The 144,179-nt window shown below is 37.2% G+C and overlaps 9 protein-coding genes across 9 annotated transcripts; 3 read left to right on the top strand and 6 right to left on the bottom strand.

The window, feature by feature from the left end:
* Positions 1-2,432: 2,432 nt before the first annotated feature.
* Positions 2,433-9,591, top strand: rec114 (REC114 meiotic recombination protein; the record flags this gene model as incomplete). Its single annotated transcript, XM_079258880.1, has 6 exons — positions 2,433-2,516; positions 3,382-3,471; positions 7,413-7,490; positions 7,827-8,000; positions 9,101-9,181; positions 9,427-9,591. 6 exons carry the CDS (start codon positions 2,433-2,435, stop codon positions 9,589-9,591), a joined length of 672 nt encoding a protein of 223 aa, XP_079115006.1.
* A 1,476-nt stretch (positions 9,592-11,067) lies between these two features.
* Positions 11,068-51,454, bottom strand: nptnb (neuroplastin b). The gene is made up of 9 exons (XM_079239886.1): positions 51,011-51,454; positions 34,410-34,757; positions 23,887-24,061; positions 21,706-21,800; positions 16,701-16,834; positions 16,207-16,480; positions 11,653-11,674; positions 11,459-11,532; positions 11,068-11,365 (listed from the first exon to the last, which is right to left on the bottom strand). The coding sequence occupies exons 1-8, from the start codon at positions 51,084-51,086 to the stop codon at positions 11,472-11,474; spliced, it is 1,185 nt and encodes a 394-aa protein (XP_079096012.1). The 5' UTR covers positions 51,087-51,454; the 3' UTR covers positions 11,068-11,365; positions 11,459-11,471.
* Positions 51,455-57,359: 5,905 nt separating this feature from the next.
* On the bottom strand, positions 57,360-58,914 carry LOC306756149 (UDP-glucuronosyltransferase 2A1-like; the record flags this gene model as incomplete). Its single annotated transcript, XM_079240820.1, is given in 2 exon segments — positions 57,360-58,311; positions 58,313-58,914. Coding segments are annotated over 2 exon segments (1,467 nt in total). The 5' UTR covers positions 58,828-58,914.
* Positions 58,847-73,101, bottom strand: LOC306770174 (UDP-glucuronosyltransferase 2A1-like; the record flags this gene model as incomplete). The annotated part of the gene is made up of 3 exons (XM_079259000.1): positions 58,847-58,945; positions 60,114-60,175; positions 72,024-73,101. The coding sequence occupies 3 exons, from the start codon at positions 73,099-73,101 to the stop codon at positions 58,847-58,849; spliced, it is 1,239 nt and encodes a 412-aa protein (XP_079115126.1).
* LOC306757921 (UDP-glucuronosyltransferase 2C1-like) lies at positions 65,300-66,883 on the bottom strand (the record flags this gene model as incomplete). Its single annotated transcript, XM_079243111.1, has 1 exon — positions 65,300-66,883. One exon carries the CDS (start codon positions 66,881-66,883, stop codon positions 65,300-65,302), a length of 1,584 nt encoding a protein of 527 aa, XP_079099237.1.
* A 3,611-nt stretch (positions 73,102-76,712) lies between the features above and the next one.
* Positions 76,713-84,403, top strand: chrna5 (cholinergic receptor, nicotinic, alpha 5; the record flags this gene model as incomplete). Its single annotated transcript, XM_079244162.1, has 7 exons — positions 76,713-76,800; positions 79,797-79,948; positions 80,103-80,147; positions 82,124-82,233; positions 83,017-83,194; positions 83,418-84,104; positions 84,245-84,403. 7 exons carry the CDS (start codon positions 76,713-76,715, stop codon positions 84,401-84,403), a joined length of 1,419 nt encoding a protein of 472 aa, XP_079100288.1.
* A 3,430-nt stretch (positions 84,404-87,833) lies between these two features.
* LOC306770269 (UDP-glucuronosyltransferase 2C1-like) lies at positions 87,834-89,450 on the top strand (the record flags this gene model as incomplete). The annotated part of the gene is made up of 1 exon (XM_079259116.1): positions 87,834-89,450. The coding sequence occupies one exon, from the start codon at positions 87,834-87,836 to the stop codon at positions 89,448-89,450; it is 1,617 nt and encodes a 538-aa protein (XP_079115242.1).
* Positions 89,451-96,994: 7,544 nt separating this feature from the next.
* On the bottom strand, positions 96,995-104,799 carry chrna3 (cholinergic receptor, nicotinic, alpha 3; the record flags this gene model as incomplete). Its single annotated transcript, XM_079259230.1, has 7 exons — positions 96,995-97,123; positions 97,240-97,650; positions 97,717-98,440; positions 98,711-98,820; positions 100,300-100,344; positions 102,450-102,589; positions 104,778-104,799. 7 exons carry the CDS (start codon positions 104,797-104,799, stop codon positions 96,995-96,997), a joined length of 1,581 nt encoding a protein of 526 aa, XP_079115356.1.
* A 632-nt stretch (positions 104,800-105,431) lies between these two features.
* On the bottom strand, positions 105,432-112,619 carry chrnb4 (cholinergic receptor, nicotinic, beta 4 (neuronal); the record flags this gene model as incomplete). The annotated part of the gene is made up of 6 exons (XM_079259330.1): positions 105,432-105,596; positions 106,899-107,952; positions 108,356-108,465; positions 108,705-108,749; positions 109,843-109,984; positions 112,567-112,619. 6 exons carry the CDS (start codon positions 112,617-112,619, stop codon positions 105,432-105,434), a joined length of 1,569 nt encoding a protein of 522 aa, XP_079115456.1.
* Between the last annotated feature and the right edge of the window lie 31,560 nt (positions 112,620-144,179).

Below are 144,179 nucleotides of genomic sequence, written 5' to 3' on the forward strand. Positions count from 1 at the left end.
AATATGCTTTAAAAATGCTTTAACTATTAAAAACTGAACAGTCTAAAACTGTTGCCACAGAAACAACTGGGCAAACGGATATCTTTTATTTGCAGCCTTTGTTGCTGGATAACTATTAGAAGAAAAAAAACACTTTACAGAGTTACTGGGTTGTTAAGTAACAACTGTGGCAAAGAACCCTGTGAGCCAGTTTGCTCAGGTAGCTTAAAATGACATCTCTATGTTGATAAAAGTGTGATTCTATTTAAGTTCACCAGAGGACAAAGAGTGCTCTTAAGTGGTTTGGTTAATTGATCAAGAAATCGTTCAGAAGTTAAGTATTCTTTTGAGAGTAATAAAGAGCAACATGAATGGAAAAAAATGAATGCAAATATTCATTCAAAAATATTTAGAATAAATTTAAACTGAGTTACAGCAACAAATCAAACTGACCGCTTTATGTTACATTTGAAAGTGAAAGCATATATATTAATTATAGAATTATGCTACTTTAAGTTGTTTTTCTGTTCAGTAAAGTTGGTCAAATTTCTGGAAAATTCAGTAACTAATGTGTCAGCTAATACAGCACAATCCACACAGACCTGTCTCAATAGGCAGGCATCATTTATAAAAGAAAAAGAAACACACACATTCTGATTTTGTGCATGTTTTTGACAATTTCCTTAGTGAAATCTTCACATTACCCTTTGCCAATCAAATCAGTGATTCTTGCAACCTGAGTCTGCATGCCTGCAATAATCCAATCACACCAAGATATTTTGTCATCACTTTGAACAAAATTCAATGCTTTAAATTCTTCACATTTGCTTGTACCAACAGTGAAAATCCTTTCTTCAATACATTTTTTAACGAATAGCTGTATCCAAACTTTTGACTGACACTTTCCTTAGAAATACTCCGTGTTGAATTAGAGAAAACATCAACAGTCTGGAAGACTTTTACGTAAATAGTCCAGTAGGCAAAATATTCTTCAGAGAATCAAAAAGGAATTATTTTGATTTCTCCAGTGTTAGTTGATCCAGACTGTATCATTTTATAACTTTAGTCAGAGAAACAAATCTGCCTCACAAAACAATGTAAGAAAAATAATCAAAAGGAAAAAGTAATGAACCAAACCAGCTGCATGTTCGTCACATCTCATAAATTTCAGATGCACAATAGTTTTCCTGCAGATGACTCCTGAGATAATGGAGGTTTAAAAAAAGAAACATCTTTGCAAATCCTCTCATGTAGAAGTCCTAAAAAGCTTTGACTGTCGTTTAGGTTTGGAGTTAAACTTCACATTCCTATTCAGTTTCTGAGCTTTACAGATTTTTTTTGTCATGACCTTGCAATAAATACAGAAGACTGTTGAATATTTTTATTAAAATCTTTAGAGCCTGACTTGGTCATGCACATGCCTATTTAAATGCTGCTCTATGCTAACAGAATCTGAGGTCTTCTGACCAAGGTTTGTTTTTCTTAACTTCAGGCTAAACACACAAAAAAAGAAAAAAAAAAAAAACAAGACTATGCTTTTAAGGTCATAGCTTTGGAACATTCTCCAATTTCACTTTAGACATATGGACCCCATGGACATTTAAAAAAGCAACCCATGACCCATTTCTTAGGATTCACTTATGCTTAATTTGCTTTTTCAGCCTTCTGTTCGTCTGACCTATGTTTTTGTCTGTTGTCCAGTTTTAATATTTGAGGTTTTTTCTTTAAATTACATTTTCGCTTTTATTAAGAACTGTGACTCCTGCGGATTAAGAGTAAATGATGCATTTATTTTATATTAAAAAAAAAATAAATAAAAAAAAAAAGCCACTAAAGACAGAAAATGGCATGAATTGCTGCCAAAATTATTATTATTAACCCAAATGTGACAAAAATGGAAAATGTTAGAAATAAAAATACAAAACCAATTAAAACAACCAATATAAACGACACATAGTTCTTGAGGACCACTTTGTTTAACATTCTTCATGATCTATTTAATAATATATAAGGGACTTGGTAAGAATATTTAAAAGTGTATTTGACCTCCAATGACATATGAGTATATTTTATTAAGGGACAGAAGATAGTTGATAAGTTGTAGCCATACTTAAAATATGTTTACCACAAACAGAGATAACAGTAGAATGCTAGAAATAATTAATGAAATATATTGAATTGTAGCTGGAATAATGTTGTTATTTGTGATATGACTGCAGAAATTCATATTAAAAATGGGCTATAAATAGATGACTAGGTAAATAATAAGGTCCTACCACTCTACCTAGACATAGTTTGCTGATTATTAATTGCTGGGTGAAGGGCTCAGGCTGCTCGCCTTCATGAAGAGATGAGGACGTGTCCACGCGCGCCAACAGGGAAACGAGTTATTCGGGGACTTGACAAGTCTGCTGCTTGCACAAAACAATCCACCAACTATCTTTCAATCCGAAATGGCTACTTGTAAAACTTGGAAGTTAATACGTTATGGACGTTTCGTTGCTCGTTCCGGACAGACAGGAGGAAAGCCTTGGAAGGTCACTTTTTTTTTTTTTTTTTTTAACTTAGCTAGAAAAGCAGCATGCTAATGCTAACTAGCTAAACTTCGTTTTAATTATTTTATTAATTTCGTTTTAAAGCGCCGTTTAGCAGCTGGCTAAGACGGCCAGACAAAAGCAAAGAAGGCACTTGTTTATATGTGTGCGGGCAGGAGCAGTCATCTGTGGTCCTGTGGTTTTACATCTTTCCACTATCAAACCTGATTCTAGCTAAATGGACACTAGGGTTTATTAAGTTATCTTTAGTCACTCATTAATTTGAATCAGTTGAGTCAAAACAATAAAACAGCTAAAACCTGCAGCTCTTGCAGATCTAGTTGCCTACAAAGGTGCAGCCTTCAGCTTTACCATGCTGCCATGTATACACAACGAAAAGCAGCATACAGCTACACTTAAATATAACTTTTATATAAGCATTACCACTTTGATTTTATTTTTATCATTGACAAGCCATTCATGTAAAACAAGTTGATGTCTTATCACATCCTACCTGTAAAAAAATAACATTTCACCTTATATTAATGAATTGGTGACAGTTTGTATCTATCTAGCTATCTAGCTAGCTATACAGACAGACAGACAGACAGATAGATACTCATGATTGGTTCTGGTAAATACACTTTATAAAGGACATTTCAATTCAAATCTGAAAATTATAACAAATTTACAATGATTAATTATTTGTCTAGGTTTCAAACTGCTCATAGCTCACAGAATGATAAACCTTATAATTCTACACCAGAAAGAGCATTACTAATGTTGTATTTGAATTTTAATGTGGAGAATTTAATTCCAAATCAGAATATTCTGCACCAAAATGTATATTAATTTATTTTCTCACCAGATTTTTGAGTCAAAGGGCAGTAAACCTGACATTGTCCTTACAATACTGGAGTCTGGATACTTACTGGTATGTCAAGGGGAGGACAGCCTGGTAAGTGTGTGTCCGAGGGATTTTCTCATCTGTTGTTCTGTTATTGATGATATTATCATTGTATACTGGTTGCGTGAATACTACAAGTTTAATTCTGTCATACCTGCTCTCCAGGAGGTATTCGTGTGACATTTCAATTTAATACTGAAACAGTTACAAGTGCATTAAAAAACTATTGCAACCTTCCTTTAAAAAATAAAATATATAAATAACAACAAAAGTTCTGGTGCACAAATAATAGAATGAAGTTAGAGGGAAAAAATGTTGGATGCCTGCTGCTGTGAATGTCACCCTCTGACACTGGTAATTTACATTACATCAAAGTTGTTGTTTTTGGACTGGTTTACAGAGGGAACACTTAACCTAAGTTTGTTTGATTGACACCGTAGTTTCAAATATATATCCCTAGATAGGCAACATACATCAACATTATAAACTTGGGTCTTTTATGATTTCATAGATGCAATATGATGTGAATATAAAGCTGTTAACTTAAATCTTAATGCAATATTTTGATGATTTCTTTTCTTTTTGAATTTGTCTTTCACATAGAGTATCAAGAAATGTGCATAATTATCTGCATTATTATCTGCATATTTGGTATTGTATGAAAACAAAAATCTGTGCTTATGATCAAAGGCTCAGAACAGGATTTGTCATTCCAGTCTTATGACAGCTGCAACCCAGCAGGTTTTCTATGTATCCATGCTCCAACACACCTGACTCAAACAAATGACTCATTGTGCAGAACTTGATAGGCTGTTATATTCATTTAAATTTATTCAACCGTGCTGAAGTAAGAAGAATACGCTGAACATCATCTGGAATGCGGCCCCTGTACGACTGGAACTGAGTAACACTGGCTAACACGAGGTTGTATGAAATATTCTGCTGAAGAACTTGACATTTCTGTTCCAATCCGATGGGATTCGACTGCTTTGTTTTGAATGGGTCAAGCTAAATATTCCTCAGATCTGCTTGAATTCAAGAATGTTACAAAGAGATTCCTTTGGCTCGGACAAAATAAATCACCCTTCCGACCATTTTCTATACCGCTTAGTCCGATTCAGGGTAGCGGGAAAGCTGGAGCCTGTCTCAGCAAATACCCCGAGAGAGGTCACCAGTTCATAGTAGCAAAATAAATCAAACAAAACAAATGTAGATTTTATTTGACATTCAGCTGATGTTTAAATGTTCAGCTTTACCTCATAGTACCTTACATGACTTGATAATATCTCTAATCGATATTTCTAATGATAACTGATTTCCTATTCATGGCATGGCTGAATTGACAGCTGTGTAATGTTAAAATGACTTGTGCTCTCTAGCTCCATGAGACCAATAGCATTGACAGGATAAGAAGTAACTGAAGTTCTCCTAAAAGATTGTAATGATGTTTTTTGAAAGGTAGCTGTTCTTCGTCGTCGACGACAGCAGCATCTCACAGATTTATAGGACTTATTGTGACAATTTCTGCGGACAGCAGAAATTTGAGTGACCACTCTATGTTGGATTAATAGTGTTCTGGCAGGAGACACAGCTATCGTGCTGTGCCAGGCTGACAAGTCAGACATATATTCAGGTCAAACTGAAGACAGCTTTCACTGAAGATGAAGGACTGGTTTATTATAGTCTGGTTCAGTGAATGCTCAGTAATTTGCTTTGATAGCAACTTTGATGACGTCCAAAACAAACTTTACAGACTGTTCAACAATAGCATGTGCAATAAACTAAAAACATGAAAAAGGTTTGTGAGAAACAATGACATTCTTATCAGAATGTTGATATGTCTTACTAATAGGGATAATCAGACCACACACAAAAGAGATACAGTTTGAACGAACAAACAGCATTATTATGTTGTTGTTTTTTTAAGATTCACCACTACTGATCTAACCAGACCACACAATCCTTTGTACAAAGTTGTTAAGCTTTCATAACACTGTTGGGCAAATCCCAAAAATTTTTTTGTCCAGGAGAAATCTCTTTGTTGGCCTATAAAGAAAGCACATCCTTTTCTTTTAAATTCCTGAAGTTTCATATTTTAAGTTCTATCACAGTAATAAAAAAACATGTGGTTCTTATTTTGTCCTAAATTAAGCAAAGGGTCATAGTTTAAGTTAGTTAATTGAATGAGGATCAGGTACAGCAGCATTGAACACAGAGGAAAATATGCTTTTTACCAGACTCTGAGCTCGTTTCATTTGCAGGTCCTAAAATGTACAGAAATATATTACACGTATATACAAAGCACTAACAGGTAATTGTTTAAAATGAGTATATTGCATTGTGAAATACAGTAAAATAAAAGTAAAAACACAATTTAAAAAACATTAAAATTAGTAATAGTTACAAAAGAAAGCATGAGTTAATCCTTAACTTTTTGGACGCCACCATACATCCCTCAATATCCAATAAAGTAAATACAAAAAAATATTTCAGGCAAGAACATTTAGGGTGCGTTTACATCAGGATAGGTCGCTAAACTCGGTCTCATTGGGGACTTGGCTCAGTTCTAGGAGGGTGTATCAGTGCAGACTGAGATCATGTTCACATTGCACTTTTGGGTTTTTTATTTTGTTTTATACCAGTATTGCGCAGAAATACACCGCAACAATGGCGCAAAATAAACAATAGACAAAGCAGAGGACCCTTAACACGATCTCTTTGTATTTACCCACAATGCAATACTACTCCAAATGCATGAAATGACAGTTTTTCGCTTTCTGCATTTGGTTCGCTTGAAACGGACCGAGACCTGCAATTGAAGTAGGATTCAAAAATGCACAAAGCACGTCACTTATTACCTCACTGCTACTTCCTGCTATAGAAACACTGTTTAAATTATTATAGTTATGATATAGTTTTTCTACATTCTTTAGACATTTTGGCATAGCTTTTGTTAAATGAAACAGTTTATACAATACAACAATTGGTTGTATTTACCTTTTTTTTATACTTAATAAGTAAGAGCCAAATGAACTTTTCTAATCTTCTTTTTTTTCTTCATATCATCATCATCATCATCATCATCATCATCATCATCATCATTATTATTATTAATATTTTTTTCATTATTGTTATCTGATATGCAAAACTTTAGAATTAAGTTGTGCTCTCTTTGACAAGACTGTTTATCTGCATCTGGGTTGGAAGCAAACAGGAACAGTCAGATAAAACGGTTCACAATTTTTTCATGCTCAATAAGCTACTTATTTGCATCCTGTTGGGACCTGCATTTATTAAATTCATTTCATGCAAATTTTGTTATCTTCATACAGTATAAAAAAACGATTGAATTGGTCACATAATTTTAGGCTTTAATTGTATATTATATATATTATATTATATATTATTATATCCAATAATGTATTCAGGATGTGTCTGTAATAGAGAATTTATATTTCTCATGGAAAATAGCATTGTTAGAAAAAAATAGTATTTAAATAATGTGGCTGTGCCCAAATTGCTTCAGTCTGTTTTGAAAATGTGTATTTTAAACAATTGGTGTGTAAAGTTGTTGCTACAATATAGTAGATAAATGTTTTGGTGAAAATGACACCTCATTTGAAAAGCCTAAATAAGTATTCTATTAAAGGCAAATTGTGTTTATCTGCTTTTGTAGAAAAACATGTCACAATATTCTTAAATTAAAGTTACTCAGTAAATGGAGACCCCTGCAGACAGTTTTGGGTAACTTCCTCCCCCTTAGAGTTTCATACAAACATAATGTTCTCTGTTATTTCCTTATTTTTTTAATTTCACAAATGAATGAGTGCTTATCAAGTCGTTTTGATTGAGCATATTCTAAAAGAGGAGCATCAACATGAACATTCTGGCTATCTGCCTACAGTATCTCATACAGTATTAACACTGTATTCGCACATCCCATCTTCAAAATCCTGGTTTGCTAAAGGTGTCTAACACTTTTCTTTTTTCAGGAGACAATCACTTTGCTCTCACATTCTCTTAAAGTGCAACAGAAATCTGATAACCTGATGCTCCGATTTACTATGAAGGTGAGTCATGAAATGCACTTTAATCCTTTAATGGCTTGTTTCTATTTCAATGATCATCCAAATATTTTAAATTACTTGCAAGATCAAGAGTCCTTTTTTTTTTTTTACTATATAACAAATAACGTAAAAATCAACCTGCCTTTGCAGTGCTTGAAATATTACATTCCAGTGATTGCATACAAACCCTTTTTTTGATTATGTTTTTTATTTCTTTTTATTTAGTTTGTTGTTTTGCAAACATCTTGATTGCACAAAGTAATCATGCAAACCAGCAATTGTGTTTTCATCAGTACAGTTGTTTGGACGGTACAGAATGTTTTTAATGGATTTCTGCAGGGAGAGAACCGCATGATAAGGATGCAGTTTGATGGAAGGAGCAGGGCAGAAGCTATAAATGAGTGTTTGAGTGCTGTGGAGAAACTAAAGGAGTTCATTCCTGTCACTACTCTGGATGATGCTTCACTACATGTGAATCAGCCCCCCACTGAGGTTCCTGCACCAGCGACACAGGTTGCGCAGCTTACATCACAGTAAATACATCTGTGCCAGAAAAGGCACTGACAAATCTGTCAGTTTTCTGTTTGTTTAGTATGTAACCCTGAAAAATCCCCAAAATAATCGAATGACGAAGGTTACAACTCAAAGATGAGAACAGATTATTACTCGTGTAAAGTAAATATTATGCACAATACACAGTTTGTTTTCCTTCCTGCAGTCCTAATTTGTTAATATGTGATCAGGACAATCTTTGTAGCTTTGTTTGGAGTTGTATTTTTTTTTTTTTTTTTGTAATTTTATCATCGTTATGTGATCTGCTAAAACAAAAGATGGTTTAAAAATCTTTAATCTTAATTCTCATATTCTCCATACCGTCATCAGCCTTATCAGCTGTGGCTGCGTTTCCTCACTAGATGGTGCTATTTACCACATTATCATATTCTTAGAGGTGACATTACAGCTTCTGTAGCAAGACTGAGATAGACTATAATGGATATGAATCATTAGCCAATCCCACCAGAAGACATGCCCGATTTTAAAACATTCATTTGTGGGAACATAAAACAATTACAAAATAAATGTATGAAAACATAGTAATTAAACTGACACAGCCCTAATGCATGTCTTATAACATTAATATTTTATCAAACTGTTAAAATAATTTAGCAGAAAAAAATCATGTCCAATCATTTTAAACCAAGCTAAATTTACCACAACAACATTACAGCTGTTGAAATTTATCCTCTATTATTAATAAATTTAACTCTACGAATAGGATTGTTCTGCATCATGACAGTACTTACCTTTTCAAAGAATAAATACTCAGACCTAATGATTAATTATAAATTGGAATCTGAGCTAAATGTACTCCCAGCTGTTGTGGCAAAAAACATGTAGGGCTGAGAATGGAATGGACTTCACCATAGGGCTAAATTTGACCTTTAGGGGGACATACACACTGAAGAAGTTCACAGTGAAGATAAAAGGACTTTGAGGGGTGGAAAATTTTCAATTAGTAATGAAGCCATTGATTGGTCTCTCAACACTATGGTTTCATGCTATGTCTGTCAAATCTTTTTTTTTTTTTTCTTATTTTCTGTGTCATCCTGTAGCAGCAGGCTTGTCAGGAAAAGACTATGGGGAATGAGCCTGAGGCTGTCCAAGGATCCGTGTCCATCCAGCATCTTACCCAAGTATAGTTTTTAAAATGAGATTCATTGATCATCAAGCCATCTAAAGCCGACTTGTAGAACAGCTATAAACCCTCTACAACAAACATCTGTGTCAAGCTTATCAAGGAAGCACTGTTTCATTTTATTTCTATAGCTTTCGTTTAAATTTACTGAATCTATGAGTGTCAGTATAGGTCACTTCAATAGTTTTTTTCTTTTTTTTTTTTATAGAAACATTTCTCAAACATGCTCTAATGTCTCTACAGCACTTCTTGGGGGAGACTGCTGTGACTCTTCCTCAAATATATCATGACAGTTCCTTGGCACAAGGTGACTTAGAGCCCATCCTGCGTGCTTGTCTGCTGGATCCCAGCTTCCATGCATTTGTGGAAAGGGTAGAGGTGGGGCTAAGAAAACTGCTAAAAGAATGAATTTTAACACTTAAAGGCAGCAGAGTCAGATCAAACAATGTTTTGTTGTTTGTTGGTTTTTTTTGTTTGTTTTTCTGCTGTACTGTTTGTGTAGGCATGGCCTGTTGGTGGTGGAGTGTTTATGACTGTGCTTGCAGTGTTCCTGGTAATGCTATCTCTTAGAAAGATCTCTGGTATATTGCTAAAATTGAAAGATTTGCATCTTGTATAAATAAATAAATATACACGTTGAAATCTGGGATTTTCACGTTTTTTTTATTCAGAAAAAAAATATTGGTCTCACTCATATGTTTGATCGTGGCTATATAATCTGCTCCCTCTGTTCCTAAACCAAAATCAGGTCCATTTCCATCGCAACACACATGGATACATTTTATTGAAAGAGGAGTCATGCAGCTACAGCAGTGAATTTTGCTATGCCAGCTTCCAAGTGATCCCACAATATTAAAGCTTCACTGAGTAAAACAAACTGCCCTCCATATATCTATTTAAGAATACATATTGCATAGGATTATAGCCATGCTATACAGTTAAAGAGAGAAAAATAGAAAATAAAAATCAATTAAAGAAATAGGGAGATATAAAAAAAATATTTTTTTTTTTTTTACAGATTTCCTATCATTTAAACACTCATACTTCAACAGATACAAGACACCTAAGTTACTCTGGAAAGAAAATATAAATAATACACATATCCTTTTTCACATAGTTAAACACACAGTAATCATTTTCTGTAAGCACTCTCAATTAAATTTAAATACTGCCAGTCATTGAAGCCCTTGCTTCACATTAAAATATCTCTTAAAAGTAGACTTCTTGTCACAAATCAAATAGTTAAATGACAATGATATGCTGTACAAATTTTCAACAATAAAAACTATATATATATATATATATATATATATATATATATATATATATATATATATATATATATATACACATATATATATACATACACATATATATATATATATATATATATATATACATATATATACATACATATATATATATACATATATATACATACATATATATATATATATATACATATATATACATATATATATACATATATATATATATATATATATATATACATATATATATATATACATATATATATATATATATATATATATATATACATATATATATATATATATACATATATATATATATATATATATATATATATATATACATATATATATATATATATACATATATATATATATATATATATACATATATATATATATATATATATATATATATATATATATATATATATATATATATATATATATATATATATATATATATATATATACGGATGACTCCATAAAAAACAGATCATTTTGGATGCAAAAAAAGCCACACGAGGGATAACAACAGAAAATGTCTATTCTGAGTATCCTATTGCGTAAATATCTTGCATGCATTGTACATGATATGTAATACAAAAGGGATCACCTCATTTGAGGACATGATAAAATTATTAAAGGAGACATCAACAGCACATTGAAAATGTGTACACTCTCGATTCGTGGTGGTTAAGTCATTATTTGTCATCCTGAAATCTCCACGTAAGACTGAATAAGGCATGCTTAAGACAGCCATTATGTTCTTTTTGTTGCCAGTGTTATGCTGTTATTGTTTCTCATAAAATGAGACAAGATATGCTTTTTTTTCCCTCTCAAAACTGCCTGGAGCTCTATCAACCTCTGATACTTTCATGTAGTCAAAAAATGCAGTTTAGCCATTTCATCTGTGGAGAGAAAATCAAGAGAAGGTGTGACTATGGATTATCCTCACAGTGAGTTCTATATTTAGTCCCCCATCCCCTACAACAGTGTCTTACTTGAGTAAATTGCTTATTTTGTATTCCTCTGGCGAATGTTTTTGTCCTTGTGGTTGTTTGTTGAATTCGTCTTCCTAAGGAAAAGAGAAAAACAGTTGTAATAGTAACTACAAGGTAATATGAAATTTAAATCACAGCACCCTCTGTTTTCATACGAGTTTTATATGCAGCAGTACAAATATAAAGTTACTTACATGGGTCCAACTGGTTCATCATCTTTGACATGGGGAGAAACAAGACAAAAACAATCCACAGGTCAATTATCAGAATAAAAATATCAGAAAATTGTATTGCATATTTCAGCACATCTGCTGCAAATAACTTTTATGTGGCTTTTCTCATAACTGTTTTGTCATTTTCTGGCTTAAATGATTTGTCTAGGTTGTGTTATTCTTCTTTCAGAACCCTGAGGACATCAGCAGTGCTGAAACATGACAACAATTGTCCCTTAAAAAGCAGATTTAAAGCAAACCTCATTAAAGTGCCTTGATATGCTCTCTGAATCTCATGGGGTTCCTACTTATTTCAAATAAGCAAACATGTAGGAGGATTACAGATGGCTCACTTAAAGCCATCTTTTAATTACAATCTGCAATTTCATAGTTTTTCCTGAAAGGGGCTGTTACATGAATGTGATGAAGTGGCTGACTTGGCATTAAAATATGCTTCTCCTCAACGCTTTCTCAGCGTAATGGCTTTTTACAGTAGTACATACATAATTATCCCAGTGGGACAAACGTATAAAGTTGTCACAACAGAGCAGTGCAATAAACACCATAGAAGTATTGCAATAATTCTAATATAGGGTACCTAACTCGTGGGTCTTGCATTAGTTAAAACTGTTAATCCTCAAAGCCTTGGAGTCAATAAGGTGATTAGTGTTTTGCAAACAGATGAAATGTTGTCAACAAGTAAGTAACCATTCACAGTGAGATATTTTCCATGCAATTATTAGTGTGGGAAAAGCAGCATCATCAGCATTCCATGGCATTAAAATGGAGCAACTCATGGCAGTTATAATGTTAGACAGAAAGATATGAAGGAGAGGTACATCCGACTGCATATACAACTCTTTCCTAAACCGCACATGTGTACACCACAAGTTTACAATTACAACTGAAGCAGAACAACATGAAGCAGATTTTTACTGTGCAAGATTAATTGGTTAATATGATAACCATAGCGCTGTATGTAGTATCAGCTAATGAAAATTTTAAGCTGTGACAAAAAAAAAAAAAAAAAAAAAGTATATTTTGGTCAAATTACATAACATTTAGCCGTCATTTAACTAGTTATCACACAGCAAAGTCTGTCATTTAAGTTTTGAGACACAGGATAGAAATGTCAGGCTCTGCATTAGAGCCGTTGGCTGTGGAGTTAAAAAGTGTTGTGACACAGCTAAGCCATCAGGAGACCAGAATTTATAACACACAGAGATGGGGGCCAAAACCTCTGGGAACAGAAGGATTCTGAAAGGAGATTTCAGAAAGGCTGTGCATCATGAGCTGGGAGTCCTCAATCCTGATTTGAATGGCATAAACATGGCAAATATAATCTACTGTAATCGCTTTATTTTTTGGTAGATGAAACCAAACTTGAGGCCATGCACAAAGCTTATCTCAAGCTGCTCTGCATGCATGTGTGTTTAAATGTATGCATTTTAAGGAAACCTAAGCAATTACACTAACTTCTTTTTATTAATGTTATTGTTGTGGATTGTACATGAAAAAAATTAAGGTGCCTTATGTATTTTACAGAATAAGTACCATAATAATTCTGAAAAAAATTTACGGTCCAATTCTTTTGAGGTAGTTAATATGAAATAAATTTATTGCATAATGTAAAACATTAGTTAACACTAAGTAAGGTATTGATCATATTGACTGTGAAGCATCTTTAACGATGAGTACGGACCCCGTGTCCTGCCACACGAGCCAATGCTGAGTGATTTTGTAAGCTATGCCCATGCTCAGGAACAAAAAGGACTATTTCAACTCAATAATAGTTTAGTCTTTTGCAGGCTTCTTTAGCATTATATATATATATATATATATATATATATATATATATATATATATATATATATATATATATATATATATATATATATATATATATATATATATATATATATATATATATATATTTATATATATATATATATATATACATACATATATATATATGAGTAGTATTATGCAGGAGAAGAAAAATCATTCTTTTGCTTGGACTAAATAGATAAGAGGAGGAGGCTGTACTTTTGTAGCCTGCGTTAGAGTTCCTTACAGCAGTGTCCAGCCGCAGTGATTCACATTAGAGGAGAGTGTAGTTGCTTTGTATGAAAGTTATTTGCAGAAATAAAAAAGATGAAGAATCCACAAGCGTGGAGCTCAAACAGAGTCTTTTGAAACTGGAAATGCTTTCAGTCCTTTCAGAGATTGCCTGTTGTCACATATAAAGCAGGTTATTCACTCTGCTTCCTGAAATGGTACTTCACCAGTCAAACTCAATGTAAATGTGAGAAAGTAGAGTCGGATGATAACAAATTAACATTTGTATCTTAGTATTTTTAGATCAAATGGTAATACATTGTATGTATTCATGGTCTACTATATTTTAATGTTGTATTAAGGCTTTTCGATACAAAGTTTTATTTCACTGTCAGCCAGTATCAGTTTTTTATATCCATCTGAATATGCTGCTGCCACTAACTGAGCAAGGGAGAGGTGTTGCTAAAAATGAAGTCGTCATGCTGCTAAAGCTGTTTCAGGGACTTTCTCCAGCAGGAATCAACTTGAGTTTGCCTTAAAAAGAAAGGACTAAGTGTGTCAGATCAGAGGTAAAATTTCAGGTCAAGCTCAACAGAGGAAGCGGGTTTTTTCCATGACATGCCAATTAAAAGTAAAAATCTCATTGTTTTGATCATTTAAAATATTTTCATTCAGTTATGATAAACTACACAGTCATGATTAATGACCTTAATATTGCAGAGCTCGGTGAGTTTATTTGCCGTCCCATGAGCACTGATGCAAAAACATCAAATGGATACAAAGTTACTTTGGTACTTGCATTTCTTGAGGTAGTTATGAAATGATGAATAAGTACACCAACAGGTATTTAGCATCATGTTTCTAGTTCATAAAAGTATTTAAGTCACAGTAGGTCATACCATAACTTAACTTTATATAATGAATGTTGGTTCGGGTTTGAATAAGTAGCAAATAAGAAACAAATATCCCAAAGAAGGGAGTTTGAACTTATAACTGCTTTGTTTACATTTTCTGAGGCAGCATTTAAACAATTTGGAAACTGTACTGTCCTACATCTTTTATTTTGATCATTTAGGTACACACGGTACACACAACACTGTTTTTTCTTTCTTTAATTTCAGATACAACTCTAACTTAGTTATGTATCTAGTACAGTTGCACCGATTTAAGTTCAGGCTGGCCTTTCAACATAGGGGAAAAGCACATCAGATTTTACAGTTTAACCTTTTAGAAACTGAAACAATTATCCAGGTGTCCATTGTTGACTAAACTAATATCAAAGTAATATCTCATTAAAGTTCATAGTGGTTTGGATGGGCTATAGGTTTGTAAAAACATAGAAAATGACAGAAAGAAATCTCCATAACCATGCAGGATCTCGCACTTACCACCCATTTAGATTATGTTTCCATTTGGAAAGAGGGGGAGGGAAAAGAATGGTAACCAATTAAGTTACATATTGGGACTGAAAATGTTTTGAAAGCTTCTTTAGAGGCTGAAAACCCTACTTGTTTAGAAACAGTCTCATTCTTACAAGCAAATGTCCTGTTATCGCTTGCCAGTTCAGTACACAAATAGCCAACTCTTTGAAGGGTGAGCTCTGGCCCTCTATTCCCTAATGTGCATCGGTAAAGGTCATATTTGCATGCATCTAATATGTGGCTTATAGGTGGCCATGTCCCTCTTTTATCCTTTTGTTAAACCCGTCAATAGCAGGAGGCAAATCCTCCACTCCACATCTTCTCTGATGGCTGATGGAGCCTTGTGGTTTTTAAGTTTCTAAAGTCTCTAAATCTCTGGAGTGATGCATTCACAGGTAATCTTTTCAGATTCGAACTTTGTTTTTATCTGACAGATAAAAGCTAACCTCTACTGATCTTTTAGAATATTTTAACTATATTATTGGCAAGATATCCGTATAGACCGATATCAGTTACAATTAAATTTCAGCCGTCGGCCTTTCCACCTGTATAATTAACCAATAAAATAAAAGGTGCAGGGTGAACACAATGCAAGTCTCTTTTAAATAGCATAGGATGCACATATCATACTTCTTTTGTTTTTAAATTATTGTCACAATTCAGTTTGCCATCTTTTACATAATGCAAGTTGAAATATTTTTCTTATTTTGCACAAGGAATGAATATTACATCATTCAAGCTTTTTCTTTTGCATTTGCTAATACAACAACAAAACAAATAGTATGCAGAATGATACAACAACAGAAGAGACGAGATAATCTCTGGAATTTGTTCTGGGTGGGAATTATCTGTTAGCTTTTGGCTAAATGAGTTCTAATATATCGGCATATCGGATATTGTCCAAAAATCCAACGCTGATCCTCCCTAATTTCAAACATATGACTGTCTCAAGGTTTTCAGTGATCACGTTGTATTGTGAATAAAAACAATGGAATATCTGCTTCCAGACTGATTGTTTGCAAGTCCCTACACTTTCAACAGAAACAAGTTTGCTTACCATCAATGATGTCATCTGGCCTCCTTCGTTTCTCATACACAACAATGATGACTACGAGGATAATAATTTCTGCCAGTACTCCGAGGAAAGGCCAAAGTGGTGCAAGATGGCTGCGCACTCGTAGTATAGTGGTCTCAGTAATGTTTCCAATGACATTTGTGGCATTGCATTCGTATATTCCAGGATCCGTGTTTATATCCAGATCTAGAATATTGAGCTCTGTGTAGTTGTCTCTGTTTGTGATGAAGAAACGTCCAGTGGAGTTATCAATATCCTGAAACACAATGAACACATTAAATGACACCAAAAGCAGCAGAAGATCCTTATATTCATTGTGTCTATATCAACATATGTTTATCTGTTTCTCATTTTATCTTGTTAGTTCTGTTTCTATCTACAGTGCCAATCATATGCTTGGACACACTTTCCCATTAAATTCTATTGCAAAAGTTTGTCCAAGTATACTGTATGTTCAGGACATTGTGCAAATATACCTTGTAAGATGTTCCATCCACTTTTCGCCATGTCCAAGTGGGATGTGGGTATCCAACAGACTTGCAGTAAAGCGTTGCATTTTCCCCCTCGTTTTTATTTTCACTTCGTTTGTGGCCAGTGATATCAGGTTTTGCTGCAAGGATAAGGGAAAAAAAAAAAAAAGGTTCAATAAAATTGTCATTAGCTCAGCTGGCAGAGGTGGGACAATCAAAGTGACATTTTAAACTTCTGCCAGATGGAACTGATGAGGAAATGAATGCTTACTTATTTGACTATGGTAATAAGTTAGGTCACATAAACATTTATTAACAGGATGTCTAAAGGTTAAGAATGTCATCAGGAGGGTCTATATGAGATCAGTTTCCTTAGGTGACCCAGTTTATTGTCCTTTTATTGTCAGAGCTGCTTCAAGTAGGAATCACAGTAGGCTCTGCACACATTTTTATGTTATTACAATATTAACCCCACATAGATACAACTACGAATACAATTTCCAGAAAAGTTGGGAAGTTTTCTGAATTGAAATAAGAACTTAAATCTGTAATTGTTTATTTATTTGAAATTTGACTAAAGAGACACAAGAACAGAGGAAAGCCTTTCCTGTGCCTGGATTTACTGATTGTGTTTAGAAAGTAAAATACATATTATATGATGCCTGCAAAACATTAATAGAAGTTAGGAGAGAGGTCAAAACAGTTTCTAGATTAGATTTTTTATTTATATTAATTTTATTTATTTATTCATTTATTTATTTATTTATGGGGGAGGGTATTGATGCATGTTAAAGGTTAGAAAGACCATTGAAGCGAAAGAAAAAATGGTACAAATTAAACAGAGAAAGCAAACGCATAAATGGTGTGGTAGTAATTGTATATATAAAGAACCATATGACAAAGGTTCTATGCATGAAGGAATATTGAAGCAATGTTTTGTTCCATCACATGGATCTCTTTTCTTAAAAAGCCTGTACCTGCTTCATCTGGATATTATAAAACCTACAGTACTTCTGCAGGACTGGCTTGCCTGCAGTCATGATCTGTTTCCTATTGAACATTTACAGCATTACATGTAAGTCTTTAGCTAATCCTCATGCCATTGTTCTTAACTTCCATGGAGCCATTCTCATAATTTTTTTAAGTGAACTCAAGCAATAACTCCTTTCTAAATATCTGTTCTTCTTTGGGCATTGGCTGCTTTCTGTTTGCTGCAAAATAAGTACCTAACTCAAAAAAAGTAAACCAGTTTTCTAAACATAGCAGACAAGTATTTTGTAGATGGTGTCTTTAGGTACGTTGGTCTTAGCAGTGTTGTGCATGAACAAGCGCATTTTATGATCATGTTTGTTTTTCTATTGAAGTGAATATTGAAGTGAATGAGAAGTATTTGACAAATAAAGATCTTAAATGTGAATTTCTTCAGATTACATAAAATAACAAAAGATAAGATAAGAAAAACTGCCTAGATTTTCCCAACATTACAGCTACATCATACTACCACAATGCATTGCACATTTATGTGTAACAAACGCTCTGCAGCAAACCAGTGGAGAAAAGCTGCAAAGACACTGCAGATATCTGACATCAGATGTCTCATTTGCTCATGACTATTTACAGGAATGTAACATACTGTATCTGTCCAGAGAAAGAAGATATATATTTCAAATATTTCTAAACTTTGTTGCTTTTTTTTCTTGCTTTAATATTTAGGGAGGTAAGCTGAACATAGCTTATAGTGACAACAAATAACCTTCTATAGGACTGACAAAGGTTCAGAATAATAAAACAAACAGTACAAACAAAATGTGTCTTCTGTCCACACATCTGTTCCACATGCTATTTTGAGTCATAGAATTTTTAGGTCCGGCAATACTGATTTTTTTGCAAGATGCAAAACTATCATTTCTTTTTTTTTTCTTAACTTCAGCATTTTTCTTTTACATAATACACATGTACATCATATATGTGCACGTGGAGCTGTCAAATGCAACCACAGCTCAGGTAAACGCCTGACCTGTTTATGATCTATAAAACTGAAATAAAATGCACTGTAAAGTTGTTAAAAACTGATCTACCAATTTTAACCTGTGGGAACTGAACTTTGAACTAGTTCATGAGAAGGCGGGAACTTGCACTGCACTGGTTTTTAGCAACTCAGTGCAAAGTCACAGAAAGATTTCTTATTTAAAACCTTCTTATAGGAAGTTTTGTAATCACTCCTTAAATCAGGACAATGAACAAAGAGGCCTGCACTCGATCATAATAAACTTATTACATTTACATTTGATATTGTAAATATTGTAACAAATTGTAATAGTGTTCTCATTACCCTAAAGGTTAAAGGACATATGCTATAATACAATAGGAAACCTTCTCTCCTACATTTTTGTTGTGTGTTGCTGGCATCAGCTTTTAGATATTTTTTATGCTTTACAAATATAAGAAAGCTATTAAGAAAACGAACCGAACATATTTTTGTGTTGCTGCATGTTAAACAAACAAAGCAGTATTTAAATGCTCTTGAAGTAATCTGAGATGAAAAACAATAATTTGCATCAGATAGTGGTTCTACTTTTGATTGTAAATGCACCATTGATGTAATTATGTAAACCAAATATTCTGACTTTTTAGCCTATCATACAGGAAATAAACCATATGCATAAATCTATTACACTGAACAAAATTTGCTTTAACTAAAGAGCAGAATTTTTGCAAAAGTCATTTTATGAACAATCTATACTCTTCATACCCATTCCAACGTTGGGGAATATCACTGAATGAGATTTAAAAGCATTTCAGTACAATTCATAATGAGGTCATTGAAGAGGGTCGAGAGAAAGATATGAGAGACTCCAGATGTTCCCATTCAGACTAATTCTACAGTGAATTTCTCAAAGGAGATGTGAAGCCAAAGCATAATGGTTTCAAATTGCTCTAATGAAAAACTCATAATGAAAATGCAGCTTTAAGGTTATAGAAATTAATTCAGGCATATATCTGAGATCACTGCCAAACTATAATAATCTATTAATAGACAGGTTTTGTCAAACATCAGACTCACAGTTCCCATTTAACTCTGAACAGTACCAGTAAGAAAGGAAAAAACAACTATTCATGCTTTTCCACTAATTGTCAACATTATAATAATTTCTTTCATGCAACTGAGCAGAATAGGGGAAAAACCTGAAGTGAGCATTTTTCAGCTGTGCATGGCTAACAGTGTAGGAGAGATCTGAGGTCTTTGGTGACATCACTCCACTCAAATTATGGTGCACACGTGCTTCCTGAGCAGGGGAGTGGCCAAGCTCGTTCGTGCCTCATCCTGACTGTATTATGTCAGTGACTGACAGCACACAGACAGCCCCAGGAGTGGTGCTAAAACAGGCAGAAACCTCCATTTCACACTCCTGACTCTGATTATTAATCTGTGTGCTAGACGAGGTAAAGTGACATGTGAATGTGACATGGATGAGTGAGAGGGACCAAGGTCATAGCTGTCAGAAGGATTTTTTTTTTTTAATTAAAAGTGGATTAAGACATAATCTGAAAAAGTTGCTCAATGAAATCAGCTCTTCACAGTTATAATTTATTATGATCTGCTTGTTCTATGACATTTGTTGTGCATAAAGGTAGATTTTGGGATGCATGTTAAAACCTTTTCATCGAGAGATGTGCTTCGCGTTTACTCCAGTTTGATAGATATTAGGTACCAAATATGTATCTGTAGTACGCTTTGTATCACAGACAATAAACTCCTCTCCTGCCACAGAGATGGCTGGGACTGGATTCAGAGCCTTAATCCTACAACATCACAGAACCCTCCATCTGTTGCCTCTGAGCTGAGTCCTGCAAGGATGAGTGTGCCAAGGACACTGTAGGCGAGGGATCTCAGTGAACTGCTGCCAGAAGCGCAGTGCAAAGCTGGCTTGCTTTACAGTGGGCTTGCTACCTAGGTCACAGAAGATCTCAAACATCTCTATAAAATCACAAAAAGCATAAAGGGCTGAAAATAATTCTTTGTTTATATCCAGTAATTGTGCCAGCTCTTGAAACTGAGATGCTGTTGTTTTAATAATTTTTCATCGTGAATGTCATTGTGAAAATCATGCATCATCAGTTCAGTTACTGACTTTTCCTTCAGAGGGCAGATAGCAAGCCTCAACACTCCTGCAGTCGTGCAGCCCTGTGATGCCTTGGACACTTCAGTTTGAATGGCGACAAATGCCGTCATCTCACAACCCAGTGAAAGCAGAACACACACGGTCATCACCCATGTTATGCAATCAGGCAGTGCTGTAAGACAGCCGCGGTGTAAGAGGCAGAGGCATGCTCAGTATGCACCATCACCATGCGGCAGCAAATTGGCTTAACCACTACACACAGGCAAGTTTCTCTTGACGAGGGTTACACTTGCCCTTTCTTAAAGAAGACTCCTTAGTCAAGATGATGGCTTCACTGTCAGCTTGAATGAAACCAACACAGTAGTTCTCTGATTAGCTCTCATGCTATTTTATCAACTTCTTTCCTTTCATTTCTGCTACTTTCGCTGTTATTCTGTTCGATAAAAAGTTACATTTTTCTGATGTTAAATTTACATTCTAATCATTGCTTTTAATGACTGCTCTTAAACATGCCTCCTGGTGAGACCTATGCTTTGCAGAGCGTGTGGGGTGCCTGTCCATTTTGCTTGACTGTTGTCTCAATGGAAGCCAGGAGTGACAGCAGCCTCAGGAGCGCTCCCTGTCATCGCTGCTGCTCTGCATCGCTTAAAACATCTTTGTCAACAAGGACTCTCTTCACACAGCTTTAGGTGGTCAACTTTCCTTGAACATTTTTATCTCTCCATCTCTTGGTAGTAAATCCCAAATGACAGTATCGTGTCATCACGAGCTGACTTAAATTTAATCTGAGCTTTCTTCTAACTTAAATCCACTGTAGAGAATGTCAGATCCATATTTCGCATTCAGCCAGAGTAAGATAAATTTGGCATGTAACAGGGAAAACTTACCTTTTACTTCAATTGTGGCATTTGCATTTGGTGCCATGTCAAATGTGTAAACACACATGTATTCCCCAGAGTCATCCGCTCGTGGTTTATTGATTCTGCAACAAAATAAAACACTGTGACTTATTCCAGAACACTCATATTCCACAAAGAATCCAGTTAGTTGAGGCATCTAATATCAATTTAATCTAAGTAATTAGCTTCCATTAAAGTAGTGACAGCCTGCAGGACTTATAAAGCCAAGGGGGACTAAATGTGGTATTAAATTCGTATATTATAAAACAGCAGCAATCATGTCTTTGGGGAATGGCACCACAGGCATTCTAGCTGTAATGTTCAAACTATCACTGATGTAGTGTGACAAGGAAGTGACCAATTGGTCTTATCTTGTAGCTAGGCAGACTGCGGTGTGTCTATGGGGTGACACAAGTTTTATGCTCCAGTGATTATACTGTATGGCAGCAGGAGTAAACAACTATTGAGTACTATAAGATAGACTTATTTTTTTCTTTAAAGTTCATAAGAAAAACATAAAAATAAATCAAGATCAGATTGTTTGCTGTATAATAAATTTGTGACAAAATCTAGTCACTTTAGCACCAATCTCGGTCTGTGTGTGCACTTAAAAGTGGATAAATAAATGAGGGAACCAAATACATTCAAAACTCTGGATTAAATATGTCTGTTCGTTATTTGATTTAAACCAATTAAGAATAAAATGAAATGGAATATTATTTATTATCGACACAGTACAATGAAGCAGGAATTGCAGCTCTGCCAAATGCCTGAGAGTTTGTCTTAATTGCAATGATAAAAACAAGTGTTACATAACAGAAGTAGTCATAAGACAGCAAAAACAGGGATCCCCAACTCTGGTCCTCAAGGACCGGTGTCCTGCAGTTTTTCAAATGTGTTCCTGCTGGAACACACCTGACACAAACTCAGATAAGCTCTGAACATGTCTGCTAAATACACTGAATCAGGTGTGTTGCAGCGGGGACATTTGGAAAACCTGCAGGATACCGGTCCTCGAGGACCAGGATTGGGAATCCCTGAGCTAAAACACATGAACACCATGCCCATGCATGCAAATGCTACCAAAAGTAAGGAAATTATAGAAGTGAAAACAGTACTGTGCTGAACAGGATGTACCATTTGACTTTGAAATAGTTGTATTATTTTTTAAAGTAACACACTTGTAAATGAACAGTTAGGTTATAAGAAATTTGCTACAGTTATTGTTACCTTCCAGCCATGAGAACATCTTACGAGTCATACATAAGAGTTTTCCCACAACATTTATAAAAGGTTCATAACATTTTTTAGCAGGGATGTCAAACTGGTCCACACCTGATTCAAAGGAAATTAAATGAAAAGTAATAATTTATTAACCAAAAAAGTGAATTGTAATGTTGGATTAGGTTTTTTTGTTTGTTTTTTCTCTGTTTTTAAAATTGAGTGGATTACAAAATGCTGTTGCCAGGTTCAGCAGAATAAACCATTAATTTGATTCAGTACTTGTTGCTTCAAGTACATCCCAAGGTCAAACAGTGTCATTCTTGGAAAACCTCCAAAATAAAAAAAATAAAATAAACACTAGAATCCTACATGCTTCTGCATGTTAAATGTTTAAATTTGATTTTTAAAAAAAATAAAAAAAAAAAACTTAGAAAAAGACTTAACATAAATGGTTTGCTTGGAAAGAATATGAAAGGAAAGCCTCTTGTCTCAGAAAAGAACATGGCCGCTAAGATTTGCAAAGTTGCACCTTAAGAAAAGACAAGACTGCTGTTCTTTAATGTCACCCACACACAACTGAGGAAAGAAGAAAAAAACTGAGTAAGCTACACATTTTAGACGAGCCAATTCCTGTGCACTATGGTTTGTGGCCTCTGTCCCACTTCCAAGAAAGTACCTACCATCAGTCAACCAAGCAGAAAAACAAACCAGTTTCCATGTGTGCAGTTGTGTTCAGTTTCCCCCATTTCCAGCTGAGCGCTAATCAGTAATGCTGATCTCTAGTATTTTTCCAGACCCCACTGAGACAGATATGACCATGCAAGTTTACCTCTGAACCATATATGCTTATGTAAAAGAATCACATTAACTCTTAGTAGATTTTTTCAATCAGGCCACTGGTGTTAAGGATAGAAAGTGAATTGTCCCCTTAAAGCTTTTTGTCACCTGTAGTCTGTGGTCTTCCGCTCCATTCGTGTGTTAGGGATCTCACGTCCATTCTTCATCCAGAAGCTTTCCTTGTGTGGTGTGTGGGCAGTGGTGAGGTTACACGTCAAGGTAACTGGTTTGCTAGAGGTGTCCGGTGACAGGATGGTATGATCAGATGCATTGATCTTTGGTTCTGGAAGACAAAGACAGTCAAACCTTATCCCTAAAAGCAAAGGCTGAAAGCTGTTTCAATGCTTCCTCCCAAGCTGTACTGTGGTAGCTGCAGGCTGTGTGCTGTTTTTAAATGATCTGTGTGGGAGGGAGTGTATGAAGTGAAGTTAACACAACAAATAAACAAACAAAAAAAAAAAACTAACTGTATGATGCACTGGAGTGTAATTTATCTTGAGAATTTAATGTAGCATTTTTGCAAGGTTTTCAGGTAAAACCTTCTATTTCTTCATCGTCTGATAAACTGCAGTAATGCACATAGGGATGTGCCTGACACAATTATTTCCACACCTCCTCCATAGCTTGTAAACAAGTTGAATAATGGGCCCGATCCAAACGGAGATTGCATGACATGGACGCATCTTTTTTTTTTTTTTTTTTTTTTTATACCTTATGATACCCCAGAACTCTTTCACAACACTAGCGCTCACTGTTCATACAAGTGCTATATTGCATGCTGTGTTTCAATAAAGCTGAATCAAAGAAACGAACAAAAACCAGACCAAAGAATCAATCAGCTTCAAAAAGTGGAGAGGGCATGGAAAGCCACGACAGAAGAAAGTCTTAGACTAAAGTGGAGCTGCACGTGGTGTGGTCTTTTTTTTTTCCAACTACACAAGCCACTGCAGCAGCTACTACAAAGCTGATCAAGTAACCCCTGATTTATATAAGCTTGTGTTGACATCCTGTTGTCTTCTGAAATTCACTCATCAGAATATAGCCTATTGTTTATTTTGGGAAACTGTAGGTTATAATCGAACCCGATAACTAAACCATTAACTTCCAGGACAAAATTTTCAAGCTGAGCTTTACTTCCACCAAGAAAACTCCACTATCCTCTGGTTAAACTGGTGTAAACACAAGCCGGTTCACCGGAAAGCACCAACGTTCTGAGACTCCAGTGAGTGGAGCTGGTGTCCTGACAGTTTAGCATACCCTTGGTTTATGCATATACTGCAGTTTTCTGTTTATTCTTTTGCAAGTGGGGTGGTAAGCTTGTTTAAATATTGGAATATTGACTTATCATCCAGTGCCTCCTCCTAAACTGAGAGCCGTTTAGCACAACTTTATTAATAGTTAATAACTATTTTTGTAATCGGAACAACTCTCAAGAGTTCTGATAATTTTTCTGGCCCTTGCAGCAAAAACCACTTTTGATTTTTAAATCACTCTTGTGAATATTTGCTGGAATTTTTCTGACCCACCATCTGGCAACATCGGCTCTTAGGCTGCAGACAAAGAGAGGGAAAAACCACTGCACACTCAATGCTGTGCTGATGGCCCACAAATAGTTAAACAACCAGGCCTCCTTTGGATACAGGAACAAGCATCAGTCTGTCACCTCAGTTAAAACCAAACCAAATCCCCCTGATAAGTTGCTTTGAAATTGCTCTTACTATAAAATGAATCTTCCTACAGAAGCTAACTAATAATAATGTCACCTGACAATTAAATAATTCATATACGATTTACTTACATCTTTACCTTTTAGTACAATACAAACTTTGGTTGATCATGACATTTACATATTTTAGGTTTATGCTTCAAATGCTCATATTTAATCTTATGTAATTTGTAAAAAAAAAATGGACATATGTGTATCATATTATTCCAGCTGGTCATTGTCAGTGATTTCCTGTGTGGTCATTTCAACAACAACTCTAGAAGTATTATTTGGATCTGATTTGTATAATGATATAAGATATATAATTTTTCCCTCTTTGGGTTGTGCCCCAATTTTTAATCATTGACTGTAATAAAGATACAGACTATAAATACGGACTACGGTGTACCATCTGAATGATATGCCAAACTGTCAAAAAACAAGAACCATGTCCGCATGACAGCACCACCCCTTGCTGATACTGTATCATGGCCAGTTTTCCTAACGGAATTCATTGCTCCTCCAGCTTCGCTGAAACTTCCTCCTATTGTCCCATTTTCATTTATGTTTTAATTTTTTCTCCTAAAAGATATAAAACTGAATTAAGAAATTAGCTGTTCTGTGTTCACATTTGCAGTAATGTTAATATTTTATGAGGTAATAGGTTGGGTTTTTTATGATGACTTACGATAAATTTAATCATAAAAGAGTACAGAGAGAAGTGTAATCCTTAATAACCATTATGTATAACCATGACAAACTTCACTATAACAAACAGTTATTTACTGTAAATACACCTATAAAGAGATGAGCATTCAGGTCAGTATTGTTGGATTGCCATTGCCAGATAGTATCAGCTCAGCTGCATTTAATTGTAAAATAAATGAGCAAATTGTATTACTGCTCTTGTGCTTGTTATGCTGCCTCTATTTAACAACATCTAATCAATCTTTGTAAGACTTAACTGTTTATAGTTACCCTTTAAGGTCCTGATCAATCATTCAGTAGAGGTAGATATGCAGGGACTATGATGGATTTCTTCAAAAATTGTAAAACCCAAACAAAGTGTTATAACACCACTGTTTCCAGTTTTGAGCATTTCACTGTCATAATCATATCAAATTAAATCTCAACCATTTGCTACAAAACATTTATTCTGATTATATTGTCGAACACAATCGGAAAAATGCAGAAAAACATTTTTCTCTGGCCTTTTGCTTAGTGTGAACATAAAAGGGTTAATGTGGGAGTGTTGTGGGTGGAATATCAGCCTCACATGTTTCATCTGAATGTGATTTACACACAATTGTATAAATTAGGTCTCTTGGCTGATATATCACTGAATATACCCACAGACTTTTTTCAGTATCACCACATAGATGCTTTAAACATTTAAATGATTAACCACACTGGTTACGAAAGAATACCAGGGTCAGTTTCTCAAGGACAATCACAGAAGTGGAGGGTGTCATCTGAAAGCAAGGTGCCCTTTGCTCTGCCTTGAGTAGCAAGCAGGAAGCTTCCTCCACACTGCCCCTCCCCCTCCTTCAGGGCGGGCCAACCATGGCAACAATGGAGCCCCCGAGGGGGAGGAGCGGAGAAGAGAAGCATCATAATCTTACTACTTGCTGCTGCAGCAGAGCTACTAGAAAAGCAAAGGGGAACAAGGAGGTAAGAGGGGCGATGGAGACTAACAGTTAACTTCTTTTAGCATTCACTGCACCCTCTTCTTCCCCTAAGCTAAGGGGATATATTCCCCCACCCCCTCACAACTCTTTCTCTCTCTCTGACAAAGCACGGCTACGTGTACTATAAATAGTATCTCCCAGATATGCGGACACACTCAACATGGGGTACATAAATTAACATTTAGCAAACACTGCACAGTGGTCCACTGGCAATTTAACTAGAAGGTTGTTTGTAGGACGTCTTGTCGCACTTAACATGTGGTGTGTGCTTGATGTGGACATATTACCATTTCAAACTGAGACCGATGGTAAAATGCTGCTCTACATGAATCAGGATGTCATAAACCTGACCTTGTGCATCATCATCTTTTGCACTCTTGCAGTTAAGCACAGAGACCAATACTATTTCCAACAAACCTACAAAGAATTGACAAACTTTGCTTTCGCCTTTGCGTCCACTTTTTTATTTTATTTTATTTTATTTGGATATGGATATTTTTAGAATTTACAATAAAATGTAGTACATATTTGCTATTTTGGAAAATGATCAGTTTAACTTAGAGCACTGCTTTTGGGGCTACATATTTGAATACCTAAAAATCTATTTTAATTCCTGCAAGTGACACTAAACAAAAAATGTATTTATATTTACTTAACCATTTTAACCATAAGCCCAAATTGTTTTCTTTTAGGAAAATGATGACTATATCTCTGCAACCACAAGGTGTATTTGAAGTCAGAGCCAGACTGACTTCCACTTCTGCTCAACGACACATACCCAGCCCTCCAACTCTAATTTCCTTGAGGACAATCTCTGCCTAGCCCGGCCCAGATTGACTTCAAACTCATTCCAGTATTCTGGAGTTTTATTGCAGCCTCCAGACAAGATAAAACTCAAATCAACTACAGACTCACCAGAGCATGGGCATCTCTCGATCAGGTAAGAGCCTGTCAACCAGACCTGGCGGCTGCTAGCTAGCTGGTAACGTTTACAGGACGCTCAATGTCGGTTGTTGGCCTGGCCAAAAAAATAGCTGAACTGGTGTCATAGATATCAAATCTGCATTGGATCCGAGAAGCTGAGATCATGATGGACACCATTGTCATCCACGATCCAAAAACGGATTCCCAGGTTCCTGCTTGCTGTGCAGTTGTGGATACTGGAGCAGCGTTCCCCAACGAGGCTCATATTGACGGCCATTCCACCGCTGGGACCCTTCCACAGTTAAACCGAAGATCTCGGTCAGCTCCACACCATGTCAACAAGAACCCCAGTTCCATGTCGCTTCACGGCAGCAAAGAGGAAGGCGTCACTCCAGTGCACCTCTACCAAACGACATCCCCTGTTACAACAGGTTTGACATCCTCAGTCTTGGGGATTTCCCCCCCTTAAGTGACGAGTCTCAGACCAGCAGCTCATTATTTATGGGTATTTATGGGTATTTATTTATGGGTAGTCCCAAATATACCCTGAAAAGTCTCCAGTTGATCCAAAATGCTGCAGCGAGGGTTCTGATGAGGACTAGCAGGAGATATCATATTTCACCAGTTTTAGTCTCTCTACACTGGCTCCCTGTTAAATCTAGGATAAAGTTTAAAATTTTTCTCCTCACACATAAAAGCACCACGGTGCATTCCCGCCCCCGTGCCCGAGCACTGCAGTAAGGCTCGCAGGTCCGTGCCGTCCTTTACCCCGGCTCCAAAACGGACCTCCACTCGCCGTGCTGTCGCCCCGCTACATCACCATTACATAAACCATTAAATGTGGTTTATTGAATATCAGATTTCTTGTGTCTGAGTCTCTGTTAATCAATGACATGATTACTGATCATTATGTTGATCTATTTTGTCTTACGGAAACCTGGCTGCAGCAGGAGGATCATGTTAGTATTAATGAATCGACTCCACCAGTTTGTCTAAATTTTCAAGTTCCCAGAACTATAGGCTGAGGAAGAGGTGTGGCAGCTATCTTTAAATCAGAGCTTTTGATTAGTCCTAGACATAAAAATAGTTGCAATACCTTTGAACAGATGACTCTTAGTCTATTCTACCCAAGATGGAAATCAGAGAAGCCATTTCTTCTAGTAGTAGTCTACCGTCCACCTGGATCTCACAGTTCCTGACTTCTCAGACTTCTTATCAGACTTAGTGCAGAATACTGATAAAGTTATTGTTCAGGGGGATTTTAAAATCCATGGTGATGATGAACATGACAGTTTAAACATTGCCTTTAATTCTATATTAAATTCAATTGGATTTTCCAAAAATGTCCACAGACCGACTCATTATCATCATCATACTCTGGATCTTGTTCTGACATATGGCATCAATAGTGATCAACACAGTTTTTCCTCATAACCCTGTTCTGTCTGCTAATTTTTTTAATAACTTTTGAGTTTACTTTACTTGACTACACAATGGCTGAGAAGAAAATTCATTATAGTCGATGTTTGTCAGATAGTGTTGTTAACAAATTGAAGAAGTCTATTTCAGCAGTATTTCCTACAATACATGTGTTAACTTGACAGAAAACATCCGCCCGAGCTTTACTCCGACACAGGTATATGAATATATTGCTAGAGTGACTGCTTTAATGCGTATAACACTAGATAATGTTGCTCCTCTAAAGAAGAGAACCAGTCAGAAGAAGGGGGCTCCGTGGTTTAATTCCCAGCTTCAAGCTTTAAAACAGATATCAAGGCGTTTGGAAAGAAAATGGCAATCATCTGGCTTAGAAGAGTGTCACGTAGTCTGGAAAGAAAGTTTGATCGTGTATAAAAAAGCCTTGCGTTTGGCTAGAACAGCTTATTATTCATCATTGATAGAGGAGAACAAGAACAACCCCAGGTTTCTCTTCAGCACTGTAGTCAGGCTGACTAAGAGCCATAGTACTGTTGAGCCATCTTTTCATTTGAACCTCAGCTGTAATGACTTTATGAGTTTCTTTGTAAACAAAATAGTTTCTATTAGGAAGGAAATAAGAAATAGCCTTAACACTACTAATGCTATTTCATCTGCAGCAGCCCTAGAGACGCCTTTAGAAACTTTTAGATTTTCATTTTTTAGCTAATTATAGACCAATGTCTAATCTCCCCTTCTTGTCTAAAATTCTTGAGAAAACAGTTTCAACACAACTATGCGCCCATCTGAGCAGAAACAATCTGTTTGAAGAGTTTCAGTCAGGATTTAGAGCACATGATAGCACAGAGACAGCACTGGTGAAAGTCACCAATGATCTTCTAATGGCCTCAGATAAAGGACTTCTGTCTGTACTCATTCTTTTAGATCTCAGTGCTGCATTTGACACCATTGATCACAACATTTTGCTATAGAGGCTGGAACATATTATTGGGGTTAAAGGGACCACATTAGACTGGTTCCAGTCATATTTATCTGGTAGATTTCAGTTTGTAAATGTAAATGATGAGTCTTCCCCACACACCAGGGTAAATCATGGAGTTCCTCAGGGTTCTGTATTTGGACCAATACTTTTCACATTATACATGCTTCCCTTAGAAAATATCATCAGGCCGCATGGTATAAATTTTCATTGCTGTGCGGATGACACTCAGATCTACCTTTCCATGAAGCCAGATGAAACTAATCTGTTTCTAAGATTACAAAGATGTCATACAGACATCAAGACCTAGATGACTGAATGTTCTCCTTATAGACTCAGACAAGACAGAGGTTATCTTTGGGCCTGAAAAACTTAGGACAAAGTTATCCAGTTATGTAATTAATCTGGATGGAATCAATCTGGCCTCCAGTACCACTGTGAGAAATCTTGGAGTCATTCTTGACCAGGATTTGTCTTGTAGCTCACATTTAAAACTGGTTTCTAGAACCGCCTTTTTCCACCTGCGTAATATTGCAAAAATTAGGGGCATCTTGTCTCAGAAAGATGCAGAAAAATTAGTCCATGCCTTTAGTACTTCTACACTGGATTACTGCAATTCCTTATTTATGGGTAGTCCCAAATATGCCCTGAAAAGTCTCCAGCTGATCCAAAATGCTGCAGCGAGGGTTCTGATGAGGACTAGCAGGAGATATCATATTTCACCAGTTTTAGTCTCTCTACACTGGCTCCCTGTTAAATCTAGGATAAAGTTTAAAATTTTTCTCCTCACATATAAAGCTCTCCATGACCAAGCTCCATTGTACATTAAAGATCTTATAGTTCAATATATTCTAAATAGAGCACTGCGCTCTCAGACTGCAGGTTTACTGGTGGATCCCAGAGTCTCAAAGAGTACTATGGGAGGAAGTGCCTTTAGCTATCAGGCTCCTCTCTTATGGAACCAGTTCCCACTGTGGGTTCGGGAGGCAGACTCCCTCCACACCTTTAAGATCAAGCTGAAAACCTTCCTTTTTCATGATTCTTATAGTTAGGATATGAGCATCTCCTGAGTTGGAGTCTGCATGTACGAGACCCAACTGTCCAGGTTATGCTCTTTGCTCTTATAGTTATGGGTAGTCTAGCCATCCATTACTTATGTAGGAATGGGGACGTCACCTGATGCACTGAGAAGTACCTCGCTCTATTTCTCTAATGTATTAATGTATAAATATATGACAATATTCCTGTCTCTAACTTATTTGTCCTTTTTTCCACAGGTCTTCCCGAATAAGTGCAGTTGTGCATGTTGATCTGTCTTTCCTGTCCTGTCCATCTCCATCTCTAGTCAAGGCAGATGGCTGCTCTCCCTGATTCTGCTAGAGGTTTTCTTTCTGTTAAATAGGAGTTTTTTCCTTCCCACTGCCGCCTCGTGCATGCTCAGGTTGGGGGATTGGATCGAAGTCATGATTTGATGCAATCAGTTGGTTTCTATTATAGGATATGCATGAATTGGCTTGAAATTATGTGTATGTTGATTTGTGTATGTACAGTGCCCTGTGACAATATTGTTCTGAAGTGGCGCTATACAAATAAAGCTGAATTGAATTGAATACTTCTGCTGTCATAGCTTGTGAGATTTGATAAAATGTGTAAAATACGGTAAAATACTTTACATATGTTACTAGTAAAGAAAATACTCCATATTTGGGGCCCTCAGGGTTCTAAGGTTTATGTATGTTACCATCAACTGAAGACTGAAACAAATTTCTATTGTTAAATAGAAATTAATCTTGTTACAGAATAATGTCTAAATTAGATAAATATAAACAAATACATGTCAAACATCCATGCACTAAAAATAACTTTTATCTGTTTGGTAAACACTTGTGTAAAGGTTTAAGGTGTGGCATCTGCGGAAGCATTGCATTTATTCTCCAGCAGAATTTCTCTCCACTGACTTTGTTGGACATGAAATTTACCTACATTGGAGTCACTTGTAAATGACACCATTTAAAGCTGCCAACAGCTGCAGCTCTTTGTTAATGTGAGAGGGACATTTTTGGAAACACTTCCATTTGTTCTCTTTTTGAGAATCAAATGTGAGCACCAAAACCCCTGTCATGTTTGTATGAGATAAATGACACTACAGCCGGCTAAGCTCAGAGCTACATGCAAAGAAAAATTAACTGACCCTTACCCCAACCCTGCTTGTCTGCCTTGATGTTCAGCTAATTGGCTGCTAGCTGTAGCATTCACTTAGTCCCATGGGAATGGTGTGAGTGTTTCCCAAAATGTCAAACTATTTCTTTTATTTGGCTTTGACCATCTCTTCATTCTTTTCATAGGTCATAAGCAATACATATCTAATATGTATTGCTAATGTAATATAATAATACTTATATATATATATATATATATATATATATATATATTCATAAACTTATTGTTGATACATTCACAAACTGAAATGATTTAAATCTGATAATAAAAAAAACAAACAAACAAGACAATCAGACTTTAACGTGTCTACAAAGCTACAAACTATACATCCATATCAAAGGGCTGTTATGTATAGCCTGTAATATACATGGAATAGTTTTCATATATTGCATGTATATTGAAGGAACATTTATTTGTCAGTAATGACAGTATATTTTGAAAAAGCAATTAATGTCAAATTAAAAGTAAGGGAGTAGACAACATGTGACAAGATAAGCGAGCAACTGCTGTCTTTTTCCTTAAAGTGAAATTTGTGTTTGCCTTACATCAAACAAAACTGTATCCTCACAGAAATCTAGATTTGTTAGTCCAATCAGAAGAGTCAGCAAAGACCAGACTCCCCTAAACTTGTCAAAGCTTCACTATGACTAACAACATTCCACATTTGCTTGTGCTCCAGTGGGCAGAGCACTGAAGCATGTACAGATTAGGAGGGTCCAGCTGAAGTTCAGTTTGTCTGAATGTTTGTGCGCATACAGAGCTGAAGCTTTAAAACATATAATGTCATTACTGATTCAAAGTTGCACACTCAGTGGTGGAGAAGGCACAAGGTAACAAACTGCACAGGTAGGTCCACAGGGACACTTGTGTAGAAATAAAATTTTATCCAAAATTTCGAGAATTAAGACATTCAGGCCCCCCATGTGTTTCATCCTTTACTGGATAACCACACATAAATTTGAAAGCAGCAAATGTTTGCTTTTATCAGGAAGGACTTGACAACAGGTACCGTTGTTTTACACCTGAACGGATTTCTTCTTGTGTCTTCTTGCAGTCCCATTTACACTGTGCCCTCAGTGAGAAAGCTGAATCAAAAGCACCATTACTTCAAAGCACCACTAGGTTTCCACTGCATTTAGCTGGCAGGCAGTGCTTTGAAGTAAATAACACAATCAATGCAAAGCAAGAGACACAACATGATGGTAAAAGAATAAAGATCAAAAATAAAACTCAGAATAGGAAATGTGACGAAATAAAGACACAGAGAAAAAGAACATATTTAAGATATTTTAAACAGACACACAACAGAGTAAAAACAAAGGTTTGGTGTAGGAAGGAAGACAGAAATGTAGAGACTGGGCAAAGTTCCTGGGTTTGTGATGATGTACAGTATGTTGCTTGGGAAGTTTTGGAGAAATGGGGAATTTTACTAAGTTCACGACAAGAGAACATTAAACAATGAAAAACAACACAAAGGGCAACCACTGGCATAAACGATTTGGACACTTTAAAATTTCTTAATAGTTATAGAAGAACGTTTTCAAAGTATAAAATGTTTTTTCTTTTTTGTTTGTTTGGCAAGTGACAGCTGTGTAGGTTGACTCTTGAGGGACAGGTAATCTAAAGGGGATTTGCAGTTCATTCACCATCTAGGTACTACAGCACATAGACCACTCACTCTGTAGCACTGAAATGGTGGCCTGGGCGCGGATCCAGGTGATGGCTGGGTTTTGTCGGAGGTCATTGCGCCTAGGGTCGTTGCTTGCCCGGCACTCATAGGTCCCAGAGTCCTCCAGTGTGAGGCGTGTGATCCCGAGCACACTGACCCCGTTGGTGCCGTAGGCCGTGTTGATGGATACCCGACGCTTGCGGGCTCCATCCCACAGCTGCTTGAAGGAGTCGGCTCGGTTGACCTCAGCATACCACCACTGGATCTCTGGTGTGGGATTACCGACCACCTCGCAGTACAGCTCAAAGGTGTCCCCTGTAAGCTTAGTCTCAGACAGTGGCGATTTTACAAACCCAGCTGGAAAAGAGAATTGTATTGGGAAAGGCAGGGAAGGAAGGGGTTGAAGAAGGTGGGAGCAGCAGGAAGGCACGGAAAGGCCAAGGGATAGAGAAAAAAAAAAAAGAATCAGAGCACATATAAATAAAACAGAAGATGACTACAAGCAAAACAAGAAGAAGCAAGTCTGAGAAGTATTGATAGTGGATAAAGAACAGATTAGTAAATGTCCATGTCCAGTCCAGTCAACATAAGGATCCCTAGGTCCACTTAAGCGAAACAGTCAGACAAACTCCCCTGCAGCAAGTAGTTCTCTTATCTTTTGTGTTTCTTTCCTTTTCTTCTTCCTAGTTTAATGTTAAAACATGTAAAAATAAGTCACAGTAAATGTCCACAGGTAAGTAGATTATATAGAGACAGGAATGGCTGTTTAAGCATTCACAATACATTTTATGATTTGTTTAATCAAGTCAAGTAATCAAGTAGATAAACAATCGCCCAGCTTTATCAGCTGTATCTTAATCTGGTATCAGATAGATAGATAGATAGATAGATAGATAGATAGATAGATAGATAGATAGATAGATAGATAGATAGATAGATAGATAGATAGACTGTTCATTGGATCGAAGTGAAGAGTCAATGCAGTCTGACAGTTTCCCTTAACTAGATTATTTATCATGAATTGGCTCAAACTGATGTGTCAGTTAAATGCCCTGCGATGACATTGCTGTGAAGGGGTGCTATTCAAATAAAACTGAATAGGATTGAGTTGAATAGATGAGATTGTGCAAAGTAGTTATGAGCAGTCGAAGTCTTGCATGAGGTGGACAGCAGTCAGAGAGAGTGCTCACAGTTTGGAGTAGAACAAGTTCTGATGAGAGATTCAAGCTAAAAGCTACAGAGAACGAGGCTGTGAGAAAAGCGCATTTTTAGTTTGCTAAATCAACAAAAAATCTCAAATTTATCATAAAGAATTTAGCAAACATTGTACAGTGGGTTTTCACATTGCGTCACTTCTGTGTCAGACAGTTGTTTAACATATCAGTACATTTTCTGTTCCACAGAACGCAACATTAGTTTGTGGAAACCCTAGTCAGGTTGCAACATCATGTGGTAACATGAACCATGTTCAGTACCATGTAAGTCTGATGCAAAAGTAATCCAACGAAGAAAGTACAGCTCTTGCTCTGACTGTTAGGACACTTCTGGGTTCTGAGTTGTTAGCCGGCAAAAAAATGTGCTTTTCTAAAGGTCCATTCCAACAAACAAACAAAAACAACTTAAACAAGTATTTATAACTATTAATTACAGAAAAATCTTAAGTTAAGTTTCACTTATTATAATCAACTGGTATTTCAGGTGAGTTTTGAACTCAATTTGTCTACCGTTCAAAGCCAATTATTCGATTCGTTGTGATGTCAACATGATGTTACCAATCATAGAATAAGAAAAAAAAAAACAATCTCCAATGGGAAAGCTGTTGAGCTTGTCTCTTTCGGCCTTTCAAACTAAGGTCAGGAGCCTGAGGTGAGGTGATTACTCCTGGGTGAAGCAGCAGATAGTTTCAGGGTAAACTCCCACTTTACCCAGCCGTGGAGAAGCAGATACCAGACCCTGCTGTGACTAGAAGAGCTGTGTGATGTTTATTGCTAAAGCTTGTAGCAAAACATTAACTGCTAAACAGGTAGTTTCTCACAGCGACTTTCTCTGCTCTGACTCAAATCAGTGCTGTGCACCTCTCTCTCTCTCTTTGTGTCTGTCTCTCTAGCTCGACCTTAAAGGGGTCACGGCACCATGTCTCTGCACAATGAGAGACATAATTCCCATCCAAACATTTTACTTTTTAAAAAAAAGCCATCAACTTTTGTGTGCCACTGATCAATAACTTGATTAGTCATGCACTTTCCTGCTTATTAATTACATCTGTCAGATTTTATTCATTTATTTTTATTATTTTATCAAATGCAGTAACTACAACATAAGTATAGCTAGCTTGTGTGTAGCACTGGCTTGGCTGGTTTCCTAAAATCATCAACCTCTTATCTTTACTCACTTAAACTTTTCAGGATCATGCGTTGCTGGAGTTTATCCCTAAGAATGCTGGATGAGAGGTGAAGTGCAGCGTGGAGATGTTGCTAGTCTGTCACAGGGCTAATACATACAGACAGACAAACACCTTCACACCCACTTTCACGCCTACAGGCAATTTAGAGTCACCGATTCACATAACATGCATGTCATTGAACTGTGGAAAGAAACTGGACTTGCTGAAAGAAAGTGCCTGCAGACTCAAATTCATACCTGTGGTCTTTTTTTTAATCTAATATGCTGTCTCAAGCCTTCTCCAGGTTATATTGTGAGGTATTACATACCTGTTTCCCCCCTTAAAGCGTACTGTTTTAAAAGTCGACACTTTATGTTGTCAGTGCACGTGAATATTTAAACAAGTTTTACTCTCTTTTTTTTTCTTTTTGAAAGCTTGAAATGTTTATTAAAACTCTTCACAGATATTACTCCAGCTTAATCTAACTGTATGTGTGCTCTGTAATCTCTTTTCATCCATATCAGCTTGTGCTGGTAACGCCAGAAATTAGGTCAACCAGCTTACATTTTGGATAAGCTGGACTTTAAGAGTGGGCTTTCAAAACTCACATATGGCCTCCATGGTGTAGGATAATTTATGTTCAATTAGGTTCCACATAGACACTAACTATATATATTCTTTAAATAAATATATTTAGATAATGTTGTCATAAAATTATACTTAGAAGCATAATGTGAAGATTGAACAGCACAACCCACATCGCTGGCATTTAAATAACCTTTTTCCACTATGGAACTACCTGACTCATCTTGTTTGACATGAGAAACACAATTGATAGTGAAGTGCTGTGAATTTAATAATAAAATCCATAACTCATCCATGGGATCCATATGCATTATTACCGTTATTACCACAACCATCTTGCATCTTTGCCTGATTCACGCCTCTGTCCCATATCACAGGTTTGCCCAACAACACACCACCAGCCTTAATGAACCTCATCTGATGACAAATCACCTGGACCACAGACACTGTTCTCTGCCAGCTCTCAGCAGTAACTGCATGTGCTTAAGGAAATCAGAAAAATGCAATGCCTTAACTCTGCCCCGCATCAACATAGAGGAAATGGGAACAAAGAGCCTGTGGTCTCTTGAGTGCTGGACTGCGTGTTGTGTCTAAACACAACAGCTTACAGGCCCTCCTAGTTCTGTCAGTCCTACTCACAGTAATGTATCATAAGTATTAAGCAGACAAACATATAAGCCTGTAGTCTCATGAGCAAGGAGTAAAGCCACAGTTTTCAGCTCATCATAAAGCCCAGTGGCAGAGATTTTTTTTTTCTTTAAATGAAAGTATTAATAGTAATTGCCATGTTAAAAATTTAAATAGTGCTTTCCCATAAGTCTGCAGGGCACAAGATCCTCAGACACTGAGAATAATATTATAAAAGCTAATCAAAGAAATACAAGCCAGTTATTTTGTCTCAGGCATGTAGATATTAGAGGAATAAGTTACATGTTTTGCATTCCAGCACCAGTTTGTGACCCACAGTTACATAAAAATAAGTTAGTTGATAGGAAAGAGAAATTGTGAGGGAAAAAAAAAGAAATGCAGTCCTCCTGCTAGGACATGCTAAGGATATTAGGTGCTTATGATTGTGTACGTGCAATGCCTGGAGTTATGCAGAGTAATTAGCATTTGTTTCTTTTTTCAGGAAACATCTGGGCCTATCAAGACCACCACACAATCCCTGAGGGCAAATCCAAGCCTACCCGCCTACACAGTTAAAGCAACATTTCACTATGTCAGAGCATTCACTTCCTATTATGATTGGAACAAAAAAAATTAGCGTGGCGCTTAGCACATCCAGCTAATGTCGCCCATGCTAAAGAGCTCATAATCATGGTATAGAAGCTACTTTAAAGAGGTCAAGAATGTCCTTCAAGATGACAGCGAATTAGATGAGAAAAATGAACAGATGACTTAATTCACATTCAGACTCAGGGAGACTCTGGAGAAAAGTGCAGTAAGCGAGCTACAAATATTCACCAGGCTGACGAACAGACCAGTTTCTGTGTTGTTTGAACAGAGAGCTTTTCACAGACAGTGAAAACAACACGCAAAGCAGCCAGACGGTACTCAGTCATTTAAAAGTTGTTTTGGGAGACAAGATGTGACAGAGCTGTGTGATGGAGCATTTGGGCAAATCTCAGAAACTTAGTGACAGATGAGAAATGAGTCCAGTCTGGTATGGAGAGGGATGCAGTCAGCTGACAACAGATGTGTTGACTTAAGTTATTATTGTTTTGTTTTATTTTTTTGTTTGCTTTTTTTAAGCAACTGCAATAGAGATGTTGCTCTCCTATGCCTTTTCGGTGGGTACACCTAAGGTGACTAACTGAACTGACTGCTGACAGGAACAATGGTGACTACTCAAGACTTGCAACATATTAGAGATCCTCTTATTTTAATGGGTGTATGGTTCATAGAAATGGTCAATAAAAACAGAGGAGATTGTTACAAGCTGATTAAAGGAAATGGGAGGTAAGTAGAGGCAGACTTGTTTCTGTGCGGTGGACTCCTAGGTGCTGCCTGTGATGCATACTGAAAATAGTTCATTAGCAACTGTCAGCATTCAGAAAAAAAAGGTCCTGCTTATGTTTCAGTGACTTGGAAACTTTGCAGGGTCTGTAGAAATGTATATTTGCACCCTGTTCATTGTTTACTCCTACTTGCTGTGAGTTTTAGAATGGCTCTGAAATCAGGTTGCTGTTGTTGTTTCTTTGGTTGTTTTTATTTTTTTATTTTCTTTACATTGTCCATCTAATTCCTTCACTATATGACAAGCAGCTCAATGTAATGTCTTTAGCTGTCACATGTCCCTTATTGCAAACAATAGCAGAGCTAGCCTTCATTTTTTTTAATTCATTAAATCCTTCCCAACAAAACAAACATAAGTCTTGCTGCACTAAAAGACTTTTACGACAATTGTAATTCACAATAAGTCAAACTGAACTATTTCATAATGCCTGTATAGTTGATGTACAGTGATGTTAACATTTATTTAAATTGTAAATTCAAAGCTTTGAAATAACCTGCAGTTTTCTATGACAAGCTCTGTATGAATCTAGATGAAAGTCATAGACATTAAAGACTACAAACTCCAGTAGATGGGGGAACTCCGCTGAGGACTGACAACAAGCCACACACCATCACCACGAAGCTCAGGATGAGTCAGCGGCCTGCTTACAACCTGGATCTCCATCCACAGTCCCACAACACAGACAGAGAAAGCAGAGGTTAGGAAACCCCCTGAGGACCAATGAACTAGTAATGTGCTAAGAAGTGTATGTGCATGCTTATGAATCTGTACATGGTTTTACCTGCACGGTTGGTGCTGTGGCACACATGTATATATATACATATATATATATATATATATATATATATATATATATATATATATATATATATATATATATATATATATATATATATATGTGGTGTGGTGTGTTATCATTTTCATTCAACTTGATGGTATCATCTGTGAAAGCCTGGATTCAAGTCTAATTGATATTTGTACCCCTTAGAAAAGCTTTCTTCTGGTTGTGCTTTTTTTTTCTTCAAGTAATGATCTTTTCATGTTTGTGATATATTTTCATATTTTGGAGGAATTTAAAGGCCTGAGGAATGCATGTTTTCAGTATAAAAGGAATCCTTTAAGGAGTTGAGGCAGAACATTCCTGAAATCCTGGGAAAGTATTTAAATGCCTAAAACACTCTAAAATGTGTAACTTGGGTGTACAATCTGACACAATCTGGAGGTGACCTTGATTTGGCATTGAATCTTCCTTTAAAGTAGCTTTTTATAACTTTGTGACCTTAAAAATATGCATTCCTGAGTTGTTTAAATGGCACAGTGACCTTTTTTTTTTTGTACATTCCTGGAGCCATTGTTGCCATGTAGCATCCAGAGGGGGAAAAACTTTTCACCTTTTTGCTTCTGGGTGACAGCGTCACATCACAGTTTATATTTGCTTTACATTATGTGTAAAACAAAGGATATCAGCAGACTGGCTGCTCTGGATGTGCACTGATGCTGAGTAAAGGCTAAGGCACATAGTAAAGGTAAGATGCGAGATGGATGCCGAATTTGCCATCGTTAGAGGACGCCTCACTGAGAAAATCTGCGAAAGCTCAATAGTCCTTCCAAGAATACTTGTACAAACTGTGTGAAAATAATTTAAGTGTTAATAATTAACAGTTCTGTTCAAACATTTTCCCCTCTTTGACATTGTTTTTGTTTCATATATAGATTAATGTTTTATTTAGATTGCATTCTTAACTATATTGATGCTATCTTGGATTTCTCGATCAAAAAAGCCGTCACGTTGTTTGTTACACTAAAGGTTTATAAAAGTCAAACCAACTTGGAAACAGGTCTACTCCATGTTATCAAGATTAGATAATTCACTTAAATACTGGTGTTTCATGAAATATGCCAAAGTGCTGTTGAATACACTGTACAATCATGCCAATAATTCAGATTTTGCCCCTACACATAATCTCAAATATATGTTCCATGCCTTCAAAGTTGGTGAACAAAAATGGTAACTGTTTCTATAATGTTCCAACATGAATTGGCACTGGAGTGTTATCAAGTCAAAAGGCAAAAATAGAAGTACAGCAAATTTTCACAGCTTTACTTGCAACAAAACAGGAGGCGCAAGCAGCTTCCTGAAGACACGCAGCTGTGCTTTTGCAATACACTGCCTGACACAGTGTTAGTTTGCATTTCTAAAACTATAACTAAAGGGTGTTATTAGTTGTAAAAGGACTTAGAAAGAAAATTTTAAACATATCAACTTGAATACAAGTTGATACACAAAGCCACTTTTAGTAGAAAATGCAGCAATGGCAGGAGTCAGGAGTCACATTTGACCTCAACAATCCTCTTAATAGCTAAAATTTCTCCACGTGGAAAGTTAGTTTGAGAAAGGCTTTCCTTCACATCTGCTCACCATTTCCAAAATAAATCTCCATCTATATGGAAACACAAAACGCAAATAGAACAACACAAGTTTCACACAGAACTATTTAGTTGGCTTAGTTTACAAAATTTCCTCTAATGTTGAGCAAGCCATGCAACTTTTGCAGCAATATCCTATGGATACACAAAACCAAAGTGGAGATGTTTAGCCATGCTGTAAATCCCTATATTTGGCAACACACACATTTTATACCAAATGTCAATTAAATGGTGGAAACATGATGGTTTAAGCTTGGTTTACCATCATAGATTCCAGGTAACCTTTAACTATTTGATCAACCATGAACTTCTGTCAGAATTCCACAGTCAAGAGCTAAAGCTCGGCCAATACGCCAAGAGAACAATGACCACTCTGGCGAATCATCAAAGAATGTGCTATATAGGACCTGAAGAGAGCTGCACATGAACCAATACCAGCAACCATCAAAAGTGGAGCAACCTTTTCAAGAAAACATGACCAAAACTCTGCCACTGTGATGTGAAAGACTCATTAAATATTTCACAAAATCAAATAAGGTAAAAACATTGTTTCTAGAGGTGTTTTGCAATCTAATGAATTGTGAGGTGTGTTAAACTTTTTACAAAATGCTTCAGCATTTAGCATTTAGTTTTGTTTGATGGATTGTAACATGCCTTGAAAAGCAATGTGTTGTTGCGATGCAAATCTAACAACTCAGAATTCAATTCGATTCAGATTTTTGGAGCAATTCAGAATCGATTTCCGATTCAAACAGATTTTTGATTCAGAATCATTACACTTAAGTAACAACAGGGGCTAATTTCCCAAGTACCTTCATTCTTCTATAAGCTAGAAAGAACTGAGAAATTATTAGGGATGTTTTTTGCTCGTCATTTGTCTTAATTTCAGTTAGGAAAAACAGTACAGTAGCCAGACCATCATTCTGTTCTATACCCGTCTGAAACTTGCTATAATGCCCAAGAAGACACGTAAAAATATCAATAAAACCAATAAGAACAATTAATTCTTTTTTATAATCAATTATTTTTATTTATTTGAAAATTTCTTTTTAACAAAAATATTGATTTTAAAACTGAAGAAAAAAATTCTGAATTTTGATTTTTTTCAATTCTGTCTCCCCCCTCCCCCCACCCTAATATATATAAGATCCTAGCAATCTCCTGAGATTAAACTGAACCACACTAATCCAAATCTCATGAGGTTTGAGAGTTCCACAGAGAAAACAATTATGAGTAAAAAAAATTGGCAGATACAGGATTATCCCGCAGATCTTGCTTGATGGCTGGGACTAAATTAGATAATGCTCTTTGGATGAAACTATCAAAAGTGACTTATTAAATATAAAACGAAGAGCATGAAGAGAAATGAATGATGAAAAGGAGACAACATCCTGGGATGAGTTGTTTTGAACTATTTCAATAAAAATTGTGAAGCACTTCACTGCAAAAAATCCAACTTGTATTGGTTGGCCTGAAACAGCCATTTAAGTAGGTAAAACCTGAAAATATGTATTAATGGCATTTAAAGCAATAATGTTAGTAATCACAACAAAACAAGCAAGTTGTTTGCCCCAAAACAATAAGGTGAGTCGTTAAAAATGATAACTTTAAGTTGGAGTTCAATATGAGGGACAACTGTTCTGCTAACTTTAATTTCTTTGTTGTAAAATGCTGGAAAACCAACTTTTTGAGTTTGCAATTTTCACTTGAAGTCTCACTTAGCTGTGCTGCCTCGAGCTGGACTCCACGCAGGTAAGTTTTTATTTAAATTAAGTTTAAATGGTATGGAAATTGTTGACTAGTGTTGTGTAGTATGTTGTAGATTTATGGAGGAGGCAACCTACACATTTTCAACAGCTTTTCACTCAGCAGAACTGCTGTATGAGTTAGCAGCTAGCTTATCTGGGCTGGTACCGTCCAAACAGGACAAGACATGTTAGCTTCTACTGGTTAGTATTCAGTTAATTCATGCTTGCCTACTTGCAGCAGCTAAAGGAGTAGGGTATTAATGCTAACACATTGGCTGATATTTCATATACTAAGTATCAGGACAACATGGAGCAGTTTGTGTAACACTTTTTTGTAGTAACATTTACATCATGCCGAGTTCAATAAAACACTTCATGCTGCTACCATTTACATATTAAAATAAGAGGTAAGTCATGTAAGAGTTGATAAAATTATCACAGTGTAATGGTAGGAAAGGCCAAGCTACCTATTTAAAATATTGTGTTGGTCAAAATATAGGCCTGCCCTGAATTTACTACATTGCTTTTGATTAAAAAAAAGGTTTAAATATTTGTACTATGACCCACTGTGGGCTCCCAGGCTTGGATATATTATCCTTCTGTTTAAAAACATTGAAATGCCTTTCATTGACTGCCCTGTTTTATACTGACTGCTGACTTTCTTAACATAAACTGATGTAGGCGTTGGGTTTAGGTATAGATATAGTTTGATAACCTTAAATAATATATGCTATTTGTAATTAATGTTTACTGCAGCAAAATTTATTAAAAATAAAAACACTGAATGTGTACTCTTTTCAGCTCAAGGGTCTAGTCAAGCCTTTGCATTGTCATTAAATTTATAAAATGTTATGTGTAATGTATAACATTTCTGCTAATTTCTGTATACTAATTCCCTGCAAATAATCATCTTTGTTTTTCAGATTGAAATGAATGCAGTTCAAGTTCTGCAAATTTACCAACACCATGGAAGCTGTTTAGCTGAAACATTATCGGCCGCATCACAGAGGTTCAACACAGCTTTGCAAATACAGGAAATGCTGTACTTTCAGAACCATCAGCGCTTTGAAATCACATCTTTCACGATTGCATAGGACTGCCCAACAGTTGTTTTTTTATGAGAGCACAAGTTGTTTTTCATTTTTTTTATATTGATAAAAGCACAAGCTGTTTTTTTTTTATTTGCCTTTTTATTTGATTCAATGCTGCTAGTTTAAATAAAACTAAGGTTTTGAGGATGTATGTTGCATCTGTAAATATTTATGCATTTGATTAGAAGTGATCGAAATTAAATTATGAAGTTGAGTTACATTAGCAGTGTGCAATTTTAAATTACTCCTAAATTATTCTGCTATACTAACTTAATCAAATTCAAGTGGATTTTGTAAAAGAATTTGAGTTATTACTGTGTAAAATGATACATTGTTACAACTTATGAAAGAGTTATAACAAGTAAGGATTAAAAGTTATAACCATGTAGATTTTTAAATTAGTACAACTTGTGGAACAATTACCAGAAGTAAAGATGACAAGTTATTACAATATAAAATTATAATTTAGTGGAACTTACAATTGAGTTGTAAAAAATCCTAATTTAGACTTAAAAGCAAAACTTAAAATATTTAGTTTAGCTGTTCAACTTAAAATTTTATCGAAGTTTGTTGCCTTGAAATTTTAAGTTCATCCAACTTTTTCTTTTTTACAGTGTTGTTGCTTTAGCTAACTTTTTTGTCCTCAGTGCTGTGTTGACATTCTGTACTTGATTTATGCATGTTGCTATTCAGAGACTGTCTACCTTTTCTCTAAAAGGTCGGAGCTGAATTATCTGAAATAACTTGTGAAATTATTAAATACGCAAGACATTTCTGAGTAACAAGCCAAGTTAAAACAACCTATGTGACAACAATTTGTAGTTTTGTAGCATATTACCAAAGCAGAATTACATGACGTTATCTTCCCATAAAATGTTCAAATAAAAGTAATTCTACATTTTAACAATGCATTTTTAATGGCTTATCTGGCAAATAAATTAATAATATATAAATTACATATTAATCAACTAGTCATACAGATTTGATGTAACTTGAGGACTAATTTCTTTCAAGATTCTGGAAAGTAAGAGGTCTGATACTTCACATTGTTTGCCCATAATTCTGCTTGCAAAGGTAAATCTTTCCAAAGAAGGGAACATTGATGCTTACTGGATTTATTTTCTGCTAGTATTTTCACACATCACTGAGATCACAGAGGAGAAGCAACAGTTTAATGAGATTCAAATCCCAGTAACCCCCAACGCAGGTTAGAAAGCTTCTAATCCCATCCTCTTATCACAAACAACAAACACGTCCTATTACTCTTTTATAGGTCAAAGTAATGGAATTCAAGCAATTTACTAAAAAACCTGAGAGACACTGGGATAGGTGCACCATGGAGCACTCGTTCCCATCCATTTGATCAGATTCCCACAAATGTATTTTCAAAAAAAGAGAAGATTCATACCTCTAAGAGAGTCTTCCAGCAGCTACCGCAGGGTTAAAATGAATGTGACTCCATTATCTCCTAATATCCACACTTCTATTTGTCAAGTTAAAATGACTGCAAGCCCTTGTCAGATTATGTTCAGATAGGATGAGCTTGTGGGTTGAAAATAAAAAGGCATCCCTCCCTCTCTGCCATGAAACCTACAGGAAATTAAAAAATATTGAGATATACCATCTCTTCTTAGAGGGGGTCCCATTACTTCTGAAATAGCTCAAATATCTAAGATCATGGGGAAAATAGGCAAAGTAAAAATGAGAGGTGAACTTTTTAAAGTATTCCTTCTCCATTCTTATTCAGCTCACGAAATGTGAGGTGTTCCTGCAGAACAACCAGTAGCGCAGAAGGTTGTGGCTACGGAGATATATGGTTATATGAATGTGAAGCTGGTCGGTGCTGGAAAACCAAAGAAAGAAAATAAAAAGGTCAATGAAACTTCCTGAAAACAAATCACTACTAAAGAAAAGATTATCACTCAGATTACAGTTTTGCATCAGTATACAATGTCCCTGCAGTGAGTTTTATGCAGTGTGATGCTGCTCCTAATCAGCGCAGGCCATATCGCATTTCACAGTGGGCAAGCGTGACTCAGTGTAAGAATTTGGCTCAAGTTCTACAGTTTATTTTGCAGAATCACAGATGAACCTTTGTCCAGAGCCTGCATGAAATATGATAATGGGCATTCTGCTGCAGAATATAGATTTATTGATTGGATGGTACTTATCTGTACAATGCTTGTCTTACATTGTGATGTTGGTCTCTGTGGATGCTTATACATACTGGAAGTGGTAGCGCTGGGGTAGCTTTTGTAGCAGACGGTGTCTTTACACTTCCTCTGTGAACCTTGAGAACAGGTCACATGTGCTTTTGTATACACCTGATATTAAACCACTTCGATTCTGTAACCACTTAATTCATATAATATTCAATTTAGGATATATGAAGACTATAACTGATTATTTTAAAAGTCACTCTAATGAAAAATTTGGATTTTTCTACAATTCTGGCTCAATTTCCCTTTTATATGGGTTTAAAGTATTGATAAGCACAAAACCTTTATTGCTACAAAATATAAAGAGGATATTAAATGTGGAAAAGTTTAATAAGTTTGAATTTGCAGCTGATTGTTACCGTGTCTGGTGAGTTGCCAACAGTTCTTTTATGTCTGAGGCTGTGTGGGTTTAAATAGATAACGTTGTCTGATTTAATTGGGAATGCCTTGAGGCTGAACTTTGTTGTGACTTTACACTCCACAGGTCAAACTGGTCAAACTATTTATGAATCGTTACTGTCCCACCCAAAGAAGAGAGCAGCCAGAATGTTTCATAAGGTAAAAATATGGAGGGGAGCTACTAGAAGCTAATTACAAAGGCGGTCAGAGAGGAGCACATGCTCATCATCTATAAGTTACTCACAAATGTCATTCCAGTGGGAGAATACACCGCGTCACTTACACAATCGAGGAGCATCTATGTCAAAATGTGCACGGTGGCTTCTCAACACATCTTATCACACATCAGCGGAGACTTAAATTTATACCCGTCTGAAACCAAAAAACTACATGACAGAAAAAAAAATTAAAGGAAAAACCTAAAAACTACAAGCTTATTTGGAAACATTGTTAAATTAAAGCCCAGTGGTAATCTCTGCAACATACATGTTCTGACTGAGAGAAAAACAAACTAAAAACCTCTCTAATGCAAAAGTTATGTGATGCTAAACTCCAATTTTGTTGGAACCTCTTATGAGTTTGACTTGCATTAGGAGTGTGCTGCAACGGGCCTCGAAGGCCAAAGTCCTGCAAGATTTGGATCTTTGCTGCAACACACCTGATTCAAATTAAATTATTTTCTTCAACAGCTTGTTGTCAAGTGCTGGACAAGCCTTTTGACCCATTAATCTGATTCAATTGTGCTGCAGCAGGACACATCCAGGACCTGCAGGACATTGGCCCTCGAGGCTTGACTTACAGGACACTATTAGTCAAAATTTGCTCTTTATAAGCCTCATTCTCAGTAGCTCCTGCGAGAATTCCTCAAACTGAGAGCGCTTTCACACTGTCCACTGCAGGCAAGACGCTGACTGCTCAAAAGTACTTCACATAACCCAAAACAGAAATAACCCTTTATTCGCCACATCACGCACTTCCTGCACAAACAGGCACAGAGAAGGATGACCCAACTGAGATGCACCAAGAAGCAGAATGTACACAAAAGGCCCTGTTCATGCACACCCTCTTCCTGCAATGTCACAGTCATAATAATAATGTGAGCCTGTCAGTTGAAAATACAAATACTTTTTCTCTTTGCCACATATTTACTGCCCTGTAATATTGTACTGCAGCTGTCAGTGATATAAGTGAGCTGTAGCTGATTAACATGAGGGAGATTGCAGACAGTTTTTGCTGCCTATCAATATTTTAAACACAAATACAAAGGGAACCATGGCTTAAGATTAAAAGTATCTGCATATTCCTTCAAGATTACTTGAATATTTCATTTTCACAACCTGGTATAACACAAAAAACAGCTTGTCACATGATTTGTTGGGGTAAAATTATGTAAGAGCCAACGGTATTTCTTCTGGTTAGCTGCAGCCACTTCCTCAACAGCTTATTGTTTCTTTGCATAAAGATTGCATAATTTTCTTATCATAAACAGTTCAGCCACCCAATGAGTCGAGAGAGGGCCGTACAGCTGTGCACAAGGAGGCCATCCATTAAGAGTTAATGGATTGACTTTCACAAAAGGGCCTTAAAGCCAGTTCTCTGTACTCTGTCTCGGTGGTAAAAATAGAAATGCTGCAGAACGGACGGATGCAATTCACAGCCCTCCAAATATCTGTCACACAACCTGGCTTCCCCTAGTAGGCCTACTTTTGCCTGAACACGAGGAAGCAATGACATGAATTCCCTCTGCTTCCCAGACACAGTGATTAAATCTCATGCACTTATAATTATTTTTGTCCCCACATCACCGCCTGAATGCAGTCATATCACAGGAAAACCTAGCATTGCATAAGAAGCAATGCACCGATTACCCTTAATCTGAACTGAGAGAGAAATGAAATGGTTTCTGCATGCAATGTGAACAAATATCAGAAAATTACCTTCAGCTCTAAATTCTGACTGTATTAGTGCTCTTATAAAAAGCACAGTGAATGAAAAATGTAATGACTGAATCTATAGCATCTCTGCATAAACACACCTAAAACAGTAATTATATATATATATATATATATATTGTTTAATTTATTTACACTAGACTGCCTTTTGCTGACCATCAGTATGTTACTTGTGTTCATGTGGTTCGAATTGAGCCTACATGAGTGAGCAGTCATACTAGGGCAAAGAACACAGGAAGTACTGGAAATGCCTTTGCTTGCGCGTTATTAAGCAATAGAGGGCTTGTTAGGCTTTCATTTTCCTGATAGCAAAATGAGAGAACACCTCACTTTGCACATGCACACTTCAAGCACTTCAGAGTAATTAACAATGAAGGCATAGAAGACTTCAAGCTGTAACATTTAGTTATGTAGCAGCTAAGAAATTCTAGTTTATCCCTCACTTGACAGCCTTTGTTTACTCACAAAAATTCTTTGCTTTTCGCCTTTTTTTACCAGAGGTGAGTGAACACGGTACAATGTGCCAGTTGTTATGTTGATAAGGATGAAATCTGATATTCTTACAGGATGCTGGAGTGAAATTTTCAACCTATCATGAAAATACATAGCATACTGAGGCTTATATTGTGTGTTTCCATTTATCTCACAGAGTAAATGTGGGCATCAAGCACTAAAATGATGAACTATGTAGAGTAATTGTCTTCCTTCTTTTTTTGTGAAAGGGGATTAGACTGAATCAGTGACACTGTTTTGTCAACACGTGGGCTTTGACATGTGGGCACAGCAGCTCCTTCAAAGACAGTTGCTAGCCTGTACAGAAAACCTGCAAAACACTGATGAAGCGAACATCACAAGAGACTCTTTAAACATAAAATTCCAAGGATTTCCACTCTCATTTCATGAATGGCTGCTGATTCGTGTGGCCCGGCGGCTGGTGTGATTCAACAGAATTTGAAGTCAGGACAAGCTTGAGGACTGTGTGGAACATCCCAACAGCGTGTTGCTGACATTTCCTTGAACCAAATCCTGCCAGATTTCATTACTGAATGTGGACATTTGAAATTCACAGATGCGCACTGTTTACGTCTCAGAGTCTCTCAACCAAACATTTTATTTTCTGTTTCGGGTAAGACTGGAAAATGAAATATGTGGTTGATTACGTGTTAGAGTAAAAGTAATATTTGAGTGTGGATTTAAGAATGACTAAAATTACAGATAGAAACAGTCCTGAAACTGAGATTTAAAAAAAAAAAAAAATCTGGTGTGGTCAGGTGGTCTTTAACCTTTGGTTATGATATCCCAGTTAGTTCTGTTGACACACTCTTGCTATCCAACCCCATAATCATTAACACACTTAAAGTCCTAATATCCTACCTAAAGCCAGCTAACGTGGGTGGCCATAAAGGGAAACTGTAAATATTTCTGCTGAATCCATAAAGGTGCGAAACTTGCAGTTGTTTCCAGCAACACCTTCTGTACATCCAACTTCCCTGAAAGTGACAGTTCATTTCTCTGAATGACACGCCTACACAACTCAAGCAATAAAATACCAGCCAGAAGGGGGGAAAAATCACCCATTTCTCGTCGTTTTCACACTTTGTTGTCATTACCTCTGTTGCTAAAATCGAATTTGGTCACTCTGGCCTTGTTGTCGAGATGCGTGAAATTAGAGTAGTGGTTTAACGCAGTCGGTCTCAAAATCCAATCGGGCGTCTTTCCACAGGTCAAGTCACTTTCCGTCAGTGCAACGTTAAACACATATATTACCGTGGTCAATCTGTGGGCTTACCGTTTTGGGCCGAGATGAATGGCAGCATCAAGTTCCCCAGAAGGACTACCGCCAGCATCACTGCGTTAGGATGCATCGTCGGGACTCGATAAGAGTACCAGGGTCTCAGTCGGTCGAATGTGGGAGGAGAGATCGTGCAGGATATTGATCACAAGACCCAGAGAGACGGGCCCAGCATAGCACCGGGTTGTTTAAAAACACTCAACCGAGGATGATTTCAAACAAAACAAACAAACAAAAAAAGAAAAAAAATGTCTGAAGAAATGTCTCCCCGGATTCAAAGACCCTTTAAGGGCTGCAGCGGGTGAAAGGTCCGGGACGAGGCCAGCGGCTCAGGGAAGCCGATCTGCGGCCACAGGCAGCGAAGAAGCCTCTTCGGATTGCAGAGTAGAGGTCTTCGGATGTCAGGGAGATTGTCCACAGTGAGGTTTCAAAGCTTCAGAGATGCGCAGACCGATGCGCATTTGCGCTCCCACGGTCACGGTTCGTTGATTAAAATCAAAGTAGCGCACAAATGATTCCCGACGGCGAATGATGAAGTCGAAACATAAGTCTGTTATCAGCACCGGGCTATTTTTAATACCAAAGGAGGAACAGATGCTGGTAGGACACCAACGGCAGCGACGACAAGCCGCGCGTGCCCAGTGCGCTCACGACAGTGGATGAATTTTGCCTAAACACACACGCACACGCACACACACACACGTATACAATGTATGAAGACGATATCGTTCATGAGCAACTACAGTTATGTGCGTTTTAACATGCTGCCATTTTAATATGGATGTGGGTCCTGCTTGTATTCCAAATATATATATATATATATATATATATATATATATATATATATATATATATATATATAGCTGGATTTCTTATACGAAATGTACTGTATATAATAAATCCAGCTGCAGGTCTGTTTAACTTTCGAGCAGTTTCTCTCATTAGTTTTTATATGATGGGATTGTGGTGATGCTCTTGAGCTCACTGAGGTCATTTATAAATTATGTCATCACATCAGTGGCCTGTGTGCTCTCAAGATGTATATTCCACATCCCCTTGAAAGTTCAATATGGCCTCCTGTAATCCTCTTCTATCTTTAATCTGTGCTGCTGCGTGGGCGACCTCATGTGGCCAGTTGCGGTATATTAATGTCTCTCATTCTTTTAATTGCAAATTTTTTTATGAAAATGCAGAAGCCTATTGCAGTCACTTGTGCGCACGGTTGGTGGGGGGTGTAGATTTTCTGTAATAAGACCATGAAACATATTTTAAAACATATTAGATAACTAAAGGGTTGTCTTTTGTTTCTTTGAATTAATTAGATCACTATATAATTATCACATTTCTATTCACTTTCTCGCTATTAATTTGATTTCTATCAGTTTTTGGGTTTTTTTCTAATAGAAAAGATACTTCCAGGTTTCAATGAAACTTTAGGTACGCTCTCACCTGCAGGAAGAAAAGACAGCATAATAAAGAATAGGATTGCCATTTATCTGACATAATAAACCATCCGCTGCACGGGACACTTTGTCTTTTTACCACAGCTTTTAGACCTTAAAAATGACCAATAGCCAAGATTCTAATGGAGGCTACAGTTGGAGGATTGCAGCCATATCAGGATCTTCATTTTTAACATTACATCAGGTAATTTTTGATTAGGGCACATTGCTAACTTTTATTGTGTAATTTAAAATTGATAAGATGGCAAAGTGCCAGGGGTTTAGAAAAAAAGTAAAATGACAGTGTTAACGTTTCTCTTTGTACCTGTTCTGAAAGAAGAAAGTTCTGATAAAAAAAAAAAAAAAAAAAAAAAAAAATATATATATATATATATATATATATATATATATATATATATATATATATATATATATATATACATACAGATATATATACACACATATAGTCACAAGTTACTATATATCTATATATATAGATATATATCTATATCTATCTATCTATCTATATACATATATATATATATATATATATATATATATATATATATATATATATTCACGTGTGTGTGTGTGTGTGTGTGTATTCTATTCAGAGAGAAAACAGAGCTCTTTTCCTTTAGTATATGCAATATGCTTCTGTAATGAATAAGCCCAAAGAGAAAACTTTTATATATGTTTTAGCTGTATTGTAGTTTTACAAATGAAATTCTCTTTGTGGTTAAATATGGACCGAGTTGTAACATTTCCCCTTTTCTTTTAGTTTTGCTCTAAATGTGGGATTGTAACTTGATCCCTCAGAGTGCCCTTTGTTAAATGGCTGCACATCCAAGCATGTTTTTTCTTTCGTTTTTCAGAACTATTGTAAAAAGTCAGTCTGTGCTCAACAGTAAAACAAACTTCCCTCCACTTTACAGCCCTCCCTCCAGTTTGTCCACGGAAGTCCACATTTAAAATGTAACCCCACCTGAAACCTCAACCAGACCAATCAGCTCGAGAAATGTCAGAGTGCACAGCACACCCTCCTTTGTTCAAAACCAATCAGAGTGGAAGTGTGGCATTTTGCCTGAGGGGAAAACTTAACCCTGGATGAGTTAATTACGCATCACTTAGCTGTTGCCAATGTGTTCACAACGGTGGACCCTCTTTTGGGCTTTTTACAACGATTGACTTCATTCCTCAGTCAATCTAGTATGGAAAGTAGACAACAATGGCTTACCAGGCTGAAGAATGAACTTAGCAACAGTCCTCTGGTATCAAATGTGGCTTTCGGCTTTATTCTCATGGGACTAGAGAAGCTTGTGGAGCTGGAGTTTGAGTGTCCTTGCAGCCCTACATGGAACGGAGTGTTTTCATCAGCGTTCTTCATCATTCCTGCCGTGATGGCCTTCACCTTGATGCTGATCATTCAAGGATGCAAATGTGATACATGGTGCAGGAAAACTGTTTCCCTCTCCAGTTTCGTTCCTGCTATTGTGTGGCTCATTTTGCTGTTCCTCGACGGCCAGTATTTTGCCTGTGCTATGACAGACTGGGAGGGTAGATTTGTACTAGTTGACAAGGCAGCTCCGCAGAAGTGGTGTGAGCCAATTAGCGAGGGAGCTGTCAGCCCACAAGAACTAATGCTCCGCTCGCAGCAGCTGTTTGTGTTTTCTCAGGTGAGTTGAATATTTTCTTGTTTGCAGATGATTGTGTAGGAGGAATGGTGTGAAAACACCTCCTCCCCCGTAGATTATGGTATCCACAGCATATACCCTTTGCCATTACATGTTATAAGCTATGTATATAACTCTTCTAATAGACGTTTTTGTTGAAAAGTATCATTTATTTTGGTATTAACTGGCTTTTATTCTCTTGCACTCAGGTTATAGGCATTGTCCTCCTTATTTTCATCTGTATGGGTCTTGTAGTGTATGTGATCAGAGAAAGCTGCCACCAAGAAGTGGAAATGCACGATGCAGATGTAGCTGAACTCACCGTGGTAAGGATGAGCTCTCTCCGGACCAGGACGTCATGAGTGGATCTACACCGCCCATCGTACCTGCCCTGCTGGCACAGACACTTTGTAAATACCATGAACCAAGTCAAATATCAGTTTTTGTAAATGCTGCATCCCCTCATCCCCCTTGAGAAATTTGGATGCATGTTGCCTTCTAAAAGGTCACCAATGCTGCCATGTGGAACCTGTGACAAATATGGAGATTACTGAAATTAGTTGTTCTGTTCTCTGTATTTTCGGCGGCATTACATACAGGGTTGTGCCAGCATTCATCTGATTTAAGTTATGAAAAGTATGGTTTGAACTTTTATGATTCATGCTTATCCTGTTTTATCTGTTTTGTTTGATTATTAGAACTATTATATCCAAAATTAGATGAGAAAATTAAGCCATTCTCAGGTCTGCCAAGTAAATAGATAACAAGAGATAGATTCCTGTAGTTAAAAGACTGGGAACAGTGGGATATAATCAACTTTGTCCAAAATTAATAACATTAAGCTTTGCCTTCCAGCACACTTATACATGAGGAGAACATCTATTCTATGAGACTATGCCTTGACCAGACACTGCAACAAGCGGAGACTCCTAATAGTTACTGCATGGAACTGCAAATGACTTGTTTCTTCTTATTTTCTTTCCTGTTTTGTCATAAGCAAAAGTAGCTACTTACTGACCTCAGCTTCATATTTACTTCACAGACCTGAAACTGGAATTTTTCTCATCTCAAACAAATAAACCAATTTTTTAAAATGTCACGATGCATCTTTAAAATGATAATTCACTCTGCCATGTCTTATGAAATGCCAGCCAGTGTTACATACATAGTTCATGTTTTTTTAAATAACCAGGAATTTTTGTTTTTTGTTTTCACTATATTTACTCAAGTGGAATCCACCTGGCAGCTAATATTGTCTAACTAATATTAGTTTATTTGTTTTATTGTTTGACGTTTATATTGTGCCAAAATGAAGAAAAATTAAAAAAAAAAAAGATGTTCCAAGACAGATGAAATTTCTGCCTCCCTTTGAGTTGTGAATACCTGAAGACTTATGGTATCAGAGCCCCAATATTTCAGGACAAACAATGTTGTATTTTATTTTATATACATGCTAGACAAGTAGAGATGTAAAACCATGACAATTTGTATTGTAGCTCTAAATATCTATACTAGCACTGACACAAATTCTGAAACAGTACTTCAGTGTGCTTTTTTCTACTGTTTTGTAATAAAAGAATTTATTTATTTGAGTTGAATCTTCTGTGATGGACTGTTGACCTGTCCAGGGTGTACCCTGCCTCCCATACAATGATTGCTGAGCTAAGCTCCAGCTTCCCGCAGCCCTGAATAGGACCAAGTGGTGAGGAAAATGGATGGATGGAGTTAAATCCTCAGGCTTATTAGACAGTCATGGCAAAAAAAAAACAAAAAAAAAAAAACCTCCAGTCTTGGATATTTAAATATCTCTTAAAGTGTGATCTTCCTAGACTTAAAGATAATTTTAACTTTTCTCTGGCAAGAAACTTTTCACAGATTTCTACAGTCATGGGGAAAAAAAAGAGGAGACTGATGTATTAGTGTTGCAATCAAAGCTTTGAAAACTGAAAAAATACAGCAGAATAATTGGAAAGAACAGGATGTTTACCATGGAATGCCAAGGCTGTAGTCTCTTATACGTTCATTTCGTCATGTTTATAAAAATTTATTAAAAAAAAAAAAAAAAAATCCTCTGTGGAGCTTTCAAAAAATTTGGTTTGTTCTGACATGTGTTGTTTTAGACACTGCATATGTGCAAAGTGCTGAAAGTAGAGCTGACGTTGCATGTCCATCCTTTAGGAGTGCTTAATCGAGACTTTCTGTATGGCCCTGAGGACGTTGTCTTTATCCATTCAGGCCCCTTCACCTTTAGACACAGCAGGGCGAGTCAGCCATTGTTAATTTCTCACAACTGTGGCTCAACACTGTTTAACTACTATTGTCTTGTTTTGGGAAGTACTTAGAGCTCCCAGTAGCATCCTCCATTAAAAAGTTTCAGCTGGTATTATAGACCTCATTGGGGGGAAGTAATATATGTGTGTCATTTACCCTCATTTACACTCCTGACTGTTACTGTTGGTGATTAATCTTTCAGTAGCAAGAGTTGTCAAATATTCCTGAACACAGGTGTAGGAAATGAAATTATAATATTCGTAATATTCACAAACATTTTATGAGCCAAGTAAGAAAAAAAAATCCATTAAGATCAAATCTGTAATGCAGATGCATAAACTAAATTTACAAAGTTTTATGTGATACACAAAAGCTAAGAATGAGTTGTCAAATGAATTCAGTGTAGAAAAAAAAAATTCTCCAGGTTAAAAAACACATATAAAGGCTTATAGAAAGCAAAGATTTAAGCTTTACGGTCTAACCTAACACCTGGCTTGTAGCTTTAATCTTTGTGTGTGTTATTGGATATGTTCAAATCCTCACAAGCCGACTGGTTTGGAAAAGATAAGAAGATGAATTCTCATTTCTGTGTCGCCTCTGAGAAAGTATCTAACCATTCAGAAATATAGAATCTTTCTGCCAAAGTCTCAGTGACTTCAAGAAGACATGAAGATCATCAGTGAAACAAAGAGAGAAGACCACACAAAGACAACACATATTTTAATAAATGGGGGCGTGAGTGTGGAATTTTATAGAAGCAAAATTACTCTGCAGTATGTTATTGTACAGGAAGGGTTATATAACTGATAACACGATACAGACCGGCTATACACTGAAATTGTAGTGAATAATACACCTACTATTTCTGTAATCTGCAGTCATGTACAGTACACAATGCCAAGTACAATAATTCCTTTATAAGAGCATTTTTAACATCAGAAAATAATGAGTGGTCTCTTTTCAGTCACGTTTAGTTTTTTTTCTCAGACACACAGAGCATAGACATTTTATCATAAAAGCTGAGGTTCCCAATATAACTATCATGATTACAGCTAAGAAGAGCATCACGTCCACAGAGTGGTAGGAATACCAGGGAAGTCTGTAGGACTCAGTTCTGAGGTGAGCTGCACCTCTGTGTCTCATGACAAACTCTATCCAGAAGAGGGCGTTCTCTAGTGGCTTCATTGGCTGATCTCTGTGCAGCCTGGAGAGTCTTTGCATGTTCAGCCTGTAGGATGGCTCAGAGAGGATTTCATGAATACCTTGGAAGAAAGTTTCCTCATTTATAGAAGAAATATCTAGATTCTTTCCAGCTCCTCTTGCTTCAATTCTAAGTAGATTATCACGCTGGTCAAAAATCAATGGAAGACCCAGTATAGGGACACCATGATACATTGCCTCTTGGACTCCATTTGTTCCTCCATGAGCCACAAACAGTTTTATCTTAGGATGTCCTAAAAGGTCATTCTGCGGCATCCAGTCAACCAGCAAAGTGTTGTTTCCCAGAGTGGTTGGTCTGCTGCCTTTATACCTCCAGATGACTTTTTGGGGCAATTTAGCAAAAGCTGCTGCGATACCATCAGCCAAGTCACATGGAAGTTCTCCAATCAAAGTCCCCAGAGACATGACGATAAATCCATTATCTCCAGAACTCTGCACAAACTCCTCCAAATCTTCAGGAAGTGGTTTTGCAAGTTTACACTGGAACCCTCCCATATACACAACATTAGGCATTGTGGGGCGAGGAAACTCAAACACAAAGTCCACCCTCATGAGCCACAAGTCTGCAGCTTGAAACATGGATATGTAGTCTGTTTCTGTACCCAGATATTTCTTAAGTAAGTCTCTATAATAGGGGTAGATATTCACTGTTATTTGGTATTCATTGAAGGCAAAAACAATTACATTAAGGTCTCTCAAAAAAGGTCATTTTATCAGACAGCTCTGTCCCTGTTAATGGAACATAAGAGAGAGGAGAAGGCGCGATTGAGAAATGGCCCTCACCATGACTGGTCCATCTGACATTAAAAACAAGAGGCAACTTAAGGTAGTGAGCAATTATAATACCCACAGGTATGACAGGGTCTGTCAATATAAGGTCATATTTAGCTTCCTGCATAGACTGTATCAGCTCTTTGGATTCAAAGATCGTTTCAAGAATTTTGCATGACTTAATGTGGAACTCAGAGGCCTTTTCTGCTTGTTCCATCTCCAATTTTAAACGTGTCCAGGCAGACTTTCCTTCCCGCTGGATTTCCAGTAGTTGGGCCACAAATGAACTTATAAAGTCTTCATCAAAACCAGACTCACCCTCAATAGTAATTGAAGTGTAGAACGGGGAGGTTTCTTTGATGTACCAGCTGTCTGTCTGTCGCACCACAGACACTTGATGGCCCCTTGAATGCAGCTCCTCAATAATGACTTTCATGTTCACCCAGTGGCTTCCGTCAACTGGGAACACAAGCACTTTCCCACCAAACACCACTGCTGGACAGAGCCAGCAGAGACATATCCAGAGCCAGGTCAGGTGCATTTTTACACCAAAGCTGGGAAGAAAATGTATAATACCCTTTACATTACATTACAGAGTATATATGTACACACACATACACATACACACACATACATATATATATAAATTAACATTGAAATAATCAGTAGCTCCGGGGCTCTACGTAGCTATCTGAAATTTCTGTTGGCAAAAGATTAAAGATTTGTAACATTTATTTTCTTACCAGCTAGTTTATTCTGGTTTTCCCAATTGTTCTCTGATGTCTGAATGCAGAAAGCGTGCTGGTCTTTCCAGGTTTCACCTCGCACAGGACTTTGCTTTTGCTTTTACACCTTCTTAAATGCACTGGTGATAAGGCAGTACAAAGTTGACAGAGAGCAAATTATCTCACGCAAATAAGTAACAGACTTAAATCTCTGGAAAACAAAGATTCAGGAAACAGCAGGGTTATTCACCTGTGTTATAGATGTTTAATCATATAACAAGTTGACAGTATGAGATAAGTTGTTAATATCTTGGAAACATCACTGTCCTGCAAAAAGTTAAGCACCCATATGGTATGACATGATACAACATACACAGGGTCCATTTAAACTAGTATGATAGTACAGTGGTCTATAATGTTCAACTGTATGTTTTTTTTTAACAATATATTGTTTTTTTTCCAAATACCACACTTCCTATTTGAATTATTTAGAGAACTCAAATGGGGGGAAAAAATATCACCTACTGTCTGGTATTGATATCAGCTGCCTATTTGGGATCCATTGTTCCACTAACTTGGCAGCTTATATGAAACAATGAGTTGTAACAATGCAGAACAGTAACTACTGTTTTTGCTGAAGCGGTGAAGCATGTGATCGTTTTAGAGGACAAAGTTTATAGGAGAGTCTAATTATAGTGTGCCGGACTGTAAGCTAGATAGAACAAGACTTATGTAATACAAATAATATTGTAGCATACAGTAAAAATATAAATAAATAAAGTTCACATAAAACCAGGAAGGAACTGCATAAGGGAATATCATTAAAATGGTTGCTTTGATGTGTTAGTATCAACAAAATGAAAAAAAAATATCTGCCCACATGTCCTACTTAGTCACACTTTTCTTTTCTTTTAAAACACAAGCTAAAGCAGAACCATGCTAACCCGATGAAAAACAAAACCAGAAGCACAGCAGTTGTTAGTAAAAACATTATGACATCAACAGAGTGGTAGGAATACCAGGGAAGTTTGTAGGATTCAGTTCTCAGGTGAGCTGCACCTTTATGTCTCATGACAAACTCTATCCAGAAGAGGGCTCGGTCCAGTGGCTTCATTGGCTGATCTCTGTGCAGCTCTGAGAGTCTTTGCATGTTCATTCGGTAAGAAGGCTTTTTCAGGACTTCCTCTATTGCTTTCTGAAATATGTTGCTGTCCACATCAGAAACATCCAAAACCTGTGCAACACCTTTAGCTCTCAATCTGGAGAGGTTGTCAGCTTGATCAAACACAAAGGGAATACCTACAATTGGAACTCCATGATAAATGGCTTCATAAATCCCATTAGTTCCTCCATGACTTATAAATAGCTTAATGTTTGGATGACCAAGAAGGTCGTTCTGCGGTATCCAGTCAACCAGTAAAGTGTTGTTGCCAAGACAGGAAGGCCTGTCTCCTTTATACCTCCAAATAACTTTTTGGGGTAATTCTGCAAAAGCAGCAGCAAATTCATTTGCTATTTCATGAGGAAGCTCTCCAATCAAAGTCCCCAGAGACATGACAATGAAGCCATGATCTCCAGAACTCTTCACAAACTCCTCAAGATGCTGGGGCAGAGGTTTGGCAGGTTTGCACTGGAACCCTCCCATATATACAACATTAGGCATTGTGGGTCGAGGAAACTCAAACACAAAGTCCACCCGCATGAGCCACAAATCTGCAGCTTGAAACAAAGAAAAGTAGTCCACCTCTGAGCCAAAGTAGCGTCTGGACAGTGCAGAGTAATGTGGTCCAGCAATCTGCTTGTACAGATGCATCCTCATGGTGTAAAAAATCAAGTTTCTCACCCGCTCAAAGAATGTCATTTGATCTGTTAATTCTGAAGGTGGAAGTGGGACATAGGAAAGAGGAGACGGTGCAACTGCAAAATGTGCTTCTCCGTGAACAGTCCAGCGGGTATTGAACACTAATGGCAAGCCAAGGTAGTGCGCCAAGAAAACACCTCCTCCATTAACAGGATCTGTCAAAACTACATCATATTTGGCTTCTCTAAGAGACTTCATTATCTCTGTATTTTCAAATATGTACACGATGACTTCACACATCTTTTTGTGGAATTCAAAGAACTTGTCTTTTAACTTCATGTCTAAAGCAAACCGAGTCCATGCAGAGCCCTTGTTTCGTTTGATTTGAATAAACTCAGAGACAAAGAGGCGAAAAAAATCTTCATTTCCACCAGCAGCAACATCAACTGTGATTGTATTGTAATGTGGAGATATTTCACTAATGTACCAGCTGTCTGCCGCCCGAATGACAGTTACAGTGTGTCCCCTTGAATGCAGTTCCTCTATTAGTACCTTCATGTTTACCCAGTGGCTGCCATCATGTGGGAAAACCAGTATTTTCCCACAGAAGGTGGCTGGAATGATGACAGACAACAGAAAGGTGATAGAAGCCGGTAACAAAAACATCTTCAATTCTTCTCAAATGATGCAGTCTGAAATAAGAACAGAAATGAAAACAAGACAGACTAGTCAGACAGTAATATCTGCCTTTTTCCAGGAAATGTGCACACAAAGGTGGATAGTTAGCAAGCCTCACACAAAGAGCTGTTACAGAGTTTCAGTGAATTGTCTCTTTATTTGTGTGGGAATGTTCCCTCTATTAGGCCTCATGTGGATGTGAGGCTCATGAAGCCCTTTTCACTGGAAATTAAAACGCTTCCTGTTACCAGGAAATACACACACTTTCTGTGTGACTTGTTTCCTTGAGCAGAAATGATTGTGATCTCTGCAACCGTTTTATTTAATTAACAAAGACATCAAGAGTTTCTATGTACTATGAACCATAATCCATCAACCTAATTTCTTATGAACCAAAGTCTCGTAGGTCTGTGGCAGAGTTGATTTATTACAGTATCTTTTCCATGTTAAAAGTGAACTGAAAACAGTAAGAAAGATTGTTCTTTTTCAGCATTTAGCAGTAAACGTTTGTTTTAAATGGTAAAACTGCCTGGTACTTACAGAGTATCTGGCCAGTGAAGAAACAAAGTCAAACCAGACTAACCGACAGCATTACAAAACCACTTCCTCCTTACTTATGTTGCGTTGTGACATTTCCCGTGAGAAGTCCAGTCACAGCAGTGCAGTAAGCCAAAACAGCAGTTAATAATAAAAATATACAGTAAGCATTACCCAGACTATAGAGATGTACATCATGCATTTACCTGTATGTCAAGTACACACGTAGTAAACCTAATTATAGAATATATAATGCTGCAAAATAGGAGTAATCATGAAATATTAGATTTTAACATACAAAAAGCAGATGTTATGTTAAGTCTAAAGTTATCTCCAACTGCATGGCATTACAAATATAAATCTAAAAATAATAGCAAGGTGTACAACTCACTCGGTTGAATCCTGGGTTCATTTGGTGCTCAAAGAGTGAGAGATTCAAATAATGACATATCCCACTCGCAGTTGGAAAGGGGCTGTTTTAGGGTTTTTGTCTAATAAAGGTCAGACATTCATTGAGCCTCAACAATAATGATGAACGCATCATTCAGAGCACAACTTGTAGAAAAGGAAACTCCACCCCTCTTGTTGATTCTGTCCAATGAGTCACATTTGACATTTCAAGTGAAAGCAGCTGCTTGAGCTGCACCTAGACTGGGTGTGCCGTCACACTTATTATATTATTAACCTGTGAAGCAATTTTTTTTTAACATTTGCTCCACAAAATGTACTATCTTTTTTCCCTCCAGATTTATTGTGCAGGTTTTCCACATCTTCCAGTTCTGGCTGTTTTTCACTGAATGCTGTTCCTGTATTGTTCAAAGTTTACTTTTAAAAGACGAACCTACTAAATGAATATAAAAACACAATAAATAAGCACATTCAAAGACTGTGGAGCTCTCTTTCACAGAAGAGGCAGAGCCTGAAGCCTCAACAGGATGGTCCATACAATAGTTGGAGGTGTAAATACAAGCAAGAATTCAAGATACAAGATACAAGGATACTTTATTCATCCCCAAGAGGAAGGTTCAAACACTACCCGTCCAAGATTTTACAGACAAATGTAGAACAATTACACAGAACACAGGTCTGGGAAGTATTTAGGCCATGCAGCCAGCTTAATCCGGCGCCGCCTTTCAGTAGAGTGGAAAGATACAACGTGAGGTTAACATGGGTTGGAGGAAAAAAAAAAGAAGTTTCTCTGTACCACCCTTACAGGGCAGTCTAGAGATTCAACAAAAAAAAACCCTCAAAACAGAAAAAGCACATATTCAGACAATCACAACATAAGGAAAACACATGGGAGGGCATGGTCGGGGTGGGATCTCCCAACTCGCTGTCCATGAGTGGAGGGATAGAACCAGAGAAGACAGGGAAAAATAGGAGAGTGTGTCTGTAAACAGTGAGTGAGTGTGAGTGTGCGTACGTGTGTGCGTTCAGTGAGTGAGTCTGTGATCTATCCCCCAGTTCATTGACAAGTGAGCATTATCTAATTCGAAGAGTAGCACCTTTTGCCAACCAGCAGCTAATCACGCTCTAAAAGTGGCCTGCTGAATTACAATCTATTGATTACAAAAGCCATCAGAAAAAGCCCGGAATTCTAATTCACCACCATGAGCTGAGCAGCTTAACAACAGGATGGATCTTCCCTTTTATATTCACACCTATTGTCTGTGGCACAGACTACGACTCATATGACCAGCCAACATCTTCTTTTCAGTTTCAGTTTTGATGAAAATGAATTCCATCTGAAGTATCTGTGATTTGTCATTAACTGTGAGGATTTGCACCCAGAGTAGTCTGCAGCGTCTGTGGCCCATCAGCTTTGAAGTTCACTGTGTTTTGCTGTCAGAGATGCTCCTGGGCATTTATGGCAGAAATAAACCCCTGTGCTGATGTAGCCTTTTTATCAACTTCAACCTGTCTAGCAATTTTTTTTCTAACTTCTGCAAAACATGACAAGTTATTTTTACCCAGAGATGTCCTGCTTACTTTTTCGTTTTTGAAAATTTTCTTTCTGCAAACCCTTGACATGGCTGTCAAAATCTCAGTACGTAAACAGTTTCCGTCTCACTCTAACCAGCTTGCGCCGTCACTCACCTTTATTCCACCTCTGCATGTCCACATACATTCAATCACAACCATAGCAGTGTCACAACATAATAACGGAGCAGATGTTTCATTAAGTACCTTTCACAAACTGTAGCTTGGACATAAGGACTTAAAAGGTAATTTTACAGAACACTCTCGTGTAGGGCTGTATGGTGATGGGGTGGTTAGCCCCACTGCTTCACAGAAAAAAAGGTTCCTAGTTTAACCCTCAGCTCATGGGAGGGGTCTTGGGAATACCGCAATCCACTGAAACAAGTGAGTATAGCAAATGGATGAATGGCTTGTCCTTTTAATGTACATTTAAAAATAACCTGTGCAGCATACAAGGAAATTAAAATGATATGCTGAGGATCTTATCTGCTTTTATCTTGAAATGTGATTTAAATTGTATTATTAGCTGTGGCTCAGTTTGTCCCACAGAACCCAATGAAAGAATAAATATCTAGGATATTACTTTTTGTCTTATTTTTTTACCCTGACTTGCAAATGTTGGAAATATTTTTCAGACTTAATATGAAATTAATATGTCTTAGTTAATGTATTATAAGGAGGTTTGACTTTGCACATTCTTATACGTAAAGCTCAACAGAAACTTCACACTAATATGCACAAAGGCAGGTGCTTAAAAATATGTAAATCACAAAAAATCCACACCTCAGATAAATGAATAAAACTAGATAAAAAAAAGTAAAGTGTACAAATAATTAGATTCTTATGTTTTATTTTAGTGAGTTAACATCCATTCAAATCTTACAACTTCGAAGATATTAGTACAAGAATGCTTTGGCTGCTCGAGGTCTTCGACTGAGGTTGAAGGTGTAGCAAACAAGTTTGACCGAAACATATCCCCATTTATTTTGCTAAAGGCCTTGAAATTTAGTCTTGTATATATTTGGCAAAATCTTCTAAACAAAAAAACAAATACAATTATAGATTCACTAATCAAATCAAACAGTCATAAGAAAATATAAAAAATGATGAATTATTTATCAGTAGACTAAAACACTGATGCATGAAATGACAAAGTCTTAAAACGTCCATGTACACAAACTGCATCATTACTCTCGTTTGATCTTCTTTTTACAGACTGCTCTGCACAAACATCTTATAAAGAAAACAGTAGTTAGAAGCATGAGCAGCACAGCTCCAGTCAGGAACAGAAATACATCTACAGAGTGGTAGGAATACCAGGACATGCTGTATGACTGAGCTTTCAGGTGAGCTGCACCTTTGTGTCTCATGACAAACTCTATCCAGAAGAGGGCGGTGTCTATGGGTGTCATTGGCTGATCTCTGTGCAGCCTGGAGAGTCTCTGCATGTTCATCCTGTAGGACGGCTCATTCAGAACTTCTTTTATGGCCTTCAGGAAGTTGTCATCTTTGTCAACTGTGGCTATAGAAAGAATCTTCGCTCCTCCTCTTGCTTGCAGACGGAGCAGGTTGTCATATTGGTCAAAAAACAGCGGCAGACCCACAACTGGGACTGCGTGATAAATTGCCTCTTGGACTCCATTTGTTCCTCCATGAGCCACAAACAGTTTTATCTTTGGATGTCCTAAAAGGTCATTTTGTGGCATCCAGTCAACCAGTAAAGTGTTGTTGCCCAGAGTGGTGGGTCTTTTACCTTTATACCTCCAGATGACTTTCTGTGGTAACTCAGCAAAAGCTGCAGCGATGTAATTTGCCAGGTCATCAGGGAGGTCATCCACAAAAGTCCCCAGAGACATGATGATGAATCCATGATCTCCAGAACTCTGCACAAACTTCTCCAAATCTTCAGGAAGTGGTTTTGCGGGTTTACACTGGAACCCTCCCATGTACACAACATTAGGCATTGTGGGGCGTGGGAAGTCAAACACAAAGTCCACCCTCATCAACCATATTTCTGCATCAATCTTCATTTGATGAAAATCATGGCCAGGACCAAGATATTTGTCACACAATGGCTGATACACCTGTTTAACCACTTGGCTGCCTTGTATTTGGGTTGTCAGATATAAAAACATGTTTTTCACTCTCTGAAAAAAAGTCATCTTATCTGTGTTGCCAGAACCAACAAAGGGAATATAAGATATGGGTGAAGGAGCAATAGCAAAATGTGCCTCTTCTGGTATTAACCAGCGAACATTATAAACCAAAGGGAGCTTCAGGTAATTGGCCAGAATAACGCCACTACCCCAGCAGGGGTCAGTGAGCACCAGGTCAAACTTACTCTCATTCAAAGTTTTTATTAAGTCTGTGTCATCCAGAATGGCTGAAGCAAATTCTCCAACAGCACTGTGAGCTTCAACAAATGTGCCAAGCATTCCTATATTTGACCAGAGAAAACTTATCAAGGGAAGAGCCCCTCGTTCAAATTTCATGAGTTCAGATAAAATTTTCTTAATGAAGGTCTTGTCTATGGCTCTCTCCACAGGAACTGTGTAGCTCTTGTAATAATCAGAGTTAGCCTTGATGTACCAGCTTTTCGTGGAACGCACAATTGTGATGTTGTGTCCTCTGGAGTGCAACACTTTAAGCAGAATATCCATGTTTACCCAGTGGCTGCCTTCTGCAGGTAAAACCAAGATGTTGCCCCCTTGGCTGCATCTAGGAATAAGAAAGAGGAATAGCAAGGTGCTGCAGCAAATGATCAGTCTCATCTGAAAAAGAAGAAATAAACAGCTGACGAACAATGAAAATGTTTCTAATACTTTAAATGTATATAGTGATCATATCAAAGTAATTACAATAAAACAACATATTTAATAAGGGAGCATTGTAAACCACAAGATTTCAAATGTATTTCTTAGATATGAATGTAAACATTGACTGAAAGAGTTGATAGTTTACAGAAGATTTGATCACAGCTGCAGGATTGGAATTTGACACTTAATCAGGTTAACGTTGATAAGAAACAAGTTGGTTTGAAAACATTTCATTTCAGTAAATTTATCTCAACAGCAAGAGGAAAAATCATATTGTTTTTTTGCCAAAGTGTGAATGATCATGAGTTCAAATTGCATAAAACTATATACTATAACAATATTTAAGTTATTGATTAGGACTTAATATGAACTGACATATCAATCAGTTGCTTTTATATCATGGGTGCAAGATATGGAGCAACACTGTTGCAGAGGACTCCTCTCTGAGCAAACATTTTTAAACGGCATGTTGGGGATGAATGTGCTGCCAGTGCCATCATTGTACTATTAAAAGGTTTTATTTTGATTATTGTTTACTATTTTTAGACCCTTTTTACTGTAAAATGGCTGCTGTGATTGTTCTTGAACCACACAAACCATCGATGCCACAAAATATCAGCATTTGTCTTTGTTAAATCCATTTTCATCTTAATCTTGTCTACGTACATCTGAACAGACACTAAACTTGTATGACAAATATGTTGCCTGATATCTTTAAAAAACACAAAAATAAACTTTGCCCATTCATACTTATATAATTACCCATAGTTGCACCCACTCCATCCCAGTTCAGTTTGAAAAGATAAGATAGCTTAAAATGTACAAATAAGTTGCATATTACAACATGCAAAGAGCTCTTTTAGTTTAACACACAGAAATTCTACTTACTGTGTTCACTTTTTGTTTGAAAGAAACAAAAATGATATTGTTACACTGACTGATGTGTGTAATGCTGGCTCCTCATGATCCAGATGTACGAAAAACATCAGATTGTAAGTGAATCATAATAAAGCGTGCCCTAAAGCCTGGTGAACCTTAGAAGGATAATGAAAAGACTTAGGATAACAAATCAGTCTGTGTGCTAAGAGCATTGATAACAAGTTTAATGATTGACTAAATGCAGTGAAATATACTCATAAAGGGTGTGTTTAATTCAAAATACATTTTCCTTCGAGCTGAGGAACTCAGTCTAAACTACATCAAACAACATGCTCAGTGAGTGATGGTTAAGTTAGACTGGCAATAGTGCATTAGAAATGTTATTATCTTTGTTCATAAGTTTAATTTTTATTTAAAAATGACTTTTTACCACTTCTCCACTAATGACTACAAGGCAACATAATAGAGAATACAAGGAGAATACATTTTGCAATCTTTATGGATCACAGCTGAATTTTTATTTCAATTCAGTCAGTGTAAGTGTGGCCATTGCAAACTAATTATGATTGAACAACATATTTTATCATGGCTCCAGGGTAAGGACTGGACATCTCAGCAGAGGAGAGCTTATTAAAAAACATGATGGTTTGAAAAACACATACGCCATGTGTTCAATAAGGGTCTGTCTGTAGCAAAAGAAGGAAAAGGTCCACTCCACTACAAAGAAAAGTTTCATCAAGGGAAATAGTTTTGTTTTGTTTTTTTTATTATTATTATTATTATTATTATTATTATTATATAAAGATAAAAAAATATATAGTTGCTGGGTAGCATATAATAACAATATAATAATAACAGATTAGCTTCATATTGCGCTTATCTGCTGACGGCACTCAAAGTGCTCACACTGAATTAATTATTCATTTATCCATACTTGGTGGTGTTGGTAAGCTTCATGCGTAGCCACAGCTGCCCTGCACCAGACTGATAGAAATGTGCAGCCAATCCACAACGCAGGCCTGTCTGGTCCAGCATCAAAAATCCATGCATATTCATGCACCAGTGATGCACACACTGGAGACAAGTGGGTGAGTGAAGTGTTTGCCCAAATACGAAACCACGGATAAGGGGGGTTCCTTGGTTTTAAACAGCCAACCTTTTTGGTCAGTTGTCCCGCTCTTCCACCTGAGCCACTGTGGGCCCACACAAGATTTTATCATGACGAGTGGATTAGGAACAGTTGTTACACTGTAAGAGAGGACTGCTTTCACAGCAGTCATTCTGACATTAAATATCGGTGATGAAGGTATCACTTATTGCATCATCATGCGTTTTAGATTCAACGCCTGAACTATAGTGGTTATTTATCACACTCAGAAACTTTTTCATGTAAATAAGACAGCTGTGATAGTTCCTGCACTGCATAGACCAGTAGCATCAATGAAAACATAAATATGTGTCTCTGTTAGATTAATTTTTATTATAAAATTTTCTCCATGGTAGATCGGAACCAACACTAAATTTGAACAAAGAAATGTACTATCAGTCAAATTTTTTTCTTTTAAATAAGATTTCAAGGTCTCATTGTTTTATCAAAAAAAATTTACAAATAAATCACTAAATCAATTTAAAAAGGAACGTATTTTAGTATAGAGGAATAAGAGTGTTATTAAGAAATAATCATGATTAAATAATCACTTAAATGTGTCATTAATTGATTCAGTCAATAAATATATAATTGAATAATCACTTAAATATACACTAATGAATTAAATTGGAATTATATAAACCATTAAATAATTACTTACAATCATCATTCATTTAATCAGGAAATTTATTATTAATTAATTACTTAAACATTTCAATAAATTAAAATTGGAATTAAATACCAATATGTGTTATTAAATGTAATCTAAAAGATATGACAGTCTTGCTTTAACTTCTCTGTTGGCAGAAAAAAGAAGATGACTTAAAATCTACTAAAAGCTTTTTTCTTTAGGGAATAATGTGTAAAGCTCCAGTCCTCGAGGGCTGGTATCCTGCAGATTTCTGTTGTCTCCAAGCTCCAACACACCTGACCAAAATGAATAAATAGGTTGACAAGAAGCTGCTGGATCCATTTGATTTGAATCAGGCGTGTTGATGCAGGGAAACAACAAAAACATGGCGGATACCGGCTCTCGAGGACTGGAGTTCAACACCCACACAGTGAAGTTCTACGTACCGTGTTCAGTCAATGTCACCAGAAGGGAAGAGTCACTGCGTTACAAGACTGTGTGGAATGCCAATACCTCAAAGTCCAGATAAATGAGCAAAAAAAGATAAGCAACCTAACCATAAATAAGTATGCCCTATAACCTGGTGAACCATGCAAGAAACAGTTAAAGGTACAAGGATAAAAAAAAAAATCAATCTGTGTGCAAAGAATGGTGATAAGTTTAATGATTGACTGAGTGCAATAACTTTTACTCTCAATAGGTGTGTTTAAAGCTACATTAGCCACGGTGCATTACAAATACTTTGTCATTCAAACTTTTTATCTCTATTCAAACCTGACTCTTCATTATAACAAGATGAGAGGAAAATAAGATGCTGTTTGCCACTTTGCAATGACTAAAGGGCAGCATAAGTGGGAATACATGAAGAATGCAGTTTAATTCAGAAAATGTCATTTGGAGTGTATTTGCACTTATTGTGATCTTCCAGTTTATGCTCAAGGATAATATAATCGCTATTATTAGATGTGTGTAGAGATGCAAAACAACTATCAGTTCATTATGAGTTAGCATCACACTGTGATTAATACAAGTTGTAATAATTATCTTTAGAAAGATAAATATAAAAAAATAGTGACTAAGAAGGGATGTTAACACAAGAGAGGTGGGGGGGGGGGGGGGGGGGGGGGGCAAGGCCTGGAAAAGAACAATCTGCATTCTTAAAAATGAGCTGTTGTCAAAGAAAATGTGATGTTCTTAAATATAATCATATGAGAATATTATAAGGATTAGATGATTACTGCTAAGTTTAGTAGGGAAAAAAATTAAGCTGATGAAGTAATGTGCAGGCCAAAGTACTTTATAAATCAAAACCCTTTAAATATGAAACACAGCTGAGTATTGATTCAACAACCAGAGAGTAGAAATTATTACAATAAGTTTAATTGTTCCTATGATGTAGAAAGCCCCAAAATCTATTCAGTACTTAGAGATAAGTGACCAAAAATCATGAAATGATTAGAAGGGTAGAAGAAAAGAAGAACATTTAAGTATGAAATCCAAAAAAAACTAAGAAACTGTGAAAATATGGAATTTAATCACAAAATCTAATAATGTGCATGATATTAATCACTTGAATAATTACTCATGTTAAGCAATACAAATACAGAGTTGATGTTAGCAAACAGGACTGAGGAAACGTGGTTCTTGGTTGATGAGATCAAAATCCGATATTCAGAATAGTGTGTCTACTTTCTTGTTAAGTTTCATTCAGCTAACAATCCCATTGAGGTACTTTGAGTAGGTATTTATGGAGATCTTCCATGCACACCATCGGTTGCCATGAGACAGTAATATGTGCTGATATTTAACTAAATATTTACTTAATACTGAAAGTTAAAATGAATAAGTTGATTAAATAATTGATAACAATTTTACTTTTCTACAACTTATCTTTTTCATATGTCTTTGAAAACACCCTTATACACAAAAGTAGGAGCACAGTAAAAATATTTAATCACACAAAAACACAAGTAACACTTTTGTCATAAATGTGTATGGATTCAATAACCAAGAAGATTAGAAATGATCATATGAAGTAAACCCTTCCCAATGTTACCATCCAAATATAAACGTGCAAACATCGACCGTATCAAACTCTAGTGACACAAATACTAGAGAAGAATAAAATGCAGTCAGTTTACAAGCTGAGATGAATAACATGTGAATTATATAAAAAACAAAACATCAAGAAAAGAGCTAATGAATATGAAAATTGATTAATTAAAATCTAGAATTTTGTAGGCTAGATCATGTAAATCCCTTAAATCATTAGTCCTGTTTTACCTTCTTTCTACAGACTACTCTACACAAACATCTTATAAAGAAAACAGTAGTTAGAAGCATGAGCAGCACAGCTCCAGTCAGGAACAGAAATACATCTACAGAGTGGTAGGAATACCAGGACATGCTGTATGACTGAGCTTTCAGGTGAGCTGCACCTTTGTGTCTCATGACAAACTCTATCCAGAAGAGGGCGGTGTCTATGGGTGTCATTGGCTGATCTCTGTGCAGCCTGGAGAGTCTCTGCATGTTCATCCTGTAGGATGGCTCATTCAGAACTTCTTTTATGGCCTTCAGGAAGTTGTCATCTTTGTCAACTGTGGATGTGGAGAGGATCTTTGCTGCTCCTCTTACCTCCAGACGGAGCAGGTTGTCATATTGATCAAAAAACAGCGGCAGACCCACAACTGGGACTGCGTGATACATGGCTTCAAAGATTCCATTTGTTCCTCCATGAGCCACAAACAGTTTTATCTTTGGATGTCCTAAAAGGTCATTTTGTGGCATCCAGTCAACCAGTAAAGTGTTGTTGCCCAGAGTGGTGGGTCTTTTACCTTTATACCTCCAGATGACTTTCTGTGGTAACTCAGCAAAAGCTGCAGCGATGTAATTTGCCAGGTCATCAGGGAGGTCATCCACAAAAGTCCCCAGAGACATGATGATGAATCCATGATCTCCAGAACTCTGCACAAACTCCTCCAAATCTTCAGGAAGTGGTTTTGCGGGTTTACACTGGAACCCTCCCATGTACACAACATTAGGCATTGTGGGGCGTGGGAAGTCAAACACAAAGTCCACCCTCATCAACCAGATATCTGCATCAATCTTCAGCTGATCAAAGTCGTGACCAGGTCCAAGATATTTGTCACACAATGGTTGGTATATTTGCTGAGTTACCACAATATCATATATTAGGACTATGAAATATATAAAGATGTTTTTCATTCTTTGTAAAAATGTCATCTTATCAGTGCTGCCAGATCCTGTCATAGGAATATAAGATATGGGTGAAGGAGCAATAGCAAAATGAGCTTCTGTCGTTACCATCCAACGAACATTATAAACCAAAGGAAGGTTCAAATATTTTGCCAAAAAAACTCCACCACTCCAACAAGGGTCAGTGAGCACTAGATCAAACTTCCTGTCATTCAAGGTTCTCATCAGCTTTGTGTTGTCCAAGATAGCTGAGACAAATTCCCCCACAGCACTGTGAATTTCAATAAATATGTTGAACATGCCTATAGTTGCACCGAGAAAAGTCGTTAATGGGAGTGCCCCTCGTTCATAACTGATTATGTCAGATACTAAATTTGTCAAAAAACTCTGATCTGCAGCTTTCTCTACTGGAACTGTGAAGGTTTTGCAATAAGAGGAATTATCCCTAATGTACCAGCTTTTGTTGGTGCGCACAATTGTTATGTTGTGTCCTCTGGCGTGCAGAGCTTTAAGCAGAATCTCCATGTTTACCCAGTGGCTGCCTTCCGTTGGAAAAACCAAGATGTTGCGGCCTTGACAAGCTTGGGGGAGGAAGAGGAGGAGCATCAAGGTGCTGCAGCAAACTATCAGCTTCTAAAATAGATAAAATCCACAGTGAACTGACACATGTAAACCAAATGTTTCAACGTTCCTATGTGTAGCTGTCATTACTAAACAAGATCTTTTTTTTTTTTTAAGAATGTAATTTCATACCACATACAATATATTTACTATCACCACTCAATTATACATTTTTTTAGTGCTTTCAAATAACCAGCCACTTAAAAGTAGTTTTGATTAAAAGCTCTTCACATTTTCTGTAGGTTCTTGGCTGCTTTCTGCAATTTTCAGTGAAGGACTTATCATTGTTGTACCAATGTGGGATCATGATAGAAAGAGAGAGAGAAACAAAAGACATCCCACGTCAGACAGCGTTGGAGTGTTTTTCCGGAAGTCTGGATGTGTATTTTCACAGAATACTGAAACATAGACAGAAAGCTTGTCTAACAGTCTGTGCAACAATTAAGATGATCATAGCAAATGTTGGTGTTAGAAGTGTAAAAACTTCAAAACAGTTATCCCTTAAAAGCTGCTATTTTTTTTCTATTTGCACATGTCACTACAAGTTGCCAGACCTTTTCTGTTTTCCTGTATGCTGGGTAGAGATATGAGGCATTGCTCCAGACTTTTCCACAATAATGTGTTTTTCCTGAAAAACATGCCTAAACAAAGCCGATTTAATACAGTGATATACGTGTGAATAAGACGCACGGGGGTCGAAGTGAATCCTAATCACAGACTTATTCTACCATTTAAATCGCTTTTTGCTTGTTGATCAAACAAAATTAAGACGCATCCATTACATTGCGCAATCGACATAACGTGCTGATATGCTATTTTTAACAACGGGATTTCAACTTACTGTGGTCATCTTTTTTTTTTTTTTTTTTTTTTTTTTACAAAATCGCCGTTTTTTTTTTTTAAAAAAAAAAAAGACGATTGTTGTGCGCAGCGAGAAGCAGCCCACCCTGGAGATACTTTTCCGGATTTCTGGGAACCAGAGGGGAGGAACTGGGCCACCATTCACCATGCATGAGCTCCGCTGGGCTCTGCAAGCCAACGGCTTTTACCGACCAATCCGCGTGCGAAGAGCAGTGATAATACAAATTCATTATGTTGGGATGAAAGGGTATTTGTATTGTCGTTTAGTCTTCAATTACCCTGTCTTCACAGGCAAAATTAGTAATCATGCAGCATAGTGTAGTGCCTTTGTCTACTGCTGCTACATTAGGATGATTATTGCTTTCATTATCATTTAGGGCAGAACCCAAACAACCAAATGGTTACACAGCAGGGCTATACATGGATTTCTTTTTAGTAGGCTTATGAAGTCTTTTTTAAAGTAATTTAATATTCAAAAGGTGTTTTCAAAGGCGTGGGAAGCTCTACAGTATACTATTGTGATTAGGAGATGTTGTGGGATTAGCAAATCAAAAGGATCAAAATTCAAAGTGCTTTTCAGAGACAGTGAAACATCAGGAAATAAGAAGCATAATTAGAAAGGAAAGAACATCAGATGATAAAAGTCCGTTAAATACATGATCACGTTTAAAATTCAAGCTTGAAAGAAACAGTGCAGATTTTGACATTTAAATAAATATAATTCAAACGCAGAAGTTGTGTTTTTAACCTGGATTTAAACAAACCTCATCCGATCTGAGGATTTCTGGGAGTCTGTTCCACACATGTGGAGAATAGAAGCTGAATGCAGTGTCTCACCTGTCTAGTTCTGACTTTGGGAACTGAGAAAAAGACCAGGTCCAGATGACTTGTGAGGTTTGGTTAAAGTCAGTGATTTACTTTTGGTCCTAAAACATTTGAAGCTATATAGACCAACAACAGAACTTTAAAGTGTCTGACAGACAAGCCGCCATGCAGGGTAAGACCTGCGATCTGGCTGACGTGGTCCACGTTTATGGTCTTGATAGGACTTGAGAAGCAGAGTTCTGAATGAGCTGCAGGTAGGTAGGTCTGTAAAGACACTGTTACAGTAATCAAGTCAACTAAAGCTGAAAGCACTGACTAGATTGTCCAGGTCTGTTTTACCATTGATATATTCTTAAGATGTATTTGTGATGCATTTGTGTGTTTTTAAATGAGTAGACCTGTCATTTACCTCATAAGTCAAAGTTTCTTATGTAGACATAACTTTTTTTTTTTCATTTAAGCTAAACTTTAAATAAATTTAAACTTGAGTTTTGTTAGCATTTGATGTATAACTCTCCATAATTGTATCCCCCACATTGTGGTTAGATTGTGCTTATATTTTTATTACACCAACTGAGATTGTGTGTATTTCATTCAAGTCAAATCTTATTTTAGTCACAGACTTTTCTAAATAGAAACTCCGTGGAGTGTGACGGGGCATAGCTGAACAAAAGAAAATGAGATTTTTGCCTCATACAGTTTAATAATGCATGGAAGTGCTTTTGCAAAGACATGTTGGAAAAAAATATCAAAGTGCTAAATGTTAGATGGTGAGAAGCAACCTTGAGATAAAAGCTGGTGTATAGCTGGACGTGTGTGTGAGTGAGCTGGAAAATATCCCAACATGAAAATGTATGTAATCTTAATTACTCAATGCAGAGAACAAGCACAACTGAAAATGTTGCATGAGCATGCTCTTATGCTACTTGTTGTATTTTGCAGTGAGTAGCATCGGATGTGGATGAAGGTAATCATCTGCAAACAGGCGTGAAAAGGGGGAGGGAGGGGTGCAATGAGAAGGACAGGGATGCAGCTTGCTACTTTAGGTGGACTGTAGGGGGAGGAGGAGGTGGAGATGAGGATGCATTGCCTGTGCACAATTGGAAGCAGCAGGGAGTGCAGCAGCATCTGTGAGAGGGAGAAAAAGAACCTAGACGGAATGGAGGAGCGCTAGAGCTGCTCTGTCGCTGTTGTCAAGACTCCCACCACCGCCACAGTCATTGTCAAGCTGGATTCTGTGTTAATGGTGGAGAGCCATAACAGGTAGGTGTACAGCGAGGATCCCCTTATGTGGAACATAGGCAAAATATTACCATTGAGAGGGTGTTGTTAGCAAGGTGAAGGTAGAGGGCATTCCTAGCAGGGTGTTGTTCTGTGTATCATCTTATCAGTGCTGGATGCTTTTAGGTCAATATGATGCAGAAGTGACTACCTGGGGAACTAAAGCTTGACACACAAGGCATTGTTAAAGATAATACCCTAATAGCTCAGGTGTTTTATCAGGGTACAAAAAGGCTTCGTATTGAAACAATCATAGTTTTTGATATTTTACAGCCCTGAGATGCCCAAAGGACCAGCTGTGTGTATGTGGTGCCAGCTCTGATATGACGCTGAGAGCAGGAGGGGCGTCTACCTCTCTCATACTGCTGCTGCTGCCTTTGCTGAGCTGGAGCCACCTGTGCCACTCGCTACGTGAGTGCTTTGCAAAGAAAGAATGCCCAATGAAGCAACTTAAGAGATATGTAGTAGGTTTAATGTCGAAAATGCAAAAGTCAAAGATAAACAGACTAAATTTTTAAAAAAAGTTCTGGAAATTCAGATTGTCGAGGGGCTGCTAAAGAGAGTTTATAATTCAAATTAAAAACTAGAAACCATTGTCTTACATTCATTCTTTATTTTTTTCTGTCTTTCTTTCTTTCTCTTACTTTCTTTCTTTTTTTCTATAATTTTTATCTTACTTTACCTTGGTTGATTACCTAATTGTAAGACAGTTGTTGTATCCAATGAAATCCCCAAAAGTTGCCAACTAGTTTTTAGGTGATTACATCAGATCATGTAGCGTTTGAACAAAAAGGACATTTGACAAAAAGTAATACATTAATGATGTAAAATTATTTTAAAATGTAATGTAATGTAAAATGTTAAAATGATGTAAAATAGTGTATTCAATATATAATTATTAATTAAATTATTTTGAATAGTTTGAATAGTTTAAAATGTATGCACAAGATCACAGTCTATGTCAGCCCCCAAGTGCGGCAACACTTATTTTCTCCTGTTTTATTTTCGAATCCATTTAACCCCATGATAAACACATGCAGAATGTAATATTTCTAAAATTTCTTGCATTAAGAAAATAAAACAATTATTTAATGTGTTAAAGAATCCTTTTTCTTTTCACCTGTTGCTGGAGATAATGAGCTGTTGGGTTGATACTCGTGAATCAGTGCCACCTTTGGGCTACTGCTGCTGCGTTTCACTCCAGCATAATATAACCTATAATTTTTTTAATGTAATTTATCCCTCTACCAAAAGGGAAGATGGATGTATGTAAGATCAGCGACTAACATTCATTTACAAGACCTCAGTGATATTTGAACCTTTAAATCACCATAGTAACACATGCTGGACTCACTGCCAGCTCTGAAGAACCTTGGTTACTTACTGATGATTTACATTACACCTGCTTGTAGTAAAGCATCACTGTTGATCTATTCTCAGCATCTGAATGAGCACACCAGTCATGTAAATTTTGTATTCCACATCCATTTCACACTAGCCCTTTCATGCATGCATTATTAACAAAAAGCCACATTTTTAATACAATATTTTACTTCTGCAGGGATAAGCATTGATAGTCTTTGTTTATTAGTGATATTTTGAATTTATTTTAATGTATTCTATGAAACATTTATACAATAATACCTAATCATAATCATATGATGTAGAAATTTAAAGAAATATAGCTGTAACATTTTCTTTTCCTATTTATTACAAAAGCAAACTTGTGTAATTACTTTATATGCATTTATGTTCAATTATATCATATATTTATTTATTCTCCAGTGAGTGGAAATGTATTGGATGACTCACTAACATCCACTAAAGTGGTTCATTTACAAATATACCATCCTTATTCATGAATATGCATGACAAGAGCTTGTAAATAGGTGTCCACTAGTAACCACTTTGCATGAAAGGGTTAACACTCTTCTATTTACAAGGCTTCCCATTGCACCTGCCAAACAGCACCCTCGTGTGAAAAAGTTGATATTAATATTCATTTTATAAATCATCATGTGTCAGTATTATTTCTACAGATTAGACTATAGCAGACTGCCTCGCTGTCTTTCCAGTCAAGCAGGATGCTGATTACAGTGTAGAAGATAAAGCAATGATAAATGTGCTGATCACACAGTCGTTGTTTGAAGGTGTTGCTGCTCTGTCTTTATTGATCCACTGAGAGAGAGAGAGAGAGAGAGAGAGAGAGAGAGAGAGAATGCCACATGAATTGGAGGTTGTTACTGAGGTACATTTCCACCAACATTCACTGTACATAAACACTGTTTTGTGTTTATATATAATGAACTGCGCAAAACTGTAGAAAATATTGTGCAGATCTTGAAAATGCATTTAATATAATCAATATCTTCAACACTGCATTGGTGGTTCTGCACCAACAGTTTATCTAATGTAAGAAATGGGAGGATTTTAAAGCAACTGTCTCAGTTTTGAGATGCATATTCAGTTATACATATATACATGCCGGTAATGTGCAGTCATGTCAGACTACATGACATGCTTCTGAATAATTAGAACTAAATGTGTTGATACCATCCAATAGTTTTACGCTTCATGTATTTTTAGGAATCATCTGTGCAAAATATGGGGGCAAACATTGAGTACTTTCTGTGTCTATAGCCATGCACAATTTACATTTTCACATGTAACTCTTTGAACACAGCCATTCTATTGTCCCCGTGCACTGCTTAGTTTGATTAGCCTCAATACTAAATGCAGGTTTTTAGTGCAACATTACAAAACCCTGAATTCATGAAATGAAGGAGAAAGAACATATTTGCTGGTGTTGCTCTGCATCTTATGCCATAAAACTTCAAGATAGTACACTGACCTTCACAAAGGACGGTTTTGTCTGAATGCTGCTCCAGTTACTATTATAGAGATAGTGTCAAAATAATCCATATGCAGTGGCTTATGAGTGAAAAGCAAGCACCTTGAAACAAGTGTCCCTGCATGACTTATGCATGGTATGCAATGATAATGTTTGACCGATGCATAAAGAGGAAGTGAGCAAACCAACTCACATGTATCAATTCAGAGTAGCAAATAAATGAGTTACTTACTGGTTCTTATGAATGCTTCTGAATGCTATACACAAACAAGTTGCAAGTTCAAATGATCAAAATATGCACTTGTACCAGCCAGGACTTTTATTTGCACAGTTTCTCCCACTCATGTCTCTAAATCTTCACCACTCCTTTGATGCATTGCATTTTCAGCCTGTGTTTGTGTCTTTCTTTGTGTCTTCAAACCAGTGTTAAAGTCCGATTGAAAAATTGGTTACTGTTTAAACCAACACCAGAAACAGAGGGACAAAAACACTTCAAAGTACTACTTATTGAATGAATGTATCATATTTATTCATTTTCAATCTTTTCACCTTTCAGGAGTCCCAAAACTGTCATCTTATGCAAAAGCAGAGGACAAGCTGTTCAAATATCTCTTTGGAAACTACCAGAAATGGGTTCGTCCAGTGGAATACCTAAACCAGACAATCTGTGTAAAGTTTGGGCTGGCTATCTCCCAGCTAGTTGACGTGGTGAGAGTGAAGGAGGTTTTATCATTGATAATGGTCCTTCAGTAAATAATTTACAATGTAAAAAATATAAATTAGTTGGGATTAAATACTGTCAAATGGCTTAGCTAATTTGAAATTCCTTTTGTATCATTAACTTGTTGTTTTACCATTTTAGGATGAGAAAAAGCAGCTGATGACAACAAATGTTTGGATGAAACAGGCAAGTGCAGCTACGCTTATACGATTATTCATATAAACATTTCAACTTGCAGATAAACTTGTATGGCTGTTACTTCATGATTGTAGAGGTACGATACAAGAGCTTCTGGCCTGCATGACATAAAGAGACAGGCAGCCTGCCCTGCTGGACTGCCTGTTAATCTACTCTGGTGGCATTTCGCTGACAGCTCTCATCCATATGAGCTGATTCGGCCCAGTGCCCACACACCTGCTTCCACGTGCCCCCGCCTCTTGCTTCCTACTCCTGTCAGCCTTATTCATGGTCTTGGATGTCTTGTCTGTCATGCATCCTATGAATTATTACCACATATCAGGCCCTGCCATTCAGGTCAGTTACCAACATTCACACTGATTAATTACATTTTGGAAAAAAGGTAATGGAAAGGCAGTGGCCTTATCAGTCATGTCTACCAATCACAGATGCTATGGGCAAACCCAGGAAGGTGTTATTTTTGATAAACATATCTTATTACCTTCACTTTCTGCTATAATCATTTAATTATTAGAAAGAATTATGTTTATCATCTGTTCTTTCATAATTTAGCTGCAAACAGCGTATGTGTGCCTCTCTCTCTCTCTCTCTCTCTCTCTCTCTCTCTCTCTCTCTCTCTCTCTCTCTCTATATATATATATATATATATATATATATATATATATATATATATATATATATATATATATATATATATATATATATATATATAAGACTGTATATAACAGTATATACCAGTACTATACAGAACACAACACATTATAACATGGCACTGCACAGAACACATTGTATTACAGGTAATGGTGCTGCAAGACAAAACATGACAACTCAGCAGGGGCCTGTTGTTTAGGGCAGCTATAACTGCAGGCATCAGGCTTTTTCAAAAACGAGCCTTCCTGCACTACAATGTCCTATATCTACACCCTGAGGGTAGTGGGATGAGATATTTCTGTCGTGGATGTCTGGAGTCCTGTGGTATTGAGGTTGCAGTTTGTGTGTGGCCTTGTTGTTGAGTTAAGTGAGGTTAGATGTGGGCAGACCAATGATATTTGCAGTAGTGCTGGTTATACACCTGTGTGTCTGGTTTTTAACTGGGAGCATGTTATAAAAGCATGTGGAGCAGTAAAGAAGGATGGATTGGATGACGCTTTGGAACAACACAGAGTCCTCTGATATTACAGATGGCTGTCTCTGGTGACTGTTTCTGGATGTCTGCAATGAGCTGACCAAAGGTGAGTTTATTGTCCAGTGATACTCTGAGGTATTTGAAACTGTCAACGGCTTTAAACTATTTGGTTTTGATAATAATAGGTTGTTGTCAAGTGGAAGGGCGGATTGTCAGTTCCTTTGTTTTGGTGGCATTGAGGTTAAGGTGGTTGCTATCACACCGGTGGGTGAAGGGTCTGATGGTGTTGTGGTATTACTGAAGAGAATTGTTATCTGTGAGAAAAGCCAGGATAGCTGTGTCCTTTCAGTATTGAAAGTAGATGGTCCTGGGGGGAATATAGTGGGCGAATACAGTGATTACTCACTATTTGTGATCGTTTTTTGTTTTTTTGTATTTTTTTTTTTTTTTTACAACCAATGAGAATTTTGATTCTTTGAAATGCCTCTTTGGTGTTCATGTTGGCAAACTCAGATTCAAGTTTGTTTTCATATCGTAACCTTTGTATCTCATTTCTAATGTCCCAGTTTGCCACATCAGGCTAACCCAGTCCCTTCTTTTAAAGTCTTGATGTTTCTCTACAAGGCACTGTTTTATATGGGGGATGATCCAGGGTTATGATTTTGGGCAGCCTTTTACATTTAGTTTGTGTAGTTGGACAGATATATAATTGCCTTCATATCATACCAAGAAAGTTTTACTTTGCACAATTTAAAACATTTCATCTAAATCCATTTTATTTGTAAAACAAAATCTAGTATTTTTTTGCATTTAATTCAATTTTTCTTATTTCATGTAGGAGTGGATTGATATGAAACTCAGATGGAACCCTGAAGACTATCTGGGTATCACAACCATTCGCATCCCATCGGACAGAATCTGGATCCCTGATGTTGTACTGTATGATAAGTATGTGTAATTTTGTATACAATAAAAGTATTTTGCATGAAAAATGTAAGATTCAGAACAGATTATTGATAAATATTACACAACCACACCAAAACGATCAGTCCAATGGGCGCTGCTGGCAAACAATGTTAGACTTCAATTTTAGTGGAAAGTGACGAGTGACAAATTGATAGAAGGTATCATCAAGCTATGAACCACTTGTACATGATCAATGGCTAAATAGCAGACTTGTGCAGCGCTAAGCCTGCTAATTGGGTCTGATGAGTGTAAGGTGTGTTGCAGCAGGGAAACTCATAACACTTATTGTTCTGCGACCCTTGAGAACCAGAGTTGCCTACCCCTGCTTTAAGGAATTTCTTTTTACTATTGGGTGAAAGGATTTATGGAACCTAAAAAGTTGGTCCAGGACACTGTTGGTGCATGTGTGTGTAAGAAACAGCACACACAGCCAGATCTCATTAAAATTTTCTATCATGTGATATGCTGTCGTAAAAGATCATGAACCTGCTCTGACTTTGAGGCCTTCATCACGTATAATAAATATTTAGGTACAGGAGGTTATCTTGTGGCTCATGTATTCTTATGACCATGTAATCTTGTTGGCCTCTGTGTTCTTGTTCTTAAAGGATGCAGGGCCACATCTAGAATTTTGTTAGGGTCTAAAGTAGCTATCTTGTGTGGGACTTTGTGTATCAGAGGAGACATTAAAGATACAGTTTTCTTAAGAATATTTAAGGAAAATTTTAGCTTTCTGCTGAAACTTTGGTAAATTTCTCCCAACAGTTCAGACGGAAGATTTGAGGGAACCGTCACTAAGGCTGTTGTTAAATATGACGGAACCATATCTTGGACTCCACCTGCAAATTACAAGTCTGCCTGCACCATAGACGTCACCTTCTTCCCTTTTGATCTTCAGAACTGTTCAATGAAGTTTGGATCTTGGACCTATGATGGCTCCCAGGTCAGTTTTTATTTTCCAAGTTCGATTTTGTTTTTTGCCATGTCATGCTTACAACAACCAAAATTCTACATAGGTTAAAGAAAAAACAAAAACAAACCAAAACAAAATCCAACAATAATATGGCACATCAAATAAAAACAGCTAATCATATCCTATGTGAAATGTGCACACATTATCATCAGACTGGTGGCTGACATGAGAATTTATGCCCACATTGAAACAGGTGGACATCATTTTGGAGGATTTCCATGTTGACAAGCAGGACTATTTTGACAATGGAGAATGGGAAATTGTTATGGCCACAGGCAGCCGTGGTCTGAGGACTGATGGTAGCAGCACCTATCCCACCATCACCTACTTCTTCATTATCCGCAGGTTGCCTCTTTTCTACACCCTGTTCCTCATCATCCCTTGCATTGGACTGTCCTTCCTCACCATTCTTGTCTTCTATCTTCCCTCGAATGGAGGTGAGAAGATCTGTCTCTGCACCTCGGTACTAGTGTCACTCACCGTCTTCTTATTGGTCATTGAAGAGATCATCCCCTCTTCCTCAAAGGCAATCCCTCTTATTGGAGAGTACCTGGTTTTCACCATGATCTTTGTCACACTCTCCATCATCATCACTGTGTTTGCCATCAACATCCACCATCGCTCTTCATCTACACATCATGGCATGGCACCTTGGGTGAGGAGGATTTTCCTGCATCGTCTGCCTAAACTGCTGTGCATGCGCAGCCATGCGGACCGTTATGCCCCTGCTGGGGTGGGCGGAGTTGTAGGGCCAGGATCAATGAAGAACTCAGCATCTGAGCTTAACCATCCCCATTATACACGGCAGAGATTCCAAGCAGCGTTGGACTCTATCCGTTATATTACCATGCATGTGGTGAAAGAAAATCAAACCAGAGAGGTGAGTTTGACCATTTTCTGTGATATTGAACACAAAACAAAACAATATTTAAACAAAACAGTTCAAATAAAATGATGATCAAATAGGATAAAGTTAATTATTTTATTCAATATTTGACCAGTGTTTCTTCTTTGCTACAGGTGGTTCAGGACTGGAAGTTTGTAGCCCAGGTTCTGGATCGAATGTTTTTGTGGGCCTTCCTCCTGGTGTCAGTCTTTGGCTCTGCTATCCTCTTTATTCCGGTTATTTACAAATGGGCCAGCATCATTGTCCCTATCCATGTTGGAAGTACTCTCTGAAAAACCATTTGACCACAAAAGGAAGGACAGCACATTAACAGCTCTTCGTGTTTCTGGGAATACTATTCAGTCTTACTCTAGGTATCCACACTTGATCTGTGAGCTGCAACTGTGGAGGATCTTGTTCGCTGGGTGGAGATGCACACATCGTGTCTCAAACTGATCCCACACAGACTATATAAATTAATCTCTGCTGGAAATGCGACAAATTAATGAATGTTTAAAGTGGACAATGTGCATGCAAAATACTATGTATTTATAACAGTGCTCTTAATACACAACTTTCTTCCAAAACATAATGTGTAAAAAGAGGAGCTGCTCAAAGGTTGAACAAATAAATGTTAGTTGTGATAAAAACACAAAATCATGGGGCAAATCTCATAGAAAACAACAACAGTATAATTCAAATTTTTTCACAGGGCTGTTTGTACAGTAAGTTTAGCAAATACAGTGCAGTTTATACCAGAATATTGAGTGGGCTGAAATAATCCAAATTCTGTATTTGTCAACATTTAGATGATTTAAAAAAGATCATTCTTTCACTATTCCAACCAAATAAATAGCAGAATAACAAAACACATTAACTTGGTGTGTGTTCTTACTGGCACTATGCAGTAGAGATTTACAGTATGATTATTTATGGAACAGTATTTTGTTTGATTTGAGCAGGAAAAACAGACACTCAATGTGCTTAGATTTGCCTTATTATGTTAATCTCAGTTTTCTCATGTTGTGCACATGCATTATCTACAGAACTATCTCTGGGAGGATGATCAGTGTAGAGCATCATTTTAATTCCAGTCCTGGCTTGCCAGGGAAGGTCTAAAAATCTTGATAGATGTACTGAAAAAAAAAAGAAAAACCTATAAAAGATGATGTGTGTGTGAAATATTCATTAAATATTCATTAAATCTTATATGTACAAAAGCGTGCCAGGAGTGCCTGTTCAAACTCCTGACAGACTTTCTTGTTGAGACTTGAAATTCTCGACACTCCTCTACACCCTGAGGACACATGCTGCATTCTTCGAAAGGACTGTGAGAAGATCCATGGTAATAGCTGAGTATTGACGTGCTCCAGGATATTTGGCTTGGCTTGGAACAGAAACTCAGTCCTCTTAAAAGAGTGTAAAACAGGCCTTTAAACTGCTCTCCATAAAATTCTCTTCTTGTTAATACTGAAGCTTCATGCATAGCACTAAATGTAATCTGGGGAAAAAGGGATTTGTTCGCTCCACCCTGTGAAGAGTATGCCAGTCCTTCCAGCTTTGACTGAACATGCACTGCCTCTGTGTGGCCACATTTTTACATTACACCTAAAAAAAAAACACATCAAGCCGTTACAAGCTCTATTGAGCTGAATTTACTGTGGAAATCAGAGGTATTCCTTCTATGCTAGAATCTGATGCTAAAAGGAAACTCAGGTACAGACGTGCAAATTGAAGGAATGTAAACCATTATTTGTAATACAGTGAATATGAAGATTGTTTCTGAAATGCCTCAAAAACCTTTGAGTCTTTCTAATAAGATGCTTTCTTGAATACCACCAACTTTAATATTTATGGATTGGTTTGCCAGACAGGGTTTTAATTAGTTCAAAATTAGCAAGAGCCAGTCATGGCTGAAAACAGATATTTCTGAAAGGAAGACTTATCATTGGCTATGGTCTCTTGAACTAATATTAATTTATAACCACCTGTGTTAGTATGAATTAGCCCGACTGAAGTTGCCAATGGAAAGAACCCAAAAACCAAAGATCAATAGAATGCTGTCCCTTTTGTCCTGTCGTCTCCGTCCCCAACCAGTCAAAGCAGACAGCCAGCCATCCATATCCTGTTTCTGCTGAAGGTTTTACCTTCTGTTAAATGGGAGTTTTTCCCTTCCTATATCACTTCCCACTCATTTCATACTACAAAAGATAGGGGATTGAATCGAAGAGAAAATTCAATGAAATTAGTTTCCTTATCTGTGCAATTATTTTTATGAATTGGCTTGTATGAGCACAGTTATCTTACATTGGACTAATGTAAATTATATCATGGATTTATTTTAAGTGGGTTATAACTTGACTATGAGGCATTCTAATAAATTGGATTATGTTCATAAAAGTGTCTCAAAAAATCTGTGTTGTGATTTGGTGCTGTACAGATTAAGCTGAAATCAATTAAATTCAAAAACTGGTGGTGAGTTGCATGTAATCACCAGATTTAAACAAATATATATATATATATATATATATATATATATATATATATATATATATATATATATATATATATATATATATATATATATATATATATATATATATATATACATATATATCTAAAAGACATCATTTGTGTTTTAGAAAAACCTGAAGAGCTGCCAGCTGCCCCGAGGCAGACTGACAGGGACATGGTAGCGGATCTAAATAAGTCCTACACAGGATCTTACCGATGTTGCTGACACTGGAGGCAAAGTGTTTTGCTCAACAATACAACTGTAGAATGATAGGGATGAAGAGGAGTTTGAGCTGTTAACCCTCTGTTGTTCTGCTTGTTCTTGGTATCAAGGGACATCCGGGGACCTCAGACTATATTTCCACAAACCTTTTTGTCTGTTATGGCCAAGTAACAGAGAAGAAATTTAACGTTTCTATCCTCACTAGTTTTTACCCAACAACAAGGAAAACAGAATGCTAAAAAGTAATTCCACCACCATATCACCACTGTCCTGTTTTTTCATTTTTTTATTTACTTTTTATGAAACTTGGTGATTAATTCTATAATATTTTTCAGCCTTTGCGGGGTCAAATCAGGCCTAAAAGGTTAATGTCCTACAGTATAGACTTTAAACATGTCATAAAAATTATGGACGAAGGTTATTAGTGAAACTAAAAGACCTTGTAGGATTACTCTGAAAGGCCATATAGGCTGCCAAATATTTACTTTGGAAGACCCTAAAATCAATAAGCAGACAGAAAAAGAGTAAATCAAACTAAAAGTTTACAGCAATTTCTGCTTGTAACATTGCACCACACTGTGAGTATTAATCACTAACAGATATGTGTTAATCTCAAATGGAATTAACACAAGCCTAAGCAACAGTTTAAACAAAGAGGCCACTTTCACCATTCCTGGAAAAAAAAAAAGAAACCAAATAGAAAAGCAAATCTATAATCTGTTTGCGCAAGCTTTTTCAGAATTTGTAGTTACATATTCACTAGTGCAGCTCGAATATTTCACACTGAGGACCATCTGAGGACCGCAACCGTGCAAGCCTGGAGTTACTTGAGACAAAGCAGGTATTTCAAAACCCAGTTGAATAATTCTTAATTTATATTTGTAACAGAAAGTCCTAAGTGTAAAAAGAAAATTACTATAGCAACGCGATGATAAGTTTTTCCTTTCTGTGGGTGATTATTATCTTTTTTTCTTTCAAGGACAGAAATGACCTCCAGTGGAAATACATCAGCATTTCTTCTCTTATTGACTGTAGTGTTCTTGTCATGGAGAGTGTGTCACGGAGGCCGGATTTTAGTCATTCCCTTAGAGGGAAGCCACTGGGTGAACATGGACATCATGATCAAGGCTCTTCATTCGCAGGGACACTCTGTTGATGTGATACGAACGGATAAAAGCTGGTACATCAAGGACGACTCTCTGCACTACAAGGCTATCACTATTCCCGTTACTACGGCTTTCAATCATGATTTCATCAACCCCATCCTGAGAAAAATAATTGCCATAGAGAGGGGCAAAAGCCTGCTGATGAGCTTCATGAGTTTGCAGATGGAAATGTTCAAAGCAATGTTTGACGTCCATGGAATGATGTGCAACATGGCCACTACCATGTTTGAGGATGAAAAGTTGATGAGTAGCTTAAAGGCAAAGAAATATGACCTGGTCCTAACTGACCCAGCATGGGGGGCAGGGATATTGTTGGCCCATGCTCTTAAGCTACCTCTTGTCTATAATGTGCGATGGACTACAAGTGGTGAGGGGCACTTAGGCATTGCACCTTCTCCTTTGTCTTATGTTCCAATGACAGGTTCAGGACTTACAGACAAAATGACGTTCATGCAGAGAGTAAAAAATCTTCTTTTCTTTGCCATCTGGGAAGCCCAGGACAGATTTTTAGTCCAGCCCCAGTATCAGGCTGTCTGTGATAAATATTTCGGTCCAGATGTCAAATACAATGACTTATTACAAGGAGCAGACCTGTGGCTCATGAGAGTGGACTTTGTGTTTGAGTTCCCTCGTCCCACCATGCCAAATGTGATCTACATTGGAGGTTTTCAGAGTAAACCCTCCAAACCACTTCCCACATATTTGGAGGAGTTTGTGCAAAGTTCTGGAGATCATGGATTCATCATCATGTCTCTGGGGACTTTTGTCAATGAGATTCCTGATGACATGACAAACAAGATCGCTGCAGCTTTTGCTGAGTTACCACAGAAAGTCATCTGGAGGTATAAAGGTAAAAGACCCACCACTCTGGGCAACAACACTTTACTGGTTGACTGGATGCCACAAAATGACCTTTTAGGACATCCAAAGATAAAACTGTTTGTGGCTCATGGAGGAACAAATGGAGTCCAAGAGGCCATGTATCATGGAGTCCCAGTTGTGGGTCTGCCGCTGTTTTTTGACCAATATGACAACCTGCTCCGTCTGCAGGAGAGAGGAGCTGGTAAGATTATTACACTTGCTAAAGTGGACAAAGATGACAACTTCCTGAAGGCCATAAAAGAAGTTCTGAATGAGCCGTCCTACAGGATGAACATGCAGAGACTCTCCAGGCTGCACAGAGATCAGCCAATAAAGCCGATGGACAACGCCCTCTTCTGGATAGAATTTGTCATGAGACACAAAGGTGCAGCTCACCTTAAAGCTCAGTCATACAGAATGTCCTGGTATTCGTATTACTCTGTAGATGTAATGCTGTTTTTCATGGCCACTTTTGCTGTGATTATTTTTGCAATTACTATGTTTTTCAGGCTGGTATGTTTTGCAAAATGCCTTAAAAGAAAAAAAGAAACAACCAAACAAATAAAAAATAAGTAGAAGCCATGGCTCTCTCTTTGGACAAGTTAAATTTCAGCAGTTACTCTAAATGTAACAGAAAGTCATCTTTAATAACATCAGTTCATTAAATAAGATAAAACACAGCCATTTACAGGGATCCCCTCTCCCCCGCGGACCACACGTCCTCCATCATTACGGCAGGGGATGTTGAACTTGACTGTAAATCAAATCTGGGAAGCATAACAAGATTGTTATCCTCTTTTCTTCCCATGTAAGATGATAATTGGATATGTCAGATTTTTCCCCAAGCTGGACAAGAATGAGATGGGCTGTTATTTCTTATGAGTTACATTTTATTATTTAGTTTATTAATTCATATCATGTAATGAAACAAAAAGTTTAGTTTAATGCAGAGGTTGCTTTGATATTTAGGTCTAATTCATTTGTAGAAGGAAAAATAAAAGTAGTTCGTTTGGTAAAAAAAAAAAGGCCCTGAGGCACTACAGCACATTCTGGTGTCCATTGGTTTTGATTACAGAGTAACTCCAGTCTTCACCCCCAACTTCCTGGTTGTTTTCCCGCAGGGGAGCTGCAGCAGAAATGAAAGATCAATATATGTTCATCTGAAAAATCCATTACAATTCAATCATAAAGCAAATATGCACATGAGACATATTTATCTAATTAACCCCCTTTTCTACAAAGCTATGTAACTTATGTGTAGCATGGTCAAGGGTTCTTGTTAATACACTTAACCCTTTGCACCTCTGCATGGGATGTTTTTTATGTTTGACAGTCCTGGCATACACCAAATGTTCTCCACTCGGTCCTGGAGGTGGACTATCTGTGGTTAAAAGGTCACAGTTGTATTTTCAGAACAGTTATTTCCTTTTAGCTGCTTCTCTGTCACCTTTCTCACAAGACATATTTAGCGCTGTCAGAAAGTATACAGCAAAACACCACACATTTTCTTTGCTGTAAGTGTGGTTTTCCACTTAGGTATCAAAACTATTCATATTTATACTACTCAATAATACTGTTAATAGGAACGACTTTAAATCAACAAACCTTCAAGGGTTTGGTATAGATTTCAGCTTCTATGTTTAGTAATGGACTTTTTTTTGTAAGTGAGTTTACTTGTAAAACTCCTCCACTTCTGTTAATAATAAATAATGGCCTAACTTCTCACGCAGCCAACTGTGATTCATTTCAGTACCACATCCGAACAATAGTTAGCAATTTTCAGCTCTTTTGATACTCACAGCGTTCCTGTTGGTAGATGTGATCAATGTCCTCATAATTATCATCATCATCTTCGTCTGCATGTTGGAAATCAAAATCATATCACTTTAAAATCCCATAACATTGGTGACTTTATAGGGGCACAAAGTAGCCCAAAGCTGGAAGTTTTTTCCTACCTGCGATGCTGTAAATCCCCTCACAGTCGTCAGCGCTTGTGCAGCCATCAGCAGCCTCATTATGCAAGAACCTGATGGGAAATTTCAACAAGCTGAAGATATTAACAGTGTGTGTTACAGTTAGTGCAAGTGATGAATTTGATCAAATTAGCAAAATATTTTTTAAAAAGACAGATTTTAAAAAATTTCCATTATTCCGATGTAACGGGGGTCTGTACACCTTGATGAGTGGCATATTTTGTACGTTACGTTTTGAAATTGGCATATTCTTACTGTACATCCTCATCCATGCTGAAAGACTCTTGTTCCCCTTCTTCTTCTGATAAATGTGATGGTCAAAGAAGAGAATCAGGGACAAAAGAAAGTTTACTTTACTTTGTGATAATTGGCGGTTAATTCTATCTACTGTACACATGTTCTAAGAAAGTCTTAATCAGCTTAAACAACTCTGAGAGATTATACATTAAGCAGACAGACTCAAGAAATCCTTCCTATCTATCTATCTATCTATCTATCTATCTATCTATCTATCTGTTATTTTAAGAAAGTAATACTTTTTTAAACTTTTGACTAAAGACTCATATTTTGTGCGTTTTATATTTGAAGTAAAGTAGGACAATGGGATTGTCCTTCTCTGAGGGTTTGTCTTTACTCTGATTCTTCTATAAATGTGTATACACACACCATCTTGTGCTTCCACCTCCACTTCCGGTGTCTGCTCCAACATGTCTGCACGGGCATGTTGATTCAATCCACTGTCAGAAATCACAATTCAGGAAATAAGTAAACTCTTATCATTTTACTGGCATGTCTTACTTTTAAGTAGTCTTAAGACATAGGAAACATGAGTGAAATTAAACCAGAACTCACCATAGACCACACAAAGCTGTTTGACATGTCAATAAGCAGGGAAAAAAAACAATGAAATCCAATTTGCCACAGTTATACATCACTGTAAAGATGTTTATACTGCTTGAAAATAACATTAGTGGAACATAAGATCTGACCTCTTTTGTGTGTGATCCACCACAGAACCAGAATCAGGAGCAGCATCAATCCAAAAGGGAAAATCATTAAGGGAACTGAGGCTACAGAAAATTAATAAAAGAAAGGAAAAAAAAACAATGTGAATAATATTAATATAGATTTAACTATGCTTAAAAATATTATGTTAATAATAAATATATCACTACCTTTGACCTCAAGAAACAGTACATTTTTTCCGTACAGTTCCTTCTGGTGCACTTGGATGCACTCGGATGGCAGCACGGTGCAGCTGTAATGACCCGAATCCCTCATGACTGCACCTTCTATGGCGAAAGAGGCTTCCATCCGAGCAACATCAAACGCTTGCATTTGGCTGATGGTCTCATTTTTCCACAGATAAGATTGGATGAACTGACATTCATTGAGCGTGTGCAAGGTGCTAGAAAGCGTACATTTGAATTCCACATGGTCTCCCTCATATACAGCTGACTGCCCAAGCACTGAAATGTCTGCTGGTAGAAAATTGGCTGCATGGAAGGGAAATAAAATGAGCAGGAAGAAATAACACCCACACTAAATTTGTCATAAAAGACTATAGTTACCTATAACCAGAATCTGAATGATGTTATTTCCTTGCTTGGTGACTGCAGAAAGTGTGTAATTTTTAGTAGAATAAACACAGCTGTAGTTTCCACTGTCATGAAGACCAACTCTGGGTGTTTGAAAGATGGTATCATTCTTATTTGGCTTTTGCATTATCTTCTTGAATCCAACACCATTTTTACATAGATAAACAAAGCCAATTGATTGTTTCCGTATCCCAAATGTGCTGCAGGTTAGATAAAGGTCGCCTTTCTCTCTTATAGTCTTCTGCTGGGTCATGGTCATGATGTTTGCAGGATAAATATCTGCTTAACATAAATAAAAACTCCAATATGAGATGATCAAAATGTACAGTAAACACTTTCCTTTGAATGAATAAGGTCTCACTCACCTGTAGTCTCGCTTATGACCTGTTTTACCAAAACACCTTGAATACAACAGTGAGAAATTAATTCAACTTCAGTCATTTTAAATAATAATAATAAAAATAATAATAAAAATACAATAAAACAAACAAATAAAAAACATATAAAAGAAGTTGTCAGTTTACTCACAGAAAAGAGCAGTGATTATATTCATTATGACCAACTAACACGGCACCCTTACAGAGTCTCCTCACTGAGCCTGACGATAACTTGAAAAAGTTCCTGTTAAGTTATTGTCGACAAAAAAAAACAAACCTCATACCTGCTTCCTCTGGTGGTTTTGTTCAATAACTCTGCTCTCTTGTTAAACACCATTGATTAAAAAAAGATATCCGCAAGAAAGTAACTTTGAAAACAGATGCTCTTTCACCTTTTAATGCTACACCTTCTGCACTGGCTTTTTACCTCCACCAAGGAAATTTAGTTTTTGCATGCGTTTGTCTTTCTGTTAGCAACTTGATGCAAAAACTACTGTGCAGAATTTTGTGATTTTTTTTTTTTTCTGAGAGTGGGGTTTGGTCTAATTTAGATTCCATAAAATTTTGGGAGAGATCTGGAAGGAGGTATGGACAAATAAACTCTTCACAATATGGGTGGAAACAACCTACCAGGCTTATATCATATTTTCCTTTTCAAATTCTTGCAAACTCATAGCTGAGAAAACCTTTCTGAGAAGTGTCTCTGATTCCTTCCGAACCTCATTTATTTAATACATTTTAGAGTTTCTGTGTGGAAGATTTCCCTTAGACCAGCTACATGTGACAGAGAGAAGTTCACAAAGACTCAGAGTCGGTTTCTATGTTCTTGCAAGCAAGGGTGGCCTCTTATCCAACGTGGCACATCAGAGTCAAGCTACAAACGAGCGCATCCCCAGACCAGTTTATTTATACACAACAGTTATACAAAGTAGGCGTATGCATATGAGAGTCATATGGGTGTTGATCTTTGTTCCTCTAAACTATGTGTGTGTGTGTGCGCATGTAATTATACTAAGATATAGGGTAGATGGAGTCTGGTTTTGTGGTGTGAGACATTTGTTTCTGTACAAGCGTAGATAAAAAAAAAATAAAAACAAGAAGTCATAAAAGAAGAATTCAAAGAATAAGCATATGAGTGCCTTCTGGCCTAACTTATCATGATAACTATAAGACTAAATATAGTAAAAACACACTAACAACATGGGTTCTAAGATAGCTGTAATTACATTTCTTAGCCAGGGGATCCTTATCAGCTGAGATTTCATGATAAGGCAGTGTCTATCTGTGGCTCCCTGTAAGGATCCCATTAGTATGGGCTGTAACTGCAGAGCTCACCATCTGCTCCAAGTTTTTAACATTTGATGGCTGCATGCTCACAGTCAGACCCCACAGATGATATTTTAAGTTTTTCAAAATGTATCCCTCTCAGAAACACAAATATAAAAGCCTTGTTTAATGTGTATTAGTACTGAAATCACAATGGCTGCTGATTTTCTTGCACATGCTGTCATGATGTGACGTTTCATGTTTTTTCGCAGTTTTGGTTTCCTGTTTTATTTTGACGTTTTCCTTTAGTTCCCTCATGTCTTGTTTCCTGTTTTGCCTTTCTGTTCATGAAGTACACCTGGACTCAATCATTTTGTTAGCTTCATGTTCTTGTGTCTACATGTTATTTTTCCTTTGGTTCAGTTTAGCTTTTTGTGGGATTAAAACGTCTTTTTACTGCATCCCTGGCTCCCATCTCTGTATTTTGGGTCCACATCTCCATGCATTGTGACACATAATGCAGCTTTTATGCATGAAGGTCATTCAAGGTTTTTGAATGCATTTTCATTTTTTTTTTACAGTAGAGAATTAGCTTGTGGCTGTACAATCTACCTGTTTATGTAAGTTGGTCCTTAAAGCGATCTTAATACTAAATATATATCTTGCCTTTGAAAAATAGTGACATGAACGAAAAAGAAGAAATAAATTATGTCCTTAATCCCTTATTCTTTGTTTTAGTCCTCATGCAGTGAGTCAAACAAGCTCATGGTGGATGCATAGGACATCCAAAAGCTTGTTTTTCAGTGCCTCTGTTTTTCTTCCTACTGTTAGGATGTGGTTGAAGATGCCATTGGCACAGACGGCTGCCATGTGGCTTACCAGTGTGTAACTGTGGAATGACTAATAGATTCAATGCAAAGTGCTTTGGATGGCTTAAAAAGTGCTACATAATCCAATCCATGAATACTGTATGTGTCTTTTCTGTCTTTACAAAACAAGTGCCTTACCCTGTTGTTACCTGGAGAAACTAATGTGTCTTTTTTAACCATTCAAGACTAGTTGCAGATGTTTTATCAGCATTTTCAGGCTGAAAATAGGGATACTTGTTTCCCTATTTTTAATTTCTGCAGTAGCAGAAAAATATTTTTTTCCTTTTTAAAACTCTTAAGTTTCTGTGACTCTGAAATGGAATAACTGTTAAAGAAAATGAATGAATGAATTAAGTATACTTTAAAGCAGTATACCTTAAATTCCTATTAGAAAAAGAGAAATATCAGCACTGGGTTTCAGTTAGTTTTTGGCACCTTTGGTGTTTTGCTGTCATGGTGTTTTTTGAAGTCAGTGTGCAAAGAGAAACTTTGTACAAACAAGAATATGTAACCTTTTAAAGTTTTTCTCCGCCACTTTGGGGCATTTCTCGAAACAGAATTACCACCAATAACTATGGGTTATAAATCCATCATAATAACACCTTTATGCAGATTTTGACAACAAGTCTAACTGTATTCTATGTACTGACTCAAGCATTGAATTGAGGACAATCAATTTTAAGTAGGATTGACTTTTCTGCAGTCGGAAATATAGTTCACTTCTTGCAGTCCCAAATATTGCCACATGGTGTCACTGTGTCAATAGTCTATGCTCATTGGGTTCCCATCAGTGTGGACATTTACAATAAAGGCTTGTAGTATTATACGTAGATACAGCAAAAAATGTTTAAAGGTTATTCACATCCCTTTAAATAGCTAGTCATGACTAAAACTAACAGGGTATGTCTTTGTCAGAAGGTTAGGACACAAAGAGCTATCAGAATCAAAATGACCTCTACAGTGGCTGGAGTTTCCATGATAAAGGATGAGAAATAACAAACAGCTCTTGACGTCTGTTTAAGTGAGACAAATTATGAGCTGTTTGGATATTAGAAAATAAAAGGAGAAGTATTCTGCCTTTAAAAAAAGACCACCCTTGAAATTATGCATATACAATCTTGTCAGGATAGACACCGACTTTCAGACAATCAACATCAACATTCATCAAAACAAATATTTTTAAGATGAAATTTGGAGACTGTAGCGTTTCCCAACTCCCAGTATTAAATGTAAACAATCTACATGGCTGTGTCTTTTTTTACAGCTAGTATGTATAAAAATGAACAACAGCAGAGGAGCTTAAGTAGATGCATAAAAAAGGTCAAAGACTAGTTTTGAGAGGTTGGCTCACAGTAAATCTTAAATCGCTCCAGTTATATTATGACAAATACCCCATGTAATGTCGGTTTTATTATTAGCACTGTATGCTGGTGGAGGTTTCCAATCTGAATGATCAGATCACTTGATACTCTGGTAGGTTGGAGAGCAAGTTGGAAAGAAGAAAACCCTTTCAGTTTTTGTCTTCTTTCTGCTCTTTTTAAAAGAGTCTTTGAAACATTTTCAACAAACAAACAAACCATTTTTGTTTAAAGAAATCATTACACCGGCTGCATGGTGGCGCAGTGGTTAGCACTGTGGCCTCACAGCAAGAAGGTCACTGGTTCGATCCTTGACTGGTTTGGTCAGTGGGGTTCTCTCCAGGTACTCCGGCTTCCTCCCACCATCCAAACACATGCATGATAGGTTAATTGGTTACTTTAAATTGCCCGTAGGAGTGAGTGTGAGCGTGAGTGGTTGTTCATCTCTCTCTGTGTGGCCCTGCAATGGACTGGCAAGCTGTCACCCAAAGCCAGCTGGAATAGGCTCCAGCTTCCCTGCAACCCTGAATTGGAATAAGCAGTTTGGAAAATGAATGAAATCATTACACCACCATAACTTTTTTCTCCTTGCTTTATATTCTCAGTATCGATTTTCTCTGAGCAACAGAAGTTTTATTTGACAGGTACAGCCTTATTTCAGTACTCTGCATTTCAATATTCAAATGTCCTCCCCGAGTAACAGAGGCTGCAGGAAGAGGCCAGCTGTTCCCAGGATACACACCAGGACAAAAACCCACAGAAAGATCCTGTCAATAACCATGGCAACATACTTCCAGTCATCCTGAACCTGCAAGAGAATCACAAGGAAACATTTTCAGTGTTAGATTGCCATTGTATTGTTTGATTGACGTAAAAAATACTTAGAAATATCCACTAAAAATAGTAATTTGACTATATTCTTACCTCCTTTGCTTCATTCTGGAGTCTCATGTTCTCTGCTATATATTTAACACTTTCAATGGCCTCCCTGACCTCAGGAGAGAGTGGTAAAAGGGATATTATTCCAGCATCCAGAGACTCAGAGCTGGAGCACTGACTGTCCCCTCCTACCCCAACAGCACTGCATCCGGTAAGGGTCCCCAGGCTGCCCAGTCCACCACTCCCGCCTCCAGAGTCTGAAGGCAGTTTGCCAGATCTCTTTTGCCAGCAACAGTTGCAACGACCTTCGCAGCACAAGAACCCAGAACCAGCACATTTGTTCGAGTCTCCGCTCAAGTTATTTAGATTGGAGAGCTCTGTGTTGTTATAGAGGTGCTGGCGGTTTGTAAGGCTCGACACAACGCTGGAGGCCAGAGCCTGCGGCTTGTGATGCTTCTGCAGCGTACCCGATGAATGAACTGCACAGGGTCTTGAATGCATCGTTTGAACACTTCCAGTTACATTTGCTTTCTCTGGGTCGTTTTCTGGTCTGGTCATGAACATCACTCTAGGCAGCAGTCCCAGGAACACAGTCCGTACCCAGCAGGGCATGGTGTGGGTCTTTGGTGTGCGGTAGTGGACATTCAACACAAAAACAGTAATGACAATGGAGAGAGTGACAAAAATCATGGTGAAGAGCAGGTATTCGCCTATCAAGGGAATGACTAGAGAGGTAGAAGGAATGGTCTCTGTTATGACAAGGAGGAAGACAGTCAAGGACAGCAGCACAGAGATACACAAAGTGACTTTCTCACCACAGTCAGACGGCAGGTAGAAGACGAGCACTGTGAGAAAGGAGATAAGGAGGCAGGGGATGATCATGTTGATAGTGTAGAAAAGAGGCAGACGGCGGATGTACAATGAGTATGTGATATCTGTGTAGATCTCCTCGCAGCAGTTGTACTTAATGTCGTGTTTGTAGCCAGGAGCATCGATTATCATCCACTCGCCGCTCTCCCAGAAGTCCTTGAGGTTGATAGTTGAGCCAATCAGAACGAGGTCAATCTTGGCCTTGTCATAGGTCCAGGAGCCAAATTTCATCGTGCAGTTTTGGTAGTCAAAGGGAAAGTATGTGACATCGATCTTGCAGGAACTCTTGAATATCGCAGGAGGAATCCACGTAACATCACCGTTGTAGCGGAGCAGTGCCTTTGTTTTGTCATCCACCTGGAAATCTCCAACTGCACTGTACAGAGAGACGACGAGCAGGAGTGTGTTGAAAACAGCAGCATGGTGAAAGCTGATGACATAAAACAACTGACTATTATGTTATAAGACAAAATTCAGAAGGTGAACAGTGTGTATATTCTTTCTGAAGAATCCTCAAAACCAAAAGCAACACAGAAGACCAATGTCGACTATAATACCTTCACATTGTGGGAAATTCTTTTCATGTAAACACACCAAAGATCAAAAGAGATTCTCCACCAGAAATGCATGATGTTGTTATGCTCACTTGTTGTACAAGACGATGTCTGGTTTCCATATCCTGCTAGATGGCACTCGAATAAACTCTACTCCTCCAAAATCTTTTGGGTTCCATTTGAGTTTATAGTCATTCCAAATCTAATAAAGAAATAATAATAACTCATTTAGACAGCACCATTCATACAGTAACATGCTGACTGTGAGTTAACATCATGCTGAAAGCACAAAAAGCACAATTTTGCACACACTTTCCTCATTTCTCTAATTGGTTGGAGAAATGAGAAAAATAAGTTAAGGGATGTAAGGGATACCAATTTGTTAGTTTCAGTCTAATGAAAAGTTTGTCTTGACGGTGGCACCAGATTAAAAGTTAAAGATTCACCAAAAGCTCCTCTATTCATTCCAATGGCATTTGGATATGTGCATCATAATTTGGCACAAATGTTTCAGAAAAAATGTCACTCAGAAGCACCAACTAACTATCCCACAATGGCATTAAACAGAATCAGTTTTCATTGAGTCTTTAATCTGAATTTGCTACTGTTGAACTTGGCATGAAACTGGGAGAAGATGAAACAGTTTCCTAAGTGTGCTGTTCAAAAAGGCTATAAGTAGTCTGTGTAAAACATCAGGTAACCTGTGTAAAGGAGAAATGAAAAGTCACTGGTATCTACTTTTGATTTATTTCAAATGGGATTTCTGTATTGGCATATTACCATTCATAAAAGCATTTAAAAGCTATCATATCCAAATGTGAAATGTTAACATATAGAATGCTGAGAGATCTCACACACTGGGAGTGTTTTATGGATCTTGTGGCCACTGGGTTTGACCCTTTCCTCAGAACAGCCGGTGATAATTGTGAGACGCATGAAGGTAAAGGTAGTGGTGTAAATAATTACCTTAATTATGAAACTGTTTGTATCTAAAGTGTTTTGTAAAATTGGGATGGGCAGCAAGGGAAATACAGAATTCATAATTACTGTACTTTATGCATACTCCAAACACACACATAAACACGTGGAAAAAATACAAATACAAGAAATCAGATCATTTTAAGAAATCATAACACCTAAAGCAATAAGAGCTCAGTTCTTCAGCAGAAATATATCCTAACACAGAAGAGAATTTGCTAAATTCTTGGGAAAAAAATAAAGAAATGAGACCTGCCCTGCCCCATTTCCCTCAGGTCAGGTTCAGACCAGGTTCAGTTCAACACACTGTGTATTAACGCAGAGACACCATGTGGTAAAAAGGCATCAGGCGGTTTAGTGCTTGTACATACTAGCTTTAATTATGAGGTACCTTTGTTCCATACAATTTAATGACAATAAACCAGGTTTAAACTTTGAAGTTCATGTTAATGCAGAAACGTAGTTTTCCTATTCACAAGATTATAAACTTATATAGTTCAAAACATTTAATTTAATATGAAATCTAAGTGTATTCTTTTTCCTTTTAGATAGGATCACAGTTATCAGTGTATTTAAACAGCTTACTTATGCATAATTCATCCTGTCAGTCTAGCTTCAAAGAATTATATCTGACAGCAGTCTGGATCCATATTTGATGCCCTTGCTCAAGGTCTATTTTAACAGTCGTGCACTAAAAACTTACATGTCTGAGCCATAGATTGGTCTCCATGATTTGATTGACTTCATCCTGAAAACATGATATATTTAATTATGAAGACATAAAAAACAAAAAACAGATAAATATTAACATATTCAGTCAGAACTGGAAGAATTTTGTCACAGGCAATTATGCAATTCCCCACTGAGAGCTGTGTGTGTGCTTTCTGCAGGGTTAGGCCTCAGTGTAGACCAGACATGAGGATTCAGAGAGATGCACCTGTGTCTTGCATGCCTGGAGCATAACACACATGACAGCTGGAGCCAGAAGGTTGAACCACAGCCTTAACTTTTATTCTCAGTGGTAACGCTGGAGCAGAGGGACTGGGGAGGGGAGGGAGAGAGCAAATCTGTGGGGGTCAGGTTTACGTGTGAGTTAGACCGTGAATGAACCAATCTCATGACCCAGTGCATAACATTAACCATTCATGTGACCATTTGCTATCCAGGAGACTTCTTAGGCTCTATGGGAAGCACAGGTGGACTGACGGCTGCAGTATATCAGATATTGATTATCTTTGGGAGAGCAGAAGTTTAATTGAACTTTTAATGCTAACATACATCTCATGTGGCTTGCCACCAAATCAATCAGAGTATTTAAACTCAAATATGTGATTCACTTGCATGTTTTTAAGAAATTTTTAACAGGATGTAAAATTAAAAGGTAGTCTGTTTCCTCTGCAAATTCTACAATGCTTCAAATATGCAGTTTTGAAGTTCCCAATGGTATGAATTTTACACCAACAAGCTCGTGGTTTTGGTTTCACATGCAAGAAAAATGTACTGGATCAATGTTTTCATCTGACTAAAGAAAAAATAATCAATAAAATTATAGCATTTTGTAACAAACTAGATGCTACCAAAGTCCAGGAATCTCTTCCCTGATTATGAAATGATGACTCAAGCGGCACAGCCAATGGTCGATTTATGGTCTGAATAAATTCATATAGTCATGTTGCAGTTGTTTTTGGCAAACCAATATCAATAGGATCTGAGTTAGGGGCACCAGGTGTTGCTAAAGGGAAAGTCATCCATCAGCACTGCAAGCCCAGTGACCTGCTACACTAAGCAATTTTTTTTACATATATCATCTTAATGTACCTGGGTACATCATCACTGATGTTTCTCAAGTCTGGGAAAACATAACAGAGTTTCCTTTGTGTTTTTGTTTTTAACTTCCTCTTCTCTTCCCATGCAATTCTTCATAGATCTCTAAGTCTCTTGAGAGGACAATAACATTGATTCTTTAGAGATAAAAGAAGACTGATGAGGAATGAGCTCTACACCTTCTGAAATTGTATTTAAAAAAAAGCCATATGAATGTAATTATAGGTGGTGAAGTATTATTACAATAGCAAAAGATTGCCTGACATTTTTCCGTAGATGAGCACAGTGTTATGTGATATATTAGCTAATTGTTTAAGCAAGAATACAGTTTGTAGTTTATTTAGCCAGGCATTAAATCAAATAAATAAATTGCACAAAATGTTGGTGTTCTTTTAGAGTAAAACAATTTGAGTGCACTAATAAGCTTTTATATTATGAACTTGCAGAAAGAAAATGAAATAAGACACAGAGCAGTTCACAATACATCTAAAGTTGTGCATTTCTGAATGAAGCTAGAATCACTGTTCCTGGATCTGTATTAGTGAATAGGGTCCCATGTGTTTTCTGTCTGGTCTGCTTATCTGCAATCAGCAAATCTCTGCAAACCCCACTAATACAATCAAGGCTACTCATTTGACTGGTGTGACCAAGTCATAGAAGCTGCTTAGCTTCAGAGCCACTCAGACAGCTGACATTTCCCATCTTGTCTTAGACAGACAGCTACTCTGCCACTGTTTTTGTCTAATTCCCTCCTCAGGATTACAAAACAGGGCTGCTGGGCATGGCAGGGAGTGTTGCAGGTGTCGCAGATCTCATCCCAATTCTGTCCCTTCATAAAACTTCATCGTCTACAGAAGTTAACGAGATGGCACACAAACTGTTCTTCTTTTATACAGCATAAATTGTTTTCCATTTTTCTAGATAGTGCTCATTTGAACAGTTATTTATGTTTAAACTGTGCTGTGCCATAAATAACAGACATCCTAAACATCAGCACGGGAAAAAGAAAGAAGCCTTTTGGCCACTTACCACTTTAACCAGCTGTGACATCGACACCTCAAACTGCACAATGACTGGGTCAGAAACATTTTCCACTGGCCGTATGTACTGATTGTAGTTGGAGAATATCACAGAAAAGAGCTTATGCTCTGCCTCTGAACATATGCCTCCTGCACCAAAGCACAATGTCACACATGGATCATCCACTGCTTGACTGTTCAGATGGCAGAACCACAGCTTTGACTTTTTTCTGGAATTGGTGCTGTTTTTCTGAAGTTATGTGCTAAAAGTAACATGTTGCATCATTACAGATACAAGCATGGACAGCAAACCCAAAGCCAGATGAAAGCACTCTTATGTTGATTACAACTTAAACATTTAAATATGCACTTGTTTAATTAATGCATTGGATTATATGTAATGCATTTTCTATAGAAAAATTGCCAGAAACCTCATTATTTGTTATATTATAAGTAGACATAACAGCACATCTAAAGCAACAAGTAAGTAAGATATTTAAAAAAAAAAAAAAAAGGACAATGTTTACCTGATAGAAGATGCAAAAGAAACCACCAGCAAGGAACTATGAAGCAAAATCTGGCATTCATCCTGTTTAAGCTGACAGATGCCAACTGAATCTGGGGGGTCAGCAGCAGCAGAGCTCGGCGAAGCACACACAGAGAGAAAGTAGAAAGAGTGAAAGCGTGTCTGCAGCTGCAGACGGAACCAGAGAGTAGGGGGAGGGAGGCACAGCCACACTGAGGCGTGCAACCACTCAGCTGGCTGAAAAGAGTCACACAATACAAAAAAAAAACACAATTTATATTTACCTAACAAATCAGGGTAAGAGAAACAGTCCATTTGCTCTATAACAAGCTTTTTAAGCCTGATTTTCACAATCTCAATCTTGTGAGATGTGTTATATTTTAAAAAACCCTGAAGCATCACAAAAGAGAGAGAAATTAAAGAGAGAGAGCGAAAGAGAGAGAGAGATAGTGAAATTGTAGTAGATTCCATTAGAGTCAAATGAAATATGCTTTCTTTGGCACCAACAGTGTCAGCAACAACAGAAATGGCGTGAGCTGTTTGATGGATAGAAATAAAATATAAAAAAAGTCATGACATTAAATGTTCAGCTTTCACTGGGTTGACAGTGGTCCCAGGTGGTACTTGTTTGTGTTTCCACTCACAAACATTCATATAAAATTAAGACACAGACTTCACACAAGCTCATGTGCTTCTGTGCCACCTGCTTGGGGCTTGAAAGGCCCTCAGCATAACAGATTTTTCTTTATTTATTCATTTTTTGTCTATGTGTTTTATGACAAACTCTTCATTTCCTTTTTTCTTCCAAGATACATAAGTTAGGATGTAGTTATGTGTCTGATGCTCTCCTCTGTTCTCTGGAGTTGTATTTTTGCCATTTTTGGACAGTAATGTAATGCACCATTCTGTCCTTCAGGAGAAAAAATTGCTTTTCTGACAACAACCCAACTGAAGTGTCCTCAGATGTTAAATAAATCTTTTTCAGAGGAGCCGTACTTGAACTCTTTCAGATGGAGATTTATATGTGTAAAGATCTACACTGTAAAAAAAAACGTAGGTAGTTTGACTTTCAGAAAGGTTTCTTCCACACAAGGAGAATGCAGACCTGTTTGTACATCTGCACTTTGTGGTTTAATTAATCTAAAAAAAAACTGTATTGATTGACAAACACATTTCAAGTCATGCAAAGACAGTTCAGTAGATCTACAGATCCAACTTAAATCTTCACTCCTTGTTGCAGAAATACAGTTTTTGTATTGTAATAGGAGATGTTTTTAAAAAAAAAAAAAAAAAAGATGCACACAGAAATACACCATAATATTCTGCTGTGTGACTTGAATAAAAAAACTTAAAACAAGTGTGTCCACTCAGAAATATGGACATCTGTCTTAATTTCAAGGGAGATCTCAGGAAACAAAATCCTGCAGAATCACAAATTAGCAAACTCGTCATGGCTCAGTAAACCTTTAGTCTGTCTGCATGTAAATGTTTGTACACTTTGTCCAGCTCCAATTACATGTGTGTTTCTAATCATCTCAAAATGATCATAAAAAAATCTGTCCAGATGTAAAAACCCAAAATGATGGCTATTAACAAATTTTGTTCTCTTTTCTTCAACCTTTGTTCTTTTCTTTAGCCAATATTACTGCGTCAGGCTTATGGAGTCCATAAAAGTACTTGGACTTTAAGAAATTATAATCAAAGCCAGCTTCAGCAGTCTTGTAGTATCAACTTTTTTTTTTTTTTTGCCTACTCACATATTCTCATATTTAAAGTGCATGGCTGTCTCCACTATGTGATAAAATGATCTACCTGGCATATCTTCAATAACCATAATGGCAAAGAGTACAAATTTTATCACTGGCAAAACAGATTAACAAAGCACTTTGGCAAGACTGTGACAATTTTAAGACTTCCGTAGCCATTTTATACTTTTAATCAGGACTACAAGAGGACACAAATTTGCCTTTATTATATTTCAGTGACATGGCAACACAAATCAGAAGTTAAACATCGGCAACAGCAGACATATCTTTGTCATGTGAGGTATTTATCTGCAGGAGTTTGGCATACTGAAGTGCAGTGAGAGCTCCAGTCAGTCCAGTTTTGTTGTTGTCCTTTGTAGATGTAACGTGTTCAGAACCTCGGTGTGCTGTATTAGGTCTGCTGCCGATGTTCCATTTTCTCCAAACAAGGCTTTGTTACTTTATCCCAAATGGTTTTAAATATTAACATGATGTTTATTCATTTTAAAACATATTTGGTCTACTGATTTACACATTAGTTGTTTACCAACTGTAGTTTGAGAGGTTTTGGCACAGAGAACATTGTATCACTGCATCTGGTCCTCACACAGCAGTAATCAAACATTAAGAAAACTTTTGCTGAAGTGGATGCCCATATAACTGTTTATCCTAACAGCTTGTAATGAAAGCCCTGAAGGCATTCTGTCTCCCCCGATGCTCATCACATGCGAGGGGTCTCTGAGCTGGGCTGCTGGTTGGAAACAATCTGCCTCTGGAAGACAGGCTGTAGAAACAGGCCCAGGGTGCCCACCACGCACACTATCACAAATATCCACAGGAACATCCGATCCACCACCATGGCCACATACTTCCAATCTTCTATCACCTGCAAAGATACAGAAATTATAAACTTTAAGTCAAACTTGAATAGAATGTTCCAAAATTCTCAAGATTAAGGTAATGAGCCATTTTCATACTGGTGAAATCTATTCTTACATATCTGTTGACCATTTCACCCACTGTCATTTCTTTCTGATCCTGAGACAACTAATTTCTCATTCTTGGTTTCCTCCCAGTTTGATTGATTAGTTGTGAAAGCAATCAACTTACTAAAGCCTTCATGGGTCGTAACCACTATTTGAGATTAGTGGTATTCCCTTCTGCACTTCAAGGGTCACAAAGTGACGTGTGCAATGTTACTGCATCCTGATGGAAGATGATGTCATTGACAGCTGAGCCTGGATGTCAAAGACTTGTGAGTGCCAAGTTAACCAAATGTTTGCTTTATAATTTCTAAGTATGAACCAATTAGCATATTTTAGCAAGAAAAAAACAAAAAAAACAATAATATACTGTTTTTGTGTCTTACAGTCATGAGATTAAATAAATTAGTAAATATCTGTTTCTTAGCTGGTAATTAGATGATAGATTAACTTTTGAGGGTCAGGCAAGCTGTTTATTTCTGTTGCCAAGCTTTATGCTAGGCTACAGTGTCACCTAGATAAAAAAAAAAAAAGGCCTTAATATCTTTACACAGATCTTATTTATCTTAATTTCAGCTCATCTTTAAGGCTTCATTTGACAGAAACAGTACTAATGTGTATGTGTGTGTGTGTGTGTGTATCATTTTTTTTCCTTTTGTTAATTTGATTGTTTTTATCCTTAGAAAGTGGAAGGAAGACAGTAGTACAGGGGAGAGGGTTGTTGTGGTCTCAGTTTTTAATGCAGTTCATCTTGCTCTTTATACTTATGTTTTTAAGGTCATTCAGTGTGTGCATTGTGACAATTACAAGTGTACTGAGATAGAAAGACATTGTCTAATTTTCTTTAAAAAAACAAAGAATAAAAAACAAGAAAAGCAACAATTCTGAATTATTAGAGTAATAAATACATTAAAAAACACGTTTTCAAACTGTAGTTACAATACAGAATTGCTGCCTTTCTTTTTTCTGCAATCAGCAAAACATATATGCTACACACACAAAAAAACACAAAGCACAAAAGAATAATTATTGCAAAGAATAATTTTCCTAAACTAATTTGTTTGTTTATCACTCTAAAAACACCTGGATTATCCTCAAAGGAAATATTGTGAAATATGTAAATGATTTAGTGCTAAGATAAAGTTACTTTTTACACAACACCACATGGATTCAGCAAAATGTTTAGTTTGAATGTGTATACATACACTCTGGTCATCGTCATCTCCCATCATGTGCTCAGCCACAAAGCGCACCCCGTTCACTGCCTCCTGGACATCAGCAGCCCAGTCTGAGTTGCTTCTTTGATGGAGGTCTTGGGTGGAAGGGAAACCACTGTGAAGATAATCACTGGAACGTAAGTCCCCTTTCCTGTTGCTGTGGATGTATCCCATCGGAGGAATTACATTTTTATGTCCTGGAGTGGAGAAGGCAGAGTCAGAGGACAGTAATGCAGAAGATGACAAAGTAAAACCTGTTTTCAGAACAACTGGGTAACCCAGACCCAAAATGGATCTCCTGGCTCGTAGGCACCGCTGTTGACGTAGTCTTTGACGCGCAGAGTAGTTGTTAGGTCGTTTCATGAAGAGCAAAGCAGGCAGTTTCACAAGGAATACCAACTTGACCCAGGAAGGCATAGTGTGGGTGCTGGGAGAGCGGTGGTGCACATTGAGCACACACACACTGGTAATAATGGAGAAGGTCACCAGCACCATGGTGAACATCAGGTACTTGCCAATTAGAGGCACATCCAGTGAGGTTGGTGGAACAATCTTTGAGATCAAAAGCAGGAACACTGTGAGAGCCAGGAGGACAGAAATGCAGAGGGTCATCTTCTCACCACAGTCTGAAGGTAGATAAAAGACCAGAATGGCCAAAGAGGTGATCAAAACACATGGGATGATAAGGTTTATGGTGTAAAAAAGGGGTTTCCTCTTAATAATAAAGTCATATGTGAGGTCCACATAAGTGGGATCCAAAGGGTTGACGGTCCGTCTGCCTGGCAGTGCCAAGATATCCCACTCTCCACTGGGAGTAAAGTCATCCATACTAGCCATCTCAGACTTCAAGATCAAGTCAATTTCAGTGTGGTCATATGTCCAAGAGCGGAATTTGAGAGTGCAGTTCTGCTGGTCGAAGGGGAAATGCTTGACCTCTATCTTGCAGGCGCTTTTATAGATGGCTGGAGGAAGCCAGTTGATGCTGCCATTAAAGAGGACGATGGCGTTGGTGAAGACTGTTACCTCATAGGTTCCATCAGCGCTGCATAAAGAGAAAACAGAAAGAAAACTAAAGCGCTTGTCAACTGGCTTTAAAGGACTGTCTATAATGCTATCATTGGCTGCTAGTTAGATTTTGGAGCTAGCCACTCTTTAATCTCTCAAAGGCTGAGTAAATCTTTTGGGAACCATATTGCAGTGGGGGATGCCAGAGGAATGATTATGGAGGGAGATTGCTGACTACTATGTTTAGTATAATGACTTTTTAGATGGTGTGCCACTTTCAATTTCAAAGATCTTACAATAAGCATATAGAAATCAAGAATAAACTACACATCAGCGAACATACAGATGAGTGATTCTGTATCATTTTGTATTTTTTTTTATATTTACGTTGTGTGAACACCAAAAATCTTTTGGAAGTAAAGCGCCACAAAGAAGCTCACTTGTTGTAAAGGACGATGTCCGGGAGCCAAATGTGCCTGGAAGGAATACGCAGCTTGTCGATACCTTCATATTTTGCAGGGTCCCAGGATAACCTGTAATCAACCCAGTGCTGGAGAGACAAAAGGTCATCAAGTCTTAGCTCTGATTTCACTGCACTTCCTCAATACCAGCTCATTTCTAATTACATGCCTCATTATCAGTGAAATATGTTGGAAGCACAATTACCAAAGCAGTTTGTTCCACATTGAGAGAAGAATGGACATGGTGTGATTCAAGTTCGAGGGTAAGGACATTTACTGAGACAAAGAGCTTCTTAGAGAATGTGATGTCAAGCTTTACAACACTTACTTGAGTGAGCCAAACATTAGTGGTCATGATCTGTTCCCTTTCATTCTGAAAAAAGCACACATTAGGCAAAGGTTTAATTGGTACAATCATCTGACAGAAAAACAAAGTTGTGTCATTAGATTAGTATTTAGATTAAGATGTACTAAGATTAGATCTTAGTACATCAGTATCACTGTAGCTTATCTGTGAAAATGTCACAAGGGTTGCTTGTCAATAGATGGAGAGTTGATGGTAATGATGAAGTTACTCGCATGACTGCCATCTGATCCATGTTCACCCCCTGCCTCTGTGACTTTTTACACCACTGTTTAAAACTTCACTCATGATTTCATTTGCTATTTTGAATCACTTTTGGTTTCTCTTCATGTAAAAGCACATCTGACTTCTGTTTAAAAAACGATGTCATACTGTAAAGAATCAGCAAGAAATCCCAGTTTATTTGGGTTGTTTACTCAAAAAACATATTCTTGAGGATTTTATGGTCTTTATCATTTTGTTTAACCTCTTTGCAAAGCTTTTTATTTTGTTCATTATGGTTCCACCGCTCAAGTGAGGAAGTGGCAACAGCAAAAATACAAAACCCGCAGCTTGACAAGGGGAAGACAGCAGGTTTGTATTATTCTTTCAGATTACATGTTAACAAATTTATTAATTGCTTTGTCATCACAATTCTATAACATACACTTCCAATAAAGTGATACCAAGTGGCAATTACCCCAAGGGTTGCAATGCACACTCATAAACCCGCTGTAAATGAGACTCCTGTCCTGGTCTGCAACTGGAAGGAACCTCCCCTGTAAATCAGCAAGGAGCCTCGAACGCTGTGGCTAAAACAGCTTTATAGCCTCGTTTAATCCAATGTGCTGAAGTTTCAATCTGGGCATGACACAGGCAGAGATCACAGCTGACCAGATCTATTTTCCACTTCATCCATCCATTTAGAGCTATGGCCCTGAAGGAGAGGCGGCTTTGTAATTAACAGCATCTCAAAGGTTCCTGCTTGGTTTTTTTCCATGATTCTCTTTCTATCATACTGTCTTTCATTCCCTGTTTCATCCTCTCCACACAATGTCTTCTCCTTCTCTCACTCACACAAACATGCTCATAAAAAATGTTGCTCATATCTCCACAGCCTTACCACACTGATGAGCTGGGCTAGAGACACTTGCAGCTTCACAGTGACTCTTTCGGTCCTGTTGATGGCCGGGCGAATAAGTGGGTTGTAACGTTTCTTTCCCAGCAGCCAGTTCATTAAACGTTCCTCTGACTCAGCACTACTGCTACCTGGTGACACAGTTCAGGTCAACAGTTATTTTTGTGAAGGAACTGAACATGTACATCTAAAAAATGTGTTTCCAGACAAACCTTGGCTACGTCAAACCTATAATCTGTTGTAAACCTGTGGATAAATGACCGGGATCACTGTAAATGGCTCTAAGTGTACTCACATAAAACACTTTATTGTTGTTAATTAGCTTTATTTTATACAATCAAGAATTTATGTTGTAATTTCACAAATCAGATGTGAAAGAAGATAATATGCCTGGACCCATTGATATATAAACATATATAAAGTGACCAGGTCCTCACAAGATGGCCTCCAACACTCATGAGTAAAGCCATGGTTCTTCACCAAATAGTAATACATTGATACTAAGTAAAGTCTTGGTTGGGTGGACACATGGTCCATATAAGAAAACTAGGTCTTGGCTTTAACCAAATAAGTTTGTAGATTTGTGAGGTTATTTTTTTCTTAGTTATCTTCTTTGTCATTTTCAGTTTGTTTGATCTTCAGCAACAGGTTTAGTTAGTTTTAGGGAAAGAATCTTTTTGAAAAAAATGTTTTGGACAGTCAGACTTAACCAGACCAACAATGCAAGTCCAGAGATTATAGAAAACAGAAATCCAGTTTGATGGGAATGTTGAATATATATAAAAGTAGTGGCATTACCACTGTTATGAATAACGGGAAGGCGTGTTGCTTTTTGTATAAAATTACATACATTGCATATATTTTAACTTATCAAGTCTCCACCAAATGTGGAGATATGACTTCATTGTCATTTCAAGTATTTAGTATTTTTATTATGTTGAGATAATGATTAAAAATAGTTATTATTTGAGCATGGCCGTTCTCAACATTCATAGAAATATTATAGGAAATCCCACAATAACTTTTCAGTATAACATAACATAAATAAATAAAAGATTAGGGTAGTATTTCATTACTTAAAAAAAAAAAAAAAAAAAGCTGTATGGTTTTTGCACTGTAATCTACAGTTAAGTAAAACCAGAAAATCTTTTAAATGAGAAAATGCGAAAACACACCCAAAGTCCCATTCCTGACAAATAAACCCAAGTTACAACTGAAGACAAGCCTGATCAAAACAGATGACTTGTTCTTCTCGCCCAGAGCAGAACTGATGTATGTACGACTACCTTTTCCATCTTCTGGACATGTAGACGTACATTAGTGCAGCTAAACGGAGTGGAGGAGCTGAGTCGACGAACTCATGGTGAACACTCAAATGAGGTGAGACTCTTCCTAATGGGCCAACTGAACTCAAACCACCATTATCAACGTACAGCGGAACATTATTTTTGTCAACAAAAGTTCTTCGAATGGGCCTTCTGTAAAGCTTTGTGATGTTCTTGTTTTAGTGGCAGTCTTACAAAGAATCAAACTGTGTGTGTCATTACCAGCCTGTGGACTCCTGCAGCTTTGCAGGGTGTGGTGTAGCGACAGTCTGGCCCCCCACTGGTCAGCGTATGCTGCCATGACTGTGCCTTTGTCTGTCTCTTGGCTGAGGTCCTACCCATCGGGCCTTGAACGGCATTATTTAACAGATGGCATGTTGTCAAAGATCTTGGAAAACAGGGTCAAACAAGCACTTCCTTCCCAAGAAGTGCAGAAAACTTGCAAACCAGCCGCTTTTCCCGTGAAAGATTGCCGTGTGTGGTCCACAATACATGAACTGCATGAGTGTGCAGGGTGATTGTGCAAAATGAGCAACTTCTTGTAAGTGTTGCATTGACATTACACTGATTGAGAATGAGGTCAGACGTGTTGATACAGTATTAAAGTTGTTTTAAAGTTGATAAGGTCATTCACTCTGAAAAACCATTATTCCACCAAAATGTTATACAATTGGAGAATGGAAGTGATAATGATGGCAGCAAAAGAACCAGAATTTTTATAATCTTTTATAATCCATTTCTTAGCATAATCTGTATTAATGAACCATGGAATTGATCTGTTCCTCTGTGTAAGGCTTTATATGTAGAACAAAGCAGAAGCACAAAGACCGTTTCTCTGCTAATGAGGGCTCATCACATAAATATTAGACTTACTGACAACTTTTTTTTTACACCCGGAGTATTTTTGTATCATGAATTAGACAATATTTATTGAGGCAAAGTGGGAACTATATAGTATGTACCAACTACATCCCTTTTTATTTGTATAATATCCTATACACTAAAGAAATAATGTTAGTATGTTTAATTGCATTTGCTCTAAATTTATATTCTCCTGATCAGCTGCTTTTTTTTCCTTTCAATTACCTCTAAATGAAGAAGTATCAAAATAACTTCCCATGATCATGTTATTTTTATTTAAAAAAAATTTAGTAAAACGAAATTGAAAAAGCTTCAACTTTCATAATTCTCTCCAAAGACACAACTAAAAACTTCTCATTTACAATATGCAATTCAGCTTTACAACACAAAAAGAGAGAAGATCATTTCCCTGCAGAAACACTGACTCAAAAAAGTGGAGCCGGCGCGCGCGCTTACACCCAGATGCGCGTGCTACTACTGCCTTTATCAACTGGTTAAGACACAGAATAAAAAAAAGACACACTTACAATGAATCAAAGCGAAAAAGTATGCGAGAAGGAAGAGAGCCCGAGTCATTTTGACGGCACCATCTGGTCCACGGGAGGCGGCGGCGGCGAAGCTCCAAAGACGCGGTGTTCAGCGCTTTTCCTATCGGACATGCCGCGTTGGTAAGTTCAGCAACACTGTCCTGATCCCTGCTGCCCCATCATTAGCTTACTTCACAGCTACTCACCTTATAAAAATTCACCGATCCTCACCAGCCTCACGGGATCATGCTAAGGCGCAGCACCCTGCCCCTGGCGCGCTGCTCTCTCTGCGCCCTGCGAGTCCTGCAGGACCTGTGGCCGGTCTGTGATCAGTTACAGCAAGTTTACACCAGCGTAGCTGCTGTCTTATAGGACGGGTTCGTAATGTTATGTATGTACCACTTAAGAGGTTGTACTTTGTATTTTGAAAAAAGAAAATGAAGAGGAGGCAAGCCTATATATATATATATATATATATATATATATATATATATATATATATATATATATATATATATATATATATATATATATAAAATCCACATTTCTGACCTTTATGTTGCTCCCACACCCTCATTGCAAAGAGTGATCCTGTTGCAGGCCACAAACAGAACGACAAAAACAACATGATAAATGTTTTTAAAGGCTCAGATCAGAAATTCCATTTAAAAAAACCATTTTATCTGTACTTAAAAGGCTTTTGGACATATCAGCATTAGACAAGTAGCTGGAGAAATGTTGTAAATCAGCATCGTCTGTAAAATTACCCAAAGCACTGATGTTGGTTCATCTGGGCTCATGTCCTCTCCAGCCAGCACAACTTCATGGTCTTGGTGACTTGAGATCATTTTCTGACTTCTCATTTCTGAGAGGACAATAAATAATTCTCAGCTCCAGCCTGTGAGATTTACTGGGGGGGGGGTGTCTGGTCAGGCTAGCAAGCGTGTAATCTTCGCATAGCAGATTTACAGTCACCAAGCTTAAAACGTCATTATACTGACCAATCAAAGGCCTGTATCAGGCATGAGGACTAGGCCCAATTATTCCCCTGGGGTTGTAAATTTGAACCCCAAAGACCTCTGCTCTGGATCATTGCAAGTAGATCAATAAAGGCTGATCAGGTTTTCAGCCACTATTGTTTTATTAATTTATTTATTTTTTGTCAAGCTGGAGTTAACAAGACCAAGGATGAAAATATACTGGGTTTTTTTTAGTTGCAAACTTGACAAACACAGTACTGACTTTCAATTTACCATGTTTTTCTTAGAATATTTGAGTCATACTTGTTAACCTTGTCCAAATTATTGATCACAAACTTTTAAACTGTGTCAGCTTTTTTTCCACTTTAATATGAAAATGAAAAAAGCAAGAGCTGATTGGAGTAAAAGCTAAAACTGTAGACAATTCTTTACCATAATGTGTGAACAATAATATCCGTACAGTGTGATGCTTAAAACAAGATTTTCATTTCCATGACTATGAATGAAGTCAAGCAATAGATTCATTTCATTAATGTTACATCAGATCTATGTCAGATCTTGCTGTTTTGTTACATCCTCCTATCTTTGCTTCAGTATTAGCATGCACATTTAAACTGTTACAACAAACTCAATGGTAGACTTTGAAGATGCAGTTCTACCATAAGTGGTAAAACATAACTGCTCAATGAGCCATGGGCCGGTTCATTTTCTAAATGGTTGTCCGCTTCATTATATTAGTGGTGACAGTTTACAGAGACATGCTGTGAAATGCTCAACATCTACGGTAGAATTACTGATTAGAAAGCAAGACGTTTGTCTGCACACTGGATTCAAGCCCAGGATCAGTAATAGGATCCTATCCTATATGTTTTAACTGATAGAGAGATAGATTAATTTGCTATTTGTTCCAAAAGGGGGGTTTTAACTCCATCTCTGGCTCTTTAATTTAACATCCTAATTCACAAAGAACTAAATCTGGTTTCCACAGAGGGAGTGAAATGACTTTGAGACACATAATAACTGCCCGATGTGTTGCAGCTGCTCATATGTACAAATGTCAGACAAGAAATTAGCTGCAATATAATCCTGCATTTACTCCCTAGTAACATCATCTAAATCATCAAATATATTCATGCATATTTCACTTTATGTACAGCGGGCAAACAATCTATTTGTGGACATCAGAAGAGATGCTGGCAGTTCCCTTGCTTTATTAACTTCAGCGATGAGACCCTGGGGGGAATTTCTCTCTGGCATTTTTGAGTTATGAAGGTGCAGCAACATACATAAACATACACAACAGCTTTGTTGCCACACACAGCATTTTAATATGACTTGAAATGTTGGAGCTGTGCAGGAGTAGCCTTCTTTTTGTGTCACTAATTTTTAATTCAGCTAATGTCAGCTTCCTTATTATGGGATAGAATGTCATAAAACTTGCTGTATATACTTAATCTTGCACCAGATTCACACCAAAACATTTGACCAAAAGTTTACTTTATGGCACACAATTCAAACTGTAATCAACCTGAATTTATTTTGTTTTGTTGTGCTTTGTAATTTCATGCCAAACCAAGAATAAACAAAAGGAAATGTTATTGTAAGATTGTTATATGTGAGACAACAAATTAAAATGTTAAAACAACTGCCTGCAATACAATATTAATTTAAAGTAAACTCAGCATAAATGAATGAAGCATTGAATCATACCCGTTATTATAACAGCTCTTACAGTAATGAACCAGGTACAGTATTATATTTGATTTTTTAAACCAGATCTGCTTATATTAACTAAAAGTATGATAAGCAGCCAAACAGATGTTCATGGTTACAGCATGTGTCAGTATAGTAGATATATTGCTTTTATGTAGATGTTTTAGGTGACCAGTGGAACATTAATGAGTATGGGAGGAAGAAAATAGATACGAGTCATAGAAGGCTATGTTTACATAAAAGCAGCATAATTTGCAAAGTTGCAGTTCAGACATGAAAAATGAGCTATGAGCTCTGCGATCATCGGCAGGAGCCACAGTTGAGCAGTGGGTATGGTGGCACCAGCACACTGTTGGTAAATGTGTGTGAAAGTTTTCTGTGTGCCAAGGAAGCGTGATGGAAGAGAAATGGCTAATCAAAGAATTGCTGCTGTTGCAGTACCATGTTGCACCACTGCAATCCCACTCTGTGAGGGATATATATCAAGCAGGCAGTTCATTACCTGAAGTGCTTGGCTTCTGCACCAGATTCTAAAGCTATGTGTAGATATTGATCATCTACTGTACTGTCCCAAAGCCTGCAGGATGATCAGCCCATCTCACTGCTTTATGAGGGATATATAAGTGTTATGATAATTTTTGAATGCCGTGGAGAGTTTTTGACTAGTCTGTGTGTGACTTTATCTGGATAAGGAAGGTATTAGCTTGGATAGCTGGTAAGACTGCTTCAGTTGGGAGTGTGTGTTTTATAATCTTGGTTTTAAGGGGTGCTATTATGGTATTTCAAGTTTTCTGAGCTTTCTTCAGTGTTACAGTGTTGAATCTTCATCAGACATTTGAACTGCACTGTTTTTTATCACCTAAACGCATGTTTGAGTTTGAGTTTGAGTTCCAGCACTCTCTCCATTCGGTTTCCATGGCAACGAAAAATGCATCGTTTTAGAAAGTAATTTCTTCTTTGAAATCCTTGTGACGTCCCGGGGGATAAGGTTCGGGTATTGGTTATCTTCTACTGATTAACAAATGGCATGTACAAATACATCAGGCGGGTGGAAAACGTCGGATAAAGTTATTTTGAACGATGCCTGGTGAGTTTACCAAAGAGAGAGATGCATTCGGTGCTGTGGGTTGCTGTTTTCCACTTCGTTTTCAGGGTCTGATTCAGGTTCCAACATGTAGAGCTGTATGCTATGCATTGACATTATATTTTGTTTTTTTATTGAGTTTTTATTAGCCTAATCCTTCTGTTTATGAGATGTTACAATGACGGTGAAAGCAGTTGCGTTGCGCGATCCCGATGTAGTGCAGTAGAAGTGCAGGAGAAGGGGCTTAATGCAGAAGAGTCTCAATCCACTCGTTTTCCCCACAGGCTGATCTGACAGCCTACGGAGAGGGTCGGTCTGAAGTAAATAAAGCGATTTGTGACAATAACTCGATCAATCCCAGCCCTTCTGGTCTCAGAAATAAAAATAAATTAGCCTGAAATGCACATAATAGTTCCACTTTAACAAGTAGATAGAGTCAAAACTAAAAACTTGAGAGAGTAAAAAAGAATAACCAGAGAACAAATTGCAGTTATATGTTATTTTAACTGTAATAACTGAGTGACATATCTCAACTATTTGTGGTTAATTTTACATACATTACTGCAGTTAAGATGCAAGATGCATGATGATTTGGTAAACACGTATTGCTGTTGTTGTTCCCCTTTCAGCTTGTTCCTCTGTAGAGGTTGCCACAGCAAATCATCACACAGATGAACTGGTACATCTTTTACGTCAGATGCCCTTCTTTTTTTGATCATTTTCCTTCCTGATCCAGCCCTATGCATTTATCTGGGCTTGGGACCAGCCATCAGAGAACAATTGTGTCCCCCTCAGGACTGCAGCAGCATAGGGGAGCAGTACTCAAACCGCCGACAATCAGGTCACAAGACAAAAGCACAATGTCTTGTAAACCCCAAAAATACATAGAGAAAGTGATTACTGCTCTCTTCACCCAGCGATAGGTGTTAAAAGCAACTGAATAAAGTTACTGAAAACATGTCATTATCTCCAAAAGCAGCTTTACTTGTAGGTAGGACACAATGACATGGATAGTATGTTTCAAAGGGACCAGTGTAGTACATTTGCAATCTGCAGACCAAAGAAGCAAACTCTGGCTCACATGAAATAGTTTTTTTCTCCATTGCTTACCTGTGGGGAATGAGCTGTTTTCAATCTGGTCAATTGATGAGACAGACTTTCTTCTTTCTCCTTGATTAGTGGCTATTTCTGGGAATATTGCCCATGGCAAGCAGTTGTTGTAACTTCATGATGTTGCCCAAGCAATTTGGTCCACTTGAGTGCAGTGTGACAGAAAATCAAACTAAATAAAACTGTGATAATTTTTGGAACCCCCCGCCTAATTGATCAGAATCTTCTGCACTATCCTGTTGTAAATGGGCCCTTAAATACTGGCTAATCAGACTAGTATTGCATAGGTATAGTAATCAAACACAAAACCAAGTAAATAAAAGACACATGAATCAAAGAAAACACTAAAGTAGTAAACCATTTGTCTCCCTTCAATGGAGTTGTCTGTTTGCTCCATTCCAGAGTGTTTTGCTCAGCGCTGCCTCCAGCTCTTAGTCACCGTGGAAAAACATAGAAACCATGTCAAAAAGATAAATTAAACAAAGTTGGACACACACACAAAAGGGGCTGCGCAGTGGCATGCTGGTTAGCACTTTGGCCTCAAAGTGAGGTTTGGACAGTGGCCTTTCTGTGTGGAGTTTGCATGTTTTCCCCGTGTATGAGTGGGTTCTCTCCGGGTTCTCCAGCTTCCTCCCACCGTCCAAAGACATGCATGTTAGGTTATTTCGATACTCTAAATTGCCCGTAGGAGTGAGTGTAAGCATGTGTGGTTGTTTGTCTCTGTGTGTCCCTGCGATGGACTGGTGAACTGTCCAGGGTGTACCCCGCCTTTCGCCCAAAGACTGCTGGGATAGGCTCCAGCTTCCCCATGACCCTTCATTAGACTAAGCTGTTAGGATAATGAATAAATGAATGAACAGACAAAAGATAATCAATGCAATAAATAAATAGAGAATGCAACTGTTATGATGTGGTGTGTTGTGCTGTGCCTTAAGCCTGTTACATACTCCACGAGAAGCACGACTGCAGCGGGGAGGGGTGTCTACTTTATGTGCAATGAACCCAGTTGTTACCTCCGCCGAGGAGGTTGTTTTCCCTGGCGTCTTTTTACTTAAGATAACTTAAAAGGTTACGGAGGGATTTTATAAATATTTCAAGAGTTGTTGCAAATGTAAAAATGAAGAACTGATTAAATTCTGGTGGTGATCAGGATCACCGTTTGGATCCAGGAATGTTTTAAAAGGATTCTTAAACATTGTGCTTGGTGGAGGTTTCCGCTCTCCGAGTTTCTAGTTTCATATTTAACGAGCAGCTTTGTCCGCGGCAGGGCGGGTTGTGCACGCGGCTGGATCCGAGTGTTTTTTTTGTTTTTTTTTAACTTATTCTTTATTCGCAATCTTTAGTGCAAACATCACAGTTGTACAGTTGTACTAAAAACAAAACAAATCAAACAAATGCAATAGGCACAGTACAGTGTAGGCATTTTTCACAAAAATAAGCAGAAACTAGACTTAATCCGAAATATAGTTCTGAATTGTAGACCATCTGTCCATAAATATATCCATCTTCATTTGTAGTCTTGCTGTAATAAATTCCATATTATAAACTTCCTTCAGTTTGTTCTTCCATTGTATAATATTGGGAGGTTGAGGCTTGAGCCAGGAGACCGTAATCATTTTCTTAGCATGTAAAAGTAATAGTCTTAACTGGATAACATTACAATTTGGTCTGAAATTATCTGAGAAAATTCCCAGTATTATGACATTTGGATCCAACGGGATTTTGACACCTATACAGTTTTGAATTTCACGTTGGATATCTTTCCAATAATTTGTCAATTTTGGACAATCCCAAAATACATGAGTATGGTCTCCCACATGGCCACAACCTCTCCAACACTGATTTGAAGTTTTACCAAATTTTGATGTGATGAGAGGAGTTCTAAAAAATCTAATTTTAGTTTTCCATTCAAACTCCCTTAGTACCGGACTATTTGTTATTTTATGTCCCTCTTTCAATGTCTGTTCCCAGTCTTCATCCTTGATAATAGTGTTCATTTCCAATTCCCACTTTCCTTTTATATCCAGTGTGTTCTCTACACTTTGCTCTTGTAATATTTTATAGGCATGAGATATATATCTACTAGTTGTTGTTTTTTTGATAACTGACATAAAAAAAAATTCTATATTAGAAGGTGGAGTCTGAAAGGAAGTCAAATAGTTATGTTTCTGTAAGTAATGTCTTAATTGTAAATATTTATAGAAATCTTGGGTTGGGAGGTTGTATTTTTGTTGGAGCTGTTGAAAAGTCATCAAATTTCCACTCTCAACCATTTGGCCCAACAAAACGAGGCCTCTTTCAGCCCAAGTTTTAAACTCAGAAGAAGGAGGGAGCTCCAGGTTATGATGAATTCTTATCAGTCTACAGATAGAGCTAGGGATATTTAGTATCTTTCTGATATTAGACCACATGGAGAGAGTGGTTCTGACCCATTCATTTGCAATTTTCTTTTTTGGCAGTACATCAAGATTTAAAAATGGAATTGTATCAAGAAAAATATCTTGACAATCAGCTTGTTCCATCCTATACCATATTGTATCCTCCTCTTGACAGATCCATGTTATTATTGACCGAAGCTGAGCCGCAAAATAATAATTCTTCAAATTTGGAACATTTAATCCACCAAGTTCCTTTGGACACATAAGAGTTTTAAGTTTAATTCTTGGACGTTTATTCTGCCAAATAAATTTTGAAATCCATTTATTAAGTGTCTTAAATGTAGACATTGGAATTTTTATAGGCAGTGACTGAAACAGAAAAAGCAACCTTGGCAATACGTTCATTCTAATTGTTTCAATCCTCCCTACAAGTGACAGAGGTAAAACTTCCCATCTTATAAAGTCTTTTTTAAGTTCATCCATTAATTTACCATAATTAGCTTTGAATAAATGTGAAATGTTTGGAGTGATAATAATGCCCAAATATCTGAATCCTTGAGTGGACATTCGAAAATTAAACTGATTTTTAAAATTTGTAGGCCATTGGCCTTTTAACATCATTGCTTCTGATTTTGATTGATTTATTTGATAACCTGAAAATTTACCATAGTCTTCAAAAACTTTCATAAGTGAGGGTAAAGATCTGGCTGGGTCACTAATATATGTCAAGATATCATCAGCAAAGAGGGAAATCTTGTGTTCTTTCTTATTTCTATCTTCAATGCCTTTGATATCTTTATTCATCCTGATTAATGCAGCAAGCGGTTCAATATTAATTGCAAATAACAAGGGGCTGAGACAATCGCCCTGGCAGACACCTCTTTCCAAGTAAAAGAAATCCGAGCAGCACCCATTCACCCTGACCCGCGATTTAGGATTTGTATAAATTGTCTTTATCCACTCCACAAATTGTGGGTGAAAGCCCATAACTGACAGTGTTTTGTAGAGAAACTGCCAATTGACAGTATCAAATGCTTTCTGAGCATCAAAACTAATTAGCATTGAATTTTGACTATTATTTTTGGCCTGTGTCATGATATTTAAGGTCCTTCTCATATTATTGGCACTGTTTCGATTTGGAATAAACCCTGTTTGATCTGGGTGAATAAGTTTTTTAACATGGTATTGTATCCTTTTTGCTAGGATATTAGTCAGCAGTTTTAAGTCATTGCATAGCAGACTAATCGGTCTATAGCCATCACAATGCGCAGCATCTTTTCCTTCTTTATGAATGACTGAAATTATGGCCTCAGACCATGAGACTGGCATGTTACTATTCTTAAGTGTATAATTAAAAACCCTGGTCAGAAGTGGTATTAAGATATCAATAAAACATTTATAAAATTCTCCAGGAAGCCCATCGGTTCCTGGAGATTTACTGTTTTTCAGTTTTTTGATTGCCTCTCGAATTTCACTTTCTATTATGTCTGAAACCATCTCTGACGCTTCTTCTCTGGATAATACAGGAAGATTTAGGTTCTTAAGGAAAGTATCACACTTTGCTTTTAATTTATCATTCATTGGGTTCGGTTCCTCATAAAGCTTTTTAAAAAATGTTGCAAATGCCTTGGCTATTTCTTTTGGTCTGCATACTTTTGTTTTAAGTGTTGGATCCAGTATATTGTGTACAATTCTATCTGACTGTGCTTTACGAAGTTGAAAACCCAACAGGCGGCTGGCTCCGTTTCCCATCTCATAGTATTTTTGTCTAGAATATCTTAAAGCCCCTTCTGCTTTATATGTGAGGATTTTATCTAATTCTTTCCTAGTTTCTTTTAGTTTTAATAAGACACTATTTTTTCCACTACGTTTATGTTCCATTTCTAATACTTTTATTTTATTTTCAAGATTTGATTGTTCTTCCAAACGTTGTTTTTTTAATCTAGAAGATATTTCAATCATTTTCCCTCTCATCACAATTTTAGCTGCGCTCCACAGGGTAGATGGGTTAACCTCTCCATTGTCATTTGTCTCTAGATAGTCAATAAAAGTTTGTTTTAATTCTTGAACTACTGCTGTACTTGTAAGTAGTGAGACATTCAATCTCCAGTATTTAAAGACATTCTCCTTACCCGTGTCAAGATGCAAAATCACAGGCGCATGGTCACTCAATGTTATATTGTCAATCTGGCAGTCAATAACTTTGTACATATGTTGTTGGGATATGCAAAAAAAATCTATCCTTGAATAACTATTATGGACGTTAGAGAAGAAGGTGAAATCTTTCCTGCTAGGATTATTATATCTCCATGGATCTCTCAGTCCCAATTCCATCATCACATTATTAAGGATCTTTGTTTTCCTATTTTGTGGGCCCACTTCTGCTGGTGTTCTATCTAGCTTACCGTCTTGCACAGCATTGAAATCTCCCCCCACTATTATCATCCCTTTAGCATTCTCTGCCATGGTGTTTGCAAGATCTTTGAAAAAATTTTCATCATGCTCATTTGGAGCATACAGATTTATAATAGATATCTCCTCCCCCTCCATTCGGCCAAATATCATTACATATCTCCCCAATTTGTCTTGAATTACCTTTTCAGTTGAGAAAGCCAGTGATTTATGTATTAAAATAGCTACACCCCTTTTTTTCCCAAATGAAGCACTATATATTTGATTTACCCATTCTCTCTTAAGTTTCTTATGTTCCAGCTCACTTAAATGCGTTTCTTGTAATAGTGCGATGGAACATTGCAATTTCTTCAACTGGCTAAAAAAATTTTTTCTTTTTATAGGATGGTTTATGCCATGGACATTATACGTAACAATAGTCAACTTTCCCATAATAGTTTAAATAATGTTAAGAAGAAGTACCTTAATGTTTTTTCGAAAGCGTTACACATGTAAAATTTGTACCTATAAACATATGGATGCACTTTTGATACATTTTTCAAAACAAAATTAACACATAAAAGAACAGAAATGATGAACAACACAAAGAACTGACTCCCAAATTTTGAACAAACTTGCCAGTCCTCCTTAACAACGGTTACCGTAGAGACGGTGGGGCGTGACGAAACCCTCCCGTGTTGAACACTCTGTGTAATAGCAACTTTCCGACAGCAAAAGGCTGCACTCATAGCTGCTCTCGCATAAAGAAAGTAAAGCAATCGATTAAAGTAAAAATCAAAAGTAATATTGCGTCCCCTTTGACTAGGGGGGGACCCTTAACATAATCATATAACGTGTCTTATGTTAACTAGCCATATTATTTGAAAGTTAGCCCTGTTTTTCATAGATGTCACATTTACTCATCGGTCATGTATTATTTGTCACCTTAAACCAGTGCTTGCAAATCCGCAATGCTCAGCGTTGTGTCTCCGGCTGCTCCCTTGGATGCAGCAGCCCAGGTGTTGCGCAATAGTTTATCACGGATGTCCTCTCGCTCATTCACTTTGACGGGTATCCCCATATCCTTGAGGGTTGGCGCTGCCTCTGTGAGCGTGGAAAAGGTCTTCGGGCCATGGTCAAAGTAGATCTTCAGCTGGGCAGGAAAAGGTGACACGGCTTTTATCCTCTTTTCTTTGAGTTGTTTAATAACATCTCGTACTTGTTTTCGTTTCTTCTGTGTATCCGCGGTGTAGTCCTGGTCGAAATATATTTTCCGGTCATTATAAATAATGCCACTACTTTGCCACGCTTTTCGAAGTACCTCATCCTTCACTCTGTAGTCCAAAAATCTAACGATAATAGATCTTGGTGGTGTAGAATCTTTTGGCTTCATCGTTAGCGACCTGTGCGCCCTCTCAATGCCGAGATCTTTGTCGTCCGGCATATTTAATGAGGTGCGGATCAATCCGGTTATGAAAGGAATCATGCCATCCTTTTCTTCACCCTCTTTTATCCCGTATATGCGCAAGTTGTTGCGTCTGGCTCTTGATTCAATATCCTCGCATTTAGCAGTCAGATTAGCTTCTCGGTGTAGCAAGTGGCGAATGGCTCTCTCATGGCGCTGTAGCTGGTCTTCGGTGTCGCTCACTCTTTGCTGTGTTTCAGTCATTTGTTGTTCAAGAGCATTCGTACGGTCAAGCACATCTTTTAATGTTGTTTCCACCCTATTCAATGCAGCTTTGGTATCTTTAGAGGCATCCGCATGTTCTTTTCTAAAGTTTCTCAACTCCTCTAGCACGGGCGCCATGTTGTTTTCGGGCTCACTCACGTCCAAGGCTTCATCGACATTCGCAAGTCGTGCATCCTTTTTAGCGCTTTTGGGTTTCTTTTCGGAGTCTCTTCTAGTTCCCGACATCTTTATAGAAGTTCACGTTGATTCTTAACCAGAAATATAAACTTTATTGGCTAGTTTTTGGGTCATTCCCCGGAGCCGAAGAGTCAGGCTGCTTCTTTGGTCATGACGTCACAGGAAGTCCTGGATCCGAGTGTTTTAATGCCACATGTAAAAGTGTTCGTACTTTCTCACCACCTCGATCAGCTGTTTTATCAAAACAATCCGTTTTGCCGGCAACAGCAAACACACGGAAGCAGCAACTCCGCTTCATGCTTTCTCTGTGTTAACGACGCCCACCTCCAATGTCCGACCAATCACACGATACTTCTCGCAGCCCCGCAAGAAAAAAGTTCTGCCAGCCCGGTGTGTCAAGAACTGTCCTCAAACACGTCCGCGAGAACAAAATGACGTCATTTTCTTCTCGGAGCCTCGAGAACAAGAAAAAAGTTCTCGCTTCTCGTGGAGTATGTAACAGGCTTTAGTTTCTGGTTTCCTGTTTTATTTTGTAGTTTTTCCTGTTTAGTTCTCTTGGTTGTCTCTGGACTCTGGACCTTTTTGGGTCCAGCACCGTGACAGCAACAACATGCAAACAAAACTTATGCATAAGAGTGTTTGTGTGTGCCGTATGTAAAACTAAGAAAACTTTATTTCTGCAAAGTTGGGAGATTTTCTCTCAAAGTACATTACCAAACATTTGGACACACTTTCCCATTAGATGAAATGGAGAAATTGTCAGTATTTTGACTTCAATGACAATTTCATATAATTAACAAATACAATTTGGAAACATTCTCTCAATGTGGCTCTGATGTAGCAGGACAGGCCCAAAGGATGATACCCCTGTACAAATGCTGTGTTTCATGTTCTTTTATTAGTCCAAATGTCAGAATGTGTTCTGTTCATGATATGGAGCAAATGTGCATTTCTCCTGGGAAGAGTCATAATGTCCCTTAAATTCCCTCAGTAAAGAGGGACAGTAGACAGTAAACAGTCTGTTACTCTAATGACAGTTTTGTGTCTCTGACAACTTTGTCTGATGTCTTTGAAAATCTCCTATGGTAGGTTCAAGCCAAAACACATTTCTGAATTTAAAAAAAAAGTATTCTATCACAGATATGCAATACTGGGGCATTTTATGTCCATTTGTTTAATTAGGCATCATTTATGTACACTTATGACATATACTTATGATCGTCAGACTATTCATTCATTCTCCGAACCGCTTAGTCCAATTAAGGGCCGTGGGGAAACTGGAGCCTATCCCAGCAGTCTTTTTGGGCGAGAGGCAGGGTACACTCTGCCAGCTCGCCTGTCTACTGCAGGGCCACACAGAGACAAACAACCACTCACGCTCACAGTCACTCCTATGGGCATTTTAGAGTAACCAAATAACCAAACATTCATGTTGTTGGACGGTGGGAAAAAGTCAGAGTACCCAGAGAGAACCCACACATACACGCATACACTGTGGCCTTAACCACTATGCCACTGTGCAGCCCTCATCCAGAATCATATGATATGGAAGGTTCATCAACTTGTAAGCACCACCACATTAACTAGAAAAGCACTCGGAGAGCTCAAACCTCCACCAAGGGCCACGATTCTCCCCTTATTGTAATTATTTGTTGTCTTCCTATGATGAAAATTCCAAAGGCCTCATATTTTTTCATATTCTGGATCATACTATCTGCAATGATCCCTCAACCTGCATCAGTCTTCAATATATTTTACATGTTGGAAGCTTGTCCTGTATCTTTTTTCTAAGTGCTCTGACCATTTTTGTTGGAGTTACGAGCGCAAATGTTGAAAATGGCCCTATCTCACAATGTTAAAGAATCCTTTAAAAACTTCCTGGACCCAAACTATGATCCGGATCATCACCAAAATTCAATCAGTTCCTCCTTTACACATTTCCAACAACTCCTAAAAATTTTATTAAATTCTCTCCATAACTTTTTGAGTAATCTTGAACACAAACAAACAAACAGACAAACAAATAAACAGCTAAACGCTGGTAAAAACATAACCTCCTTGGTGAAGGTAATAACGCCTAATTTTTAATCTTAGGTAAAACCTCTCTATGAATAAATTGAATTTTAACAGAGATCTAGGATCCAATTTTGATTAAAGCCTTACATGCATGATTTTATTCAAGAGTTTACTAATTACTCCATGCTTAGTAATGGACCCTCTATGATGGTTCATGTTCATTTGAACCAGAACTACACATTTAAAAGCTGCGGAAATGCATTAAATAATGAAGCTTTAGCTGATACATGTGTGATATAGAACCCTTCTGAATGTAATGTCACAGACTGAACATTCATCAGTTCACACAACTTCATTAATAATTATTAAAAGAGAACTATGTTGACATTAACTCAAATTGTGTGCATCTTGTAAAACTTACACTCATAGCAAACTTGTTCTAAGGGATTTTATTGTGTTTCATAGCTGTAAACAGGTGTTAAGGGACGCTGTCCTGCAGGTTTTGTGAAACCTCCTGCTTTGACAAATCTGAATCAGATTGTTGGTTAAATATAGAACTTGACAATAAGCTCTTGAGCAAAGCCATTGAATTAGAATCAGGTGTGTTAAATAATGGAGACATCCAAACTCGCAGGACTGCAGCCATCGGGGACCACAGATGGATACCAATGATGTAAATAATTAATCCATATTTCTGAATGTGTCAGAAAGCATTAAAACTGTGCAACACAAGCCCACAATATGACCAGACTATTTCTTTTAGTAGGGTGGTAACATTTTGCAAATGGCTTATGAATTTTTTTCTATTGTAATCAAACATTAAATACAACGGACTGGAAGGGAGAGTGAACCACCACAAATGCATGCCAGTGTAGAGGCTTATCTTACGGGTCCAAATCAGTTTTGCTGGTTGTGACTGAGCAGGCAGTAACGCCATTCATTAATGTATTCTGCTTCTAAGTGATGGACAGGAAGGTGACGTTCCCAGTCCCATGTGTCATACAGCAAGAGTGAAGAAGACAGATAGTTTTATGCGACAGCTGCAGATAGAACAACACTTAATGTGGCCTCTACAGTACCGTTTTTGAGGGACTTTTTTTTTTTTTTTTTTACAGCTCACGGAGAGGCAATAACCACACATCTTGAGTTGAACCCCCACAAATCCTGAACAGATCGATTGGTCTGGGCCATCTTTGATTCCCCACTCCCCTAGAGGTCTGATTTACAGGTGGCCTTCTCCTGATGTCCACTGTCAAGGAGCTTGACTGGTTGTTTTTCTCTCCTGAGGAGGATTAAAAGTTGAAAGTCTGGCATACAAAACTTGATGTCAAAGATTATTAACGAACAGGCTGACTGACAGGAACAGGGACAGGAAGAAAAGATAAGTTATGTCTCTTTAAACTGTTTTCTGAAAACAGAAAAAAAAAAACACCGAAATAGAAAAACTGGCATAGATCTCTCTGTAAAATTTGTACCTACATGATGGACGATACATGCAGTAAAACATCAAAGTGTACTTGCCACTGAGTAGTTTAATTCACAAAACACCTCAATGGCTTTTCTGTGTTAACAGAACTATAAAATGTGTGTTATTTGTCACTGTGGGGTCATTAAGATGGACCCTATTTACTGACATGTATCATCACAGCTGTAGCTGGCGGGAATTAATTCATTTAGTCCTGCGTGGGATCTTAATGTGCTCTGAATGGTATAAGCTGTAAGGCAAGACTCCAGTTGAAGCAAAGTCCTACAAATTGTGTTTCTATGGGATAATGTTTTCCTTCTGCTAACATGGTCACAAAGCAGAGTTAGAGTTTAGGGACAAAACTTATGGTTAAATAAAAGTGACAAATGCAAAAGAGAAAATGAAAGGAGGATAGCAAGACTGTGAAAGCAGAAAGAAATAGATGGCGGTGCTGAAACACCAGGTCATTACTGCATAACTTCAACTGTCAGAGACCATGTGACTGCACCGTAAGATCACCATGGTCTCAACTGTTTGGAGTAAAGCGTGGCCACTGATTGATAATAAAAATAGACTCATTATAATAAATTTACTGACTGAATTTTTCCATCTGATAGGTGTGGATGTAATTATTTGTCCATGTGCCACAAGTGGGTAATCGCAAAACTCCTGTAAGATCCTTGGGTCTTTTTGTCTGTTTTTATTCTTTTGTTTTTGTATGTGTGTGTGGTTTTTTTTTTTTGTTTGTTTGTTTTTTACCTTTTTATCATATCTACAAGCTCAAAACAAGCATAAAAACAATTATGTTCAGTCAATAACCAGTTGATGAAAAATTATGTGTTTAAAAGGTTGAGATACTCGTGACTCATGTAAACTCCACATATTCAGAGAAGTTTTCATTTTTACCCCAAAACACAGAATAATAATGCAGACAAAGCATAAGTTCAACACATTCATGCAGTTTATTACATAGGAAAACATCCTAGATGGAAACATTAAAATAAAAACATATGTTAAGCACACAAAAAATACAAATGTGTGGGCTCTTTCACTATGCCACCCAGAAAGAGCAAACACAGTTCCCCTTCAGATGATTTCTTTTTTAGTGCAATTCCTTCTTGCATTGCTCACGACTGTGGTTCATCCTTCCCATTTCTTAAATACAATTTCCTGCCATCATTATTATGGCATGAAAAATCCTAATGCAAAATTCAATCCCCTGAACTGATTTGTGTTGAACAGGAAGAACCGGAGACATTGGTGTTGTCTGGACGTAATTGTGATGAAGCAGAACTGAAAATGCAACGCTGGTGTTGTGGACCTTGGAAGCTGAAGCCCCCTCCTGGGGCTCATAGTAGGTTCAGAGCTGTGCGGATTCAATCAATGCCAATCAATGCTGCACATGGAAATCACCCACATGGGCCTTACCAGGAGTGTGAGATGGGTTACACACTTATGAGAAAAGCATAAGACTGAGTCCACTGTTGGCTATAAGTTTTTTTTGTTTGTTTTTTTCCTATTCATTTCAAATGCTTGGAAACAAACAAATAAATACAACTTAGTGGAATCTTCATGACAGAAAGGCAGTTGTCTGAAAATATTTTTTGTCTATATTACTTGATTTTAATAATAAAAGAAAATGCCTGGATACAGCTGTGTGGTTTATTCCACTGACCTGTACATGACTTGGAGCCTTCATGATGCAACTATATCTTTCTAGCTGGTGGATATGAGATAATGGCGTCTGTACATTTGGCCAGGATTGGATCTCTATGATTCAATTGGGTGTCTGTTACCATCAAACCAACTCTCAAGGGAAAAAGATTGAGAGGATTAAACCTTTCTGTCATCCACGGGACCCTGGAGACCACAAAGACCCTCATCATCCCAGAGATCCCGTCGTGGGCCACAGGGTGCAGGTCGTGTGGTGACTGATTGTGGCATGTCTGTCTGGGCTGGCTCCTAATGATGCAGGGCAAAGATAATCAACTAACCTCTGGCAGCGTGGCTGGTACTTACTCCAAAATAAGTGAAACAGATTGAATGTAAAGCTGCATCCACCTTGTGGAAACCCAACCATCCATCAATTAGCTGAAAGCAAATACTCTCAGGTGGAACAAGGATAGTTTGTTATTGGTGGAGCAGCTGTAAATGAACATAGATATGTACAGGCCTGCGACTGTCTCATGTATCACATCAAATTCTGGGATTTTGAATCATAGGATAATATCATTTGAGTGAGAAATGAGATGAGGTGTTCAGAGAAAAATGGAAAATTGAGTGTCACTACAGATGATCTATGCGTTGCATGAAAACCATGTAACAGAAAAATACTGAAATGTTGTTACACACATGAAAAAAAAAGGTTTGAGAGATTCAAATGAATTAATGGAGCAATATAATGCTTGTAAATTTTATGGAAAGTTGTTTAGGAAATAGAAACAAAAAGTTACTGACAAATTAATGAAATGATGAGCTGCAATTTTTATATCTACAGATATATTTAAGGGAATGAACAAGCATCTGCGCTGTTAGTGGCACAAAAGCACATTGATATGAAACACCCTACTGAAAGGGATCAAGTGGCATCATGTCGATACGTGACATAACAAAAGACTTGATGTCCACATCAGAGTTGGTTCTGATGCATCCAAAACCACAAACAGATCTTGCAGGAACTGAATGCCTGCAGGCACTGACCCCAGTTTTCCTCATATCTGTCAAAAATTTTCAATTGGCCTGAGGCGAATCTGGACTTCTGGGAGACTCCTTTATGACCCAGTATAAAAACCTATCCCAGTAGTTAGGAATAAATACATGACAACTGAAAAAAAAAATCCGGTGTGCGTTGCTTGTCCAGAGCAAGTTTGTAAGTATAAATTCTGCATTGAGCCAAGTAATTTAAAGTACTTAATTAATTAGGTCGTTTACCTATTTATTTAATTTATTTATGTATTTATTTATTTAATATTTGTTATTATCAATAATAGTCCTCAATTGACCAGGAAGGTCAATTGAGGACCAGTTCTCATTTACAACCTGAGCCTGATGCATCAGTAAAAGGTAAATTGAGAACATATAACAATAACACAGGCATTGTTATATGTTCAGAAGTAATAACAGCAGGAGCTGTGATTACGTATATTTTTTGCAAAATGTTTGTAAAAGAGAAAATTGGAACGATTAGGTTGAGTTTTAGTTTAGATAGTTTCATTCACGAGAACCTGCAAACTGGAAAGAGCAACAGCCAAAGGAAAATGCAGGCTTTTGGCACAAATATATCATTGTTGCCACCTGATGGTGCAACTCACATTTGGATCAGAGAAAGTGGTTTTTACCAAATGAGGTTTTATTTATGAACTGATAGGAATGGATCTGTCTACGGGAAAGAAGTGATGTTCAGTTGACATGTAGTTCTGAGGAGTTTTATAGATAATGTCAGCATAAACAAAAACAAGAAATGTTGACATTTAATCCGCTAATACCTTACAGAGTTTGTGAAAAATGCTTTACTACAGTACAAAAAGCAATCCTTGTTTAGCTTTGGAAAGGTTACCAAACAAACCAGACACATATGCATGGGTAACACACTTAATATCACACAAAAGGGTGATAGCAACATCAGCATAACATCCAGATGCGTATCAAATAAAAACTATGCCCTCATAAGAAGATTACTAAAAAGTGGCCTTTACAATCCATAACTGTGAATCAGCTTATTTTTGAGACAACAATTGAAAGAGTTTTCACCAGTTTTAGGGTCAGAGTTTATAAATAATTTAAATAGCTCCTGGGTTTATGGCTGCAGGTACCTGTGATTTGGCACAGAGGAATGGTTGTGTCCTCATTGGAGAATCAAGTCTCAAGTGTTTATGTGTGTTAATTCACAAAAAACAGAATTAGCAGAATGTCTTGTTACTTCTTGGCTGCTAAGAGAAGCTGGAGTAGACGAGTGGGTTCAGACAATGCTACATGTGAAAGATTTTTCTCTTGTTTCTAATGAAAAAAAGTGCAGTTTTCATTTTTAACCCACATTAAATCAGTTACTTAGTGTCTGAAAAAGGAGGGAACCAGACCTATTACTTTCATGTGGTAAACAAGGAGCCAAAACAGTCCTATATTTATTGGTCATAAAAGAAGATAATTGAAATGGTATTGATTGAGTGTTTTTCTGTTAATGAATTCAGTTAATCAATAGTTTTTAATGACCAAAAAGAAAACCTTCTGACTGCCATAAGCCTGCCCCACCCCCACAAAATATAAAAATGAGAGAAAAGGGAAGGGAAGCAAGAGTCAGTGAATTATAAAATTTCTTCAGGTCAGTTGGGGACCTTTGGAAAGCAGTACCAGTTTCAGATGGAAAAGGTGAAAAATAGTTTTGGCTTCTATCACTTTTTTCTTCTTTGTGTGTGCGTGTGTGTGTGTGTGTGTTTGTGTGTTCACCTTAATGCCATTTGTTTCATTCAGAGAGATTGGTGTTTGTTGACATCAGCTGCCTCCATTTCTAACCTTCAATTAGCCAGTGCTGCCCACCGTGTTATAGAGGAGGACGGAGCAGGCATAAATGTCACTTCCCCTGGCTTTTCCTGGACAAACTGTCATGCCCTGCCAGTGAGGCGGGGCATGATAGGCGTTTCCTGGTATTATTAAGTTTCTTCTCCCTCTACCCCTGCAGTTGTAGTTAATGGGATTGTTGCACACCTGCCCCTCATCACCTTATCAAACTCTGCAGTCTAAAAACCTGGTTTTCCGTCTTACTCTCCACCAGTCTGTAATGACATGTCTCCCTGTAAGATTGACTTCACTCTGGTTGCTTGTGTTTTTGGACTTTGCTTTGACCACCATTACTTTTTGTTAAATAAACCTTTGTTTTTGCCTGAAGATCAGTCCTTGAGTCATTCTTCTGCATAGAGTCATGACACAGGCAGGACAGTCTTTCATAGAGAAATCAGTTTACAGGCTGGTATACGTAAGTACTTGTTAGGTTTGGCCTTTATTTTATCAGTTCATTGGTTGTAAAAATAAATAAATAAATAAAAACTCATGTATGTGCAGTAAATTGCCACAAATTGTTACTTTCAAAGACAGTAACGTTCTTAATGAGCTTAATGCTTGTAGCCTTTCTCACAACTGGACCATAACAAACCCAGGCCAGGATTGTCTAAAGTCTGTCCATGTCGGCATCCGTCCTGCAGGTTTTCATTGTTTGCCTACTTCAATACACCTGAATCAAATAAACTGGATCCAATAACCTATGAAGTTACACAATGACTCATTAATTTGACACAGATGTATTGGAGCAGGGACACAATGAAGACCTGCAGGATTGTGGCTTTCAAAGACCGGAGCGGAGCACCCTTGTGTTATACTAACAAGGTATTGACAGTAGTTTCACATCTACAAGACATGAAAATGGTGACAACATTCCTGTAATAATAAACACATTCCTCTGGGCGTTAAACACCGATTGTGTTGGTAAAAAACATTCAAAAGAATAAATTGTGTTTCATGCCCTTATGTGGTAAATAAACATTTGAGACATCTGCTGTAATTTGGAAGTAATTTGTGCCGTTACTGTACCACTTCGTCATCTTTGTTTCAATTTGATTGTCTAGTATTAACACATTTATTTCATATTTGACAGGTAGAAGAAATAATTGTGGAGAAAAATCTTCCTGCCATGAAATGTGACTGATGACTTTTTACAATCCCAACTTAATGATCACATTATGTGATGGGATGAAATGAAATGCTTCTCCTTAGCGTTAGACCACAGAGCAAGACTAGGGCAATGTCCTTGGTTTGATTGGATCTATTCCATAATCAAAATGTTTAAAATGAATCATGTCACTGAACATTTACATCATGGTAGTTAAGGAGGACGATCAGAGAAAAAATTGAACACTTAAAAAGATCCCAGACTGCAGGGAAACTTAGCAAAACCTTTCTTCTCTCATCTTTTATTTATTTTGGAGAAAGTACTGCCAAGATGACAAAAAGTATTTAGCCAAAGAAGGTGCTTTATCCAAAACTTAAGAAATCACTCTGCTTTGGAGCACATTCAGACAAATGCGAAGTGTCTTGTCAGTTCTGTCCACATCTCACCCCTCTAGCTGTCATTTCTGTCCTGGTGATGGCTACAGAGAGGCTACTGACTGGTCCGCAGGTAGAGGTAAATTGGATGTGTCAGAGCTTGCAGGACTCCAGATGGTGTGTTTCTCCCCTTGAGACCCTCTCCCTCTTGAAGTCTCCACTGTGATCCGAATCGTTGGTGGAAAATGTTGTCTGCCACATACAGCTTCGCATCACAACCACCATATGCCCCGACCTTTTCTCATTGTTTCGTAAGCCTCCCTATTACTCACACCATGTTATGATCACAGAGCAAGACAAAAATCAAGTAGACAAGCGACAGAAACTTTCTGGAGTGTATTCCTCTTCATTCTCACTAAATCATGCCAAATACTTGTGACAGGAGCCTCATTGTCGTGCACTTTAAATGACAGAAATTGAGCCACAATGTGGTTGAGAGTTTGAAGCGTCTGGGAGTAAAAAAGGGTTGTTTTACAGTCAGTTTTGGACTATACTTAAAAAAATGTAGTATGAGTTTAGTAGCTTACGTTATTACCTCGCAGTTGGTGAATGCCACCTGCAGCTGTGCTCAGAGGTAATTTGCTGAGCTTAGCAGTCCACACATATGTACGTAAAGAACTCATTCCAGCTGTGCTGAGTTACATTAAGTCATGAATGAAGCAGGCAATCCCATAGCAGTCCCAGTGGAATGTCACAAGCCCAAGGAGAGACATCTGAAGAAAAGAAAATGACTGACCTGCACATATGAATTGACAAAAAGTGGGAAATGTATTGTGGCTTTAAGACTTGAAAAGGAGACCGGTAATGATGTAACCAGTGGACCTGAGGAAAAGACAGGAGGTGGATCTTCCCTTTGGGAATGATTAGGATTAGTTAAATCAGTAATGAGTATATCAGAGAAACAGCACAGGTTAGATATTTTGGAGTTAAAGTCAGAGAGGCCAGACTTACATGTTCTCAACATGTACAGAGAAAAGATGGTTGAGAAGGATGCTGAGTTTGGAACTACCAAGCAGGAGCTCTAAAACAAAACCAATGAGGAGAATTATGGATGCAGTAAAAGAGTACATGCAGTTAGTTGGTATAAGACGGTGGTTATGGGTCATTTCCAACTTGGCAATCATTTTAGGTAGAATCTATTCACCTCTGTTAAAAAACAAAATCAGTTCCTTTCACTGAAATAAATCCAAATCCAGATTTGGCATGAGTAACAACTTTGTTTTTATGCATTATTACTTTAACTAATTAACATGTTAATGAATCTAAGAATCTGATAATGATACGCTCATCTTGACAGTCCTATTTTTTCACATTGATATCAGGTTCTGTTGTATCAGAGCACTTCTGTAATTACTGTGTAATAGTACATGCACATAGTTTTGGAATGATACAGACACTGGTATCGCTGCATCCTTCATAGCGAATCAACAACTGATATTTGAACAATATCTTACCCTTGTCATGACTAGGTATTTTTCAGCTGGAAGCTTTAAGCGCAAATATTCCTGGATTCAGGCAGTGATCCAAATCACATCCAGAGTCTAAGCATTTGTTCCTGATTCCATTTTAGGAGATTTCCTGAAAATTTCATTCAGTTCCATTCCTGATTTTTTGTGTTATGTGGCTAACAGACAGACAGACAGACAAACTTGTAAACAAGAGCTCTGCACTGGAGGAGGTACCTAAAATGATGATGTTATAACATGCTATTATCCCTGTTTTTATTTTGGTGACAGCTTCTGTAATTTCTCTGGCAAACAATACAATTATGTTGTCCACTTATTCAAATGGTTCATTATAAGTGTTGTGGTGCATGTGGTAGTAGTAGTGGGATGGGGTGGGGAGGTTGACATTAATATTGTGGAAGAAAAGGGGCCCCTGAGACCACCGTTGTTAGAGAACATACTGCAGAGGACAGGGTTGGAATGAAGAAATTATACTCTGTAGGGGATTTGTTTGTTTTAAATGAAAGTAGTTGTATCAAAAATGTAAAACCATCTTAAAAGCACAGTGACTTGAGTTCTGATTAAGACACTGAAACATTGTGGAGTTTTAAACTTGATCCAGATTAAACATTCATAAACCAGACAATAAACTCTAATAAGTGCTTTTATTTAACATTTGATTTACAGTTCAGTTTTGAGTGCTTGCTCATATCAGAGCTGGCTGAAACAGTGCATTTGTACTTTCTTCTCTCTGGCCAGACCTGAGTATTCTGTCTGCATGTGCCTCCCATTTCAGGTCTGTTGCCCGGGTCCAAGCAGGGTATGATTTAGATGATATTTGTCCTCTTAGCTAATTGATTTAAGCTGAGTTTCATTCCCCTCATGTCAGGCTGTCAGGGTCTCTCACTGGCCTTGTAAACTGTATTTGCATTAGGATGGAAAGACTGGCAATGCTGCACGCTTTTACAAGACGCCCCCCTTCCAACTACCCACTATTGCCAGAGCAGCAGTGCCCCAGAAAGTAAATCGGCTCTGGCTTAAATGTGATTAGGCAGCAGTTTACTAGGTTAGCCCATATGAGGAACAGCAGATCCCACTGAAAAATGATGCTCCACAGATAAGCCTTATCCAATTAGACTGGCTATAACACAGTGCATTTTTCCATTACATCTAAAAACTTATGAAAAATACATGTCTTTATGAAATTTGGGTGAAAGTCATCTTTGTGTCTTTTCATGCTATGATAATAGGTCAGTGTATATTTCCCTCAATTCATTTAAGCGCAATAAAATATCTGTAAATGTGATTAAAATCAATAAATCGGGAACATCTCATCAATGAGATGCCTCTTCATACCATTTTTTTGGGGGTATTTTTTTGCCATTGGGGTTACAGAGTTAAACTTTTCCACTTCTCCTTCAAACATGATTTCATTTGCAGCTTCAACTTTTCTTTCTGATGAAGTGCTGCGACACTTCTGGTGATGCCACTGCAGTTCAAGGTGACATTTGCTCTTTATTCAGTACTATTTGAGAATAATGTCCCTCTGCAGGCTCATTAGAGAGACACTTAAACCAGCTAAGACCGATAGAATTGACAAGTGACTTTTTAATTTCATTGTGTTTTGGAAGACAGTTGTGTAAAAACTGCATAGAATTACTAGATACAGTATGCCATTTACCTGATGTACTAAGTGTTGTAAAATCTCTACCTTCTAATTTAGCTTTCTTCATTAGTTTTGCAAAATTGCTTATGGTTGAAAGATTCTGCAGACTGTGGGATGAATCTTTCTGTCTTAAAAAAAAAAAAAAGAAAAAATTTGTATTTCACAAGAATGCAGAGCATCAAACTTTGTGGCTCAAAAAGATTTCTAGTTTTCAGCTCAGTGCATTCTTGTACATCTCTAGCTGTCTCATTCAATCAGTATTTTAGTTCCTTCTCTGGTCCATGTTGTGGATGCGGTCCATTTCTGGGGTCTTGGATTAACCTCAGTAAAAATCTATCATGGTTCTCCTGAGGGGCCAATTTCCCAAGAACTCCTTGAGGTCTGTGCAAGGTGCAGCTCATTGGACTAATCACTCATGCTATAATGAGACTGTATCTGAAGCTCATGACCTTTGCTCTCCACACAATTTGTTATGATAATGGCGACATAAAATGGAACTTTTTTTTATTACATTTTAAATATATTATCTTCATCTTTGTTCTGTATTGTCTTAAGATGTGCCCCTTAGGCAATGCCTCTAAATACACCCTCCTTTCACCTTTGCTTCAAGTTAAAATCTTCTTCGACTGCATTTAGAAGAATAGGTTAGCTCTACCTTGCCTGAGTTAACATTTCTTGTGTTCTGTGGAAAAACAAGTAAACATTTTCGAGCCAAATTACCATAATGAGCAGGATTTGAACCTGCATCTACAATCCCTGTAGTAGATGAAGAAATGAGTGTTGACCACTCAGCGATCCAGACAATTAGATATGCTTCGCTTCGGAAAATATTGGAAAGATGAAATGGAGCACAGCAAAAGACATGTTGCTGCATCAGTTCACAAATCACTTGTTGGATTACATCTTTCAATTTGAGAAACAATTGCTTTATTTATTGTCTATATAAAGTAATTAATTGTTTTAAGTTAGAGCACACAGCAAAGATGGTCTTGTTGCTGAAGCTGTCTTCTAAAAAGTGATTAATAAAAGTTTCTGATGAAGAATTCAGTTTGTATATTTTATTATGTATTTTATCATATTTTGTATTATATAAATATGATAGATTATATTGAATGTATACATATATATTATGGTAGATATAGTATTGTGTCATAGTATTATATTGTGTTTTAAGTCTCAAACTCACATGTGAGCAACCACCTTTTACATCCATTAAGGTCACAATTTAGAAGCGCATATTTCAGCCCCAAATTTGATTATTTTCTAACCATGACAAGGACATTTTCATTCATTCATGATTTAAACTTGACCAGGATCTGACAAAGTTTCACAATTTGTGACTCCCTCAACATGTCAGTTGTCAGTGCAGATCTCACCTTATAATATAGCAGATCTTTAATTGCCAGTACATCAAAACACTACAAATGGTTCTTCTACATGTATTCAGAGGTGTATAAAGATTTGATAGATCAACATTTTCTTATAATTAAACTTGTATCTTTCTCAGTTGTGTGGATGTGAACTTCTCTGTCTTCCTTTACTTGAATGCACACTGTCTCCCCAGGGGGATACTGGATATATATTGCTCCTCCCTGGTGAGGATGGTGCCATCTCCACTGACAAACAGCGTCTCTGTATGTGGTGAATCAGCAGTGGAGGCACTTGAAGAATGGCTTCAGTGATCCAAAGCTGAACATCTAAGTGCCTCAAATACCCACAAGACATTGGTTTAACGCCACGGTGCCTCAGACGCAGATGTTTGCTTTCAGCAACAATGCATTCGAATGCTTATTCTGGCTAAAAATACTTAAAAAGATTATTATAACAGGTACAATGAGCTAGACAGACAGTTAACATAACACAGCATAGAACAAGACAAGAATTTATTTTTGTTCTATAGACAAGCCATACATTTTGCATTTAGTTTAATTAGAAAATCGGTATATCTTCTCCACACATTGCAATTTTAATAGAAGTTCCATGTCAAAGATAAGAGCGTTTGTGTATTTACAGCAAAAAATGTAGGTAATTCTAAAAGATGGCATTCATAAACCCTAATGCTGCCCTTTATGACGTCAGTGCTGGTAGTTTTGAGAAATAAAGGCTGTAAATGTTGGGAGTTGATTTGCTTTTGCTGTCAGATATGAGATTAAATGACAACACAGGGTTTTAATGACGTTTTTTTCTTGTGCAGATGGAAGACAGAAGAGCTGGATAAATCACAGAGGGGAAACAGCAATCTGCCTCTTTATTAGCACACACACAGCCCCGCTGTCATAAACTATGAGTCAGATGCTCAATCATAAAACTAGATGGGAAAAACAAGTCAAAATCCATATGTAGATTTTTGTTTTAGTTTGGTCTCACCGTTGATAAGCTTTGTGTCTGCTTTTCTGACCCTGCTGAAAATATGCACGTGAATTGTTTTTAAATGTTCATCTTAAAATACATGAACTAATGTTCTTTTCATTTTTTTTTTTTCATATTTTATATATTTCTCTTTATTCACATTAGCAGTAAGGAGAAAAGACCAACAGAAAGACCTCAGGCAATTCATTTTAATTCATTATGAGAACAAACAGAAAATGGTGCTGAAGCAGAATAATCCAAAAAGAGATATGTAACTAAGAAGGAACAGAAGCCAAGCAAAGGGATGACATGAGCCAGACATGACAAACAACTAACCTCAGCATGAAAGACAGCCATGAAAGTAACAAGGATCTGTCCTAGGAAAAAAACAGACTACATTAGGGGAAATCTTAACAGTGTAAACCTGAAAGTAGGACTGACTACAGTATGGACTAAAGAGATACAGTACATAGAAGAACAGAGTGATGTAAATCACAAAAATCTCAATAATCCATCTTGAACTCAAGGAAACTCAGCTGAAAACCAGATAACAAGACTTTAAACTAAAATCTGATCACACTTTACCCATAAAGACTCAACCCATGAAAAATTACAAGATAAGTCCAAGTTTTCTAATATGAGGTCTTTATTTGTCCCTTCAACAAAATGTAAAACAAAAAAGTACCAACATTTTTTGGGGGTATTTTACATTCATTACCGTGTTATAATTCAAAATTTATAAAGTGTAAACTCCCGCTATCTGATATCTAGTAATGGGCAAAAGACATAAATCTGTTTGTGTTCAACATTGTCAAATGTCTCAGAAACTGGATGTATCATATGACACATGGGTCTCTTATGGGCTAAACTTAATAAACCAAAAAAAAAACCAAAAACATCTTGACTCTGATAGTACCTATTAAAATTGAAATGTTATTGTTAATGCAAATATAGCCTATAGATGCATTGTTTACTCAAAACAATGACTTCTTATATAAAGAACAAAGGAAAAAAAGTGTCTGTAATCGTGGGATCCAGAATTCACCCTCTCAGCTGCTTATGTAACATGTCATGCCAACTGTTACCCACCTCGTCACAAAATGACGAAAAACGGGTACCTAATGAGTCGGTATCTGATGCCAAGGGACTGTGACCATTTGTCAGGCTGTTGACTCATTGGGAGTGAGGATGTGTTGGTCTTGCAGAACAGCCTAATTGCATTTAGTAAGATGTTATAAAGCTACTACTTTCCACTACAACATGACTTCTGATCAGTACAGACATGTAGAGGAGAGTCCCTCACCGTTTTCTCAATAAGCAATCAATGTAAAGTAATTACCCACCCACTGGAATGAATACTATTGATTTAAACTGCAAGTGAAAAGTCAACCTGGGAAACATGTAGTTGTTGGGAGCCAGAAACAAACAATTAATAAAAACATGATGGGTAGAGAAGAAAAAAACAATATTCAAGATATTTATCAGCTCATCCTTAATATTATATATTTAGTAAAATTAAATAGTGAAGTCACTGACATTTTTAGGCATGCAGCTAACATAGATATTTATGAATCTGAATGAAAATATTTCCATGTGTCTCAGTTTGATTTGAACCTAAAATAAAATTACTTAAATTAGATAAAGTTTGACTTCCAGTTGTACTCAGCAGACCTTTGTGTTACTCATATAACAGTCAGTGTTATATCACTCAAAGTATAGTTAAAAAACAGAAACAATTACGTTTTTTAAAGTATTCCTGCAACTTCTTCTTTTATTCTTTCATTTATATAGATATGTTGCCAGAAAAAGATAGGTGAGACACACACGGCCAACACAGTCCTGCGGTCGTTTGCGAATCAGAAAAAGACTGATTACCAGTATTATCTGTATTAAAAAGGAGAAAAAGGATATGATAATCCAATGGGATCATGTCACCTCTGGTCTAAGATTTTAAACACACCTTTTGTTTACAAATGGATTTTTACCTTGCTGCCTACTTTCACTTTACTTTATGTATGATCAGGTCACGTCTAGTTCTACACACATACTGTACGTGTGTATTGATTATACTGTGCCGCCACCCCTCTTGTTGCCACAAAACCTCACAAACTAATTACTATGTCTGCCAGACTGGAACCCTAACCTTTCCAGTGGAACTATTACATTAACAAAGGTCATGACCAAACTGCACACTCAGTGAGTTCAGGTGCAGGATTTTATTGCACCTGGACACAATACTGCTTTTTAACATTCACATATCACACACTTGTTTATTCACAGCATGCATTAAATTAGCAGCTGGCAAAGAAAATTAGGAGACAGACCTGTGTTAATAGAAGAATGCTCTCATGGATTAATATCTGGCTGGCACAGGTTTAGTTTAGTCCTGCCTCTACACCTGTATGCTCATGTGCTTCTTTGGTTTGTGTGGTCATGAGGGTCAACCAACCCCAGCAGGTTTTCATGTTTCTTTATCACTATAATATTATTTAACGGTAATTTGCCAAACTACAGCGTGACAAACAAAAAGGACAAATTTATACTCTATAGTGTAAGGAGCTGCAATTTTGAGATACGTATGCTTATGACTAAAATAGACACTAAGCCCTGAATTTCTGTCAGTAATCTTTAAATGAGCTGTCTCCGTTCTCTTCCTATCACTGAAGACAAATTTTCAGAAGGCCAAATAAAAGAAAGGTTAAGCCTTTTTAAAGGGACACCTTTTAATGGTCTAATTATGGGATGACAGAAGAGCAATATTCTGAGCCAGTCAGCTGTTCCAATATATCTCCTGATAACAGGCTTACTCACAAAAGAAATGGCTTTAGAAGTTTTGCTTTTAAGGTATGCTGTGCTGACAGCAGTCCACTCTGTAGTTTAATTGCATTTTAGGACTAAAAAGACTGCTTCTTGAAGACTTAATGGCATCTTCCTGGCATGAAGCACATTTGGCTTTTACCCCAAAAGGTGACAAATATTTCCAGTTTCAAGTGCCAATAATAAAAAAGACATTGGCTTTACATATCATGGTAATGTAGACACAGTTCTTCCATTTTCACAACCATAATTCTATTAATAGTTACAGATATCTATTTCAGTAAAGTATTTTCAGATACAAAGTAACAAACTAGTTAGAAGAAATACTGTTCAACACTATGAGCATTATCTATAATTCAGCCTTGTCCAATTGGCCAGAGCAAGACATTGTTTATATTAAGCTAATACTGCACTCTAGTGGGCTGGAAATGCTGCTGTCCATAGTTGGACTGTGCAGCCATTAAATTTCAAGTCTGAGGTTGATGTTTTAGTTTGTACTATAATTTTTAGAAATTATTTGATTTTAGCCAATTCCTATGTAAATCTTACCAAATAGGATACAAGAAATATGACTTGATTGATTTTTTTTTTCAGTATTTACTAATTATCAAGTAAAAATCACATTTTTTTACATTTAATTGTTTTTTATTTTCCAATGGATGTAAAACATGCACTTTTTAAAATGTAACAGAAAACAAATAAGCATAGTGTTTAAGTAATACAAAATCAGAAGTATTAGCAAATCCACTGATAATTAAACAATTTGTTTATAGATAATGCATATAGAAAGATAGTTCTGTCTCTAAAGTATTTACACCACCCATTGTGTCATACAGCAACAAGATGCCGTTTTAATGGTGCCATGTTTATATATTTGTGCATTTAAACATTCATGACAATTTTTGTTGAAGAATTTACATGAGTTTTACGTATTTACAAAAAAAAAAAAAAAAAAAAAGGAAAGAAAGAAACTGCAGACTTCCAAGAGAAAATACATATTAAAATTAGTAGAGATATAGTTTATATAGCACTTTTCAAGACACCCAAAGCAATTTACATAGTATTCATCACTCATTTACTCCTCATTTAATATTGGTCATGATATACATGTGTAGCCACAGCTGCCCTGGGGCAGATGGACAGAAATATGCCAGCAATTGGCCTCTCCCCCCACCACAGAATATTAAGAAAGTGACGAGCAGGGGCAGTGTATGGGAAGATATAACAGATATGAGATCTATCATTGATAACAGTGGTTCCCAACCTATTTTCTTGGAGACTCCTTCATGCAACAACCATAAATTCATGGACCCCAAACCCACCCATGTTGAAACCATGATGGCTTTATGCTTTTACTAGCTAGTTTCTCACCACAAGTGATGCAATAAACTGTCTGGGTCTTTGTCTGTCTTTTGATAGCAAAAAGTAACTTAACAATAAAAAATAGCCTTACTTTCTTTTTTTTTCTTCCTTTTTTTTCCTTTTTTGATAAGGACAAATTATCTGCTCCAACTTATTCTCAGATTAAGTCATTTTTACAATCACTCCTGCTCCGTAAAGTGAAAATCTTGTAGATCCCTGTGGTCTTTGGTGACCTACTTGGGTCAAAGACCTCATGTTGGGAACCACTGAGCTACAGTAATGTAGCTCCCATTTTTTCCGCATTAAAGAAATAATTTTCAGACACACATCAACCATCTTCATTGTTGAAATATTTATTGTGAATATCCTAAAGACGCAAAAGATAGAAACATTTCTCATGATTGCACTCGAATCCAGTATCAAGTAGGTGTATTGCACAGACATGTCATGTAAACAGCCAAGCTAGTTTTTCCTTCCTGTTTTATTCTTTATCAGTTTCAGTCTACACAGGGCATTCAGACTCCGGTTCTTCACCAACTAAGGCATTCCTGGGTTTTTTTTGTTTTTTTTTTAAATTTATCTATTTATTTATTTATTTATTTATTGCCTTTTTACTATTTTGTCTGTTGGAAATAATAAAGTAATTGTCAAGATAAGCTGTTTAAATAGAGTAACCCTGACAGCAAAGAATGCTTCATAAATTCATCTTCAAAAAGGTAAAAATAGTTCAATGATAATGTCAGATTTCTATGATCATTTGCTACATATGTATGGAGGTGGTTTTTACTCTAGTCTATACTCATGAAAGTAAAGGTATTCAATCCATGGACCTGTTTAAGACAGGTTGCATATCCAGCAACACAAAGCTAACCA

The sequence above is a fragment of the Telmatherina bonti genome (assembly GCF_933228915.1).
Source record: "Telmatherina bonti genome assembly, chromosome: 1".
Lineage (NCBI taxonomy): Eukaryota > Metazoa > Chordata > Actinopteri > Atheriniformes > Telmatherinidae > Telmatherina > Telmatherina bonti.

What these genes read in the sequence shown, in the direction of transcription:
- nptnb (XM_079239886.1), bottom strand. Translation starts at nt 51,086, where the DNA reads ATGCATCCTAACGCAGTGATGCTGGCGGTAGTCCTTCTGGGGAACTTG. An exon ending in CACCATTTCAGTGCTACAGA is followed by an intron (nt 24,062 to 34,409) that starts GTGAGTGGTCTA and finishes TTTGTCTTCCAG; the next exon opens with AACCAAAGATCAATGCATCT. An exon ending in GCCAGATGACATCATTGATG is followed by an intron (nt 11,675 to 16,206) that starts GTAAGCAAACTT and finishes CCCATGTCAAAG; the next exon opens with ATGATGAACCAGTTGGACCC.